The sequence below is a fragment of the Cervus canadensis genome, chromosome 14 (assembly GCF_019320065.1).
Source record: "Cervus canadensis isolate Bull #8, Minnesota chromosome 14, ASM1932006v1, whole genome shotgun sequence".
NCBI classification, from domain to species: domain Eukaryota; kingdom Metazoa; phylum Chordata; class Mammalia; order Artiodactyla; family Cervidae; genus Cervus; species Cervus canadensis.
The window spans coordinates 24,367,392-24,511,570 of record NC_057399.1 but is presented as its reverse complement, the minus strand read 5'-3'; the positions used below and the strand labels follow the sequence as shown (position 1 = coordinate 24,511,570).

The 144,179-nt window shown below is 38.0% G+C and overlaps 3 protein-coding genes and 1 non-coding gene across 8 annotated transcripts; 2 read left to right on the top strand and 2 right to left on the bottom strand.

The window, feature by feature from the left end:
- Window positions 1-32,319: 32,319 nt before the first annotated feature.
- On the bottom strand, window positions 32,320-77,746 carry ABHD17B (abhydrolase domain containing 17B, depalmitoylase). Of its 5 annotated transcripts, XM_043486900.1 has the most exons (5): window positions 76,241-76,352; window positions 73,688-73,859; window positions 39,814-40,283; window positions 36,052-36,231; window positions 32,320-33,832 (listed from the first exon to the last, which is right to left on the bottom strand). In XM_043486900.1, the coding sequence occupies exons 3-5, from the start codon at window positions 40,278-40,280 to the stop codon at window positions 33,613-33,615; spliced, it is 867 nt and encodes a 288-aa protein (XP_043342835.1). In that variant the 5' UTR covers window positions 40,281-40,283; window positions 73,688-73,859; window positions 76,241-76,352; the 3' UTR covers window positions 32,320-33,612. The 5 variants fall into 5 exon arrangements, with proteins under 5 accessions (XP_043342835.1, XP_043342833.1, XP_043342837.1 ...); XM_043486898.1 differs by lacking the exons at window positions 73,688-73,859; window positions 76,241-76,352 and adding an exon at window positions 77,083-77,746; XM_043486902.1 differs by lacking the exons at window positions 73,688-73,859; window positions 76,241-76,352 and adding an exon at window positions 76,850-76,871.
- A 236-nt stretch (window positions 77,747-77,982) lies between these two features.
- Window positions 77,983-140,111, top strand: C14H9orf85 (chromosome 14 C9orf85 homolog). The gene is made up of 4 exons (XM_043487079.1): window positions 77,983-78,283; window positions 111,300-111,406; window positions 139,286-139,399; window positions 139,895-140,111. Exons 1-4 carry the CDS (start codon window positions 78,182-78,184, stop codon window positions 140,034-140,036), a joined length of 465 nt encoding a protein of 154 aa, XP_043343014.1. The 5' UTR covers window positions 77,983-78,181; the 3' UTR covers window positions 140,037-140,111.
- LOC122453193 (40S ribosomal protein S6-like) lies at window positions 95,627-96,460 on the bottom strand. Its single transcript, XM_043487078.1, has one exon. It carries the CDS (start codon window positions 96,421-96,423, stop codon window positions 95,674-95,676), a length of 750 nt encoding a protein of 249 aa, XP_043343013.1. The 5' UTR covers window positions 96,424-96,460; the 3' UTR covers window positions 95,627-95,673.
- On the top strand, window positions 119,516-119,622 carry LOC122453435. The gene has a single exon (XR_006273058.1). It is a non-coding gene; the product is annotated as a U6 spliceosomal RNA (small nuclear RNA).
- Window positions 140,112-144,179: the final 4,068 nt, after the last annotated feature.

Sequence of the window (144,179 nt, the reverse complement as noted above, 5' to 3'; positions counted from 1 at the left end):
ATGTCTCCAGATTTTGGGCTTCCCAGGTTGCTCAGTGGTCAAGAATCCACCTGCAAATGCAGGGGACATGGGTTCAATCCCTGGTCTAGGAAGATTCCACTTGCTACGGAGCAACTCAGTCTGTGCGCCACAACTATCTAGCCTGAGTTCTAGACATCCAGAGCTGCAATTACTGAGCCCGAGTGCCGCAGGTACTAAAGCCCCCTTGCCCTAGAGCCTGTGCTCTGCAATAAGAGAAGCCACTGCAATGAGAAGCCTGCCTATCACAACAAGAGAGTAGCCTCTTTGCTGCAATTAGAGAAAAGCCCATGCAGCAACAAATACCCAGCAAAAAATAAAAATAAATAAATAAAATAAAATTATAAAAAACCCCAGAGGAATCGGGTGGAGAGGGAGGTGGGAGGGGGGATCGGGATTGGGAATACATGTAAATCCATGGCTGATTCATATCAATGTATGACAAAACCCACTGGAAAAAAAAATAATAATAATAAAAAATAAATAAATAAAAAATTTAAAAAAAGGCTTAGAATGAAAAAAAAAATTATAAAAAATAAGTTTCCAGATTTTATTTTATTTTTACTTACAGAGGAATTTCAATAAAGAGTCTTCTCGTGACATGATGGTGTTTTGCAAAAGGGATGTGGCTGTTTATAGAATTGTCTTTTGTTAAAATTGAGTACAGTTGAAAAAGGAGAATTAGCAGTTGGGAAATCAATTTCCACATCAACGAGAAAAAAGTTTAAAAAGTATTAGGAAAATTATAGTAAATGTTTAAAAAGGAAAAAAGAGCAACTCAAAGAACACCACACACTCAAGCTATACTTGTTGGGGATGTATAAAAATTCGAGAGAGGGCTGGCTTAGACTCTTCGCCTGGTGGACATGAACCCTGGGTTGCAGTAGTGCTGGGAGACTTGCTAAGCTGAGCAGACAGCTTTGGCAAAGAGGAGGATGGAGCCCAGTTCAGTGCTTCTGGCACAGTGACCAGTTCATCATCATGTTCATTTTTAAAAATAGCAATATTTTCCAAAATATTAATATTTTGGTGAAGCCAGAAATAAAGGGTCAGTGTTGTGGATTAAGAAACCAGGGTGTGCTTTGGTGCTCTCTTGTTATTTGTCTTGATGTGAACCAACTGTTTACGTCTAAATCAGACTTGGCTTACAGTAAGACCAAGACCAACATATTTTATAAAGCTTATTTGATCCAAGGAATTTAAAACTCTTATTCTGAGAAGAAATACATCCACTTAGTGGTCACTAACTGTTTGGTTAAGTAGGCAAATGCTGGGCCTCTTCTCACAACTCCTTAGTTTCCTATTTTAACCTTCAGTATCCAGATTTAATCAGTGCTGCAGCCATTCAAGATGGCAGAGATATCCAATTGCCCTGGAAGCATATACTAATGCGTCCCACGATCAAAGCAGGTAAGGCAGAGGCTTTGTTCACAGCTAAAGGATGGGGCATTGTGTCTATCAGAAAGCCTAGCTTATTTGCCCAGCACCTGATAATGAACAGTCCTAACAGGAAGGTACAGTCCCAGGAAGATAATGGAAATCCGTTTAAAGAGCCAGTTTGACTCTTACCAAAATTTACAATGCACCCTACCTCAGATGATTTAGAGCTCATTTTAAAAGGCCTGAAAATTTGAAAACAAATGATTTTGAAGTGATGAGATAAATTATGTATGAGTATCAATTGAATATTCAAGTATAATGAGTTTATGGAATACAAGAAAGCGTTTCTTTTGAGATGCTGCAATACTGCTATTGTTAGACTCAGAACCCAGCTGATTGCTTATAGGGGAGCCTTTGTGCAAGTTTGAAAAGTGCACCCCCTCTGAATGATGCAGCCCTGTGGGTACATGATTTGGCAAGAGGAGCCTAGGCTGGATCCTGGCTCCCTTTTGTCCCATTGGCTGGGTGCCTTTGTGCAATGTACAAACTGCAGTTCCTTAAGTGGCAATCCCAACTGCTATTTGAAATGTGTGCCAGCAGCAAGGATTTCAAGGTTTGAAGTGCTTGCATTGGTTGTTAGAGAGTCCATGTGAAATTTTAAAAAGTGATGGTTCCTTCTCTTGTCCCAGTGCAGAATTTATTTGCAAAGATGAAATGTCAGCTAAGTTCTAAAATGCCACGAAAGCAGGTTAAGTCTTCATGATAGAGAATAGAGATCTTGTCTTGGCAGCTATGTTCCCTGAAGAAGCATAGCTAGTGAGCCACACTTTCCAAGCCAGGGGCAGACAACACCACCTGGGAAATTTAGGTTCTGGCACCAGAATTGTCTGATTTCCCACCTGCTGCACTAACACTGGAAGCAGAAAGCTGTTGTGTTGGGTGCAGAGGTAAAACCTTTTACATCCACCCAGACGTACCGGGACCTAGGGGTAGTGAGCATTAGCAATAAAAGTACATAGGCTCAAATGTTCATTTTCCTTCTTGGAACAGCTGCCTTACAATGCCATGGCAATGAGAGTAGAACTGTAGGGATTTGATATTGAGTTTCCAATTCCAGGGCAAAAGAGTAAACATACATCTTTTTGCTCCTCTAAGCTGCCTAAGGGCAGCTAAAGGCCCTGGACACTGTATATAAAACAAATATAGTCCAGACTGGGTTCTGGAGAAGCAGGCAGCCTAGAAACAGGTATAGGCAAAAAAAAAAAAAAAATCCTAGAAAAAAATCATTTATCTGTAGCTACTGGAAAAGGAAAGGGGCAGCCTAGCAAAATAAAACTTTTAGACAATAATTGCTCTTCTTCAGCCAAACTCCACAGAAAATTATGAGTGGAAAGCCTAGACATATGTGCTTGCCCAGCTATATCAAGGCACTTCTCTTCCCTTCCAGTAGGGAGTTGAGACTTTTATCCCCACCGTATGGGAATGAGACTACCCCCAACCTCTGCCCCAGGTTGTCCATAAAGACCAGGTGGGGAGCCAGGACTTGCCACTCCCACCCAGAGGGCTGGGTGGAAGCTGGGACCTTTACCACATTTCAGCCATAAGTAGGCTTCCCAGTCCCCCGTAACGTCAGCATAGGCCTAGTGGAGAGTCTGAACCCCCATTCCTATCCGGCAATAATGAGATGCCCCTCTGCTTTCCAGGATTCAGTACAGGCCAAGTAGGGACTATAAGCATCCACGTGACCTGATAGTGATACAATAAGACATCACCATCCTTCCTAGTGCTGTGCTTAGTCACTCGTTCGTGTCCGACTCTTTACGACCATACAGACTGTAGCCCACCAGGCTCCTCTGTCCATGGGAATTCTCCAGAACACTGGAGTGGGTTGCCATGCCCTTCTCCAGGGGATCTTCCCAATGCAGGGATAGAACCCAGGTCTCCTGTATTGTAGGCAGATTTTTTACCATCTGAACTACCAGGGAAGCTCCATCCTCCCTAGAAGACCTGCTAAAATGGAAGATTTAAATATGATCCAGAATCTCACAATATAGTAGGAAAAATGTCCAAGATACAATTGAAACTCACTCATAAGGAACCAGGAAAATCTCAAATGAGAAGAGATAATCAACAGATATCAGTTCCAAGATTATGTTTATGCTGGAATTACCTAACAAGGATTTTAAAGTAGCCATCATAAAAAGTGCTTCAACAAGCTATTACAAACATAGTTAAAACCAATTAAACAAATTAAAAACTTTGGCAAAGAAATAGAAGATATAAAGAAGAACCAAATGGAAACTTCAGAACAGCACAAATGCAAAAATCAAAATAAAACCTTCATCAATGCGTTCCACAGTAGAATATAGAGACCAGAGGAAAGGACCAATGAACTTTAAGAGAGAATAACAGAAATTACCCAATATGAACAACCCTAAAGAAAACAGACAGAAAGAAAAATGAACAGAACCTTAGGAACCTGTAGGACTATGACAAAGGATACCATATTCATGTCATCAGAATCCCAGATGGAGAGGAGAAAAAGGGCAGGGCTGAAAAAAGTACTCAAGGAAATAACTGCAAAAATTCCCCAAGTTTGGCAAAAGACATAAACTTACAGATTTAAGAAACCCAGTGCACCACAAGGAGGAGAATCTCGTACCAAGTTTTGTCATTAGGAAAAGCTCTAAAAGAGAAATCAATTACACAGTCAGGTGAATCACATTTTAAAAAAAAAGTTTAAGACCATTGTTTTTATAGCATCCCTGTCATAGTGTTAGGTTTAGTAGACGTAAAAATATTTGAGGATTAATGGCTTAGTTTCAGAGAAGTTTACAGCTGCTAAGCAAATAGTAATGTAACTCATTCAACCAGCAAGACACTGAAGTGGTTTCAGAGGATGACTTTTGAGGGGAGACTTTGTTTCATAAGCCACCAGTATGACTCGTTTTTTACAACCATCACAACGAAAAATGTTTTCCATTCTAAATAGGTTGAGAGCAAACAGTATGTGAGCATTTAAAACTAAATTGTAGCTATTTATTTAATGTACTATTTTAGTACAGGCATATCTTGCCTTATTGTGCTTCATAGATACTGCATTTTTCACAAATTGAAGGTTTGTGGCAACCCTCAGGGTATATGCAAAAGATTTTCAGCAAGGGTTCAGTTGGTTTCTCGTCTTGTTCACAAGAAGCTAATCTAGGAGATTTTAGTCCCTTCCAAGACAGTGTGACCTGAATCTGCTAAGGGTTGAGGCAGACAGTTTGATTTGAATTTGATTTTAGTTTTTCATATCTTCCTCAGAATCTTTTCATTCTCTGAAGTTTTTTTTTTTTTCCCAAAAATGCTAAAGTGTGGACATGACTAATTGTGTTTGAGTTAAAAACATGATGTAACCTCATGTCATATTGGACATGATAGTGACAGGGAATGTCCTGTCATGCCCTCTTCATTCACCAGTCAAGCTGAAAGCATGACAATAGGAGAAAACGTATTCTCTGTGTACTGTTCCTACCACATGCTTTTTAGAACATACTTTTTGAGGGGTCCAAATTCTAATCAGCTAATTTAAATAAACAAAGCTGGCCAGCCCTGCCGACCAACACAGCTGTGTTAGAACAGGTTGGACTCTGTTTAACCTTATGATGAATAAACAAATCAGTCATTTCCTGATACAAGAGATTTTACTTTTTGCCACGAGATATTAAACATGGATTATTTGGTGGTAACTGTTTATTTTTATTTTCCAAGTAAAAATGATATAGCAACTTGGTAAAACGTTCTATTGTTAACTTAGGAGAGGTGATTTTAAATGGGATTCAAATGAAAGAGAGGAAAGTGAAGGAAGAAAGGCGAGACAAGTGGTAACATTAAAAATAAAATACAGGTTTTTCCATGTGTTTCAAGGGGAACGTGGAAAGAAAACAGCTATAGAGAATAATATAAAAGTTAAGTCGAAGGTTCTTTGATATAAATTTAGCGCCTTTAGCAGCAAAAATGTGTTTCTTTTTTATTCCGATTAAAAAGCAATTATGAGGAAATTCCCTGGTGCTCCAGGGATTAGGAGTCTGCCTGCCAATGCAGGGGACACAGGTTCAGTCACTGTTCTGGGAAAAGTCCACATGCTGCAGGGCAACAAACCTGTATCCCACAACTATTGAAGCTTGCGTGCCTCAAGCCCATGCTCTGCAACAAGAGGAGACACTGCAATGAGAAACCCATGCATCGCAACTAAGGAGTAGCCCCTGCTTGCCACAACTAGAGAAAGCCCACATGCAACAGTGAAGACCCAGTACAGTCAAAAATAAATAAATAATCTTTAAAAATGCCTCTAGGAAGGGTTACTGGATTTAACAAATCAAATCCAATATTATGTTTTATATATATTTATACTAAGAAATGATTATGTATATGAAATTCAAATTTAACTATGCACATTCCATATTTTATCTGGCAACTTTACTTCCAGACAGAAAATTGAGGACTCACTTCAATTTTTTCTCTTCTCTTGGAACCACAGTCTTGAGTACACTGTGATCCCAACGTCTGAAAACAGTCGTTTCACACGTGTTGTCCAGTTTTCTAGCTGTTTACGGTGGCAGGGCAATTCTGTACCAGTTACTCCTTCTTGGATAGAAATGGCTGTGTATGGTCCACTTTGAAGAAAGCAGGCAAAAGAAGAAAGAAAGAAAGAAAGAAAGCAGGCAAACAAACAAATAGGACAGCTGCCCTAACGGGAATTGTTCAAGGGAATCATTAAGAAACAGTAAGTAAATGTGTCACTTCTACCCATCCTGGAGTACGTTACATCAAGTTGTGTATGTGAGAAAGAGCTCAATTGTAATTCAGAGTATCTGCCTTTTATCCAAGGTTCTTATTTGAAATCCCCATTTCTTTTCTGCTTTATGGTCTCCACAGGCTTTAAATTTACCTCAGTCTTAGCTGCTACAGAGCATGTCAACCTCGCTCTTCGGGAAGTCACAGAGGTCCTGTAAGGTGAATTCTGGGGACTTCACACATCCTAAAATACCCTCTGAGGTAGTGAGATGCTGTGCAGCCATCTTCCCATGAGAGAGTTCATTTTATTTACATAGATCACAACAATGACTTATCATTTCTTGGGAAGTTCAAAGAGATAGTGTTCATCAAACAACAGTTACACAGATAGTAGAAAGAACCTGTGCCTTGTGAGGATGAGAGGGCAACTAAAACTTATTGAGTATCTATTATAGGCCAAGTGTTTCCTATTCAGTGGTGTGCTGGAGCCAGCCCGTGCCAGCTCACATGGGCTTGTGAGAGGCAATTGTTAAATATTCAGGAATCTTGCCAGCCATTTTTTAAACTGTTGAAATCTTCAAACTGACACCAGGAGGAATTTTTATACCATGGAAATCATCAGATGGTACAAACTCTAGCTCCTTCATCAACTCCAAGAGATAATTGTTATGCATTTACCAGCACATTACTGTAATTCCATTTTTCATTTTATCTTATCCTCTGAACAACTCTGTAAGGTATTTATTAGAATGCAAAGTTTAAAGATGGAAAGAAGACACAGGTTCAGTTCAGTCACTTAGTCGTGTCTGATTCTTTGCGACCCTGTGGACCGCAGCATGCCAGGCTTCCCTGTCCATCACCAACTACCAGAGTTTGCTCAAACTCAAGTCCATCGAGTCGGTGATATATCACCCTGTCATCCCCTTCTCCTCCTACCTTCAATCTTTCCCAGCATCGGGGTCTTTTCCAAGCAGTCAGTTCTTCACATCAGGTGGACAAAGTATTGGAGCTTCAGCTTCAGCATCAATCCTTCCAGTGAATATTCAGGACTGATTTCCTATCAGGACTGATATTCAGGTTTGATCTCCTTGCAGTCCAAGGGTTACTTAAGTAACATGCTCCAATTTTTCCAGAAAACACGTACAAAGTCAACTCTGTGTAACTTCATGTTCTTTCTGCTTTCAGCTCCACACCTTTGAGCCAGGAGACTTAGACAGCGTTGTTGCCTTAACACTAACTGACTTCATGAGGGCAGGACTAGTACCTGCCCTCTCTGGATTATCATTTGTTCATCTGTGAATTTGGGAGTAATGACCTAATTAATACCCACGGTCTCTTTTGGAAGTAATTGTGTTTGTTGTCTACTAATTCTACCCCTGCCCAATAGTGGCGGAAACACTAAGAACAAACTCCTACCAAGTGGCTGCTAGAAAAAAAAGTTTGTAGCAATAGGGGCATCCTGAGATTTAAAGCTATGACACTACTAGATTTTCTTTGCTCAAATATCTTTGCTCAAATAATAGAAGCTTTGGGAGGTTTGAGTAAGAATGATTGACTCTGATCTTTCAGTACATTCTGATGATATAGACCCACAGCAGCTTTGGGCCAAATTCAAAGCAATTCTGCCCAGCAACCAGAAGATCCTGTGTGGTATGCACACACAGCATAGCCCCCCAGAGTAATCTGTACTACACTCCCTTGAAGGAATCATACTGTGGCATTTTGGGGGATGGCAGGCTGAAATTCACACCTGTCTACCCACTGCCTCTGGCTGGCCTTCTGGCAGTACTGGGTACCCCAGGATGGTGGAGACTTGTGGACAAGGGAGAGCCAGTGTTGTCCTCTTGAGCCCTGCACAAGCAGTAGCTTGCACCAGGCCTTTTTGCCTTCAGCCCAGCCTCCAGGGTCAACAGGAGCATTCTCCATAGTTGTTTTCAGTTTGGTAAAGGAAAGTAGCCAGCCCTATGGGCCAAGAGGCAACCCTAGGGGGAGCTCCAGGTAATAAGGACCTCCCTAACAAAACAGAATGAGGACATTTGGTCCAAGTTCAGGAAAGGGCACTGGGGAAACCCGAGTGCGAGAGGACCCCAAGGTGGGTATGCAACTGGTGACTTGACCTCTTCCAGTGAGTGCTAGTTTCTCTGAAGCGGGCTGGGGAGCCCACTGAGCCTCTCATAAGACTAGGAACCCCATTAACAGGAAGACCTGTGAGCTGCTGGCAAGAACAGGGGACATCCTCTGCCTGATCTTCTCTCCTTTCTCTGTTTGTGAGGTGAAGCTTGGGTGATTCTTCATCGACTGAGCTCCCATGGGCTCTCCCTAGCAAACTGGAAAGTATCATGGGAACCCTCATGCTCTTAGCTCTCACCCAGCAGGAAGTCCAAAAGCCCCTCCTTTTTGGAGGAAAGAGAAGATTCCCACCTTGCATAGCTGTGGCGCTCCCTAATGGACAAGTTGGTCAGGAACCAAAGTGACTAAGTTGCTCTGTCCTGGAGGCAGCCCTGTCTAACCACCTGTGGGAAGTTCTGAGTGAGGAGGGACTATCTCAAGCACAGGCCACTACAAATTCAAGGGAGACCCTCGGTTATATCAGAGTCCGTTCCATTTGGATATCTCCTATTTTGGTCTTTTGAGGAATCCATTAACAGTTTAGTGCTGGTTCCAAACTTCCTAAATGGGAAATCTTATTTGGGTTAAATCTTGTGGCATTTGTGTGCCAACAAATCAATCACCAACAAATCCAATCACCCCTCTCAGTAGTTTGAAACAAATCCAAAACAGAACATCTAAGGTTCACCAGACCAAAGGAGCCCATTAGGGTGCATCATGCAGACCTGATAGTTTTTTCGATAGGTATCACCCCCTGTCCAGGCTAACTGCTAACAAAACTCTTCAGTGAGTGAAGAGGCAAAACATTTAATCTTCCTTTGTAATACAGTCTAGCCTCAGTGCCAGTTGGGAGACGGAAAATCGGCCAGTCAATGGGTTTCTAAATCTCTAAATTAAAATATCATTTTACAATTGGACGTGGTATGCCAGAGACAAAAGAAATGGGATGAAATTCCCTGTGTCCAGTTTTTTATGGACATGACCTTCAAAACAGATGTGGTAATCCAACAACCCTCCAGGAAAAGTATTCCCTTTAAGGCAGATCCTTGATGGAGAAGGAGGGCTCATCTAGGTTTTCACGTCTCATTTGCACTTCTTCTCCCCACCACCCACCACCCCGCTTCATTCCACCTCCACTGACTAGGGATTGAACCTGTGCCCCCTGCAGTGGAAACTTGAAGTCTTAACCACTGGTAAAAGGGAAAGCCTGTCAAATTCTTAGTTGACACTAGAGTTGCCACTTACCCAATTTTGAACACCAAATGAGGCAAACGTGGTAACAAGAATTATAAATTCATGGGTGTGTCAGGGAAGGCAGGAAAGTGACATTCATAGAGTCATTAGAATGTAAATTGAATGAACACACTCTCAACCATTCCTTCCTGAATGTGACCAAATGCCCTATACCCAGGGTAGGACGACATATCCTACATAGATGAGGGGTACCATCCACCTAATGGGAAATAAATTAGAGATCAGTGTCCCCTTAGACAAAGGGCACAAGATGATCATGTTAATGGCTGAGGACAAACCTCCTTGGACAGAGTACGTTGATCTCCCCAAAATAAATCCCAATATCTGGGCCCAGGGACAGGTGGGACAAGCTGTAAGAGCCATTTAAAATCTGGACATAGGCTTCCCTGTTGGCTCAGTGGTGAAGAATCCACCTGCCAATGCAGGAGGTGTGGGTTTGATCCCTGATCCGGGAAGATCCCACTTGCTGTGGAACAACTAAACCCATGCACCACAACTATTGAACCTGTGCTCTAGAGCCGGGGAGCTGCAACTACGGAGCCCATGTGCCCTAACTACTGAAGCCCGAACACCATAAAGCCCATGCTCCATGCAACCGAACCCACCGCAATGAGAAGCCCTCCCACCGTAACTAGAGAGTGGCCCCTGCTCACGGCAGCTAGAGAAAAGCCTGCCCAGCAACAAAGACCCAGCATAGTCATAGTGAGAGTGAAAGTGAAGTCGCTCCGTCGAGTCCGACTCTTTGCGACCCCATGGACTGTAGCCTACCAGGCTCCTCCATCCATGGGATTTTCCAGGCAAGAGTACTGGAGTGGGGTGCCATTGCCTTCTCCAGAGGATCTTCTCAACCCAGGGATCGAACCCAAGTCTCCTGCATTGTAGGAGCCACCAGGGAAATAAATAAAATAAAAAGTGAAACCTGGACACACATTGCCCATAGGAAACAGTACCCTTTCTGTCAGGAGATCTTGCTGGGCACTGCCCCTGTTAAACAGGGCCTAATTGACCAGGGCCTTACTAGACCATGCCCCTCAGCCTTTAACACCCCCATTCTCCCTGTGAGGAAATCCAGTGGGGATACCAGATGGTACAGGACTTCAGGGCAGTCAAAGAAGTCCCGAGGATATGAAGCTAGGAGTCCCTAATCTCTAAACCCTGCTGGCCACTCTACTGTCCACCAGAACATTCTGTATTAGATTTAAAAGATGTCACTTTCTTCTGCGTTCTGTTAGCTCCAGAGTCACAAGAAATTTGTTGCTTTTGTGTGGCAGGACCCATCCTCACAATAAAAACAATACTGCCAGACAGTTCTACCCCAAGAGTTCAAAAACCCCCTGCCATTTTGGGGGAATTTATTTAAAGACCTAGAAAATCTACATCTGGAAGAGAGATTCCTTTTCCAGTTGTAGACGACATTCTGATCACCAGTCCTACTAAGGAGGTCTCTGACAAAAATACGGTCACAAAGGCCCAAATATCTCATATTAGGTGACCGACTTAGGCTTCATTCTCATAGAAGGTTAGAGAAGTCTACCCCAGGAGGGGGAAGAAACCATTTGCAGCCTCACTCTTCCTAAAATGGGAAGATAGCTTAGGGGTTTCCTGAGGATGGCTGGGCATCTGGATCACTAACTACGCGTGTGGCTTAGTAGCAAGGCCTCTACCTGAAAAGTTGAAAGGAAAGGATGATGATCCTTTTGAATGGAATTCAGAATGGAATGAGGCCTTTCAAGAATTGAAAAAGCAATTACTTTAGGTCCCTGCCCTGACCTTTCCAGAGCTAGCTAAACCCTTTGATCTTTACATTCAGGATCAAAGGAAGGTAAGAGCCTCTTATATTCAGAAGAGAAGGGGTATCACCCCTGGAGTATTAGCTCAAAACCTGAGACCCCTTACCTGGGTGGTTGCTTATTTCTCTAAATAATTAGCTCAGATTGCTAAGGGCCTTCCCTGATGGCTCATAAGGGAATGGCAACCCACTGCAGTATTCTTGCCTAGAGAGTTCCATGGACAAAGGACCCTGACAGGCTACAGTTCATGGAGTCTGAAAGAGCCTGACAAGACTGAGTTTCTCACATAACACTAAGGGGTTGGCTTCTTGACTATGGGCAGTAGCAGCTACTGCAGCCTTGCTAAAAAAGGCTGAACAGTCAACATTTGGTCAGCCAATCACTATACTGACACCACACCAGACTTTAACAAGGTCTAATAGCTATCAGAATAGCTATCCCCTGGACAGTTGATTCATATTCAGGCTATGCTTTTAGAGAACCCAGTGTCTACCATAAAAACTTGCCATGTACTGAATTCTACCACCCTGCTACCTACTGAAATGGGATCCCTGGAGTATGATTTAATAGAAACCAGAGACATGATCTATTGCAGTCACCTTGGGGAATCTATTGCAGTTTCTTGGAGGGCTCAAACAAAACCTTGTATGCACCAGGACCCAGGAGAAAGGAGTAGCAACCCCACAAGAGATTGACCCAGACTTGCCCGTGACTGTCCAGGAGTCTCTGGTAGAGGCATGGGTCGGTGGTGGCCTGCTGCAGGGCTGGCCTTCGAGTCAGTTCTTCACATCAGGTGGCCAAAGTATTGGAGTTTCAGCTTCAGCATCAGTCCTTCCAATGAATATTCAAGACTGATTTCCTTGAGGATGGACTGGTTGGATCTCCTTGCAGCCCAAGGGACTCTCAAGAGTCTTCTCCAACACCACAGTTTAAAAGCATCAATTCTTTGGCACTCAGCTTTCTTTATAGTCCAACTCTCACATCCATACATGATTACTGGAAAAACCATAGCTTTGGCTAGACAGACCTTTGTTGGCAAAGTAATGTCTCCACTTTTTAATATGCTGTCTAGGTTGGTCATAACTTTTCTTCCAAGGAGCAAGCGCCTTTTAAATTCAAGGCTGCAGTCACCATCTGCAGTGATTTTGGAGCCCAAGAAAATAAAGTGCGTCACTGTTTCCATTGTTTCCCCATCTATTTGCCATGAAGTGATGGGACCAAATGCCATGATCTTAGTTTACTGAATGCTGAGCTTTAAGCCAACTTTTTCACTCTCCTCTTTCACTTTCATCAAGAGGCTCTTTAGTTCCTCTTCACTTTCTGCCATAAGGGTGGTATCATCTGCATATCTGAGGTTACTGATATTTCTCCCAGCAATCTTGATTCCAGCTTGTGCTTCATCCAGTCCAGCATTTCTCGTAATGTACTCTACATATAAGTTAAATAAGCAGGGTGACAATATACGGCCTTGACGTACTCCTTTCCCTATTTGGAACCAGTCTGTTGTTCCATGTCCAGTTCTAACTGTTGCTTCTTGACCTGCATACAGATTTCTCAGGAGGCAGGTCACGTGTTCTGGTATTCCCATCTCTTGAAGAATTTTCCACAGTTTGTTGTGGTTCACACAGTCAAAGGGTTTGGCATAGTCAATGAAACAGATGTTTTTCTGGAACTCTCTTGCTTTTTCAGTGATCCACTGGAGGTTGGCAATTTGATCTCTCATTCCCCTGCCTGTTCTAAATCCAGCTTGAACATCTGGAAGTTCATGGTTCACGTACTGTTGAAGCCTGGCTTGGAGAATTTTGAGCATTACTTTACTAGTGTGTGAGATGAGGGCAATTGTGTGGTAGTTTGAACATTCTTTGGCATTGCTTTCTTTGGGATTGGAATGAAAACTGACATTTTCCAGTCCTGGGGCCACTGCTGAATTTTCCAAATTTGCTGACATATTGAGTACAGCACTTTCACAGCATCATCTTTTAAGATTTGAAATAACTCAACTGGAATTCCATCACCTTCACCAGCTTTGTTCGTAGTGATGCTTCCTAAGGCCTACTTGACTTCACATTCCAGGATGTCTGGCACTAGGTGAGTGATCATACCATCGTGGTTATCTGGATCGTGAAGATCTTTTTTGTATAGTTCTTCTGTGTATTCTTGCCACCTCTTCTTAATATCTTCTGCTTCTTTCTGTCTTTTATTGTGCCCATCTTTTCATGAAATGTTCCCTTGGTATCTCTAATTTTCTTGAAGAGATCTGTAGTCTTTCTCATTCTACTGTTTTCCTCTATTTCTTTGCATTGATCACTGAGGAAGGCTTTCTTATCTCTCCTTGCTATTCTTTGGAACTCTGCATTCAAATAGTATATTTTTCCTTTTCTCCTTTGCCTTTAGCTTCTCTTTTCTCAGCTATTTGTAAGGCCTCCTCAGACAACCATTGTGTCTTTTTGCATTTCTTTTTCTTGGAGATGGTCTTGATCCTTGCCTTCTGTACAGTGTCACGAACCTCTGTCCATAGTTCTTCAGGCACTCTGTCTATCAGATCTAGTCCCTTAAATCTATTTCTCACTTCCACTGTATAATCATAAGGGATTTGATTTAGGTCATACCTGAATGGTCTGGTGGTTTTCCCTACTTTCTTCAATTTAAGTCTGAATTTGGCAATAAGGAGTTCATGTCCTGTGCCACAGTCAGTTCCCGGTCTTGTTTTTGCTGACTGTATAGAACTTCAATTTTGATTGCAAAGAATATAATCGGTCTGATTTTGGTATTGACCATCTGGTGATGTCCATGTGTAGAGTCTTCTCTTGTGTTGTTGGAAGGGAGTGTTTGCTATGACCAGTGCATTCTCTTGGCAAAACTCTATTAGCCTTTGCCCTGCTTCATTCTGTACTCCAAGGCCAAATTTGCCTGTTACTCTAGGTATTTCTTGATAAATATTTCTTTAGGAGATAAGCCCTATATAATTGATTAGTTGATTCTATGGTAACTCCTGACATGAAAAGTATCATCAGTAGGATAGTTGAAACATGCCCCATATGCACAATGAATACCAGACCTCTCAGAGGCCCAAGGAGGCCCATTCAGACCAGGGGAACATATCCTGGGGAAGATTGGTAGATTGATTTTTATTGTCCTACTAAGAGTACTAGGCAATTTCAGGTGGTGCTAGCAGTCATATTTTCTGGGTGGGTAGAAGCCTTTCCTGCTAGAACTGAAATAGCAGCTGAAGTGGCTAAGGCTAAAAGAAATAATTCCCAGGTTTGGACTCCTAGGATCCTGACAAAGTGATAATAGTCCAGTATTTGTGTCTCAAGTGATGAGAGGATAACAAGTACCCTGGGCATAAAATGGACCTTGCTCTCAGCCTTGAAACCCCAATCATCCAGTGGGGAAAGTGGAGAGATTTAATCAGATCTTGAAATGGGCCTTAGGCAAGCTACATCAGAAAACTCAAGAAAATTGGATTAAGTTGCTTCTGATTGTCCTTTTCTGTATGGGGTTAGCCACAAAGGATAAGTTAAAGTTAAATGCATTTAAACTCATGTATGATAGACCCATTCCGTAAGCCCAACAAAAGGAATATCTTAACCTCCTTGGGCCATAAAGAAAGCTGAGCACCAAAGAATTGATGCTTTTGAACTGTTGTGTGGGAGAAGACTCTAGAGAGTCCCTTGGACTGCAAGGAGATCCAACCAGTCCATCCTGAAGGAGATCAGTCCTGAATACTCATTGGAAGGACGGATGCTGAAAGCTGAAGCTCCTCCAATACTTTGGCCACCTGATGTGAAGAACTGACTCATTTTAAAAGACCCTGATGCTGGGAAAGATTGAAGGCAGGAGGAGAAGGGGATGACAGAGGGTGAGATAGTTGGATGGTATCACCGACTCAATGGACATGAGTTTGAACAAGCTCTGGGAGTTGGTGATGGACAGGGAAGCCTGGCGTGCTGCAGTCCATGAGGTCGCAAAGAGTCGGGCACGACTGAGTGACAACTGAACTGAACTGAACTGAACCCCCTTGAGATGAAACAATTCAAGTATGCCCTCCAGGGAGAAGAAACCATGAGAGCCCTCACTGAATATGGCGACCAGCTTTGCACCTGGTGCTGTACCTATGACCTGGCCCTCCACTCCTTCCAGCCAAGAGACTGCGTGAACCTAAAACCTTGGAAAACTATCAGCTTGAAAAACCAACTCCCCACTAAGTGGAGCAGACCCTTGGTGATCCTTAGCAGCCTTTCTACCCTGAAGTTGCAGGGATCACTCCTTGGGTACATCACACTCTAGTGAAGAGGGTCTCCAAGCCCCAACCTCCAGAGAGACAACCTGGGGCAATGGACTTGCTTGACCACTCATGTGAATCTTCCTTTAACCTGAAGTTTCTCTTCTGAAAAACAACAAAAGTGTGACAAGAAAGATTCAGTCCTGGCAGTAAGTCTCAACATCAGGGCACACTTGCCTTCAGGAAAAAGACCTAGAGACTTCTATTTTAGGAAAAATTAGATGTGTGACCATTATTCTCTTCCTAATATTCGGGCTATGTATCTTAAATTGTCTAGAGTCCCTTGTCTTGGAAAGGTTAAACAAATGGTGGTCACTCAGGGATACAAACAGCTAATGCTGAAGCCTGGGGACAATCAAACTGGTCTAAAGGCAGCTGGGGGAGAAGCTCTGCCCTTCTGCCTGGGGTTACCAACAACGTCTACTCAGCCAGAAGTATTAATAGTAACAGAAGTCAGACCTGAGCCCCTCAGTGCTGCTCAAGAGTGAGGGGCAACACAGAGGGGGGATTTGTCTGCAACAAAGCCCATTAACAATTCCCAGGGAATAAAAATAGAATCTGAGTAACAAAATCTAACCTGTTCTTTTTCCTTCGTCCTTAGTCTAGTTTCGTTTGCTCATAGGGTGCTGCATGCAGAAGCCTCACCAGTACTTAGACTTAGAATTAGAATTTACTTGAATTCTCAGCCCAGAATTCAAATACAAAATGGCTGCACCCCACACCTCAGCTTGGCAGATGGTATGCAAAAGCAGAGCTGCGCGTGGTCCTGTAATCCAAGATGGACATCACTGGCCAGGTGAGGAGACACTTTGATCTGGCGTTGGAACAGCACAGCTGTGCCTGGGCTGTGAGAACTCAGCCCCTGCCCGTTTTTCCTCCCCATGGCCGAGATCCAATAAGGCAGCTGTGCCCACAGCTTATGGGGAGAGCCTGTGATCCAGAGAGAGAACGCCCACCTCTCCACTCTTTGATCAGAGAATAATGCTTTTCCTTTGCTTCTGATCCAAGCTCAGTCTCAAGCAATACCAGGCTGGAGGACCCTTTTTGAGGACTGACTCAGGAGGGTCAGTAACGCCAGCATCCTCTGGTCCCAGCTGGATAACCAAGCCTTTGTGTCATTGATGGGTTTCACCCTTGAGGAAAACTACATGGATCTTTGTTTTTACACTTCGAGGGCTTCCCTGGTGGCTCAGATGGTAAAGAATCCACCTGCAATGCAGGAGACCTGGGTTTGATCCCTGGGTTGGGAAGATCCCTTGGAGAAGGAAACAGCCACCCACTCCAGTACTGTGGCCTGGAGAATTTCATGGGCAGAAGAGACCAGCAGGCTACTGTCCATGGGGTCACAAAGAGTTGGACATGACTGAGCAACTCTCACTTAAAGAGATTGAAAATGGAAGAAAATGAAGGATGAGTACTTCAAAGGTAGAAGAGGAAAGTAATCTTTTTTTAGAAGATGGATATATTCCTAAACACTGGGAGAAGAATTGCAGGTTTGTAAGGTTCAGAAGACTAAGTTTATGGGTTATTTATGGGAAGGACTTCTGGGTTGTCCACATGGAGTAGGCATGGAGAGCCTTGGCCTAAGGATTCTAGCAAAGTTTTAATAGCAGGGCACCAACAGAGGAGAGACTCTAGAACCACTGCTAGCTTTTGAATGGACCGAGAAATGACTTCTGAAGTGAGCCTAGACAGAGCCGCTAATTTAGCTTCAGAGAGAGGGGTAAGCTCTGAAGATTGGCTACTACTCGACTTTGGTGTTTGGACCTTAGACCAGGTTTAATCTGGTTGTCATGGACAAATGAAATCTGTTATGTACAAATATATATGCCATAATAGTCAAATATCACCAGCTGTTGGAGGAGGTTATCGAGATGTGACTGCCAGTTTGACCTGACTGGTGGACTTGGACAATTAGAAGCTCCTTACCCACTTCCCTGTCCTTGGAATATGTACTCTGATTGCCTTTCCCATCCTAGCAGCTGCCCAAGGACACAGCCTTACAAAAATGTTGTGGTGTTGAGACAGTCAGGTCTGTGTACATGACTGAACTAGTTAACATGTCTATAGATAATTTTAAGGTTTGGAGGGTGGGTGCAGAGATCTACTCATCTCTCAGTGACTCAAGATAGGCCTGGTAAATAAGTTCCCTTGCTTATTGAGTGTTTCCCTGGGTGGTACTAGTAGTAAAGAATCTGCTTGCCAATGTGAGAGACATAGGCGATGTGGGTTTGATCCCTGGGTTGGGAATATCCCCTGGAGAAGGCGATGGCAACCCACTGCAGTATTCTTGCCTGGAAAATCTCACAGACAGAGGAGCCTAGCAGGCTACAGTTCATAGGGTCACAAAGAGTTGGACTAACTGAGCATGCATGTGCAGTTGCTGATTGAACCTGCCACCTACCAATCAAGAGTGGTCGACCTTTTTCTTCAGTCTCTCTCTGCCCTCAGCACATGGCAGGTAGTTTCAGATTTCACCCAGGAAATTCTGGAGGGGGTTCATGAGCCAACATCAGCGAAGAGATTCTAGGATTATACCTGTGTAGCAGAATGAAGAAAAATAATCTTAAATGTTGGTATCATAATTACTTCTTTCTAGGAAGCATCTTAGTTCAGGTTCCAAGAAGCAGATAAAATTATATAGGTAAAAGATTTACTGGGAAGAAAGATGTGAAGGATAAGGGGGAGAGGGGCAAAGTAGGCAAAGAAAGCCTTCAGATAGTGATGAAGATACAAAACCTGGGAGAGCAGACCGGAAGAAATAATTTGTAGCATGAGCCTTCAACTGCAGCACAGTTATGAAAAGTCTTGACCAGGTCAGCAGGGGAATCTTTGGGCAAAGCTCCAGGGGACTCTGTGGAGAAGTCCCATGTCAAGCAAGAATGCCTCACTCTAATAGCCTCACTGTGCACTCACCGGCTGGAGACATCTTAGGGGAGCAAAACCTCAGTGTGGTGTAGGTATGTGTATGTGAGTGTGTAAATCAAGGAAAAAATCTAAGCTCCATCTCTAGATCTACAAGATACAAAACAAGGGCATTATGCATGGAAAAGAAAGACAATTTATAACTGAGTCAACTCTATAGAGAGGAGCTTAGAGCCAGGTTGGTCACTAGAGAGCACAATCTCCCAGAATTCCCAGAAAGCTTGGGGAGAGCATTGGAAATCCTACAGATTGTGCAGTGAGAGCTTTGGATGAATCACGTCTACTTCTGCCAGGGTCCAGGAAGATTGACTGCAAGGGTAAGGCCCTCATGCTTAGCCACTACCAGGAGACGTATGAGATGTGAGAGAGTGGTAAGATTGAAGAAGAGAAGCCAGGAGATTATGCTGCCCTCCAGCATTCCCTTGCCTCTCTGCTCCGTGTCTTTTAGGCAATTTCTAGTGTAATCTTGCTAATATCTCTCTTCTCCTTCTGTGTACCTCTTCTACAGCATAGAATGGCATCCATGATCTATCACAGAATCCTACTCTTCAGACTGGGCAGGGAAGAAATTATGCAGTCTGTAAGGTACTATACATTATTTTTCTGATTCTGCAAGCAAATTCTTTGTTTTAATTCTAGCTGGTCTAATTAGCACTATCCCATAACCAATCTCCTGCTACAGACCTGAGTTGCCTTTTTTCTCACTTATTCCAATTTCAACTGGTGTTTTGAAGTTTTCCTGAGTTAATCACAACAATAATAATCTTTGTATTAATATCTATCTATCTTTTTATGTGTATTATGATTAGAGCTTTGAGAAGACCCAGTAAAGAAAGCTGGACAAATGTTACGTTGCAACCACTCACTGATGAGGACATTGAGGTTTAGAGAGGACTGCATAAAGTCACAGAGCTACTAAAATCATTTTAATTTGGACATTTCTTGCTCCAAACTCCTCCTGCTTTCCATTGTACACTTTCCAAAGTTTCCTTTTAGATAGGTGATTTCCATAATTCCAGGGAGGTACAGATATATTTTAAGCAATGATAATATCTTTTTAGGAATATCCCAGAAATAGACTTTGAGACAAAAAGTTGAGTGCAAGTCATTCATTTTGGGAGATGAAGGAGACCCACAAGAGGAATGGGGAAGTGAGGTGGAGGGCAGGGAGGAATATGTAGCCAATAAAGTCTATGAAATCAAGTCAGCTAGGACTGTGGTGACTGGAATTTAACCCCTTAACCTCTCAATGGAAGCATCAATGGAGTATTTCATGTACAGTCATCATACTCAATATTATAACCACTATTCCAATTTTTCCTGATATTATAATCTCTAACCAATATTATAATCATCATCATCAGAATGCAAAATAACACAACAAATTTAAAAGCCTTTTCACATATTCTAAAATACTTCTTTGATGAAAGCAACATAGAACAGATGAAAAATCTAGGTAGGAAAAGTAACTTTGCCAATTGTATTGAACACCTTAGGATGATTACATTTTATCTCCTCCATGAGTATTTCTCATGAATTTAAAAATGCTTTTCTTATATACCTAGTTGATTATTCCAAGTTTCAGTTTTCCCTGTTTTGTGAATTTGCAAGCTTTTTTTGATGGGGCAGCATGAAAGTAGGAAAATTGAGGAAGTATGGGGAATGAAGGACATTCTTGGACCCCCAATCTAAAATCCTCTTCTCAGAACTAGATAAGTCAGAACAGTATATTAGAACCTCATTTAAAAAAAAAAAGAAAAACAGGTATCAATTATAATTGGAAAAGACAAGCCATGTATAGATAAAGTTTAAATCAAATAAAATTTGTTCATTTATGCTATGTCACATTATGTAGTAGAAGAAATACTTGCTTCATTAAATAGTTTAAATCAGAGTGTTCCTTCTTCCTCCTTCTCTGAGTTCTGGAGAGATGAGCTTACTTAAATAAAGTCACCACTGAGAAGTCACTGGTAGAACTCAAGGACAGCTGAAAGGAGAAGACTTCTTATTGATTAACTTGTATTTCAGGGTAGTTAAGTGAACAGTAACTTTGCCTGGACAACTCTTCTAATGGGATTGTCCCTTCTGGGTAGAACTGCTGTTTCAAAAAATGCTGTCATTCAAATCTGTTGGTTCCTAGATAATGCTGAGGAGTGACCCTGCTGCCAACACATTATAATGAGAAAACAAAGGACGCAGATTAGGAAAGGAATTTGCAAAGTTTCTTGTAGGTCATATTTTTGTTTCCTTATAAAGGGAAATATTATTTTTAGAAATTACAGGTTTATATCTCAATCATCCATAAAAGAGATGAAATCTTGTTGTTTATTAACATGCTAGTAACTTACTAAATCTGTAAAGTTAAACATCAAATCACTAACAAATTAAATTTGAATAGTTACTTTTTATATCGGTTAAGAAGCACTAGGATTTAAAGGATGTATTCAGGATTTTTTTTTTTTTTAAGTGAGCGCTAAGAATTTACCATTACAGAGTAAATCTTTTCCAAAACCATGAGATTTTTATTTCAGCTGACCCAGTGTTATTTGTCTTGCTTCCAGCCTTTCTAGTTTAACACTCAAAACTAAGAACACAAAGGCAGCATGTTTGGGGACAATAGGACACTTTGGAGCCAAAGTGTCACAAGTGAAGGGAAGGATTGGACAGGACAAAAGGTGCATTTGCTCCCGTTTCTATGGGTCATCCAGCTGTTGCTGCCTTCCTGGCAGGATCATTTTAAAGCACAACAGACAGTAACTTTTGGTTGCCTTAGATTCTGTCAGTCATGTAAATAGGACCGGATAAGAAATAAGCTAGCTTTTATCACATTGCTGCATGGACTCAGAGTGTTCTCTGCAAATTCATTAGTAAACTGGCATATTATCAAGAATAAAAACTCCCTAAAAATTGTCTATAAGTCATTCATGGCCTGACCTTCTTCATTGCTAGACAGAGATCTACAGTTAGAACATAACCCCTTATATTTTTATATTTCTGTAGAGCACTAACTATATTCCCACTTAGGATTATTATTTAACCTTCATAGTAAACCTCCAAGGACAACAGAGTGAATATTATTAACATCCCCTTTGACCAATGATGAAACTGGGGCTCCAGGAGATTCATTAGTAGGTCTGAGATTTCCCAAATCGACCTACGCTCTCTTCTCCCCTTGTACTGTTAATTTTGCTACTTTCTTTCCTAATAAAGACAAAAGGAAAATATTAAGTCATAGCTCTGAATTATGAGGCTATTCTATAAAACTTTCAAATGAAGAAAAGGAAAAGTTTTACTTCTTCAGAACCTTTCCTTCCCTCATATTAATTTAGATGTCAGGAAGCTTTTAGTGACCAACGAAAAGGTAAAGATACATAAACAGGGAAAGACACGGTCTCAGCCCTTCAGAGACTTTCAGTCCAACAGATAAGAAGGTAGAAGATAGCTTCTTTTAAGGCAGATCAGTGTCTCTGGGAAGTTTCTTTCTTCTTTTTTTTTGACAATCCTCTGCATAACACTCTGTTTAGAGAACTATCTAGAACTGGTAGGAATAAAAGGAACAGTGTTCAATATGTATTCTATCTCACTTCAAGTGTTCTTAGGAACTTAGATGACTTCTGGAACATACTGGAAAGGATGTGAAACAAGGGTGCAGTCACAACAGCTATTGCTATGCCCTCCTTACAAGTCCTTTTACATTTTTTTAATCATTATTTTTACTTATTTCTCTTAGGTTCTGAAGCACAAAAATACAGAGACAAATGTGACCCAAATAAAGGCTTAATGAACACTAAAGAGGCAATGTGTTGTGTTGTGCTAAGTCACTGCAGCCCGCCAGGCTCCTCTGTCCAAGGAATTCTCCAGGCAAGAATACTGGAGTGGGTTGCCTTGCCCTCCTCCAGGGGATCATCCTGACCCAAGGGTTGAACCTTTCACGAGCGCCACCTGGGAAGCTCTCTACACTATTACTCATATTCAAATTAACTATTAACCCAGTTTTTTTCTTTTTGTCAACTACAAATGGGTGCTCGCCAAGGGCATTTGCCGTCCTTGGAGGTAGAATTCCATGTGGAGATGGAATTCCCCGTGGAGATGGAATCCTGTGCTGCTGCAGCTGTTGACCTTAGACATGCCCTAAAGGAGTTCAGGGTAGAGAATGAGACATTCCGTGCTCCAGGAAAACTGGTGTAACGGGTCTTTGGATAGCTAGATATTTTCAGGAACTGATTTCATGATCCCAATCCTTGCATCTCCTCATTATCTAGAAACGCACTAAATCCTTTCATGGTGACATCAGCTCCTTGTGACTAGCAGAAAATCTTTTGTAAGGTAAGCACCTGATTGCGTGAACTCCCACTTGACCAAAATCATATATATCGATCTTTCCTGCTACCTCTAACTTTGGAGTAGTTTTTCAGAGCTATCTGAACTGCTGTCTCCTGGGCAATCCTCATTTTGCACCAAATAAAGCTCACCTTGCAACTCTCATGTTGTGCATCTTTTTGTAGTTGACATTTTTTTGCAGTGTTGCTCTTCAGCTATCTCATGAATTGCAAAGTATTTATTGGGCTTTCTCTGGTTGCAGCAAGCGGGCTTCTTATTGCACCGGCTTCTCTTGTTGCAGAGCACAAGTTCTAGGGCACAGAGGTTCAGCAGTTGTGATGCTCGGCCTTATTTACCCCATGACATGTTGAATCTTCCCAGACCAGAGATCGAACCTGTGTTCCCTGAATTGCTAGGCAGATTCTTTAACCACTGACCCACCAGGGAAGTCCATAAAATATTTCTTAATTGACAGGATGTTTGGACTCTACTGATACTTACCCTGCCTTGCTCCTGATTATGTAGCTTTGTTTGGAAGGAAAGTTCTATTCCATATTCCCTGATGTTTGCCATAGCTTAAATTTTTGTCTTCATGATTCTAAAGAGAACACTTTCAAATCCATCATCCTAGTCAGTGATGGCTATGGTCTCTTCAGATTCTCAGATTGGTAATAAGTTATTTAGAAACTACTGTTTCAACATTGGCAAAAGTTGGAAATGGTATTGCTGCAGGGAGGGGGACCCCTTCCAGTGCCTGAAACTGGGCTCTTGTCTAACACTCGGAAATGAATTGTCCGAGGAGACACATGCGCTGAGAGACTTTACTGGGAAAGGGCATCCAGGCGGAGAGCAGGAGGGTAAGGGAACCCAGGAGGACAGCTCTTCCACATGGTCTCAGTCTTATGGTTTTATGGTGATGGGATTAGTTTCCAGGTTGTCTTTAGCCAATCATTCTGACTCAGAGTCCTTCCTGGTGGTGCATGCCTTGTTCAGCCAAGATGGATGCCAGAGAGAAGGATTCTGGGAGGTGGTCGGACATTGTGGTGACTCTTTTAGACCTTTCCAGAACTCTTCCGGTTGGTGGCGGCTTATTAGTTCCGTGTTCCTTACCAGGACCTCCTGTCATAAAACAACTCATGCAAGTGGTTACTATGGTGCCTGGCCAGGGTGGGCGGTTTCAGTCAGTGTGCTTCCCCTAACAGTATGTCGCTGTTTCTTGAAAATTCATGACTTAGAAACATAGAAGACAACAGCAGTGACATTCACCAGAGAGCAAGTTTCGTCATAAGTCCTAGAAATCTAGATCTTCTGGGCAGAACCCTATCCCCAAGGCAGCCAACAACTAATTCTTACCTCAGAGTGGGGAGAGACTCAGTCTTGACTGGCTGTAGCTCATAGTGTAGGCTTTCAGGGTCTTAAGCAGAGCCATGTTGCTCTTAATTTAGACTTAATTTAATAAGTTCAGTTATCTGTTTTCCTAGATCGTCTGAATAGAAACACCAGAAACAGCAAGTTAGAGCAGAAAAAACAAGCTCACAGTATCATGCAGTGACAGTTAAAAATGTGAAAGGACAACAGAGGAAATTGGAAAGCAAACATAGAATCTAAAAAGTAAAGCAGCCTGGGGCTCATTAACATAAGAGCAGATGACTAATTCTGTAATCTTTGCAGCCCTTGAACTGAGAGTACTTGAACTGAGAGAACTGAGAGGAGGAAGGAAAAAAACAGCTTGAAAAATGGCAAAAATTTCCCACATTTATTGAAAAACTGTAATCTCCACATCCAGGAAATTCAACTAGCTCCAAGTATAAGTGCAAAGAGATCACAAACATATCATAGTACAAAACTCTGAAAGGCAAAGACAAGGAGAAAATCTTGAGAAAACCTAGAGGAAAGCAGTGCATCACTTACAACAAGAGTTTACTTCTGGATTATTAAGAAAATCATAAGAAAAATACATTTACAGTACTGTCTGTATTGATCCCATAAGTTTGTGCTGTCAGTTTAAAAGATGAATCGTCTTTCTGTTAATACCTACACCAGTATTGTCTTATACAATATAAAACACGGTAGATGGTATATGTACTACTAACCCTAGGTATCAAAAATGAAAAGATAATGTGAAAAAGAAATTCATATTTATTTACAGGTATAATGATTCATACACTGATAAAGATACAGCAATGTGATTGCTTTATGGTGGTCTAGTGTAATTGGTACAATCGCTTCAAGGTAGACCAACCTATAGACTAATGAATACACACTACACAACTTTTATGGTATATAGTATTATAGTCATATCCATAACACAGTATTAGAAACAGTTACTTAAAAAAAAACTCCACTTACCTGTGATAAGCTGATTTGCAGTTTCTCCAATTATGAGAGAAGTATAGGAACACTACTGTATAGCAGCATAATTCTTTGAAAGCAAAGGCATAAACAGAAGACTGTTAATAATTTTATATTGAATATTACTCACCGTATGCCTGTGTAAGGATAAGCCACCCACTCCCTTCAGTACCAATCTTGCACACAGTGTTCTACATGATGGATTCTCAGGCAAAGAAAATGATGACACAAAAATATCTGTTTTTATTCTACAGTTACTAGACTTTTGCATGAAGACACTCATATGCATACATAAGTTTATTAACTGCATGACATGATTATTTACTATTCATTTAGAAGAAGTGAATCATCATAAAGGTCTTCATCCTCATTGTCTTCATTTCCGGTAGGCTGAGGAGGAGGAGGAAGGGAAGTTGATCTTGTTTTCTCTAGGGTGGCAGAAGCAGAAGAGGTGGAGGAGGTGGAAGGAGAGGCAGGAAAGGGAGGCACATTTGGTGTAACTTCATGAAAATACATTGTAATTTCTGGTTTTTTGCCTTTTGGTTTCTTTATAAATGTTTCTATGTGACAGCAGTCCCCATTTTTGGCACCAGGACAGGTTTCGTGAAAGACAATTTTTCCAAGGACTGGTTAAAGGGGGAATGATTTGCAGATGGTAGCTCAGCTGGTAATGAATCTGCCTGCAATGCAGGAGACCCGGTTCAGTTTCTAGGTTAGGAAGATCCACTGGAGAAGGGATAGGCTACCCACTCCAGCGTTCTTGGGCTTCCCTGGAGGCTCTGTTGGTAAAGAACCTGCCTGCAATGCAGGAGACCTGTGTTCGATCCTTGGGTTGGGAATGATCCCCTGGAGAAGGGAAAGGCTACTCACTTAAGTATTCTGGCTTGGAGAATTTCTTGGACTGTATAGTCCATGGGGTCACAAAGAGTCTAACACGACTGAGGGACTTTCACTTCATGCGCATTATGTTTATTATGCACTTTATTTCAATTATTGTTACATCAGTCCCACCTCAGATCATCAGGCGTTAGATCCTGAAGTTTGGGGATCCCTGCTATATGGTACCAATCCTTCTTCCACCATTTGCTTTAGTTTCAGTGCTCACATTATAGAAGGTGCATGTCATAAACGAAGTCAAAACTGTCATAAATAATCAGAACTCTTCTGACAATTTGTTTTCTGACTCTACTTCTTCTACTTCTTGCTCATTGTCTGGCACTGGTTCAGAAGCACCCAGCCCCATCAAAGTGTTTTCTGCTAATTTCCTAGGTGTGGTGTCTATTAGCTTTTGAATCTAAGATTCATATCTTGAGAATCTTCACTCCCACTTTTTTGCAACAGTCACAGTCTCTTTCATGATTTCCTTGACTGTTTCTGTCATAAATTCTGTGAAGTCATGCACAACATCTGAAGAGTTTTCTCCAGCAGGAATATATTGTTTTGGGCTTGATGACTTTCATGGCTTTTTCTGTGATGACAGCATCTTTATAGTATAATCTTTCCAGGCTTCCACGATGCTCTCTTGGACTTTTTGTCCATAGTGTTGACAATCCTTTCCATAGAGTACCATATGTAATGAGCATTAAAAGTCCTTATAACCCTCTGATCTAGAGGCTGTATTAGAGATGTTGTGTTTGGGGACAAGTAAACCACTTTGACGCCTTGAAGTACTGAATTTATTGGGTTCTGAATGGCCAGGGGCCTTGTCCAATATCAAAAGAACTTCAAAAGGCAGCTCCTTACTGGAGAGGTACTTCCTGACTCCAGGGACAAAGCATCAGTACAACTAATCCTGAAAAAGGGTTCTCATTGTTCAGGGTTTCTTGTAGTACAATCAAAAGACTGGCAGATGGTATCTATCTCTTCCCTTCAAAGTTGGGGGTTCAGCTTTATAGATAAGGGCATCCTGGAACATAAACCGGACTGCATTTCCACAAAACAGTAATGTATCCCTTCTTGTCTTAAATCCTGGTGATCATTTTTCTTCTTTACTAATAAATGTTCTTTGTGGCACATTTTTTCTCCCTCCATAATGGGGTACTTTGGTTTACACAAAAGACCTATTCAGGCAGATATTCTTTCTCCTTACTGATATTCTTAATGGCATCTGGGAACTTGTGTGTGGCCTCTTGGCTGGCAGGAGCTGCTTCTGTTATCTTGACATTTTTAAAGCCAAACCATCTTTCTAAAATCATCAAACCATCCTTTGGTGACATTAAATTCTCCAGCTTTAGATTCAACTTCTTTTTGCTTTGTCATATATTAACTTTGCTTTTCCCTCAAATCATATTGGAGTCTCTAGGTACGCCTTTCTTATTATAATCCTTCATGCACATAAAGGCTGTATTTTTCAATACAAGATAAAAAGGTATTTTGCTCAAAGTGGAAGATGTTCACGCCTGCTGGTGCAGCCACAGCAAGTTTTGTGAATTTCCTCTTCTGTTTTTATGATGGTCCTTATGCTGAACCAGCTGCAGACCTCAACCTATAGTTAATGGTACATAGCAAGCAACTCAATTTTTTCTTGTAACATCATGACATTTTTCTGCTTTTTGGGCGCACTTCATATATGTCCCAGAGTGTCAGTCAAGGTTTACAGTATTGTACCAAACATGAAAAATATGTGAGAATGACAAGATATCAATTTTTATTGCTCTATGCAATTTATTGGAGAGATGAACTGCTTACATAGCAACTTAAGCAGATGCTCAAACACTTTAGCTCACAATATCAACAGGAGGTGACTACAAAATTAATACAGTAATAGTGCATGCATTGGAGAAGGAAATGGCAACCCACTCTGGGATTCTTGCCTGGAGAATCCCAGGGACAGAGGAGCCTGGCGGGCTGCCATCTATGGGGTCGCACAGAGTCAGACACGACTGAAGTGACTTAGCAGCAGCAGCAGCAGTGTGTGTATTATAATTTTATGAGTTTACTACATTTTATATTTACATTTCTCTCAATGAGAATGGCACCATGGATGGTCTGTTTAAGTTTTGATAAATTTTAAGTTTTTATAATAGATTTATGTATATTTTATGATAGTAAAAAAGACTAGTATTTACATATTTTTATGCTTTTATCACATACCTTTCTTTTTTCATTATTTCTAAGTTATACTATGCAATTTGCAAGTTATACTATACAATACTATGCAATTTGTTACACTCCCTGACTTACCCCCACCCCCATAAAACAAAACCAAACCGTCAACACCAGGCATTACCCAAGTATGAGGAATCTATTTGCTGTTCTGGGAGCCAGGCTAAAAACATTTGAGAGTTATTCTCATTGGTCTATACAGGGATCCTAGGATTTCTTAAAAAGAATCAGTTTTTCCCAGTGAAAATAAAAACCATTAAAAAAAAAATCATAAAAGATAGCATAGCAACATAAAAGATAACTAAGAAAAGGAAAATACTCACCCATAATCCTATTGCCGCAACATAATAATTTTCCATTTTATTTATTCCCTTCTGGTTTATTCCATAGACATTTACATCTTATTGCATATAACCATTTATATTTTTCTTTTTACAGTTAATATTACAGTAGCTACTACAGCAAGTATAATCATCATTTTTTATAGCACTGCATGTATTCAGGGATATATATATATAAGCTATTTTCTCATGTCTCTCTCTCACTTGCGAACTTAGAAAAACTGGAACAAGATTTTCAGACTCAAACCAGCTAGGAAAAAAATATCAAAATCTCAAACTTTAGAAGTTAAAAGTTTTGATTTATAGTCTCAAATCCATGATACTTTGCAGGTAACCTGGAAAAGAGCAGTCCATTTAAAATTTTTGACTCAGATGCCCTTATACACATAAACCTATTTGCTACCTTTATTACTTCAATTAATATACTGTGTAACTTGGGGGAAAAAAGTTCATTAAAATTTCCTTCTAGAAGCATTATAATTGTATTATGCAAGTTCAGTACATGGTGGCCTACAAGAGGAAATAAAGACAGAGAAAAATAATTTCAGGACCATCTGGCTTCTAATGTAAGAACCAGTTTAACAGACTTTAGCTTACTGATACTTACACTCTTGTTATTTCCTGCTCCTCCCTTTCTGTCCCCCCACCAACTAAGGTCAAGTGGGTCGTTTCCAGGATAGAGGTATTTGCTTCCTTCCTTTGCATTACTCATTCAACTAATTCCGTCAGAGGCATAACCATTTGTAGATGTAGTAGAGATCTCTCTATTCTGCAAATTATAGCTCAATTTCAGCTGTCACATGTACAGTTCCTGTTTTGATTACTGAACATTTGGGATATACATTGGTAAAATGAGACATGATATCATGGTACTGAACATATTGCCTGTTTTAAACCAAAGCGAAAAAAAAAAAAAAAACACAAAACCAAAGCAACAAATTTAAAGCCTGTCCTTTCACCAATTAGCAGTAACTGCTTTGATGCTTTCCCCCCTCCAACATTAACTGCCTATTCTTGGCATGCTATATAATTTGTAGTAAATGTGCTGCTGAAGGAAATATTTGTTTGTTCATGTGAATATAAATTGTTAAATCTTCACCAGGTTTTAACACAACCAAATAGCTGTTATTGAGCTTTATACAATTAATTAGTATTACTTAAAGATAGAAATCATTAGAGGGATGTTCAAGGTATAACCTACCAATTTACTATTCAATGAATTAACTAGCTTAACGCTGGAGAGCAAGTAAGTTTATATTGTATAACAGTTCAAAAGGACTATTGGCATTGTAGTCCAGATAAATTTGGTGAAGAGAAGATAATGATAGTACAACTCCTGAAAATTAGATTGTAGACCTTGCAAAGTAACTTCTCTTCTTTGGGCTTTCTCACCTGTAAAATGAAGGGATTAGGCTTTACGATACTTAAAGTTTTTAAGATTTATTTGGCTTCCCATAATACCTATTCTTGAAGTTTTTGCTATAATGTCTACTTGCACCTAAGAACACCCTATTTACATGACAAATATTGTCAGTTTACAATTTAAAAATTTTTTTCATTTATCAAGTTTTCTTAAAGTGAGCAATATCTATGTATTTATAGAAATCGCCAAGAAAAAAACGACTGTGGAATATATTCTTAGGTGGAATGTAGGACTGGTGAAGAAAAGTGTGAAGACGATACACCAATTTAAGTTCTGATTCTTCTTTTTTGTACAAGATACTGTAGGAGTTATGTACACTGCTGACCATTTTCCCAAAACCCAAGATTATTATCCAAACTGTACAATGTAGATATGCACAAAAGCCACATATCAAAATATGTTATTTGGTACTACTGTTGTCAAGAAAGGTTAAAAATTGATGAGTCATTACATATGAGTGGGGCTAAGAGGTTTTCACATTACATTAGGAATGTAAGGGATCAATATGTGCTATCTTTTCATTTCTAGTAGTAAGCTATGGTCCAGTGACTTTCCAAGGTCATAGATCTATTAATATCATTTGAGAAGAGTGCACAGATGTGATTGCCAATTCTACATCATACTGTCCTTCTAGATGTCAGAGCAGGAGATGCTCTGATTAGGCAGAACTCTAAATGAAATATAAAATCTTAAAAGACACTTTACAGATGGGCCATCTAGCTCAATTTCTCATTTAAATCCGAAATTTAGTGTCAGATGTCATTCAGCTTCTGTGCCAATGTTTAAGATACTCACTTATCCTTCAGAAGTGTTCCCTTTCCTTAATGGACAAAGAACCATAAATTCTTTCTTACACTGAGCTCTAATCTGCTGTTTTGCAACTTTCACCTAGTTTTACGGAGTCAAAAAGGATAAACTGTACAAGCCTATCAAATATTTGAAGACAGCTATCATTCCTTAGTCACGTAATTCTTTAGGTTTCGGTTTATGAGACCCTTCCCAACTTGGTAAAACACCCCAGGATTTGCTCTAATTTGGGAATATCCTTTCACTGCATCCTGAAATTAGTATTGCAGATGTGGTTTAACAAGCATTTTGTACATGAGATTATTTCTCCAAGATCAATTTTTCATTACCATGAGCTTACTTAAGGTAAGTAAGCTGGTTCACATGTTATTTCTTGCAAGCTACAATCGCCAGGTATTTTTCCTCCATAAGCTCTTGACAAGTATAGTTTCATATTTCTATCAGTGGCTGTTTCCAGAATAATCATACTATGTGGAATTGTGCCCCTAACTAGCTTGCCAGCCTCATCCTTATGATATCCTTTCCCCTTGACCTCTGACCAGTCTTCTTAATTTCAAACACACCATATCCTTCGTCTAGGCTTCCACATACTGTTCCCCTCTGCCAGGAATGTTTCTTTGGGCCACCCAGGTCTAGTCTTTTCTTAAGTTATCCTTCAAAGCTCAGTTCAGACACCACTTCTTTGTGGGACTCCTCGACTTCTCCCTCCCCATGTTCCCTCTCAAGAATGCCTTTTACCTATTATAGAAAGTGAAAGTGAAGTCCCTTGGTCATGTCCGACTCACAGCGACCCCATGGACTTCAGCCTACAAAACTCCTCCGTCCATGGGATTTTCCAGGCAAGAATACTGGAGTGGACTGCCATTTCCTTCTCCAGGGGATCTTCCCGACCCAAGGATCGAATCCGGGTCTCCCGCATTGTAGACAGAGGCTTTACCGTCTGAGCCACCAGGGAAGTCTGTTTACCTATATAACAACCTATAAATCTCCTTCAGTCTTACACAAACAGTAATAATACTTGTGCAATAAAGTATCTGTCTCCTCAGTTATACTGTTAAGTCTCTGAGGACAAGGTTAATGTCTGTCTTTATTTGGCATAGGGTTTTGAATGATTTAAACATTCAGTAAGTACCTGGTGAATGAGCGAGTAAATACTGAAGTAGTATGATCAATATTTTTATTTTCCCAGGTGATAATATATATATATATAAAAAAGCCCACTTAGCCAAACTCTGGGGTATGTTGTAAACATAAGGAACTGTATAGGCTTCAAGACAATCATGAGAAGGAAAAAGTCTCTTTAAAAGAAAGAAATAACAATAAAATTTAGAAAACTATAGATCTATATACTATAAAGATGAATGGTATTTTTTTCCAGTCCTTATTTTAAGTAGGAAGTGAGGAGCATGGAAGAAGGAAAACAAGCACAGCTGAGTGGCATATTTTTGTTTTACTATTAATTCGACACATCTGAACCAAAGCATTCACAATACTTGATATACTTTGAAGAGAATCATATACTATAGTCTTAGACATAACCACAGAACAAGCAGAACAATTAAAACTACATAAGGCCTTAAAATATATCCACAGTGTGTATATTCATTCATTTACAAATTAGACTACATACCATTAATTTTAATTTTTCTTTCATTGTTTATTCAAGCAGGATTCATTCAAGGAAAGGCAACTTAGTTTTTGTGTGTGAGCTTTATTTTTACTACATTGGTTAATATAAAAGTTATGAATTAAATGTTTTCTTATCTCCTGCATCCAGGAGTAAATCCATGAAATTCTCAGAAAGTAATCCAAAACAACAGGTCTTATTCTTAAAAACAGTCAGAGTGAAAAGGGATCGAATAGCCAGTCTGTGTGTTGTCTTAAGGAACATCTAATGGACTTTCAGATTTTCTAATAATTATAATACTGCATTTCTACGGGATTAGTCAAAATTTAAAACATTGTGTACAAAATCATTCCTGAAGCTCTAAATGCCTTTTAAATTACTAAATTGAAATTTTTAAGTAGTTGCCTCACAGTACCAAACTTAAAACTAGTTCAGATTCAGTTCTATCATGACTTCTCATTTAAAGGTAACTAGTTGGTAAATTAACAGATGGCATAAAAATTAAGACTTACATTTTTTTTTTTAGGAGAAAATGTATGATAACCAGGGAATACAGAAAATTCAATGTATTTTACAATAAAATAACCTTTTAAATCTCTATCCCTGTACAACAGGGTTTAGGTCATCTTTAGTGAACTTGCATGTTTTCATATAGTTTATTATGAGTACTTGAACCGTTTTAGATATACAATTTTTTATTGAAAGAATATTACATTTGTATACCAGGATAAGATTTAGTACATTGAGATGTTTTAAAAATATTTATAAATTTGTTTCTGATATGCAAAAGCATTTGGCAATACTTTTATAGCATTTGATTTTATAGAATTAAAATTTCATACAGTACTCATCTTGATGTTTAAAAAAAAATTCACAGAAAAAATATAAATTACACAGCCTGACTGCATGATACTGTTATTTCCAGTTTCTAGTTTGGTAATTAAAACCTTCATTAAGTCTGTTAACAAATCATTACCTGTACATTTATGAAGGCAACTGACATGATTTGAAAACAAAACCTTCAGGTTTTATGTTATTTACCAAAGAGTGCAGTTCAGCAAGAAAAGAAAACCCAATATGCAAATTTACAGAATATTTTACAAATTTACCAGTTCCTGTGACACAAACTGTTTCAATCTTTCAAGGTATTGTCCATAAAGTTCCACATCATTGTGACCTGCCCCTTCAACCCACAGAGGTTCCACAGGTCTTTGGCAACGCTCAAACAATGCGAGACCATGTGAAAAGTCTATGACTTCATCTTCAGTCCCATGAATTATTAATACTGGAGAGGTTATCTTAGAGATTTTGTCAATGCTGTAGGAAAAGAGAAGGGGGAAGAAGTCAGCAAATTAAGTATGAAAAGGAAACATAAAACAAATTTTCTTGTGTTATATTAGATAATTCAAACATTAGAACCACCTTTGAATCAATTCAGAAGGGCTGGATGCCTTTTAGATTACAAATAAGATTCAAAAGTCATCTTTACATTACTCCCTACTTTATCTGAGGATGTTAATTTCATGCAGTTCTGTTTTGAGAGAATCACTCAATTATCACAGTCACCTTAGTTTACTTTTCTACAGATATTTTTTCCTTTTGGCTGTCCCATGGCATGTGGGACCTTAGTTCTAGCGCAATGGGGAGTGCAGACTCCACTGGACTGCCAGGGGAGTCTCTCCTTTCTACAGTGTTGATATTTAGAATAGAAACTTAGGTTGCAAGGAGAGGAGGAAATCAAGGGCTATTTCAGCTATGTGCTAACTTGATACCTCTCTGCATTCATATTTTTTTCTCCCTCTTAATCTCTTACTAAAATGATAGCAAAATGTTTTTGTGTTTTGTTTTTTTTTAGGGTATTTACAAAAATAGAAATAATAAAACAGAACATTTTGGAACAGGAAAGCAGATGAGGATGTGAGAAATAGATTAAAAGTATAGGAGAAAACACAATTTTAAGAGGATAGAAAGGTAAAGTGAAGAACCAGCCCAATTTGTACCACGGAATACACCAGAAGGAACGGACATGGGAATGAAGACAGGTGATTCAAATCTATAGAATTTGTTCAAAGTCTCGTTAAGAAGTAGTTAGCCACCCCTGCCCCCAGTTCTTTTCTTTCCCCTCGCTTTTGCAGCTCAGTAACTAGTGGACTAGGGGATTACCAGATACAGTTTAAGGCAGAGATATCAAATAACAAGTAAACATATACATGCTGGCATCCAGGCCTTCATTCTTAAGGCATAGATGTAGGAAGAGTCTCCTTTGGAGACTATATATCTGCCTTAAGAGGAAAGATAAAATCATCAATGAAATAATTCAAGGCAGCATTTGATAAGGAAAAAATGCTTGGGTATGTTATTTGCTGCCAACTATTCCATGATAGAGGAATTAAACAAAAAAGGAAATTTATGATGTTTTTCAAACAGTTTACTTACTGTTAGTGCTTCTGTTGGTGTAGCTAAAATGGAAGAGGGTGTCAGACAGACATATAACTTGGCAGCAGTTTACCCCAAATGTCTCCCTATCATTCCAACCATTCAGCTACACAGTATAACACACATACCCTCCAATCTACCGTTTTCTAAAATCAAAACAAATCCCCGATAAATGCAAAAACCAAAAAACCCCATAGCTTGCTCTGGTGATAGGAGCATATGCTCCCATAAGCTTCCCTACCAAAGTAACCCCTTAAGCTAATGAAGAAAAAATGGTTTTGACATGACCCTTATAAAGAAATGAGTGATGTTTTGGCCTTTGGCCCATCTATCATTCACAAAAAACCTTCGTATTGCTGCCCATTTGAGAAAGAAAGACTGAAATTTTCCAGGCTCTCACTTCTTGCCTTTTCCCTTTATTGAGAAAAATAGGCCATCAATTTTTCTGTAATGATGAAGAGGAGCTAGCAGGAACTATCACCCTACGTTGAGAGACATGAAGAAATGTAGTCCTCATTTTATATCAGTCTAACACTTATGTTTGCAGACGTATGGGGCAATAATTATTCTGGTTCATTTAAGAAAACATTTTTGCAATTCATTTCTTTTGTAAGACATGTCACTAATTAGACATCATTCACTTATTTTTATGCACATGTATCTCCTTTTCCCTCTACTTGCTCCTCTCCTTCAGTATTATGCACCTCACTGGATGGCACTATCATCCATTAGCAACTCAACTCAGAAATCTGGGAATTATATTCAAATTCTTTTGTTTATATACACTCTAACATTTATTCTATCAGTTTTAGTTCTCAAATTCATTCTCTTATCTCCAACACTAGTGTCGCTGTCTGGGAAATAAGGCTCACAGCACTTTTCACCTAGGTTACTAGTGCACAAACATTTCAGCCTGCTGACTGGTGTCCTGCCACCACCCTCTTCACAGAGTAATTGTTTCACAATTTCTATAATATATGTAAAATATTAATTAATAGGAGTTCAAGGCTGAGAGAACTGTATCATGAATATCTTGAGTGATGGAAAAAAATTCCTTCAAAAGTTTCTTTGAATTAAACAACTTGAATATTAATACTTACTTTGGGAACGCATCAAAACAGTAGGTCTTCTTGGTATCAGGAAAAGCAACTCGCATTCCTGAGGTCAAAGGAGAATGAAGAATAACAGCAGCACTCTCATACCGAGCAGCAAGATCCACAGATGGTACTGTCCCTATACTTTGGCCATATATAATCACATTTTCAGGGCGAATGCCGTATCTACATAGTACAGAAGTTAAAAAAAAAAGAGTTGTAGAGTCAGACTGGTATGAAATGTTCAATCACTAGTAAGTACTTAATCTTATAAAAGAATGACTTAGAATGAGACAATGCCAACAAATTTATATTTAAAATTTAAGTTTCTTAGTCACCACTACCATATCTAATGCAATAATAAAATCTATATTCATTTATTTCATCTGTTTCCATTCCATCTTTTGAAAAAATAGTAGCTGAGGTCTCTTAGAATGTTAACCCTAAAGAATGAATTTATTAAATCATTTATGCAATTCAATGTAGCTTATTATTAAATATATTTGGAACATACTATGTCACTAATATTTTAATGGACTGATATTTAATGGAGATTCAGTTTTTATATTCCATTCAATGTAACAAAGGTTCTTTATTTCTCTAGGTGTTAAAAGTGGCTCTTTTTATTTTCTGAAGTTGGTCGTAGTGATGAAAACGCAATGTATAGTTAACAGTAGGGAATGAATAAAATATATGTATTATAGCCTGGACCAAATTACTTATTTTCTTGAGATTTGCATTTATTCACCCATAGAAATGGACTAATGTCATTTCTGTTGAAAAGATCAACAGATGAATGAGAATTCCAAATGCCACATGGTTCAGTGATCTATGAATAGACTTCATGACAAAATCTCAAGAGTACTACCTAACTCTGGTGGCTCAGAAGGTAAAGAATCTGCCTGCAATGCGGAAGACCCAGGTTCGATCCCTGGGTCGGGAAGATCCCCTGGAGAAGAGAATGGCTACCCACTCCAGTATTCTTGTCTGGAGAACTCTATGGACAAAGGAGCCTGGTGGGTTACAGTCCATGGGGTCACAAAGAGTCAGACATGACTTAATTCCTTTAAAAATGCTTCAGATTTAAATACATGGACTCACTAACTCAGTAATACTGGGTACACACTATGTTTCTACAATATAATTGTCTTAACTATAAACTACTGGAAATATAAGTGAGGTACTATGGGAGCTTATGAATGTGTGATTAAGGGCTACAGTCACATCAAATATGCTGCCTTTCCACTTTAGCAGTCTGTCAGCAGTCATTTCTGGATGCTAACAGTTATTTGCACAACAGTTTTTAGTTTTGTGAAAAGGTAATAGAATCTGAATATTTACCAGGAAAAAGTAAGATAAACCCCTGTGCTTCCTACAGCTCTTGCCAGGGGCAAAAGACTATTTGAACTATCTAGGTAGTGATGTACCTCCTCACAGTTTCTTCAAATCAGTTCTACACAAGAATTTGGACCCTGGCCCAGAGACTGGCTTCGAGCTACTCCAGACTGACTCTAAATGTAAAACTAAGAACAGGTTTTTTTTGTTTGTTTGCAACAGACCTAACTTCATAGGAATGAAGGAATTGGGAAAATGAACATTTGGTGGCAATGACGGGTTTTAGGCTAAAGCTAGCAATGGCAAGGCTCCAGAGTAGCAGAAGCAGCTGCCAATTTAGCATCAGAGGACTTGAGGCAGAAACAGAATTTCAGAACAGTACATGTGGGAAAGGACTTTAGAGACCATCTAATCTAGGTCAGCTGCTTACTGAGCAGATGTTCAAAGTCAGAGTAAGTTAATGACAGACTATAATTAGGCTCAGGTATACAGACTCCAGGTCCAGTGCCTTTTCTACCACAGCACACAGATAAGGAGCTCAGACTGGGGGGAAGGCCACAGAGTGAGTATTAGTCCCTTATCTTCTGTTATCCATCAGAAGTTCAGTAACGTGGGTTATAGATATTCAACTACCCTTAAAAGGAAGTTACTCAAATAATAATTAAGTTCATTGATTATTAATTTTATTAATAATTAATTTTTATTAATTTCCCCCTTCCTGTTACTTAAACCCTAACTTTTACTTTAATCCAGTAAAGGAAATGAAAAGCATGCATTCTAATTACACACATTTGATTAGATGATAGAATTCGAGAACTGCAAAGAATCTTGAGATGATTTAACTCAAACTCTTCATTAAGCAAAGAAACAGAAAAGTTAAAGTTTTCAAGACTTCCTATAAGTCTTCTAACCATATTAAGGGTTCAATGTAAAAGAAATTATAAGTCTGAAATTCTATGGTAAACGAGTATGTGAGATAATTTATCTATTCTGCTCTTGCTCTTCAATCATACTGGTCAAGTGTATAAAAAGATTAACCAAGACAAGAAATCATTTTAGAACGTTTCTTTTAAATTGATATCTGAGAAGATTTAAAAAAGAAAAATAATAAAGCTGACCACTTACAAGAGGGAATTCTTTTACATAAACATAGTAAGAACACCTAACTGGATACCAATGTTTTACTTCAATAAATTTATACTTTTGTCTTACTTAAAAGCACTAGTAAGGAAGGCTTTCTGCTTTTAGCAGCTTAAAACACTATACTAATTCACCGAAGTTGATTATAGTGTGTGAATTATATTGCAATAAATCTGTTATTTAAAAAATTATATTTTCCTGACAGGTATTATATTATATTTAACTGGCTGACTCTGAAAGGAGGCACTCATTTTTGTTTGTAGGCCTGAGGGGATTGATATCGGTGTAACTTAAGCATATTTTGCAGTCATTTACAGTAGTTCTGAAGTTTATAAATATTTACCCTTTTGTGCCTTCCTCCCTCCCACCCTAAAGCTACTTAATTACTACTTACCATCTCTTTTTTTCTTACTTGTTAGAAATATGTTCTCATATCATTTCAATTGGCTTAAGAATCTCCTTTATACAGAACTCTGCTATGAGACCATAATCTATTATACATCTTGTGGTAGGGGTGGGGGGCAGTAAATGTTTCTAAAGACATTTTCTAAAAAGATCATACTTACTAATGAAATTGAGGAAGTTCTTCCCAGCCAACTGAAACCATTAATATTAATATTTAAAGATTAAATTAGGAATGGGAAGTTTTCTCTATGTACTCTAAAATACTCTGGAAGTCAGGCAGCTTATTAATGTATAATGAGGAATAATTTGTACTAAGGTATTATTTCTGTTTAGTGTACATTAACTGTCTGATGAGAAAATACATTGACGTATACAAAACTGCAATATTTTTCAAGAAAAAACTAAGTATCTTGGTGACTAGAAAATGATTAATGTAATTTCTATTTATTTTTAATTATATAAAATAATGCAAATCCTGCTTAGGATCTGAACAAAAGCAATCTAGCCTCTTATGCTGTTAATGACAGATCAAGTGAATGATTATTTAAATCACTGTTTTTTCTCTCTTGAAATTCTGCAACTTTGAATAAACATTTCAACACCACAATCCAGTAATTTTTTTTTTTCTCTAATAAGTTCCTAAAACCAAACGTTTTTCACTGGCTTAAATAAATTTTTAAGAACCTCTCTCTCACACACACATAATTTGTCAAAGTCTTTTATGCTATTATACAAAATTTAAAATTATAATCTAAAACTGTAACTATTTATAGATTTATACTGGTAAATATAAACTCTACTTAGTACTTCAAAGTGTATTACAAAAACATGTTATTCTTACACAAGACAATTTCAGCGTGTGGAAAACAATTTCCAATCATCATTTACCTTGTCCTAAGAGCAAGCCAAGCAGCTTCTATGTCTGCATAGAGGTTCTTCTCTGTTGGTTTCCCAGAACTTGCACCATATCCAGAGTAATCATATGAGAATATATTACAATTAATCCGTGATCCGAGTCCTATGTAAAAGCTGCTCATCTGACCAAGATCAACAGCATTTCCATGGGAAAAGAGTAAAGTATATTTGGCATTGGGTGAGCAACGCACAAACATGCAGGCAATTCTGTTGCCTTTACTGGTTCTAGTCATGAAACACTCAATGGCATCTTTTTCTCTAGAAGAATATTGCCAGTCTGCTCGTTCTGATAGGTGTAAAGTCCAACGGCTTCCACTTTCATCACACATCAGCGTGTAAGTTGGATCAGGTGGCAAAAATGCTAACTTTGAAGCAATTTTCCCTGGACAAGGTGGACAGCAGAAGAGGCAACATAGCTCACTAAACGAAAGATTATTCATCTTCTGAAAAAGAAAATAGTCAATGTTTTAATCACTGAATGTGCATTCTGCATTTACATACAATAAAAGTTAAAACAAAGACACCAACCAGTAAATTCTAGTAGTGGTCAGTGTCTACTACTGTTATATGAAATATCCTTGCCCAAATAGATTTTTGGCATCTTTGTAGAAACACATTAAATCCTGAGGTGAGGCAAATACTCCTGAGCAGAAAACAGATTCAAATACTATATGACACATTTCAAATAGTAGTGGTATCTTGTCATACTTTACCAAAATATGAAAAATTATACTCTTATCAGAGAATACAGGTATAAATTTGCTATTTCTTCACAAAAAAACAATAAAGGGGGTATGAAATATCTTTAGTTTGTAATTTCAGTGGAAATTCTCAGAATCTCGAGAAGTTAGGGATTTAACATAATAAATATATAATAGTAGCACTGAAGAAGCACTCACTGTCTGCCAGGAACTGCGCTAAGTGTTCTATGCCTTTTAGCATGTTTCATCCTCTAAGCAACCCTGTGTGGTAGTCTGAGAGAGAAATCTGCACAAGGTGAGTTAGTTGCAGAGCCAGGATTTTACACCAGGCTCAGTCATCGTCCTACATCACTAAGTTATACTGCCTCAAAGGCTCAGAACACTACTTGACTCAGAAGCTTATTATTTTAGCCATAGTGCCAGTGGCCTAAATAACCGATAAGACATTAAAATCAATATATGTTATGTATGTAATTATTGCCCAAATCAAGAAGGAAAAAAAGGTAAAATCTGTTCAAGGAAAACTTTCTAAATGGTTAGACAGAAATAAGAGGAACATTGAAGTCAGAGTTGGGGGTAGCACTGAATAGCCATATAACCTTGAGCAAATTATTTACCTTTTTGACCCTTATTGTCTTCGTTAAGTAAATGCCTACAATGAACAGACTGGTTGTGAAGAACATATACAATGATATTGTTAAAGCATTTAACATGGTAATAATGGCTATACAGCCGACACTCATAAATGGTCCACTTTCTCCTGTGCCTTTTTCAGCAATATTTAAAAAGTATCCACAGTTCATATTAACTCAGGAACATAAATAAAGTACTACTTGTTTGCCCTACCAGCATTTCCTTCTAATTATCCTTTCTTAAATTCTTATCTCTTTTTAGTGGTAGACCATTACTTGGTTCCAGGAAGAAGGCATTCAAAACAAACACCTTCCAGAGTAACCAGAGGTCTCTCTGGTCTGGTCTAATGGCACCTAATTTTCTCTAAAAAATCTAAATAAAGGACAGGAAAAAAAATACTTCATTATACCAAAAGAAAAAAAAATCACCTCAGAAGAGTGACTAAAGTGTTGAGTACATACAGAAAGAAAGGAATGCTTGTTTCATTAATTACTGATTGAAAATCTAGTTTATACTGCTTAATACAAATGTGTTGATTTCCATGTACAAATTGATTAGGTAGAAAGAAGCAGCAGAAACAGGAGAGAAAGCAGCAAGCAAGGGTAGGAGTGATATGAAAGCCTTTAAAAGATGAGTAAAGGAAAGGCAGAAAAATGTATCTTGGCTAATGGGAAGCATTTTACTTGCATTTCTATCTTTATTCCTTTTCAGCCTTCAAAATGAATACAACCTGAGTAAGTTAATGTCTTCCTGTGGTTGGAACAAGAGTCAGATAGAACAGAAATGACAACTAGTTGTCATCTATGATGATAATTCTAATTGGTTCCATGAAGGGTTGTGCTGAGGATTCTGAGGGGATACCCAGGGTTTGCCAGACAAAGAATGTGTGATAAATTAGTGATGTCTACTGCAGAATTTGGTGACAAATCTATTATCCTGGCCAGGGGAATAAAAGATCTGGCAGGGATGGTAGAGAAAGAAGTTCAAAGGGTCAGTTACAAAGAAGATGATCTGGAAAAAGATGAGGTAGAAGGTACAATATATCAGTGCCACCTGTTTAATACTCTGCCTATGGTTATTTCTCACTTCCAATTACCTTACATGCCATCAACTGCTCACTCTGAACAGCCCATTAAAAGCTTATTAGCTATACTTTGTTCCCGTAATTTACTTCTTGAACATGAAGACTTTTATATACTATAGTAATTTTTAAATAAATCTGGCTAACTGAACATACATGCAGAGATGCTTCTGAAGATAAACATCAAAGAAAAGATGAAGACGAGAAAAATCTGCTGTGCCATGGTCAAGTCTATTAAAAGAACCTGATTTTCGTAATGGTGGCAGAAGAAATTATTAACACCTCCACTGCCTTGAATCCACATAACTAGTATCCACTTAATAACAAAACCTTGGAAATTATTGCTTTCCTAATAACAGCTCTGATAGGGCAGCAACACAGACTTGCTTAAAAGTTATTCTCTTTCCTATAAATGTGAAAATTTTCCACAACAGAAAATATAAATAAAACAAACCTAAGTTTTAGTATGATCAGAGCTGAGCAAACTACTGAGGGAGAATATATTATTCTTGATAATTCACTGAAATATCTTGTTAAATACAGATAATTTAAACCCAATTTTTTAATATAACTCACCTAAATATAAACATGTCATTTACCAGTTATTTCTTGGCCATAAAATAATCACAGGTGGAAAACAACAGTTATGACCAGACAAAAATAGGGATTTAAAATGTTATAATAATCTTATTTACACAGAGTGAGAGAGAAGAGAAAACTTAAAGATGAAGCAGAAAAAAGTGTCAGAAAGAAAAATCCAACTGGAATCTCTGCAATAGAAAAATCAGTATCTGAAATAAAGAATTACACTGGTGGGTGGGTACAAGTATCAATAATAGTTTAAGAACACATTAGTGAGCTAGGAAATCAGGATGAGGAATTCCCAAGTACAGAAGCTTTCAGGAGGATAAGATATGGAAAATAAAGAAGAAAATTTAAGGACGAAGTAAGTAGAAATAAAAACTAACATCAATATTACATAAGAATCCCCTCCAAAAAAAACCAGAGAATAAAATAAAGACAATCTTAGTAATTTTTCAGAATAAAAGAAAATTCAGATCGAAATAGCTCAGAATGCCAAGAAGGTATTTAAGAAAACATTCACAGCTAGACAAGTTACAGTAAATATTAAAACTGAAACAAAAATCTAAAAGCTTCCAAAAAGAAGAAATTACTTACAATGGAACAAGAATCAGATGAACATGTAACTTTTCAATAGTGACGCTAGAAACCAGAAGACACTGAAGGGATAGGTTTTAAAATAAGTTAAAAACTTTGAAGCTAGAATTCCACAGAGAGACAACATACCAATTTAGTATGAGGACAAAATAACGATATCTGCAGGAACACAAAAACTCAGATTAAACCAAGACCCTCTTTGAAAAACTTTAGTAAAAAGGAAAAGAAATCCAAGAGAAGTCTGAGATATGACAAGACTAGTTAATGTCTTTTTTTTTTTTTCAGTAAATAAGCAGTGAAGGAAAAAAGCAACAAAGTATATCCCTAATAACCTAGAATCAAAACTTTAGAGAATACCAATATGGAGAGGATTGGAAACAGTACAAGTGTACAGGGGCACTGGTCATTTGAACTGATCAGAATATTAATATTGATAAGCTTAAGACAGAAGAAAAGCATGAATATGATTTTTTGGGGGAGTGCCACATCACAGGGCATGCAGAATCTTAGTGCCTTGACCAGGGATTGCACCCATGTCCTCTGTAGTCGAAGCATGGAGTCCTAATCATGGGCTGACGGGGAATTCTGATTATGACTCTTAATAAGTCAGATATAACCACCAAAAAAAAAAATTGACAGTTTCTAGGAAACACCTGAAGTAATTATAGTTATTCATTACAAATGTCTAGCTTTGAGTATTTATCACCATGTTAAACTCAAGAAGGAATATAAATACAAATAATTATGGTAAATTAATGGTAGATATCAACAAAATAGAGAACAAAACGCAACAGAAAAATTAATAGACCAAAAAAATGATTCTTAGAAAAGGCTTCCACTACTTCTAACAGCAACTAGCAGTAACTGAGGGCTTCCCTTGTGGCTCAGCTGGTAAACAATCTTCCTGCAATGAGGGAGACCTGGGTTCAATCCCTGGGTTGGGAAGATCCCCTGGAGAAGGGAAAGGTTACCCACTCCAGTATTCTGGCCTGGAGAATTCCATGGACTGTATAGTCCACGGGGTCGCAAAGAGTTGAACATGATTGAGCGACTTTCACTTTTTGTAGCAGTAACTGAGCACTTACTAATCCTAAAGTGTCAGGCACTGTACTAATCCTTTTCACATATTAATTCACTTAATTCTTTCAATAATCCTCTTACATAAAGACTACCCTTATACCCGTTTTCCAATTAAGGAAACAGAGGCACAGAGTAGTTATAAACCTGCCAGGAGTGACACAGCTAGTAAATGTTAGAACTAATAAGTGGCAGAATGACTCTGGAACCTGAATTCATAACCATACTTCTATGGAAAGAAAATTCAGACAAGACTTATCAAGAGAAAAAGATGAGCAAAATCTAAAATGCTAAATGAAAAAGAAGACAGATTTATAGACAAGCTTTAAAAGTAAAAAATATCATGTGAATAAGTTAAATAACTAGTGAAATATATGAATTTCTTGAGTAACAGAACAGCAACAACAAAAATACCCAATAAAAAATGAACATAAGATCTGAAAAGATATTTTCCCAAAGACGATATCCAAATGGCGAATAAACACACAAAAGGATGCTCAACATCATTAGTCATTAGTGAAATGCTGTTCAAAGCCACAACATACCAGTTCAAGCCCACTAGGATGGCAATTAAAAAAAAAAAACAAAGGTTGACAAGGATATTGGGAAACTGGACCCTTCATATACTGTTGATAGGAAGTAAAATGGTACAACTATTTGGGAAACACTTTGGCAGTTCCTCAGAAACACAGAGCTACCACTTGACTAAGCAATTCTAATCCTAGGTATACACCCAAGAGACAGGAAAACATATGTCTACACAAAAACTTGTAAATGTACGTTCACAGTGGCATAATTCATAATAGCTAAAAAGACAGAAACCATCCAAATGGTCATCGTCTGATAAACAAAATGTGGGATATCCACATGATGAAATACTGAATAAAAATAGGAGCAAAGTATTCATGCATTCTACAAAGTGGATGGATCTTGAAAGAAGCCAGTCACAAAAGATCATTTTATGATTCTATTTATATGAAACATCTAGAATAGGCAAATCTATAGAAGTAGAGATTACTGGTTTTCAAGCACTGTGGAGCATGGGAAAGTTGAGGAACAACGGAAGAGTATGTATGGGGTTTCTTTTAAACGAAAATGCTCTATATTTGACTTGGGTGGTGGTTGCACAGTTTCAATAGTAACCTTTAAAAACTGTATTAAAAAAAAAACAAACTAGTATCCTTACCTCTCAGTATGTAGAACACAAACTCCAGATGGATTATAAACCTAAAAGTCAAACTAATACAAGTCAGAAGAAAAAATCCATAAAAGAGAAAACACTAGCAAATTTAGCTTCAACCAAATAAAGAATTTCTATTTAGTAAAAAATGCTTTGGGAAATATGATTTCTTCATCAAAACCATCCAGTCAGAGGGTTAATATCTAAAATAAGAAACTTCTACATAAACAAGAAAACAACAAAAAACTCAAGAGAGGAAATGGACAAAACATATGCATAGGCAGAAAGATACACAGGCTAACAAATATATGAAGAAAGGTCATTCTGTACCTCTAGTGCCATGCAAAGTGTCTGACACATAATGAAGTCTCTAACATAATTTTTTAGATGAATGAGTTAATAAATTATTAGTGAAGTAAAGTGAAAGTCAGTCGTTTCTGACTCTTTGTGATCCAATGGACTATACAGTCCATGGAATTCTCCAGACCAGAATACTGGAGTGGGTAGCCTTTCCCTTCATTCAGGGGATCTTCCCAACCCAGGTATCGAACCCAGGTCTCTGGCACTGCAGGCAGATTCTTTGCCAGCTGAGCCACAAGGGAAGCCCAAGAATACTGCAGTGGGTAGCCTATCCCTTCTCCGGCGGATCTTCCTGACCCAGGAATCAAACCGGGGGTCTCCTGCATTGCAGGTGGATTCTTTACCAACTGAGCTATCAGGGAAGCAATAAGTTATTAAGATTAACTCAATTCTTCTCACCTCAGAAGTTCCCACAAAAGGAAAAGTTTACAAATCAACATGTTAAGAAAGAAAGCCAGCATATTTTGTGACAATTACTTAGGTCTTCTGTATGGTGGCAGCGTAGAAGCAATCAAATAAAAACATATGAACCTGAATTGGGCAGGTGCAGGCCGGATAAACATTGCTAGTTACTAAACTGCTCAGTGCGTTATAGAGCACAGAATACAACAGTCTCCCGGGGAGGAGGGAATCTTGCCCCTTTGGAAATCAATTCACAAAGTGAAAGGTCAGCTCAATGTTAAACAGATGGCCCATTGTGAAGATTAAGGTTTTCCTTTTGGCGGGGGACTCAGTTATTTTACTTTTATAGCAGAAGGAAGTTCCTAAAATTGAATGAAATAATAATTTAGGAACCTGCTTCTCCTGGTAACTTTTTCCTGCTCAATGACAATGGAAAAAAGATGAACACCTGAGTCCTTTCTCAGCAAAACAGGAAGACTAGTGTTAAAGATCGTCCTTAAATAAAATGACATACCATAATCTCCTTCCTTTCTTCTGACACAAGAAATTACTGAAATGACTTGCAGCAATTCCTGACGTAATAACATGTACTGAGAAAAAAAGTCTTATTTTGATCTCTTTTGTAATAGTTTCTTGGTAATGCGGATTGTCTCATATTACTACCACATACAAAGGATAATTGATTCTTTCAGGGTTCAAGAGTTTGTTGTAATGAACAGAACTAGAAATTAAAGACTTATGTTTTTTCAAACTGCCAGAAGAAACCCGAAAAAGTAAAAATTAAGTTAGAATTATAGCAGAGCCTAACACCAGAAATATATAAACAAAGTAGATGTTTGAATATTAAGAGCAAGAAGTAGCAAAGGTCAGAATGAAGTCAGAAGTGATGGCACAGAAGATATTCAACGATGAAAAAGAAAGGAGAAAAAAAAAAAGATTTAAGGTTAGTTCTGTGAAGGAGGCATGATCCCAGCACACCCCAACTGACTAATGCAAAGGAAATTGCCACTAATACTACATACAGAGGGGGTTAATCACATTCAACTCAGTAGCCCAGGGGTGTGTCAAAGTAAGGGAAATTAAGCTCACTTCAGTCTTGGAGGGCACCAAGAGACTGAGGTACTGCCACCCTAACATCCAGCATGTCATCTGTAGTAACATTTACGGAAGTACAGCAACAAGGAAAATATGCGTGTTACGGTTTTTGAGGGAGCCATACATATTATAGAGTTTAATGCATACAGAGAAATGGAATATTCATGATTAAGGAAATTTGGCAACATACTTATTTTCCAGTCAAGACAGAGCACCCAGGACTTCCCCAGTAGTCCAGTGGGCAGGAATCCGCCTACCAATGCAGAGGACACGGGTCCAATCCCTGGTCTGGGACGATTCCACATGCTGAGCGCCCACTAAGCTGACCGCTGACCCCACGTGCTGCAACTACCGAAGCCCACGCGCTGAGAACCCCTGCAGGCAGCGCTCACGGTCTGCAACAAGAGAAGCCACCGCAACGAGAAGCCTGTGCAGGGCAGCCCCCGCTCGCAGCAACTAGAAAAGGCCTCGTGCAGCAAGGAAGATCCTGCACTCCCCCGCCCCCAAAAGAGCATCCAAAATACTTAGAATGATCCAAATTTCTGCTGTTACTTAGAAACTAGGTGTTTAGTCTATGTTTAATTGGAGTATAATTGCTTTACAAGTTGGGTTGGTTTCTGCTGTACAATAATGTGAGTCAGCTATATGTATAAATATATCCCCTCTCTCTATGTACATGTGGTTTTAACACATTTTCTGTATACAGATAATACATTATCTGTATATACCGTATGTAGAAATACAGCTTGTGTGTGTGTGCTTAGTCGCTCAGTTGTGTCTGACTCTTTGGGACCCCATGGACTGTGCAGCCCACCAGACTCCTCTGTCCCTGGGGATTCTCCAGGCAAGAATACTGAAGTGGGCTGCTGTGTCCTCCTCCAGGGGATCTTCCCAACCCAGGGATCGAACCTAGGTCTCCCGTATTGCAAGCGGGGGTAGCTCTTTACCATCTGAGCTACCAGGGAAGCCTGAAATATAGCTTCTGCAACTCTTATCTCTTTGAGGTAGGTTATGCTTATTTCTTCTTTTTGATCATTATAAGAATCCACAGGGCTTCCCTGGTGGCTCAGGTTCGATCCCTGATCTGGTAAGATCCCATGTGCCATGAGGCAGCTAAGCCTGTGGGCCACAACTACCGACTCCTCAACAAGAGAAGCCACCACAATGAGAAGCTCGTGCACCGCAGCTAGAAAGTAGCCGCAACTGGCAAGTAGCCGCAACTGGCAGCAATGACCCAGCACGGCCAAAAAAATAAAAATTAAAAAAAAAATCAATAGCAGAAGTACTCCACATTCTGTGAGATCAAAAGACTTGATTGAGTGACTTTACTAGGAAAAAAAGACTTAGGAAAGGAATTTTTCAAAGCACTGTATTTTTTTTATATTTCAAATTGAAAGGAAAAATTTCTCAGAACTATTCACTGAATCCCATCAGTTACTTTTTAAGACAGAGTTATAATTCTTAAATATGAATAAGATTCTAGAGAAACTTAGTAACTGGACCAATGTATCACTTGAGAACACCTATGAAATGTGGTTTTTGTTGGTAAATTGAACAGATGCCCTAACAACTGTATGTTTTAAAAAATTTAGGAGTTTCTCAAATAGGCAATGGAGAAGGCAATGCCAACCCACTCCAGTACTCTTGCCTGGAAAATCCCATGGAAGGAGGAGCCTGGTAGGCTGCAGTCCATGGGGTCACAAGAGTTGGACATGACTGAGTGACTTCACTTTCACTTTTCATTTTCATGCATTGGAGAAGGAAATGGCAAGCCACTCCAGTGTTCTTGCCTGGAGAATTCCAGGGACAGGGGAGCCTGGGTGGGCTGCCGTCTATGGGGTCGCACAGAGTCGGACACGACTGAAGTGACTTAGCAGCAGCAGCAGCAGCAGCAAATAGGCAAAATGTACTGGGCAATGTCAAAATAAGTTTCTTTTCCTGCTGGTGAGAAAAGTTCGGGTTAGATACATAAAAATGTTGAGTTCTACCGGAGATACCAAAATAATCTCACTCCTAGTGTTAGTATAATTTATTTTTTTTTAGTAAAAGAAAGTTAAACTGTAAGAATCAGAATCGAGGAAACTGGATCTATGACATGATTATAGACAATGGAAATTAAGGCTGAAGAGCCTATAAGCTACGCCAAACAAACTAATTTGCCTCAGCAGTCCTACATACTGGTCACTGCAGCCACTTCTGTAATTCTTATGTTTTCCTTTAGTTTTAAAATTCTTACTGCACTAGTTCAGGAGCCACTACCTACCTCTGGCTACTTAAAGTAATTAAAATTAAACATCCAGTTCCTCAGCCACACCAGCCTCATGTGCTTGCTGTTGCCGTTCAGTCACCCAGCCATGTCTGACTATGTGCAATCCCACGGACTGCAGCATGCCAGGCCTCCCTGCCCCTCACCATCTCCTGGAGTTCGCCCAAGTTCATGTTCATTCCAAACTGCACAGTGCAGAATGAGGATTTCCATCACTGGAGAAAGTCCTAGCAGGTAGTGTCGAACTAAAAGAATTCAAACCCAGGCAACGCAGAACCAGAGTTTACATGCATATTAATATCCACACTCTCTTTAAATGCTGGTGCTCTTTCCTCACCAATCTTCCCATCAAAGTACATATAAGCTATTTTTATAGATTCTGTTGAACAAGTAGTCACCTAGAACTAAATGAGATTACCTACACAATACCTACACAATAATAATAGAAGGTTATAATCTTAACAAAAATACTACATCTAATCCAATCTTAACTTAAAAGCCATTTTATTTAATAATGTTATTAAAAGGTTTGTTTATGTTGGAGTTGCAAGTAAACCATAAGAAACTATTAAGAATGTTTGTGACTATTGGCTAACTGGTTTCTCTGAATACAGTCCATACAATATTCTAAACACTTAAAAATCCTGATGATACACTCAACTAATGCCTGAACAACTGAATCAAGTCTTCCTGTTTAAGCAGAAGGACAGTTTGATGACTTGAATATGCTAATATCACAGATTCCTATAAAACTCTTGGTGACTGTAAAGTGCAATTTCAAAGTCATACCTCTATATGTTGCTGAGCATATGCTAAAATATGAACAGACACACATTCTCCTACCCATAATCATGGCATTTTTGGCACTTCTAATGAAAAACTTTCCAAAACATGCTTATCTTCAAAGTTCGCAATGTACATTGGTGAAGATATTCCACAAATAAACATTATTTTCTCCACATTTATAAGAAGTAACATCTGTTTCTGGGACATTTTCCAGGTGAACACTTAAACACACTACATACCTTAAAACACCCATCTGCAGCACAATATAATCAAAGTAGTTAATAAGGTTCAGAAAATTTGAAATGTACATGGTGCTAACACCACTACTATATTCAAATAATTATTAAACAGGCAGCATAATTGAGATTACTATGATATTAAAAGTAACATTGCAATTATAAAAGTATTGTAAGACATGGTTTAAAAAAAGTCAAACAACAAAGTTTAAAAAATATAAACTAAGTCTCCTTCCAGGCTAAATAAAGTAAGTACTGGTTGAAAGTGTATTTAAGAATTCAGTTCCCTAGATATTCTTCCCAATTCAGAAGACCAGAGGTTTGCACTGGAAGAATCTTCTGAGGAAGCAGAATAATCAGAAAGATCCAATGATACTTATATGGGACCGTTACATGGGGAAGTTGTGGGAAGGAGAATGTAACAGTTTGGGGCCTTTTGTAAGTGGGATGTCAACATATAAGAAGTAGCAATATAACATTGTTCTTTAGGAGGTAAATACCAAAGAGAGAGCAGGGCTCCGGCTTGCTAATTTTTACAACAAATTTTGTAGAAACATTTGGCTCCTTAACCATACGCTTGTATGAATCTGAGAAAAATAAAGATTTAAAACAAAAGTCTCTTCCCTAATCCCACCAGAAACTCAAACCCAAACCAGGCTCCATCCCAGAAATTATGATGTTGGGTCATTTGCTTTTAGATCTCATGTCTAATACCACAGTCATGTATTTATTCTCCACCATCATAATGTTTCATTATTAAGAAAAATTCAGAGAATTTACCCTTTCTCCGTTCTCTGCTCATTTCGATGTGATTTTTATGTTTTTATAGGTTATTTTTATAACTTTAACATTATACTTGAATCCTCACTTCTTGTTCCATCAACTTTAGGAAGTTTCTACTGGCTTCCCATGTAATCAAATACCATTATAACTGGCTATAAAATTACATTCATATTAAATTTTATATCCTTTGCAGTTTGCTTTTTATAATTATTAAATTTTTGTTTAATAGGATGATATTTTTTTTTAAACGGGTAACAATAAAAATTATCTGCAATGTTTTCCACTGACATCCAGGTAGGGTGATATTTTAGGTCACTAAATTCTAAGTGTTAAGGTGCTTTTATAACTCTGATAACTGCTTAAAAATAAGGTACATTTCAGTTTATTTCATATTTGGACTTTCTGAAGAATCTTTAATTCTCTCAGACCTGTGCCTTTGTTTAGTCGTTACAAAATTCAGAAGCTTTCATAACATTTAATATATTCCATCTTCTTATTCTCAGAATTTGTGCAACAGAATCTGTGCTGTTTCTGAAGATGGTCTTAGATCCCAGTGAGTTTTGTTTTAATTTGAAACAATTATGTTCTGGGACATTTCCCAGTCCAGCTGTGTGTCTATCCAGGATTTCTTTTCATCTTCCTTCTGTTGTTTCATAATACCATGTTTTAATCCTTTTGTGGGATTATTTTTTGTTTGGTTTTGCTAGAATACACCTCCAAGCATTTGCCCTCCCTCCTTCACAAGGGCCTGGGGAAAATAAAGCATATTTTAGCGAACACTTTTAAAAAGTTCTTATTTAGATTTCACACCTATGGCAAATTAAGCATGCTTTAGAATTACAAATTAAAAAAAAAAATTTCCATCCCAATTTAGATTATTAGCCCACATGATGATGTGTGTTAGCATTCAATATTGATTGCTAATACCAATCTGATTTTCTATTCCTTTAAAACAAAAACTCTTTCCTCCAAAAAAAAAGGTAAGATTTTCTTCTATCCTTAGCTTTGAAATTCTAAGAGACTATGTATATCTAAATGTGTTTTCATTCATACTGTTGTGTATTTAACAAGTCATTTTGATATGAAGCCCCAAGACTTAAAGAATTTTTCTTCTACTGTTTTTTAATTCCCTCTCCATCTCCTTTCCTTTATACCAGGAATTCCTATATAGGAATCCCAGGACTATTATACTTAACAAACTTTTTCTTTTTCTCCTTTTCTTTCAGCTCTATTTCCTAGGGAATTTCTTCGTGTTTAGTTCAGATTGCTACTTTGGTACTCTATAAAAACAGTTTTTACTTAAAAACCTTTTGGATTAGGGGTGCAATACCCTCTCAAATCTCTCTCAGAATACTAAGTGAGCCAAATTTTTGTTGTTCTGTCCAACTGTGTTTTTCAGATGATGTTTGTTCCCTCTGTTCATCTTTTATTTTCATGCTGTTAGCCTGCTTCTTCACTTACAATTCATATTTACGAACAAAGAATTAAAATGAGCATCCTTTATATTTGTGTAAGCATGCTGACCCAAGAGTCACACAGAAGTCCCTCAAAAGGCAATGACAGCAGAACTAAAGTTTATAAAACAAAACAAATCAAACAGTACTGTCACTGCTGACATTCAGGGATATAAATCTGCAGGTATATTTTGCTAGGTTATGAAAGCCAAACTAGTGTTTATTTATCAAAATACTTAAATAGCTAGGTCTTGTAAAAAGAAAAAAAAACTTCATAAATTAATCCTCATAACAACCCTATGAAAGAGATGCCCTTATCCTCCCCACCAGCCCAATTTACAGATGAGAAAGCTGAGAAGTTGGGTTTCCCCAAGATGACTATAGTGAAGCCAGGATTCATACTTAATAGTTTGACCCAGAGTCCATGTTTTTAATCACTGAGTTAAGATTAGTCTTGGGAATGAAATGTTTTGCTATGTATGGTGTGGACATGGAAAGAGTATAATGAGTCTAGCGGAAAGAGTATAATGAGTCTAGCGGACAAAGAAAAACAACGAGGAAAAGACCTTCCCATCTCATACACAAAACTCAAAATCAAACCAAACAAAATTAAAATTTAAGACTATGTTAAAGTTTTTTGGGGGTTCAGAAGGTAAGAATACGTACCTGAGGCAAGCAGGAAATAGTCTTGGCCACTAGATGGCAAAAAAGTATAACCTGAAATGGCATTTATAAATTGACAGCATTGATGTTCTTTTCTGAAGATTATGAGCCACTGTTTAAAACAGGAAAATTTTACTTGTTACATGAAAGAAAGTGATATATTTTAGTTCAGTTCAGTGGCTCAATCGTGTCTGATTCTTTGCAACCCCATGGACTGCAGCACACCAGCCTTCCCTGTCTATCACCAACTCCTGGAGCCTACTCAAACTTATGTCCATCGAGTTGGTGATGCCATCCAACCATCTCATCCTCTTTCATCCCCTTCTCCTCCTGCCTTCAATCTTTCCCAGCATCAGGGTCTTTTAAAACGAGTCAGTTCTTGGCAACAGGTGGCCAAAGTATTGGAGTTTCAGCTTCAACATCAGTCCTTCCAATGAACATTCAGGACTGATTTCCTTTAGGATGGACTGGTTGGATCTCCCTGCAGTCGAAGGGACTCTCAAGAGTCTTCTCCAACATCACAGTTCAAAAGCATCAATTCTTAGGCGCTCAGCTTTCTTTATAGTCCAACTCTCATATCCATACATGACTACTGGAAAAACCACAGCTTTGACTAGACAACCTTTGTTGGCAAAGTAATGTCTCTGCTTTATATATAAAGCAATCTGTTTAGGTTGGTCATAACTTTTCTCCAAGGAGCCTTAAATTCATGGCTGCAGTTACCATCTGCAGTGATTCTGGAGCCCAAGAAAATAAAGTCTGTCACTGTTTTCATTGTTTCCCCATCTATTTGCCATGAAGTGATGGGACTGGATGCCATAATCTTAGTTTTCTGAATGTTGAGCTTTAAGCCAACTTTTTCACTCTCCTCTTTCACTTTCATCAAGACACTTTTTAGTTTTTTGCTTTCTGCCATAAGGGTGGTGTCACCTGCATATCTGAGGTTATTGATGTTTCTCCCAGCAATCTTGATTCCAGCTTGTGCTTCATCCAGTCCAGCATTTCTCATGATGTACTCTGCATATAAGTTAAATAAGCAGGGTGACAATATACAGCCTTGATGTACTCCTTTCCCTATCTGGAACCAGTCTGTTCTTCCATGTCTAGTTCTAACTGTTGCTTCTTGACCTGCATATATATTTCTCAGGAGGCAGGTCAGGTGGTCTGGTATTCCCTTCTCTGGAAGAATTTCCCACAGTTTGTTGTGATCCACACAGTCAAAGGCTGTGGTGTGGTCAATAAAGCAGATGTTTTTCTGGAACTCTCTTGCTTTTTCTATGATCCAACGGATGTTGGCAATTTGATCTTTGGTTCCTCTGCCTTTTCTAAATGCAGCTTGAACATCTGGAAGTTCATGGCTCATGTACTGTTGAAGCCTGGCTTGGAGAACTTTGAGCATTACTTTGCTAGCGTGTGAGTGAGTACAGCTGTGTGGCAGGTGAGCACCCTTCGGCACTGGAGCCCCGGGCCCACTGCTGAGTCTCCACATCTGCTGTGCCATATTGACTGCTGCACTGTCACAGCGTCATCTTTCAGGATCTGAAATAGCTCCACTGGAATTCCATCACCTCCACTAGCTTTGTTTGTAGTGATGCTTCCTAAGGCCCACTTGACTTAGAATCCAGGATGTCTGGCTCTAGGTGAGTGATCACACCATCTGGTTATCTGGGCCATTAAGATCTTTTTTGTAGAGTTCTTCTGTGTATTCCTGCCATCTCTTCTTAATTAATATCTTCTGCTTCTGCTAAGTCCAGACCATTTCTGTCCTTTATTGAGACCATCTTTGCATGAAATGTTCCCTCAGTAGCTCTAATTTTCTTGAAGAGATCTCTAGTCTTTCCCATTCTACTGCTTTCCTCTATTTCTTTGCGTTGATTGTTGAGGAAGGCTTTCTTATCTCTCCTGCTATTCTTTGGAACTCTGCATTCAAATGGGTATATCTTTCCTTTTCTCCTTTGCATCTTCTCTTTTCTCAGCTATATTTCAGTGGGCTTCAAATGTGTAAGGACTCTAGGAAGTCTTTGGATACATTCTGCAATATTGTCAAGTTTCTTCCTTAAAATGTACCCAAAATGGAGTGCCAAACTGCTTTCAAAGGTGGCATTAGTTTGCAGGAACATCTCTACAATCACTCATGGCGACCTGTCATTTTGATTAACTTTGATACTTAATATTCTCTTGAGATGTTGACGAGTGGCAGTGAATCTAAAAATCAATTTGGGAAGAACTGAAATCTGAGTGTTTGCATGCCTGTATTCTATACATATTTAATCTTTTTAAAAAATACCATGTTCTAATTCTTTGTTAATGTATAGAAATGCAAAATATTTTTCTGTACTGACTTAGTGTGAACAATAAGCTAGCAATAGTCCTTCATGCTCAGGTTGAAGGCATATCCCCAGGTGAAGAATAAATCACTACCAGAATTATAATCTGGATTGTGTGCACTGCTAAAATGGAAAAAAGAAATTAAAGTCAGTAGTACAAAGTAGAAATTCCCATCTAGAGTTGAGAATATTAAATATATAGAAGGAAATTTGGGATAGAATGAGCATTTATAGAACCAAGGGGTATAGGTAGGTTATAAGACTTAAAAAGCATAAAATGACTATGTAATAGAAATTCTAACTCGAGTAGCACCAGATTTTTGAGAAGAGAGATTTCAGGTCATTCTGTAATTAAATGTGTTGGATTCCCTTTTCTAAAACTTTTACATACAGATTCAGGGTTTATAGAACCACACACAGTCTTAATAGTGCTGTTAGTATCCAAGGTAATTTTCAGGTTTGATCCCAAGTTGATAGCACATTAACTGCTTTTGCATGAGACTGATTAAACAGTACCTAGCTCAGAACCATCCTGATAAGGGTTTGTCCAATATCAATTCTTAACTTTTTGTGTGTGTGGCTGCACCGTGAGGCATGCTATGGAAATTCCCTGACCACGCATCAACCCGGTACCCTCTGCCATGGAAGCTCGGAGTCTTAACCACTGCTCCGCCAGAGAGGTCCCTGTCCCATGTCAATTCTTAAGAGAAATACATTATTACGTGATCCAGGTACACTGCCATTTGGGGGCAGAAGATGTTAATAAGAAACAATTCTACCTTAGAACACTGAAAGGCGGTATGACAGACGCTGAGAGCTTGACCCATTCTTCAAATTGAAAATGGAAGCAGTCCAAACTTAACATGTATGTATTAAATATCAATTCCCAAAATAACAGGCTATTCCACTAGATCCGTTCTAGATTTAGCGTCCTAAAAATGTTAATTTGGTGAAGGAGTGAAATTTAGGTTGTTTAAATTAAGTTGGCTTTATCCTACTTATTTAATAAAGCAGTTCAGAGAACTAAAACAGATATAAATCTGTTTAAGTATGCAAGGAAAAAACAGAAAACTACAAGGTTTCAGGGTGGATCGGAGTACAATTTTAGGTGACGGTAAAGCATCTATCTGCAATGCAGGAGACCTGGGTTTGATCCCTGGGTTGGGAAGATCCCCTGGAGAAGGAAATGGCAGCCCACTCCAGTATTCTTGCCTGGAAAAAAATCCCATGGACTCAGAGCCTGGTAGGCTACCGTCCATGGGGTCGCAAAGAGTTAGACACGACTGAGCGACTTCACTTTTGTGCTTTGTACAGACGCTGTTTTGAAAGAGCTGTTTTTGTCAAGCACTGGGATAACCTCTGGGTTTCCCTGGTGGCTCAGCGGTAAGGAATCCATCTGCAATGCAGGAGATGTGGGCTCAATTCCTGGGTCAAGAAGATCTGCTGGAGAAGGAAATGGCAACCGACTCCAGTATTCTTACGTGGAGAATCCCATGGACAGAAGAGCCTGGGGGGCTATAGTCACAGTCACAGAAGAGTCTGGGGGGCTATAGTCACAGTCACAGAAGAGCCTGGGGGGCTATAGTCCATGGGGTCACAGAAGAGTCAGACATGACTCAGGGACTAAACAATAGCACGGGGACAACAGAACCACAGAACTGCATGAATAGCAACATACAAGTTTATTCCTTGTATCAATCCCTGATGGCTGGGAGAGATATCAATAACATCAGATGTGCAAATAACACCACCCTTATGGCAGAAAGCAAAGAACTAAAGAGTCCCTTGATGAAAGTGAAACAGGAGAGTGAAAAAGTTGGCTTAAAACTCAACATTCAGAAAACTAAGATCATGGCATCCAGTCCCATCACTTCATGGCAAACAGATGGGCAACAGTGGAAACCGTAAGAGACTTTATTTTTCTGGGCTCCAAAATCACTGCAGATGGTGACTGCAGCCATGAAATTAAAAGACAGTTGCTCCTTGGAAGAAAAGTTATGACCAACCTAGATAGCATATTAAAAAGCAGAGACATTACTTTGCCAATAAAGGTCTGTCTAGTCAAAGCTGTGGTTTTTCCGGTAGACATGTATGGATGTGAAAGTTGGACTATAAAGAAAGCTGAGTGCCAAAGAATTGATGATTTTGATCTGTGGTGTTGGAGAAGACTCTTGAGAGTCCCTTGCACTGCAAGGAGATCCAACCAGTCCACCCTAAAGGAAATCAGTCCTGAATGTTCATTGGAAGGACTGATACTGAAGCTCCAAAACTCTGGCCACCTGATGTGAAGAAGTGATTCATTTGAAAAGACCCTGATTCTGGGAATGATTGAAGGTGGGAGGAGAAGGAGATGAAAGAGGATGATATGGTTGGATGGCATCACTGACTCGATAGACATGAGTTTGGGTAAACTCCGGGAGTCAGTGACGGACAGGGAGGCCTGGTGTGCTGTGATCCATGGGGTCGCAAAGAGTTGGACACAACTGAGTGATTGAATTGAACTGATGTTGGGAATTCTGGCATTCATGCAGCCTCAGTGCAAGTACAATATTTCTCAACAAATATCAGTACCTCTCTTTACACAGACTGGGTAACAGGCCACTCAGTCCTTACTCTTATGGCCTTCAATATGTCTATCAATATAAACTGTCACTTTCACCACTTCCTTTTTCCACGGTTACCAGCTGCTTTTCTTTAGCTATGCTCATCTAAAAGTAAAGGTTTGAAGAAATACTACCACTCCTAGAAAATGTGTAATAAACACTCAGTCACTATAATTTGTCAAAGTCAAAAGAATTTGTGCTTAATATCTTTCTGGCCTGAACAAATCAACATTTTGCCACTGTTTCTTCAAACATGGAAATTTTGTGCAACTGGAATAACTATATCAAAGAAGAAATGCTTGTATGTCTAATTAAGGAAAATAAGAACAACACATTCAATAGGCTAAGAGTCAGTTTTAATTCTTTAAGACCTTGGGCAAATCATTTAACTGCTTTGTTTCTTCATTTGAGAAATACACGGTAATAGGTCTAATGTTCATTCAAGTCTGTTAATTCTTAAACTCATGTTCTCTTTTGTAAACTGGTCATCAGAATTTTAATTGTATTATAATGAAAGATATATATATATATTCATTATTAATAAACTGATGTTCTACATCATTGAAAAAGATTCTGATGCTGAAAGATGGAAGACAAAAGAAGGGGGTGGCAGAGGATAAGATGGTTAGATACCATCACTGAATCAATGGATATGAATTTGAGAAAACTCTGGGAGATAATGAAGGACAGGGAAGCATGGTGTGCTGCAATCCATGGGGTCCCAGAGTTGGATAGGACTTAGTAACTGAACAACAAAATGTTCTACAGGTCTTTTCATCTTATAAAAAAGTAAGTGCTATGTAATATGGGGTAGACTTTAAACTTCAGGAATCAGACAAAAGTACATAATACTTAGGAAAGACTTTATGAAGAAGTTATGACTTGATAGCCAGTAGATATGATTTCCAAAAGCAGAGGGAAAACCCTCCAGGCTAGGAGAGTACTACACATAAAAGTATGACAGTTGAGAAACAACTAAGGCAAAGGGTCTATGGTGGAAAGGAAGAAAAGAAATCAGGGAAAGGGGAGGATTAGACAAATGAGAAATTTAAAAAGTAAATCTCTGTTTAACAATGTGTAGAAAACCGTTGTAGTTCCTCACACGTAGAATAGAGAGTGATGCAGTCATTTAGGCAACTGCATATAGACCAACACTGACTTGGATTTACATTAGAATCTGACAGTACTGATGACTTTGGAGCACTTACTTGTGTCCTATATCTTAAGCTTTCAAAAACAAATATCAAACAGGCATACCCTTCAAACTGCTACATGGAGGTATGTCAAATACATTATTTAGAAAGGAGAAAATTAATTAACAAATGTCTATATAGTGCAAAATGTATAAACCACACACCATTAATTAAATATCAATATGTGACTACATTTAAAAGTAACTTTATAACTTTCTACGACACAAAATAAACCAAAACTAATCTTGATTTACTGGATATTTTAGTTAATATCAATTTTGTCTTGGACTTCCCTGGTGGTCCAGTGGTTAAGAATCCATCTGCCAGTGCAGGGGACATGGGTTCCATCTCTGGTCCAGCAAGATCCCACACCCCATAGAGCAACCAAGCCTGCGCGCCAAAACTACTGAGCCTGGTGCATCCAAGAGTAGCCCCGCTCGCCACAACAACGAGAAAGCCCGAGGACGGCAACGAAGACCCAGAGCGACCAAATAGTAAGTAAGTATTTTGAATAATTTGTCTTTAATTCTCCTTTTTTTTTTTTTTTTAAAAATTCTCCTTTTAATGAGGCAAGCAGCAAATAAATATTGCAGACCTTTTTGTTGTTGCGCTTTCTTTTAGAGATTAATTTCTAGAATAGGTCTGAAAAGTATTTTAGTCAAAACTGATAGAGAACAATGATGTTTCTGATATTGTATGCCAAGTAATGCAGCTGGAGAAAAGTAGGACGGAGGGAAGAACCGAAGCTTGCAAAAACCAGTTGAGGCAAATCCTTGACATCTGATTTGAGAAGAATCTGATAGCCAGTTTCACATACAAGTCTAGTGTACCTCCGGTGTAAATACTTTTTTGGGAGGAGAAGAAAGCAAGCATTAAAGATTGGTAATCCATTCACCGTTTCAAATGTCATCAATTGGGTTATTAAATATCACCTTAGGCATGAAATATTAAACTCATCTAATAATTTTTGGCATTTTATACAATTTTTACCTTTTGAAGAAGTATTGTTTCACATTATATGTACCTCATTTTTACAAACTAAACGAATGGTAGAAACAACACCAACTCAGGAAATTAGGAAACTCAGGTTCCAGTTATAACTCAAGTGAGCTCTTATGCTCCCAACTATCTCAGTTTTAATGTGAGAAGATTAAACTAAAAGATCTAGAGCTTTTCCAGCAAGAATATTTTATTATGCTAAATCCTCCTTCTCCTCTGTAACCTGCCTGGACTTTGGGGGCATCATATCCCATGTTCACATTTTTGCTCTTTATGCAACTGGATATGATTCCTTTCCTCTCCTTGACCATATAGAAGGAAAAATCTGATTGTATATTGTACTAAAAAATACAAAAAATGTAAAAATAACCTTTAAAATATAACACTTCTAAAGTGAACACAAAATGTGAAACCTGCGGGAACATTACTAAAATTAAAACAGTATCAAACAGCAGTTAAGTTTTCAATGAACTTGACCTCAATTATTGTAAAATCTTTATACTAAATAGAGAGTTCAATTGGGAAAAACAATCATTTTTTGTCATTGTTAATTGCAGAACACATGCAATTCTTTTGATTTGCTGAGGTTACCTTTTCCACTTTTTTGTAGTAATTTCCAGGTTTTACGAATGAAAGGACTGACCAGAGTTACCAAGAATAAGACAACAGAAGGAATAACTCAGAATGTGGGTGTAAACAAACAAATAGAAAATGTTTGAGAGTAAATGTGAATTTCATTCATATATTCTCCTAACCTACAATTTCTTTTCTACATAGCCTACATGATCAGATTACCTTGGTCAAGAACTCCTTGATAGCTTCACTCTGCACTTGTAATAAAATCTAATTTCTCCATAGGTCCTGAAAGGCCTTGTGTGATACAGCCTGTCCCTACTTGTCCAAACTTACCTTGACACCTTCACCTCTATGCCTGCCGTCTTCCTCACCCTCCTCCATTTCCTGAAAGCTGCATCCAACTGTACTTGCACACATGCACCGTTTGCTTCCTCTGACCTCTAGCATTCTGGTCTCCAATGCCACTTTTTCCAAAGATCTCGTACACCTCAAATCTTAATCATGTCCTTCTTTTTCTTAGCATGTGGTTCTTTTCCTTTACACGTGAATACTGTGCTTAATTGATTAATGCTTACTGTCTTTACTATGAGGTCAGTGACCATGTATTTTCTTCAGTAGTACACAGGCAGTACCTGATCAATAGCAATATACGCATGCAATGAAAAAGACATAAAGATTAAAGAAAATAAGAGCCTGCAGCTATATCTAAAGACCTGACAGAGTATAAACTGAGATAATGCTAAATATAATTGAAACATGTTTTGTTATTTTGAACCAGGATTTACAACACCAGTGTATGTAATTTATGGCTTGAATCTTTCTGGAAACCATAATAACCGACAAATTATGTTTCTATTTACATTGTACTCTATGGATTAAAAAAACACCTTCTGATACATTTAAAATCGCTATGAGAGGCAGTTAAATAAACAGACCAGTAAGTTAAGGATAATTACTACATGTACAATGTATTAATGTGTTAACGGTCTATCTGGCTAATAATCATTATCTGCAATAGCAAATCCATTTCCTGATTATAAAGCTGCAACACTGTATTTTTACATATTAAGTAAGCTGTTATCACCAGTGTCCTTGGACAAGGCTAGAAAATCCTTTTTCAAAAGAGTTATTTGAACGGTGGCAAAAAAAATAAAAAAGAAAGCTGAAATGCTTCCCAGTTGATTAATTTGGGAACCACGTTAGAGAGCCTAGTACTCATGAATTACTCTGAAGAGTTAATTTAAATTTTGTTTTGGCAAAAACTGAACATTCTCTTCTATTGACTGAGAGTTTCTTTTAAAATGAAATGTGTGCTACTAGGAACGATTAAAGCACTCTTAAAGCACTCACTTTTAAATGATCTGGGTACTTACAGGAGTGATTTGCTCTTGCAGCCTCCAGGTAGAACATACTCTCCCTAAGTGATAAGGTATCAGTTAGTGGCCCACTGTAAGCCCCTGGACGCTAATTTTCCCCCTGTATTACATACTCTTACTGCTTTCCAGTTCAATCACAGGCGGCAGAACTTCAAACTTAAAGAGAAGAACATGGAACTTAGCTCAGTTCACTTTGGTAGGAACTCTGTAAGACTAACGTTAAGCTACACGTGTTAATTAAAGATGTACCATTATAAGTTAGGCAATATTCTCCCTTCTATAAGCAAATGAGTTTATGCACATAGGATAATATTCCCAAAGTAGGACAAGGTAGGTAAGCAATGGTACAAGATCTGTTAGAGCAATTTGATTTTCTATTTCTTAAAGTATTTAGATTTACAGTGGCTTTTAGCACTTCAAAAAATAACCTTATAAACAAAACCTAGAAATATCCAACAAATTTACAAAACAGTTTGTGAATTAATGCTTTGAATTTCTTGGAGTTGCTTTTGTTTATCGGTCATTTTATTAACTTCTTAAAAGTTTAGAAGTGAGAATCCATAGAGATCAACTTGCAGCAAACCAAAATATGAAGTTTCTAATATGGAGGAAAAATAATATTTAGTTCTTTTGAACACAAAACATTCAGCTATAACAACTGAAGCTTGTTATAAAATGATAACACTGTACTTGACTTTCGTATATAAAGTTTCATTTCATGAATCTCTGTTGGCATGGGTACTGTGAGGACTGGTACTACCCTATGATGGGCTTCCCAGGTGGCTAAGCAGTAAAGAATCGGTCTGCAATGCAGGTAACAGGGGCTTGATCCCTGGTCAGGAAGATCCCCTGAAGGAGGGCATGGCAGCTCATTCCAGTATCCTGCCTGTAGGATCCCCGGCAGGCTCACAGTCCATGGGGCTGCAGAGCTGGACACGACTGAAGTGACTGAGCACGCACGCACCGGCTTTTACCACTCTTCAGCAAAATGAGAAAGTTAAGGACAAAAGTAGTGAGTTCATAAATTAAAAGGGCTGCCATCTATTTGGAGATTAAATCCTTTTGACAGTTTTCTAACAACAAATATCTTCTTTCTGAAAAATGAAACTCTTGTAAGAAACCAAAAAATTGTAATAGGTACTAAGTTTTCATTTTTGAAGTGATTGTACTGGGGGAAACGTACATTGGAAGCCGCGTCCCTCTTTTTGGAAATTTGGTTCGTCCCCTCAAAAATAATAAATTTTAGAACTACTGGGCTTGAAAACTAGATATAAATGCAATCAAATTCCAGCTCAGTTATCTTCTAAGTTGTGCAGCTTTAGATAAATTACAGTACTTCTCTGTGCCTCAATCTTATTAATATTTGTAAACTGTGCAGAGTTGTTGGGAACAATAAATGAGACATCTAAATTCCTGCTATGCTAGATGCAGAAACAGATGGTCTTCACTACTTGGAGAAGCAGGCATGTATCTGATCTCTTTCTGGACCCTAGGAATCAATCAAATCCTGACTTCCTTCTCACTGCTAAGTGTTCCTTCCTCATGACCAACTTCTCCACACATATCCTGGAAGGTTCAATGTATCTGTTCAGAGACCCTGCCTTATCCTTGCTGATGTTTCCTTTATCTTCAGCTTCTCCTGCTCTTCTATTCATTTCTACTATTTATAAACATATTAGTCTCCTCTTTAAAAAAAAAAAAAGGTATGTATCTATATCTAGATTCTATTACTTCTCTGACTATCTTTCAGAATCAAACTTCTCTACTCATTTTCCACTATTTCCCATGAAGCCCAAAATGAATTGTGACCCAACATCTATCATGAAGTTGTTGATTGTTCGGGATTACTGGTAACCTCATAATTTCAAGTGCATTGGGTATTTCTTAGTCTTCCATTTACACAATCACTTGTGGAATTAAACATCATTGTGCTCTCCTCTCCTTGAAATTAGGTTTTTCTGGTGATCTTTCAAAGGCTGTACTATTGTTATTATTAGGCCTTCTAGGTAGTGCAGCAGTAAAGAATCTGCCTATCAATGCAGGAGACATAAGAGATGAAGGTTCAATCCCCTGGAGTACGGAATGGCAACCTACTCCAGTATTCTTGCCTGGAAAATTCCATGGACAGAAGAGCCTGGCAGATTATAGTCCATGGGGTCGCAAAGAGTAGGACACTACTGAGCACACACTATTATTATTATTACTATTATTTACAGATCGGCTTCTTTTATCTTCCTCTTATCTTTTGTTTAACTCACCCAAATCCAGGCTTTATCTAACACTTTGGTCTTCTTTTGTCTTCCTGTCTCTTGTTCTCAGCCATATCCCTGGCTTCAACTATCACTTATACACCAATGATGTCTAAACCTAAATCTTTAACACAGAACTCTCTCTTAAGCTACAGATCCTGAATATCCTAAATCCATACTTCCTTGCTCTTCCTCCCTCTCCCTTTCATTCCTCTCAATCAAGGCTGAACTCCTATGTATCTCTCCATCACCTAAGCCACATCTTAGCTCAATTACTTTTCAATTTAATGTCATAAAGTCACTCAGAAATATCTTATCTCACACTCCTCTAATGCACATGCTACACTGTTGTCAAGTGATTTCACATTTTTATTTAAAGTTCTTCAGTGGGTCTTATATTCCTCTTGGATAACTCTAAATTCTTTAGCATGTCATACATGCTTGTCCCACCCTCTTCCCTTCGTTTTTTTTTTAACTTAGCAGTGGCCACAGGATTGGAAAAGGTCAGTTTTCATTCAAATCCCAAAGAAAGGCAATTGCCAAAGAATGTTCAAACTCTCGTATAACTGAACTCATCTCACATGCTAGCAAAGTAATGCTTAAAATTCCCCAAGCAAGGTTTCAACAGTACTGCACTGGGAACTTCCAGATGTTCAAGATGGATTTAGAAAAGGCAGAGGAACCAGAGATCAAATTGCCAACATCTGCTGGATCATACAAAAAGCAAGAGAGTTCCAGAAAAACATCTGCTTTATTGACCACGCCAAAGCCTTTGACTGTGTGGATCACAACAAAACTGTGGAAAATTCTGAAAGAGATGGGAATACCAGATCACCTGACCTGCCTCCTGAGAAATCTGTGTGCAGGTCAAGAAGCAACAGTTAGAACTGGACATGGAACAATAGACTGGTTCCAAATAGGGAAAGGAGTATGTCAAGGCTGTATATTGTCACCCTGCTTATTTAACTTATATGCAGAGTACATCATGCGAAACGCAGGGCTGGATGAAGCACAAGCTGGAATCAAGATTGTCAGGGGAAATATCAATAACCTCAGATATGCAGATGATACCACCCTTATGGCAGAAAGCAAAGAGGAACTGAAGAGCATCTTGATGAAAGTGCAAGAGGACAGTGAAAAAGCTGACTTTAAACTCAACATTCAAAAAATGAAGATCATGGCATCCGATCCCATCACTTCCTGGCAAACAGATGGGGAAACAATGGGAAGTGTGATAGACTTTATTTTCTTGGGCTTCAAAATAACTGCAAATGGTGACTACAGCCATGAAATTAAGACGTTTGCTCCTTAGAAGAAAAACTATGACCAACCTAGATAGCTTATTAAAAAGCAGAGACATTACTTTGCCAACAAGGGTCCATATAGTCAAAGCTATGGCTTTTCCAGTAGTCATGTATGGATGTGAGAGTTGCACCATAAAGAAACCTGAGCGCCAAAGAATTGATACTTTTGAACTGCGGTGATGGAGAAGACTCTTGAGAATCCCTTGGACTGCAAGAAGATCCAACCAATCCATCCTTAAAGAAATCAGTCCTGAATATTCATTGGGAAGACTGATGCTGAAGCTCTAATACTTTGGCCACCTGATGCGAAGGTTGGATGGCACCACCAACTCGATGGACATGAGTTTGAACAAACTCCGGGAGTTGGTGATGGAGTGGAAAGCTGTGCTGTAGTCCACTGGGTTGCAAAGAGTTGGACATGACTGAGTGACTGAACTGATATTTCCCTTCCTGGTATCTATCCTTATTTCTGAGCAATTTCCTTTCCATTCATTCTACTAAACATTTAGATAATCTCTTAGGGGCAACTTTTATGTGAGTGTACACACATGTATTAGGTCATAAAGCAAAACTTCTCATGGATTTTAACAAATAAAAAATTGAAAGCCATTACCCTAGCGAATTCTATCAGAATGTCCTCAATGTATATTTAAAGGTCCTCCTCACTCACATTGACTTCACTGCCCCAAATCTTCATTAATAAAAGTGACATTGAGGTCTGTTAAAAAGCTGTGAATGAAATGTAACTTGTAGTGTTTCAGATATAAGCTTGCCAAACCAAGCCACTGAATGGCATTATTTTCTTTTTGATAGCTGATGTGTGGAAATTAATTTTTTACTTTTAGAAGTGAAGATGGCAAAGCTAAAGAGTGAAAAGTTATCAGGACACCAAGCAGGATACTAATCAGAAACAAAAAATCTAGGTCAATCTGCTAATGCCATTTTGGGGAAATTTTATTACAGGAATTATTTCAATTGATTTTAATTTTCAAAGCTTATTTAAGAATAATCTAAAACCGGAAGTCAAACAAATTTGTTGCAATTGGTAAACTGATAATGTTTTCTATTTTTGTTCCTGGAGGCATTTGCTTTTATTTCAGATTTTTTGGGATTGGAATGGAGACCTGCCTATACCAAGTTAATGAGGTTTTTTTTCCAACCCCTCATTCTTCTTCATCCTGACCTACGTCAAGCATGTACTTATGCTCTTAATCCTATTCTTTTACTGTGGCTACCTTCTAAAAATAAATCTTAGTTATGCCAAGACAGACATAATGAAAAGAATTTCTTTGCAATATGTATTTTAAGGGTAAAAACCCTTAACTCTATTGCCAATTCTAGTACCACCTCCTTATACACTGTAAGAAGCTTTACAGGGAAAACTGAAAATAAAGTCATAACTAAAATAGCATTTGCATCTAATGATTTTCTAAAGGCCACTAATTTAACAATATAACAAACTACACATATTTGCTTTTATGCTTTAAAGAGAGTGGACTTAGCAATACTGCAGAAAGAAAAAAGAGCATAGAGAAAATATAACCATAACCAGATTTGGCCCAGATTCACCTTGACTTTTTGTGTAACTTTATGCCATTTAGCAGCTTCAATTTCTTCAAGTGCAAGATGATACATTTCTATCACCTCCATCACAAAAATGATGTGTAGTGATTTAATGAGCTAATGCCTATAATACAATTTGAAGCTCTAGCATAAAGACACTATAAATAAAAAGACTTTCCAACAAATCTGCATGAAATAATTTTCAAATTTAAAAACAAAGTTTAAAGGAAGGTTACAAATGACTATATGTTAATGATACGTATTATTGGGTTGGCCAAAAAAGTTGTTCGGGTTTTTCCATAAGACAGTACGGAAAACTTGAATGAACATTTTGGCTAACCAAATACTACACTGACTGGCTCTTCTCATTATTTCACAAGAGGTGAGATAAAATTTGTCAACTGACACAGGTTATTATATACACTGTGACAAATGCTATAAAATAAAGTACAGAGTGGTACATGAAATCTACACGGCGAGAGATGAGGGAAGGAGGTAGGTGTTTTCAACTTGTTATCTCCTTTTATCTTTTAAAAAATTTTCAGTTAAGTTCAGTCGCTCAGTCGTGTCCGACTCTTTGCGACCCCATGGACTGTAGCACACCAGGCCTCCCTGTCCATCACCAACTCCCAGAATTTACTCAAACTCATGTGCATTGAGTTGGTGATGTCATCCAACCATTTCATCCTCTGTCATCCCCTTCTCCTTCTGCCTTCAATCTTTCCCAGCATCAGGGTCTTTTAAAATGAGTCTGCTCTTCGCATGAGATGGCCAAAGTATTGGAGTTTCAGCTTCAACATCAGTCCTTCCAATGAACATTCAGGACTGATTTCCTTTAGGATGGACTGGTTGGATCTCCTTGCAGTCCAAGGGACTCTCAATGAGAGTCTTCTCCAATACCACAGTTCAAAAGCATCAATTCTTCGGTGCTCAGCTTTCCTTATAGTTTCACATCCATAAATGACTACTGGAAAAACCATAGCCTTGACTAGATGGACCTTTGTTGGCAAAGTAATGTCTCTGCTTTTTAACATGCTGTTTTAAATTTTATTCTTATTTATTTATTTGTCTGCACTGGGTCTTAGCTGAGGCATGTGGGATCTAGTTCTCTGACCAGGGATCAAACCCAGTCCCTCTGCATTGGGAGTGGGGAGGCTCAGTCACTGGACCACCAGGGAAGTCCTTCCCTTAATCTTAATAATACTTTTCTCAGATTATCATCTTTCTATATATGAAGAAATCAGGGCTTCAGGTTGTTATGTCAATCAACTTGTCCAAGTTCATCCTCTTATTAAATGGGAGAGCCAGGAACACAGTTTTAACTTAACACTGTATTCTGTCCACTCTTCCAAGATTATGTGCATGGTCAAGGCCCTCACTGCATACCTCACATTTCCACTTATTCTCCCCATATCAAAGGTCAAAATTGCCTCATTTGACTCCCCCTTACCACTCTCTACCTTTTCTTCAAAGTATTTATCACTTTCTAACATATTAGTAATTTATTATGCATATTGTATATAATCCTCTGCTAGGTGGTAAGCTCTAGGAAGTTAGGGATCTTTGCTTGTTTTGTTTACAGATGCACTCCCTCAAACCCAGAATAGTGACTGATGCTCAGTAGACACCGGCCCATTCTTCCTTTCCCTTTTTTCATCTTTAACTGTATGAGGGCACGTTTAACCATTTTCACCTTTAATTCCTGGGAAAACAAAATACTTAGGACCTACATCAGAGCTAAATTAACATTAAAATAATATTTGAATTTTGTCTGAAATTATGTTAAAATTAGAATCATAAGTATTATTTAAAATATTCTACTCAGAATAAAAAGGCACGTTAAACTGTAAAATGTAGAGATGCAGATGATGAAAGATTAGTACCTAAGAGTACCTGATCATTTTCTGTGATGTTTTAGATGATGAATGTGAGGCAAACATGAATCAAAAGGAATCAGAGTACTCTAAAAGCAGTTCCCAAACCTTTCATTAAAATCCAGTCAAATTAAAAAAAAAAAGTTGGAATGACAAGTTATCACATTTTAATTTTGCCACAAAGGGATGTTACAAACTAAATATAATCTACTATCACTATAATTTCATAAGAGCACATCAACATAAAAATAACAATTTCAGTATAAAGGGTAGTCATTTTTATTAAGTAAATTTAGATTCACAAATATCTCATTATATAAACACAGATCCATGTGTATTTAACATCTAAATGTGAAAAAGTAAAACTTTTACAAACTATAACAATCTTTACAACCTCAAGAAACTTCCTTTACAGAGAAAAAGCACCATGATAAGAGAATAAATTTGCCATTAAAATCAAGAATGTCTAGTCATCAAAAGATACCATATTTAAAATGAAAAGGCACCGTAAACACTAGAAAATATTTCTAAAGGCTACTAAGTACTATTATCCTAAATACATAAAAGTACTTACAAATCAATAAAATAATCTCAAAGAAAAACAGAATAGGCAATTTGTAGAAAAGGAACATGAATAGCTGAAAACCAAGTGTTCTTAACTACACAACTAACTGGGGAAGATATAAATGAAAATTACAAAGAGGTAACATTTCATATTCTTTAGAATGTCAAAATTTAAGAAGTCTTAAGTATTTGGAATAGTGAATTTAACTCAGATGAGCATTATATCTACTACTATGGGCAGGAATCCCTTAGAAGAAATGGAGTAGCCATCATAGTCAACAAGAGAGTCCGAAATGCAGTACTTGGATGCAATCTCAAAAACGACAGAATGAGCTCTGTTTGTTTCCAAAGCAAACCATTCAATATCACGGTAATCCAAGTCTATGCCCCAACCAGTAACACTGAAGAAGCTGAAGTTGAACGGTTCTATGAAGACCTACAAGACCTTCTAGAACTAACACCCCCAAAAGATGTCCTTTTCATTACAGGGGACTGGAATGCAAAAGTAGGAAGTCAAGAAACACCTGGCAAATTTGGCCTTGGAATACAGAGTGAGGCAGGGCAAAGGCTAACAGAGAATTGCCAAGAGAATGCACTGGTCATACCAAACAACCTCTTCCAACAACACAAGAGAAGACTCTACACATGGTCATCACCAGATGGTCAACACCAAAATCAGATTGATTATATTCTTTGCAGACAAAGATGAAGAAGCTCTATACAGTCAGCAAAAACAAGACTGGGAGCTGACTGTGGCTCAGATCATGAAATCCTTATTGCCAAATTCAGACTTAAATTGAAAAAAGTGGGGAAAACCACTAGACCATTCAGGTATGACCTAAATCAAATCCCTTATGATTATACAGTGGAAGTGAGAAATAGATTTAAAGGACTAGATCTGATAGAGTGCCTGATGAACTATGGACGAAGGTTTGTGACACTGTACAGGAGACAGGGATCAAGACCATCCCCATGGAAAAGAAATGCAAAAAGGCAAAATGGTTGTCTGAGGAGGCCTTACAAATAGCTGTGAAAAGAAGAGAAGTGAAAAGTTAAGATATACCCATTTGAATGCAGAGTTCCAAAGAATAGCAAGGAAAGATAAGAGAGCCTACCTCAGTGATCAATGCAAAAAAATAGAGGAAAACAATAGGTTAGGAAAGACTAGAGATCTCTTCAAGAAAATTAGAGATACCAAGGGAACATTTCATGCAAAGATGGGCTCAATAAAGGACACAAATGGTATGGACCTAACAGAAGCAGAAGATATTAAGAGGTGGCAAGAATACACAGAAAAACTATACAAAAAAGATCTTCACGACCCAGATAATCATGATGGTGTGATTACTCACCTAGAGCCAGACACCCTGGAATGTGAAGTCAAGTGGGTCTTATCACTTGTAGTGGGATGTATCACTACAAACAAAGCTAGTGGAGGTGATGGAATTCCAGTTGAGCTACTTCAAATACTAAAAGATGATGCTGAGAAAGTGCTGCACTCAATATGCCAGTGAATTTGGAAAACTCAGCAGTGGCCACAGGACTGAAAAAGGTCAGTTTTCATTCCAATCACAAAGAAAGGCAATGCCAAAGAATGCTCAAACTACCACACAATTGCACTCGTCTCACATGCTAGTAAATTCTCCAAGACAGGCCTCAGCAATACGTGAACCCTGAACTTCCCGATGTTCAAGCTGGTTTTAGAAAAGGCAGAGGAACCAGAGATCAAATTGCCAACATTCGCTGCATTATCAAAAAAGCAAGAGAGTTCCAGAAAAAGATCTACTTCTGCTTTATTGACTATACCAAAGCCTTTGACTCTGTGCATCACAACAAACTTCAAGAGATGGGAATACCAGATCACCTGATCTGTCTCTTGAGAAACCTGTATGCAGGTCAGGAAGCAACAGTTAGAACTGGACATGGTACAACAGACTGGTTCCAAATAGGAAAAGGAGTACATCAAGGCTGTATATTGTCACCCTGTTTGTTTAACTTATATGCAGAGTATATCCTGCGAAATGCTGGGCTGGAGGAAGCACAAGCTGGAATCAAGATTGCTGGGAGAAATATCAATAACCTCAGATATGCAGATGACACCACCCTTATGGAAGACAGTGAAGAACTAAAGAACCTCTTGAAAATCAAAGAGGAGAGTGAAAAAGTTGGCTTAAAGCTCAACATTCAGAAAACTAAGATTATGGCATCCGGTCCCATCAATTCATGGCAAACTGATGGGGAACAGTGGCTGACTTTATTTTTTGGGGCTCCAAAATCACCACAGATGGTGATTGCAGGCATGAAATTAAAAGACCTTTACTCCTTGGGAGGAAAGTCATGATCAACCTAGATAGCATATTAAAAAGCAGAGACATTATTTTGCCAGCAAAGGTCCGTTTAGTCAAGGCTATGGTTTTTCCAGTGGTCGTGTATGGATGTGAGAGTTGGACTACAAAGAAAGTTGAGTGCCAAATAATTGATGCTTTTGAACTGTGGTGTTGGAGAAGATTCTTGAGAGTCTCTTGGACTGCAAGGAGATCCAACCGGTCCAACCTAAAGGAAATCAGTCCTGGGTTTTCACTGGAAGGACTGATGTTGAAGCTGAAACTCCAATACTTTGACCACCTGATGCAAAGAGCCTACTCATTTGAAAAGACCCTGATGCTGGGAAAGATTGAAGGCAGGAGGAGAAGGGGACGACAGAAGATGAAATGGTTAGATGGCATCACCGACTCAATGGACATGAGTTTGGGTAAACTCCAGGAGTTGGTGATGGACAGGGAGGCCTGGCGTGCTGCGGTTCATGAGGTCGCAAAGAGCTGGACACGACTGAGTGATTGAACTGATTTGGAAGGTGGAAAAACATTCACTTCATTCATTCATTACTGATACACTCTGGAGAGAAAACTGATTGTATCCAATGAAGTTGAAGATGCAGCTCCTATCCTATGTTCCCGCAGTCTAATACTATTGATATATTTATATCCCAGGGCAATCTTTCTCATTAACAGCTTTTTAGTTGTAACAAATGGGGGGGGGGGCACTACTGAATAGATGCCAGGGACATGACGCATTCGTGGTATGTAAAGATAATGCTGCCCCATGTCCCATGACTTCTGAATATTCTGCTAGACAGTCATTTAAGGGACTAGAAGGAAAAGATAAGGTCAGATATTGATAAATAGGACTCAACACAAAGTATAATTGCATTGTTTTTAACAAAGATTAAGATTTAAAAGAGTGCAACCCCTGTGTAAAGAGAGAAGCCTGCATTTTTATTTTGTTCAAACTTTACTGAAATTACAGTTATTTCAGAAACTTACCAATTCAAATCCCTCTATTGGTATTCCAGTGGCCAACTCAACACATCAGTTTAATCTGCTTTAGCGCCTGTCCTAGTCAAGGTGATCCCATCTGTTCAAAGTATCTGATTACTACTCTTTCTTCTAGCAGTGCTTCTTAGACTTCCAGGTACACTCAGTTCACCTGGGAATCCTGTTAATATTCAGCACCTTAGTTATTAGGGTAGGACCTGAGGTTCTGATTTCTAACCAACCCCCAGAATTCTGATGTTTTTGGTCTATTATCACACTTGGTAGCAAGATTACAATGTGGCTGAACCTGAGCATTTCACAGTGCGATACATTACTTTGTTATAAATTATTTCTTTATTTTAGTAAGCATATTACATTATTTAAAATACCAATTGAAGTTTATTATTATGAATTTCATTTAGGACAGTACTGGGGAGGTTGTAAAATATTTCTATAGAAATGAGATATAGGTTCAAGAGCCACTACTCTGGAGGAAGTCTTCCATTTTACCTAAATAAACATATACAAGAACATTCCCTACATCATGTTGAATAAGAAAACAATTGGAAACCACTAAAATCACTAACAGAAACTCGATATATCACATAATAAAACACATACCAAATGACAGTAATAATAAACTAGAGCTACCTGAATCAGCATAGATAAATCTTGGCATGTTCAGTGAAGAAAGCAAGCTACAGATATAAAAACCATACTTAAGCAGTCTTAAATCAATAAAAAAAAAACAACCATATAATGTTCATGGATATAAAGGAATGTAGTAAACACATGGATAGGAAGGATGTATGTCAAGTTGGGGTTTGTGGTTGGAAGTGTGGAAATAGGATTTAAGAGGGGTACCAAGTATAGAGGAAGCTTTGTTTTGTAGTTATAACTTTCCAACTGGGTAATGAGTGCATGAATATTCATGATGTTGTAAGTTAACAATACTTATATTACTATCTTATTTCTCACTTCACCTGAATTGGCAAAAACTTCCTGGACAGAAGTTTGGAAAACACTGCTCCAAAGGAAAGGATTCAGAATCAGAAGTCAGAAGACCCAGATTCAAGTCTCAGTTCTGGTTCTTACAAATTGTGTAGCTTTAGACAATCCAAATAATTAAACTTCTCTAGGCTTCACTTCATTTGCAATAAAGTCATAAAGCATCCTTTTTCCTCTCCAACTCAGAAGGCTGGGTTTGAGAGGCATACTGGTATGTGAGAAATCTTTAACAGCATAGGAAGAGTAGGAGTAATTTTTGAGAATTAAGAGCAAAACCTTGGATATAGTAGAAATAAAATCTATCAGTAAATAAACCCACCAACTCAATCTATCACTCTCTTTCTTGTCATCACTGATTCTAAAGATATGACAACAAATTATATATTCTTAACACTGGAGAAAATTAGAGTTTATCATTCCTAGGTGATAGCATATGGATAGAGTCTCCCTACTATAACTATGTTTATCCTAATTCTTCACCAAGGAACTGAAATTCATAATATGAAAACAAACTCAAGAGAATTGCATTAAAAAGTACTGTCATTCACTAAAACAACCAATGTCACATAACCAGAAGAACTGCTGGTTCTCACTGCCCTTTCTACACAGTGAGCAGGTGGCACATTTCATTAGCCCTATATCACAGATGGAGAAACTGACTCAGATGTGAGATAGCATGCCTGGAGTTGTAGACCAATTCAGTGACAAAACTTGGAACAGACACTAATTGCCTATTTCTTCTGTGTTCATTAAATGGCCCCAAACATTACATTGCCATGATGCTTTATGGTAATTCTGCTTGTCACAGGAAATAGAAAATTCTTTGTCAGAGGGCATACACATTTCAAAACAGGCAAAGATACTCAAGGAGCAAGCCACTGATCAACTACAGTACTGCAGAGCAAGAGACAAAATTAAAACTGCCTAGCCTGCTAAAAATCTAATCCTATCCTTGCCAATTAACCTTATTAATACTAGAGTAGGAGAAAAGAGAGGTCAAAATATGGGTGAGGGTGCTATTTATTTCCTCCTGGATCTCAAGTAATATAGTAATTATTGCCCAACAGGGACCTTATTTCTTTTTTAAGTTGAAGCATAGCTATCTCCACTGCTCTTCTTTAAGTTAGCCTCCACCCCTACTTCCAACAAGCAAAGAGCTGGGCACCCAATTAGAACACTGGCAATTATGATAATTACCAAAATATTGGCTATGATCAGATATTAGATAAATCATCCAAATAAGTTTATGCTATAAATATATGAGACAAACTCTTTACCAAAAAAAGCTCATTTTATTATGTCTTCTTGTTAATGTAAACAGACGAATGCTATTACAACATGTACCTGACTTTTTACTCAGATTCATCTGGTAGTTTTAAACGCTGACACAAGAACTCCAAAATTCTTATTTATTGGAGCCTTAAAAAAAAAAATCAATGAATTATCTTGTGGATCAAGAACTGTATATTAGAAAAAAAGTATTAAACATGAATACCTTTTCATAAGCTAAGAGCGAAAAATTAAAGGTCACCCTCCCTGCATTCCGTTACTCACTCTTTTGCTTAACAAATACACTTCACACCGACTTTGATAAATCAACGTGTTGTTTTAGAAAGTTGTGTCCTGGCATTGGCAGAAATCACCATGGATCAAAGCTCTGAACATTTCTTAAAAAAAAAAAAAAAGCCAGGGTTAAACTCTCTTCTTTAAAACATCTCTTCACAACAGTATAACCTAACTTGACAGAACTTTTCGTTTCAGGGTTCAAAAAAATTACAACAAAACACTAATTTTTCAGTTCAAAAACAATTCCTGGTGAGCCTGTCCTAGAGTTCGAGTGAAGCTCGATCATCGAGAGAAAAAGACCCTAGAACGGCCGGACCAGAACACACAAATCACAAAGGACCGGGCAGATTCGATCTAAAAATCAAGGCTGGCACATTCGAGGACATTCAGGAGACAGTTTTCAGGCGCCGCGAATCTCAAAATGAGCGAGGGTGGGAATGTGAACCTGACCCCATCTTTCCGTCCACAAGGAGAAGGGCAAAGAGATGAAATGAGACTTCTCTAAAAGGAGGACCCAAAGCCTTCCCCAATTCATCTGTCCGTCCCTCTCCCGCCCTCCGACTCCCGCAGCCTCATCGACCGTAAAGACTTTCCTACCTCTCCCCTTCACTGAACCAACAGACAATCTTCTCAAAATCCCAGACCCGATCGGGAGTGGCTTCTCTGCCTTTCCCAGCGCCTAGAGGAATCCCGGTCGCCAACAACAAAGACGCCTCCCGTTCCCCTCCCCCAGCTCGTCCCTCCCGCGCTGCGGCTCCCGGCCCAGCGCCCCCTCCTCCAGCCCGGCCGCAGCGCCCGGCCCCCCCGCTCCCCGCCGCGGCCCCACGCACCTGCACCTGAGGGCCGCAGCCAACGCGTCAGGCTGAAAGGGCCGGGAGGGAACCTCTGCCGCCGCGCTGTCCTCTACGAGGCGCGATCCGCGCTGCTGCTGCTGCCGCTGCCGGACTCTGCCCGCCTGCGGGCGGGCCCGGCCGAGAAGCCGGGAACGAGGACTGCAGCCCCCGGCGCCGGGACGTGGAAGGACGGCGGCGCCCGAGGGGGCCGGCTTAAGCTCCTGAGTCTCGCCTCGCGCCGGCCCTGCTCCTCCACACGGGCTCGCGTTCTGCTGACTAACGGCCCCGGCGCGAGGCGCTGAAGCGGCCGCCTCCGCCGCCGCGGTCGGCTGCTCTTGGGCCTCACGTCCCGCGCGGCCGTGGTCGCAGCTGCCGCAGCCGCCGCCACCTCCCTTTCTGGCACTGCAGACACCACCCAGACCCAGCCAGATCTTTCTTTTCTCTAATTCTCTTTTCTTCGCTCCCCTACAGTCTGACGGCCGCCGGGCTAGCTCTCGTGGCGGGAGGCTGGAAGGGAAAACCTGGGGTTTGCAGAGAGCTCACTAAGCTAGGAGTTGGTCACTGACTGTAGGAAGGTGCCAAAGCTGACCCCGGCTCCAGCCTGCGAGCGGGCCGGGGGAGGGACGGAGTCTAGTTTAGCCCGACTTCCACCAATCACAAGCAGCCCAGAGGAGTAGGACGCGGGAGAGGTTGAGCAGAGTCGGCAGGAGGCGGGGATTGCGGAAAAGGAGAGCCAATAGAAGCAAGGTCTCCCCGCCCCTCGGCTTTGATGGACTGCCACATTTGGACCAATGGGGGAATTCTCGCTTCGAAGAAAGCGGGATTTTTACTCCGGGTTTGAGAGAGAGAGGCTGCGAGAAGGGGGAAGGATCGAGACTGGGCGGTTTTAAAAGGACCTTGCGGGCGCTGAGATGCCTGAGGGTGTCCTTTGACCTCCGCGAGGAGTCACGTGGATATGCCGGGGGCGGGGACAGAAAAGCTGGTTAAGTTCCTTCCGGGTCAGTGGTAGAAGCGTGAGCTCCGTGGGGTAGTTCCTTGCATCTTACTCTTCCCTGCATCTTCCTTGTCCCAGCGCGAGGCGATTGTCGTTTCGGCGATGAGCTCACAGAAAGGGAACGTGACTCGTTCCAGGCCTCAGAGGCACCAGAATACGTTTAGCTTCAAAAATGACAAGTTTGATAAGAGTGTTCAGACCAAGGTAGGAACCTGCCTGTTGCACTAAATCTGACTTCAGTGGAGGGGAGATGAGGAGTTGGCGAAGGCAAATGTGGACGCAGCCCAGAGTTTTGGCTGCACTGCAGCCCTTTCTAAAATAATATTACCACGTCCTTTCTTTGACCTGCATGTGTTGTCTCCTCGTAAATATTTATATTTGGCAGTCAACGTTTAACTAATTGTATAGAGTGAATGGGACCCTCATCAAATCTAAAATGCAATGGGAAAATCGCGTCGTTGAACGTTCCCATCTGGATTACATATTTGCAGTAGGAAAACGAGGTTTATGGCGCGAGTGTCTTTTTCAAAGGTTGCACTAAGTTTATGCAGTCACTATTTCTTTTTGGAAACCCCAGGCCCATAGGTTTGTAGGGAGAGTGTCAAAGTTCTTAAGCGCTCTTAGCCCCAGTGTCCGCACCAACATAGTGGGAATTTCTCTCTCATTTGTAAGATTGTTTTGAGAATCAAACTATTTGATGAATGTAAAAATGCTTGTTTTGCTGTTTATATTTCTTTAGAAGATTTCTTTAAGCTGGAAGCAAATTCAGAATGAATTGATAGCCAGAAATCTTGGGTTATATACAACTACTGATTTGCTGTTAAGTATTTCCCCCTCCTCCCTTAGCTGTAAGGAGTGGAGAGCAGCTTGGGGGCAGCCTCCAGTATATCAGGTAAACCTGATATTAACATAAACTGGAGCTCAGACTTGCTAGATTTATGACTTAAGTTATGCAATATTTAGTTTCTTTGAGTCTTACTTTGATCACAAATGAGAGACTTGCCAGTATTATTGTAAAGTAAATCATGTATATGAATAATCTGGATCATAATTAGTGTCTGACAGGTGATTAATTTCTCAACATTGGCTACAAAAGCAAAATGACTGTTTAGGGTACCCAGTGACTTCCTTTTCCTTTCCTCTTTCTGTTTTCACTATACAGATATTTAAGGAGCATCTTTCACGTACAAGGACCTATGTACATATGTATACGGTGTTCAAAAGAGTTGACTCTGCCTTCAAGGAACTTATGGTTTTCTGGGTCATGGGACAATAAACACAGAGATGTATAATTATAAATTCTGATGAAGGGAAGCACAGTTGAGTGAAGAGTAGGGGCGATTATTTTCAATTGGCTGCTCAGAGGCCCTCTCCTTCCTCTTAATTTGGTTCAGATTCAGAAGGAAAACCTGGAGCAACATTTAGAAACACTTTACCAAGTTTGTGCCTGTCATCAATAGGTAAAACAGAGTAAAAAGCTGTGCTGTTCCAAATAGATGTCTGTCTTGTCCTGTATTCCTACTCTAAGTTTTTGCACAAGCATTTACTTCTGTTGTTTTTCATCAGGTGATAAAAAGCAGTTTGTTTAATAAATGAACGTGTTAGTGGCTCAGTCCTGTCTGACTCTGCGACCCCATGGCCTATAGCCTGTCGGTCCATGGGATTCTCCAGGCAAGAATACTGCAGTGCGTTGCCATTACCTTCTCCAGGGGATCTTTCTCATCCAGGGATTGAACCCAGGTCTTTTGCATTGCAGGCTGATTCTTTACCGTCTGAGCCACCAGGGAAGCCCCGTTTGATGAGTAGCGGCAATGTAGCTTACTGTGCTTCTTGTCCTTGTAAGTACAAGGCTTCTGGAACTTGTCCTTCTTGTCCTAGCACTTCTTCCTAGACGCCCTGTACTTTTCATTGTGTGTTTTCTAGTAGTATCTAACAGCCTTGTCATTATGGTCTCAAATCTTTTCATGCATCTCCAGTTCAGTTGCTAAGTTTCATTCTGTTTATTACTTTTATCATTCATTGCTTTGTCTCTGTTGAATTGTGAGGAAGTCTCACTTGTACATTGGTGGGACCACCTGGTGCTTTGTTATTGAAGGTGCTGACAAAAACAGCAAGAAATATTTTACTAAGAAAGGACCATTAGGTTGATTGTTCCTGTGTCTTATGGAAGAATAATTAGGAATGCCATGCTGCCTTCATGGCAAATTCTTGAACCAGCTATGGTCAGCTGTTGAAAGCCAGGATTTTGTTGTAAGCATCTGACCCTGTCTTCATTCCTGTGCTTTACACCAGAAAGGTGTTTGACTTCAGTGACCTCTAACAAAGGAGTGCTAAGATGTGCATGGTTCTCTGTAACCCTCCGTGAAGGATTGTAGTAACAACTGACTACTTTGTACCTCATTATTTTGTTGGAGTCTTGCAGGATAGTTCCCCTTCTCTGCCAAGTAGTTTATCAGGACTGAAATTAGAAGTTGGATAATGAGATGTTTTATTGAAGAACAGCTTATAAATTTCAGACAGTATCCCAGAAAGACACAGATGATAGCTGTCTTAAATATATTCTCAAAGAGGAGAGAAGCTTGGCATTCCAAATGCCAAACTTGAACCAGTGAGTCAAAGCAAAAGAGATAGGTTTCAGCTCAACATAAGGGAACTGTCTAATAGTGATTAGCATGCACTAGAATTTTATAACCTCCCTTTCTCTGGGGTTATTAAAAGAAGCCTTTATGGCCATCGGCCTGCAAAGGTGGGGTGGAAATGGGAGTAGTTTCATATCCCTTCTAGTCACTTGGTACTAAAAAAACATTGATTATATCAAGACAGGCTTGTGTCCCTTACTGGAAAGGCACTGATGTGTAGTGGAAGGAACCTTGGACCAAGAAAACAGACCCACATTTTAGCTCCTGTTCTGTTTAGTTTGCTTCGTGATTTAGACAGTTTACATACAGCTGTTAACCTATGCTACAGGGGCTGATATTATCTTTTGTGTTACCTTCCTCTCACAGTTTCTGCGGAGATAATTACAAAAAATATTTTTAAGAAATAGTGATACAAATATGAACTAAGCATTAGTGTATGATAACTTATATGGACATGCAGTTGCTCAAAGAATAAAAAGTTGATTAGAAATGTTTGTTGAAAAATATTGAAACACGGAAATGTGTAAAGTAAGTGAAAGTACTTTTTTCCAGGCCTATTCCTCTTTAGATGTAGTCATTGTTAACAGTTTGATGGTATGTTTTTAGGCATCTAAGCACAATATAGTACATATGAAATAAAATACTTTTTTCTTTTTTCATTTAGAAGATTGGGTATATCAGAACATAGAAATTAAGCTCTTTTTTAATGGTTGTGTACTATTCTGTCATATATATGTAGTAGCTTAATTACTTTCCTATTAATAAACCTTTGAGTTGTTTTCAAATTTTCACTATGACAAATGAAGCTGCAGTGAAATTCTTGTATTCACGTTATTTGTTCCACATCATTTATATGGTACCAAACATTGTGGTAGATACTAGGGGTATAAAGTTGAGTGTAATATACAGTCAGGCCTTTAACTGAAGCATATAGTTTGGTGGGTAAGGTGACAGGCACTAGGTAATCTTTTGAGTATGTTAATATGAATGGAAGTAAGAGCTGTGAAAGAAAAGTCCAAGGGAAGCTTGAGAGTGTCTAGCAGGAATCTTGATTAAGTTAGGAAGGTTTAAGAAAGCTTCCCTGAGATCTGAAGGATGACTAGCATTTAACTGAGGGAAATGGGAAAAGCATATATCATCTTCTTAAGGATGCTATTTGTTTCATATGTGTAGTCAACATTGTTTTTACTAGCATGTTGAAAAGCCTTAGAACCCCAGGATCACATGATCTTATTGATTGGGCCGGAGTCAATTCTGTGGTCAGTACTAGATCTTGCTTTTAGAGGGTAATAGTGCCTGCAATGCAGGAGACCTGGGTTCGATCCCTGGGTCAGGAAGATCCCCTGGAGAAGGAAATGGCAACCCTCTCCAGTATTCTTGCCTGGAGAATCCCATGGACAGAGGAGTCTGGCAGGCTACAGTCCACGGGGTCACAAGAGTCGGACACGACTTAGTGACTTAAATCACCAATGTACATTACTTAGACATTTTGCAGTTTAAAAAAAGTGATTTAGCCAAAACTTGCTTGACTGTGCACTTTGGTTTGCATAACACCAGTTGAACTTGAATTAATTTGGGGGGGAACACATTTAACGTGAAGTAATTTGGGGCAGGGGAACACATCCCTTTCAGGAATCTCTTGTTATTACCTTGAAAAGGAAAAGGAAAATCTGAGGCTATATTCTGTAGTTAGTTTTGAAAATGAAGTTTTGTTAATAATAGCTAATGCTTTGTACTTAAGTGTGTTAGCAACTGTGAATATTTGATCTATATTACCTAATTTGATCTTCAAAATAACCCTTAGACAGATGCTACAATTTTCCTGTTTTTGCCTATTGGGAAATTAGTGCCCAAATTTGTGTTCCTAGTATGTGGCTATCCATTGATTAGGTGAGGTCTGTGCTGGGAGACCTCAAAGAACAGGTAAATCAAAAGTCCCTTTTTGTGTATGTGTGTTGGCTGTTGTTTTTTAAGACTGTTTTTGTCTGTAATAGAGGCATTGTAACATTAGATTAGAGTTGGAACAGAGATGAGCTTTAGTGCCACTGACCCTAAACACTGCCTGTTTGAAATATTCCAGGGAAGGAGTCTCTCCTTGCAAAGTGTTGCCCCTGGAGTGTCACGTAACACAGGTATAGGCTGGTTGGATTGAAGTGGGTCCCATCTAGTCCACCGGGGCTGTGGAGCGGGGATAGGGCTCTTCTCATTCATTTTGTGTAAAAACATGCTAGTTCTGTCAGGTCCCTCAGCTCTTGGTTTAGACAGAAGTTTAAAGGTATTGATATGATTACATTTATACAGCAGAACAGGATTCTATGTTTACAAGCACCTTTATTTGCAACAGCCCAACAAATAAAAAAACACAAATATCCTTCAACAAGAGAATAGATAAACAGATTGTGTCAATCATATAGTGAAACACTATTCTGCTGGTTTTTTTTTTGTTTTTTTTTTTGCTGTTTTGTTTTAAAAGCTACTGATACATGGCAGACATGTAGATAAATCTCAGAAACATTGTGAGAAGGGAAAGAAGTTGAGTATTTCTCACATCTCTAGAAATCTGAACAGTAGTTTGCCTTGGGTGGTGGGGGAATTGACTGGAAGGAGCTCAAGACAACTTTCTGGAGTGATGGAAACATGAAGATCACAAAGCACTTATTGGAGTGCATTGAATTGAGCCTTTAAGGTCTGTGCATGATACATAAGTTTTACATCAATTAAAAATAGATATTACAGTAAAATGATTAACCACTCAAATATCGTAAAGTTCTGTTTTGTTGTTTGCTTTTTTGTTTGGGCACATTGTAGAAACACTACCTATTATCAGTATTTTTAAAAAGAAAACTATTTTATTAACTTCTCTAGAAAGAAAACAAATGACAGATCGACATTCTAACATACTGAATATCTTAGCTAACCACAAGTCAAAATAATTCTAGTAGTTGTCTTCTAATATTTTCCCATCTTGTAAGCTTTTATTTACAAACAATTAAGTATTGTATTACAATACAACTTAAGTATTGTCTCTCTGTAAGAGGAATTCAGATGATCATTACAAAGTGGGCCTTGGGAATTCCCTGGTGGTCCAGTGGTTAGGACTCTGTGCTTGCAGTGCCGAGGGCCTGGGTTTTGATCCCTTGTTCAGGAACTAAGATCCCAGAAGCCATGTGGTGTGGCCAAAAATAAAAAATACAATAAAAAACCAAACCAAAATCTATCTTGTTTATAAGATTACTGAATCTGGATCTTAATCAATAGGGTAGAGTCATAGTAACTTAGTTGGCCATGATGCCTGCCCTGTAAGATGAGTGAATAAAACCCTATTATGGAAAAGGGTACTAGTGGTAAGGCTCGTTTTGTTCGGGGTAGCTTGGACTCAAGTGATATGGGATCTTTGTCTTATCTCCTCTAGCCCACATATGCTGTGCTTTAGGAAATGGTCTCATATTGGTTTACCGGTAATCTCTGGTGTGAGTAATTTTGGTATGAGTGATAAAGTGCCAGTATGAGAATAAATGTTATTTCCTAATCAATGGGTTTCAATAATTAAAGTTTAAAGAAGTGGGTAGCCATTAAATAAATCTTCAGCTTGGCAGTGGTTTCCATTGTAGTTTCAAGGTAACCATCTTTGGTACTCTGGAGATCACCTGGGACTCCTTTTGATCTTTTTTCCAAACTGGGAAATGTTCTTGGTATATTCACCAATGCTGTCTATTACATTTTGTTTAGTTGCTAAGACGTGTCTGACTCTTTGTGACCCCATGAACTGCAGTGTGCCAGGCTTTCCTGTCCATTCACTTTCTCCCAGAGTTTGCTCAGACTCATGTCCATCGAGTCAATGATGCCATCCAACCATTTTATCCTCTGTCACCCCCTTCTCCTCCTGCCCTCAGTCTTTCTCAGCATCAAGATCTTTTCCAAAGAGTTGGCTCTTTGCATCAGGTGGCCAAAGTATTGGAGCTTCAGCTTCAGCATCAGTCCTTCCAGTGAATATTCAGGACTGATTTCCTTTAGGATGGATGGACTGGTTGGATCTCCTTGCAGTCGAAGAGACTCTCAAGAGTCCTCCAACACCACAGTTCAAAAGCATCTATTCTTGGTGCTCAGCTTTCTTTATAGTCCAACTCTCACATCCATACATGACTACTGGAAAAACCATAACTTTGACTTGACAGACCTTTGTCGGCAAAGTAATGTCTCTGCTTTTTAATATGCTGTCTAGGTTGATCATGACTTTTCTTCTAAGAAGCAGACGTCGTTTAGTTTCATGGCTGCAGTCACCATCCACAGTGATTTTTGAGCCCAGGGAAAAAAAGATTTCACTCTTTCCACTTTTCCCCATCTATTTGCCACAAAGTGATGGGACCAGATGCCATCATCTTAGTTTTTTGAATGATGAGTTTTAAGCCAACTTTTTCACTCTCCTCTTTTACCTCATCAAGAGGTTCATTAGTTCCTCTTTGCTTTCTGCCATTAGTGGTATCATTGGCATATCTGAGGTTGTTATTTCTCCTGCAATCTTGATTCCAGTTTGTGATTCATCCAGTCTGGCATTTCACATGATGTACCCTGCATAGAAGTTAAATAAACAGGGTGACAATATACAGCCTTGATGTACTCCTTTCCCACTTTTGAACCAGTCTCTTGCTCCATGTCCAGTTCTAACTCTTGCTTCTTGACCCACATATAGGTTTCTTAGGAGGCATGTAAGGTGGTCTGGTATTGCCATCTTTTTAAGAATTTTCCACAGTTTGTTGTGATCGACACAAAGACTGGAATGTAGTCAGTGAAGCAGAAGTAGATGTTTTTCTGAAATCCCTTTGCTTTCTCTATGATCCAACATGGATTTAAGTTAAAAGTATCCTCCCCCAATTGACTTCTTATTATATTCAGCATACTTTTTCACTTAACAAGGTGATTTAATCTATGATGTACTGAGCATTATACTATGTAGGAATATTGTACTAATTAAAAGTCTTTAAAAATTGTTTAAAAAGTCAGTGCTAGTGAGTATTCACTATTTTGAATATTTTTAAGTACTGTGTTCTCTTTTACACAAAATAATCTCATCCATGTTTTGGGATATTTCATTTACCTACAATTCCAAGGTGCTTACACTTGGGCAGGATCAATAAATTGATCCTACAAGTTACTTATTTTTAATGCCTGCTACAATATAATTTTTCTGTATCAACTGTATGTTTTAGACATTTCATTTTATGCATAATAAACGACAACTAAAATTAATTTGTCTTTATTTGGTCTATGTATTAAGGCATAGTACTGTACTCACTGGTGGATTATGAAATTTTATAATTACATTGTCAACACTTGTTTCTACATGAAGGTAAATACTACCCTTAGAAGTTATTTCTTCTACCCTTAGAAATACAGTATTCTCAGAATTCTTCATCTAGGTAAATTAGTTTACCTGAGAGAGAGAGAAAGAGTCATAGTGTATATTAAGTCTTCCCCAAATGGGGTCATTTTCTGCTTTGAGAAAGGCTGTGTAGTTGGAGTGTCGCCATTGGACAAAGAACCTCAGGGCTGAGAGGCACAGGCTGCTGCAGCATTCATTAGGCATTTATTATTTTAAGCCGGAGGACTCTTTCCACACCTGCAGAAGTGTTACTGTGAGGTCACAGGCAAGTTTACAGAGAACCTTGCTTATCCTCAGAACAACCCGGAGTGAGCTGTTGTCAGCTCACTCTATCCTCAGTTGTTACTGGTCTTTTGCTCACCACTGACTTTTGTGAAAGGAAGAAATGAAATGAGAAGGGGATAAACGAATAGCTAGCATGCCTAAAATTCCTTTCTGAAATTTTCCTTATCACTCCAGGGCAAATAGCACTTAAATATATTGAATGAATTAAATAAACATTCTTCTTCTTACCTTGTCTGTGTGTGCAAGGCCCTCTACATGATAGTAATTATCGTTAGGATTCTTTAATTGCTAAGCAGAAAGGGAATTTATTGAAAAGATACCAACTGCTCTCATGAAGCTTAGAAAATGTGTTTACTAGTTTGTTTTGCTTGATTTTTTAGTGATCAAGATTCCCGGCTTGGCCATTATTGCTAGGAAATTTTATACTCGTTTGACTTGTGTAGATTCTAATTTGCAATCTTTGAACTTTTCAATGCCCCCTCCCCTAACCATTCCAATTTGCCTTCTGGAATTGGTAGTTTACTATCATCAGAGACATAGTGTTGAAAATAAAATTTCTTTCACTTTCTTGCCCTGACTATTCCTGGGAACTCTGTTTCCCTGTAGTCTTTAAGTAACAATGTTTTTTCACCCTGTATCTTCAACCCGGCATTTAGAACCCCTTTTTCCCATTTACTTCTTCAGTTCAAGTTTTCCTTGCTCAAAACCCCACCTCTTCTGAGATACATGGCATCAAACTGTTGATCTCCTCCAGATCTATCCTTTCATCCTCTTTAGTATCTGGCTCACTGCCTTTCCAGATTTTCCTGCCATCATACTTAGTGATTGCTACAGTCACATGGATAATCAAACATCTGATCTCTCAGTTTTTATATCCCCTACCTCAGACATCTCCTCCCGTGTTCAAATATTAAGCCCTCATTGCTGGTAACTGCTCCTCTTACAAACTTGAACAAACAGCAGAAACTGACCACCATCTACTTACCTGATTTTCCTCAAATAGTTTTTAAAAATTCCACTGGGTACTCAGGTGCATTAACTTTTCCACTTTTCACTGTACCTCAGCCTTGTCCTTTTTCCCCTCCTTATCCAACATGGATACCATGTTCTATCAGTACAAGTGCTCTTTTGCATATACTTCAAATTCCTTATTTTTCTTCCCTTCTTTGGTACTTGCCGGACAGAATCCTAACCTTGCTTAGGTCCAGCTTTCTATCCACCATTACGTCTACCACACCCCCCGCATGTGTACCCGTGCACACGCCTTCCTGGTTTAGCAGATGAAGTGCCTAGTCCTCCCTAAGTCGCTTTACTTGCACTCTGGACCTCATTTATTCTTGCTTCCCTTGTGACTTAAAAGGCTTAAGACTCCTCAGTTTTCTGTTGTGTCATTAGTCTTTCTATCTGTAATGGGTTATTTCTGTTTTTTTTTTTTTTTTTAAATCCCCTTTAGATAGAATCCATGTTCTTTTCTAGATCCACCCTGTTTCTTTCTTTTTTATAGAAAAGTTCTTGATCTCCATTTCTTTACCTTCCATTTTTTTCAATCCCCATTTAAATAGTTTTTGCACACCTGTGTGCTAAGTTGCTTCAGTTGTTTGCGACTCTTTGCAACCCTGTGGACCGTGGCCCTCCAGGCTCCTCTTTCCATGGGATTCTCCAGTCAAGAATACTGAAGTGGGTTGCCATGCCCTTCTCCAGGGGTCTTCCCAGTCCAAGAATGGAACCTGTCTCTTATGTCTCCTGACGATGCAGGAGAGTTCTTTACCACTAGCACCACCTACACCGTTGTTAAAACCACTCTTGTCAGGGTCATTGATCTCTGTGTTGCCAAATCCTTGTGATGCTCAGTACTCACCTCACTCACTTGACTGGCAGCATTTGCCTCTCTAGCATTCTCCGAAATAATTTTTTCTCGTTCCGCTCAGTCCATGACTTTAAATACCATCTTTATGCTGATGCCTTCCAGATTTGGAACTCCAGGCCAGCCTCGCTCCTGCGCTGCAGAGTCGTTGTATATTTAACTACCTACTTGACCTCCATTCTTGAAAATCAAAAAGGTTTCTTAAGCTTAAGGTGACGAAAGAAATAACTCAATTTTTTCTCGTTCAAACCTTTTCCTCCTTCTGTATTCCCCAACTCTGTTAACAACTCCACTATTTACTGAGTTCCTCAAACCAAAATATAACAATTACCCTTGACTCTTGGCCTTTTTGTACATTCTGTGTTTCAATTTGTCAGCAAAACGGTCAACTGTTTAAATTATCTTTAACTTTTATAACCTTCTCATTAGTTTTAGTTAAAGAGTATGGTTGACTAAGGCCTTTTTTTTACCAGAAAGGATAGTCAAATAGACTGATTTCAAGCTGTGATTTAGAATTATAGTACTGTCAATTTAGGCCATCATTCCTATAAGTAGATGCAGTCTGTTTTGGTTTTTGATCGTTTTGCTTTGAAGAATAAAAATATTTTGAAGTGTATGTATTGGATAGGAAAAAAAATTTATCAGTTTTCAGGTATGTGTTTTTGGGTTTTGGCCAAAGGTGCGTGCATACGTGTGTGTGCTAAGTCCATTTAGCTGCATGCCGCTCTGTGCAACCCTGTGGATCGCGGCTGCCAAACTGCTCTGTCCATGGGATTCTCTAGGCAAGAGTACTGGAGTGGGTTGCCGTGACGTCCTCCAGGGGATCTTCCCGACCCAGGGATAGAACCTGCGTCTCTTATGTCTCCTGCATTTGGCCAAAGGCATCGGTCTCTTTTTCAAGATACTGGCAGCGTGGTGTGGTAGGAAGACATTGATATTAAAGTCCAGAGATTTAGGTCAAATTCCCTAGTATTTACTTGTTCTGTAATCTTGGACAAATTTCTTAAGTAGTCAAGATTTTAGTGGGTTTAGCTATATTGTGAAAGTTCAGTTCAGTTCAGTTCAGTCGCTCAGTCGTGTCTGACTCTTTGTGACCCCATGAATCGCAGCATGCCAGGCCTCCCTGTCCATCACCAACTCCGGAGTTTATTCAGACTCAGGTCCATTGAGTTGGTGATGCCATCCAACCATCTCATCCTCTCGTCCCCTTCTCCTTCTGCCCCCAATCCCTCCCAGCATCAGGGTCTTTTCCAGTGAGTCAACTCTTCCCATGAGGTGGCCAAAGTATTGGGAGTTTCAGCTTCAGCATCAGTCCTTCCAATGAACACCTAGGACTGATCTCCTTTAGGATGGACTGGTTGGATCTCCTTCCAGTCCAAGGGACTCTCAAGAGTCTTCTCCAACACCACAGTTCAAAAGCATCAATTCTTCAGTGCTCAGCTTTCTTCACAGTCCAACTCTTACATCCATACATGACCACTGGAAAAACCATAGCTTTGACTAGATGGATGTCTAGCAGATATCTCTACTTTTTAATATGCTGTCTAGGTTGGTCATAACTTTTCTTCCAAGGAGCAAACATCTTTTAATTTCATGGCTGCAATCATCATCTGCAGTGATTTTGGAGCCCAAAAAAGTAAAGTCTGACACTGTTTCCACTGTTTCCCCATCTATTTGCCATGAAGTGATGGGACCAGATGCCATGATCCTAGTTTTCTAAAAGTTGAGCTTTAAGCCAACTTTTTCACTCTCCTCTTTCACTTTCATCAGGAGGTTTTTTTAGGTCCTCTTCACTTTCTGCCATAAGGGTGGTGTCATCTGCATATCTGAGGTTATTGATATTTCTCCCGGCAGTCTTGATTCCAGCTTGTGCTTCTTCCAGCCCAGCATTTCTCATGATGTACTCTGCATATAAGTTAAATAAGCAGGGTGACTAGGTAAGGTTTATTCAAAGTTTACCTCATGTGATACCTGGCATGCAGTGTTAAGCATTCTGTAGATGCTAGTCCATGCCTTCAGCTTCTATGATGTTCATCATGTTCACATGCTCCTCCCTCATTTACGCACTTCCTGGTTAATCCCACTGGAATGTCTCCCTCCTTCCCTGTGGCATTTATTGCCCTCATGACACGTATGATGCATATCTTAGTAGGTATTGGTACGTATGTCTTGGCTTCTTTCTCTTACACATACATCACAAATGCCATCTGTCTCTGGCAGGAAGGGCTCAAGTATTTTTTTAAACTACTAATGGTGTAATATGTATGTCTAGTAGCAGTTCAGTGCTGTGGGATGAAGGAATGGAAATCAAGTAGTTCTTACTGACATTTTGCAATTAATTGTTGGTCTTTGTTAATTCATCTGTCTTTATTGACATCTGTCTTATTGTTATATAGCAAACATTTGCAAAATATGAGTATAATATGAATCCTTCATTCAGGAAAGAAGTAACTACTCTAAAAAGTGAAAAAAGGTAAATATGGGGCATTTTCATTTATTAAACTTTTGTTGAAGTATAACATACACTGTGTAGAAAAGTGCAAAAATCATAATAGAGTTAAATTGACTTTTCACAGACTGAACATAGTCATGTAATCACCATTCCGTTCAAGAGAATGTAACTGGCCCCTCCTAGTCACTATAACTCTCTCCTCTAATAACGATGATCTTGATGAATATGAGGTATTTTTGAATAACCTTAAAGTCATGGCTTTTGGAGTCAAAGGAGAGGTTGTAGGTGCCCAGATAACCAGCCTTTCTTTACAGAAATAGTATTAGTGGGTGTAGACAAGCATCCTGATGGATCATATTAACTATTTAAATATACAACAAGACTTGATACAATCCTACTTTGCAATGTAAAAATTGGTGTGATTTGATTTTCCGAGTGATTGATTTAGTCCCTATAGGATTCCTGACTTCTAAAACTATCAAGAGTAAATTTGAACTTCACTTTAGCTTTGGAGCTGATTACTTCAACCTCAATCATAAATGTCTTCTACTTGATCTACTTACTCATGAGGTTGAATTACATTTTAAGAACTTTGTGGTGGACATTTTCTTAGATATTTTATCAGGTTCATTCCTAATTGGAATAGTTGTATCTATATTCTGAAGATAATATAATTCAAATTGTCCTTATGAAACTGAGTTGTAACACATTTTGTTTTTGCTTTGGCAGTTATATGTTATTAACAAAGAAATATTCTTGTAGGTGATAGAACTATGTATGTAGAATAATTTTCAGTGGTGGTTCATTGGCATTAGAATTCTGTTATAACTTTATATTAATCACACTTGTTTTGAAGGCCATTTACAATAGGGATGTGAAATACCAAGCTAAACTAGCGATTATTTTAAATGTTTGTTGTCCTATAAAGATTTATATATTATTAAATGCTCCACCCTGTCTTACCAGGTGGCTGACTTATTTGTTTTGAAATTACTCATGTCCCTGAAGTCATCACATTGAGTAATATATTTGACATCATGGTATATACTTGCATATGTGAATAGTCTATATACTATCATTAGCCTTTATCACAAGACATTGTGGTAATATGATATCATGTTTCCTGTAAACGCGAATACTTGTAGGACATAATGCTGGATCTAATTTTTAATAAAGTTAGAATAGTCATGTGGGATAAGTTGTCATTTAGCAGCCATATAAAACATATAAAAAGGATTACTTTTACATATGTGATGCTTTTTCTGTAATTTAAACTCCGTATTATCGAACCGTGGATGGTTCGTTGACCCTTATATGATGATTTCAAGGTCAGCTCTTTCCTAGTATATTTAAATAAAAATCTCTGGTTTCTCATGATAGTTAATTCTAATCTTAGGGATTCTCTAGGGACACCTTTATTAATGCCTTCATTCTGTACCCAGTAAGAAAAAAAGTCAGTCAAATTTTACTAAGACTTCTAATTCAAAATGACTCACTGAAAGCATGCATTTATCTTTCTGTTTTTAAAATGAAATGACAGAAGGAAAAAATAAAAAGAAATTAAGATATAAAGTAGATGAGATTAGACTGATTCAACTAAGCATTTTTTGAATCTGTGTTATAATACAGATGGAAGTCAAGATTTTTCCAATAAAACTCTGGAACAATGTCAGTATCAGAATTAATAAGATCTGTTAATTAATAAGATCTTGATGCAATTTTTTGTATCAGGTGGCTTTCTCTGTCATTTACCCTCAAGATAAGGTCAGAAGAGCAACTCTCTAAACTGGGGACATGCCATGAAAGACAAAGTCAGAGCAATATTCTTGGTCATTTCTGGTCTCAGAGCTTAATGAGGAATCCCTAGGCTTAGAGGCGACATGCTTCCTATGCTACTAAAGCTAAAGCTATCAAGCTGTTAAGTTTTTTCCTGTCAGCCAGAGGCAGAAACTGTATGATGTTTGGATTCCAGAACAGTAGCATTTCTCAATTCTGCTTTAGTAACCCGTTCTATATCTGTTTATTATAATAGTACTTTCCAGAACAACTTTCTATGATGGTAGAAATATTTCAGATCAGTTCTACCCAGTATGGTAGCCATTAGCCACATGTACCTGTTGAACATTTGAAATATGCCCAGTGAAACTAAGGAACTGAATTTTAATTTAAATTCCATTTTAATAGTTACACGTGGACAGTAGCTACCATATTGGGTAGTACAGATCTAAACCCTCAGTTATAAATACGAGCAGACTACTGAGAAGCACTAAACTTTTTAGGAAAACCGAAACTATGAGATGTAGACTGGAAACCCTACCTTCTGTGCCTGATTAACAAAGGTAATAGAAGACACAGAACAGAACTTTGAAAAAGTATAATTGGTATCCATCTTTAATGACTCAGAAAGCTCTCAAAATCCATAAAACAAAGATAGATTGCTGCTTGAAACAGCAGCAGCAGCTGCAGAAGCCTATGACATTTTGTAAAAATGACAGTTGTGGTTACAGAAATGTAAACATCTTAATAAGATGGCTGAATAGCAGTATGGACAAGACTAAAGACTAAATTGGCAGTTTGAGAGATCAAGCCATTGGATCTGTCTAAAACCTAGTATGAAAGGTCAAAATGATAAAAATTCTGAAATGAAATTTCAGATAAGGAGGATCAAGTTAGGAAAGCTATCTGAGTAAAAGAAATCCAGAAGACAGGAGGGTGAGGAAGAAGTGTTAAAAAGTAATGGAAAAAAACACAAAAATTTTCCAAAGTTGACGAAAATCTTAGACCTTCAGATAAAAGAGTTCTAGACCTATCATGGTTATATTTTGGAACTCCAGTCGTAGAAGTGCAAGGAAATTCCTACAGGCTTTCAAAGAGAGGGAAAAATGAGGTTACCCATAAAGCAACTATGATCCTGTGGGCATCAGACTTCTCATCTGCTACTTGGAAAAAAAAAAAAGGAAAAGGTATACAAAGTGTTATAAAGAAAGTATTTTGAATTAAGAATTATTATTTTTTTAAATATTTATTTATTTATTTGGCTGCACCGAATCTTAGTTGCAGTATGTGAGGTCTAGTTCACTGACCTGGAATCAAACCTGGGCTCCCTGCCTCGGGAGCACTGAATCTCACTGGACCACCAGGGAAGTCCTGAATTAAGAGTTCTTTGTAGAGCTAAGCTATGGCTTGGAAATCAAGGCAAAAGAATCATCCAGACTAAAAGTTTGTGAAAAATACCTATATAGTAAGCGATGTACTCCAGGGTATTAGGAAGATACATGGTAGAAGAAACAGCAGTAAAAGGAGAACTCAGTAAAACTAAGTTAACTTTTCAGTAAACATTCAGTAAACATAAATGCTGTTATATATGAATCATAAAACAGAATAGGTAAACTATTTGGAAGACAAGATCTATACTCACTTCAGCCACACTTGGGAACTAAAAACAAAAGCAAGCTAAAGGTCTTGTCTTAGGGTGGTGGAAAAGCCTAGAGAAGAGAAATCAGAATCATCATTAAAGTCTAAAATGCCTGTTATTTGTTTGGTGTCTGTGCTAAACAAATGTGGAGATGAAAATAAGACCTTGTTCTAGCCTTTATGGTGTTGATAGTGTAGCTGGAGAGTTAAGGCCAGTGTACAAGAAGTAATAGTGAGTAAACTGGAAATTTTACTAGCAATTTTTGGAAGGGCTGAAAAATATGATCTGCGTGAATATCTGTAGATAATCTCTCCTGCTTCTGCTTGCAGTTGAACCCCACTTCTGGTTCTAATACTCAACTGGTAGAAGTACAAAGAAGGGATGAAAGAAGATGAATTGCTGTTGTTTTAAATCAAGCCTGTGTGTCACGTTAGACTTTGATCTGCAACCTTTTGAGGACTTACTTTACAAGATTAACAATGGTCTTTGAAAACATGTCTTTTTTGTAACACTTTTGCAAATTTGTCATGAGAGGTAGGGATGTATATCTTCCTCTCTTTGTCCTGTTGGGTTGGGACTGAACGGAACAATAGAGTTTTTGAATCTGCAAGGCTGCCAGTCAACCTTGAATCTCTGATGACTCCCCCACCTCGCAGTGAGTGTTCTGTGTCCTAAGTCGCTTCATTTTTGTCTGACTCTTTGCAACTCTGTGGACTGTAGCCTGCCAGGCTCCTCTGTCCATGGGATTCTCCAAGCCAGAATATTGGAGTGGGTTGCCATCCCCTCCTGCAGGGGATCTTCCTGATCCAGGGGTTGAACCCACATCTCTTATGTCCCCTGCATCTACAAGCAGGATCTTTACCACTGGTGCCACCTGGGACGCCCCATCCCTCAGTCTAAATCCTTCCAAAAGCCCAGTGTGAAGAAGCTTCCAGTTAATCTCTTCTTTTAAACACCGTTTTAACTCTTAACAGTATATTGCTTACTATTCAGATTTACGTCATGCCCTTTACTTTTGTCTCCAACTAGATTTGAAGCACTATGAGGAAAGAACTGTGTATTGGAAATCTTCTGAATCCTTGTGTTGTCTGAGTACACACTAGCTCATACTTTTTTTCAAATTGTTCCTGTAGACAGCAGAGAGATGGTCACGATACATCCTGTACTTACTTTTAAGCTGTGATACATTTTATAATTTGACTGTTTGAAAGACTCCTAAATTTGGAGTCAGGGCAACACAGGAGTAGACTCTTGGGATTCCTCCCTGTGTGGCTATGGAGTCACTCTGTTACCATGAGTAAGTTATATCAATGTTCTATAAATTAGAATAACAATAAATAGCAATACCCCTTTCTTCCTTCCACACAAGGCTGATGTGAGAATTAAATAAGAACTATAGGACAACTTTAGATTAAAAAAAAAAAAAAAACTATGGAAATAAAATGTAGTAGTGTTTTGTTGTAGGTGACTTGCATCTTTCATTTCAGAACATACTTTAATTTTATTTATTTATTTTTTTTTGATGTCTGATCTTATTTATTTATTACTCTTAGAACATCTCATTTTTGACTGGACTCAGACTTAGAAGTAGAAGCTCTCAGAGAGGACAGCCTCCGTCTCTTGGCAATCTGTTCCTGCCGTTTTTCTTTGGCCTCCTTCATCCTCTTGGCCACAAGTTTAGCATATTCTGCAGCCTCTTCTTTGTTTTTCTTAGTACGCTGTTTCTTCAGAGCAATACGCCGGCGTTTGTGTTGCAGAACTCGTGGAGTCACGAGAAGCTGAATCTTGGGTGCTTTAGTCCTAGGTTTCTTACCTTCTTTGTTTAGGGGCTTTCGCACAACATACTGGCGGACATCATCTTCTTTAGAGAGATTGAAAAGTTTGCGGATTCTGCTAGCTCTTTTGGGACCCAGGCGACGAGGCACTGTAGTATCAGTGAGTCCAGGAATATCCTTCTCCCCTTTTTTCACGATGACCAAGTTGAGAACACTCAGATTGGCATCCACAATGCAACCCCGTACAGATTTGCGCTTCCTCTCTCCAGTCCTCCTTGGTCTGTAACAGGAATGCCCCTTACTCAGTAGCAGGCGAACTCGGCCATGGGTCAAGACACCCTGCTTCATGGGGAAACCCTGCTTATCGTTCCCGCCACTGATTCGGACCACATAACCCTTCCATTCTTCACCCAGAGCGTCAGCAGCAACTTCTGTGGCCATACGCTTCTCGTAGAAGGTACGAAGTTTTCGTTCATCATCCACTTCAATGAGCTTCTGGCAGCCAGTGGCCGGGAAAGAGATGTTCAGCTTCATTCTGAAGTGGCCGACAGCCTCCGAGGCGCCACGAAAAAGAGTCATACTTTAATTTTAATCCCTTAGCTTGTTATATTCTTGTCATAAAAAATATCTTTCTTTTTAGGAATGAGAAAATGCTCTCAACTGAAGTTAGGTAAGTCACATGTGCATAGCTGGACTAAACTAATCATGGTACAAACCTAATTTTTTTTCTCATGTGACTTGACTCCTCAATCAATCGTCATCATGTACAGATTATTCTTACAACCTTCTAATGTGACCAGAACAAGGCAACTGTCTTTGAAGTTAACTAGCTTCAGGATGGCAATTGCCCTTGTATCCTGTCCCCAAGTAAATGATGTACAATGCTGATTTATTTTAAAAGATAAAATCATTTGGTTTGGGGCCACTGCCAATTATTATGCTTGGAAGAGTTAAATCCATAAATTCCTAAAATATGCTATTAGAAGGAAATTAATATCATTGTTCCTTTTTGTTTAATACATGTTAAACAATTGTTGGTTAGTAGTTTTGTCTCTTTTAAGATCACTAACTTGGGGCATACCATACTGGTTGGACAGGATCTCAAATTGTAACTAACTTTTAATGAGCGCTTATAAAAACACATGTGTTGCCTCATGACGCTGCACGCTTGCTGCCTGAGCAGCGCTTTTTGCATTCCAGTTGGATTGGACGTACTTGGCCCATGTAGCGCATTGCTTAGTTTACCTTTTATTATTCAGGGTTCAGTGTATAGAGAATCTGTGAAGAACCAGGTAGAAAAGTAAATCCTCTTTTAGAACATAGCTTAGCAAAGGTAATATTTTCTTTCCTAAATGAATTTTTCTAACTTAGGAATTTTTTGTGCCCTTTAAACAAATGATCTATAACACTGTAAGGTTCCTTAGGAACAAGCCAGCTGGTTTGGCCCTATTTGCAAAACAATATACCACTGTTAGAATTTGAGTCAAAGCATAGGACAAAAACGTAGACAAATTTAGCAAAATTTTGTGCTTTTACTTTTTTTCTTTACTATTTGGAAAACCTTAAAAGCTATAGGGGAACACTTTCTTCTTCTAACTTTAATAGAATGCCCTCAAATAAAAGGCATCTTTTTATGAGTTCTGCCTCTGCTGTCCTGATTAATTGTGTGACCTCAAGCAAATCTCTTAATTCTCTGAGCCTCAGGTTTCTCATCTGCAAAATGAAGATAATTATGCCTGCCCCTAGCCACAGGAATGTTCTAAGAATAGCAGCAGGGAGAATTTTTATAAAGGATTAGACGTGTGGTTTATAGATTTATGATAGCAGTCTTTTATGTAAAAAATATTTAGTTTGCTATTATTTCTATAATGAAAACCAAAAAAGACCTGTTTTATAGTAAATCACATAGATAAATAACTTTTCCCGAAGCATGCTTTTGTCTAGACACCTGACCAAAGTACAGACATATCGCGTAGATATAAAATCACTCAAGGACTTGCGTAAGCAAAAGAACATTGACCAGAACTGTAAACAACCAAGCAGGGAGTTAAATGATAAGTATAGTAGATTTCTTGAGAGGATAGAAATACACGTATTTAGCTCTGTCTCCTCTAGTTCTGATAGAGACATCCTCTGTTGGAAAAGAAGAGTAGAAATTGCCATTTCCTTCTCCAAGGGTCCTAATATTAGATTCCATAGCTAATTGAGATTTGGTCTGATGTTTAAATTTTATTACTACCTAAGGCAGGTTTCGGAGAAGGCAATGGCACCCTACTCCAGTACTCTTGCCTGAAAAATCCCACGGACGGAGGAGCCTGGTGGGCTGCAGTCCATGGGGTCGCGAAGAGTCGGACATGACTGAGCGACTTCACTTTCACTTTTCACTTTTACACATTGGAGAAGGAAATGGCAACCCACTCCAGTGTTCTTGCCTGGAGAATCCCAGGGACGGGGTCGCACAGAGTCGGACACGATTGAAGTGACTTAGCAGCAGCAAGCAGGTTTAGAGCACAGGGAAGAGCAAAGAAGAATTTCCCAGCTTTTAGCATTTTTAGATCTGGCCTAAATCCAGAAACAGCAATAAAGGCCAGAAACTATTTCTATAAATTCTATTTTTCCTGACCATGAGGAAGTCAGAGTAGAAAACAGATGGTTTCTATACAGTGCCGTAGCAGTGTCAACCATGTCTGAATTAAGAGACTTTAAACATACAGACTGAGAATCTAGGATGAATTACATTTGGTATGATGTCTTTTGATGTTAGACTTTGGAAAAGCTTCTTAAATAATAGGTCTTCTGGATTCTGGACTTGTGTCTCTAGCATAGCTTTTCCTGTCAGTTCTGAGGCTATTCTGGAGACTCAGATATTTGATACATTACTCTAGTATACAAATAGTCTAGTCAGTACTGTATGTTTCAAAGGTTTCTTTTAAGTTCAGTTCAGTCGCTCAGTCGTGTCCGACTCTTTGCGACCCCATGAATTGCAGCACGCCAGGCCTCCCTGTTCATCACAAACTCCCAGAGTTTACTCAAACTCATGTTCATCGAGTCGGTGATGCCATCCAGCCATCTCATCCTCTGTCGCCCCCTTCTCCTCATGCCCCCAATCCCTCCCAGCATCAGGGTCTTTTCCAATGAGTCAACTCTTTGCATCAGGTGGCCAAAGTATTGGGAGTTTCAGCTTCAGCATCAGTCCTTCCAATGAACACCCAGGACTGAGCTCCTTTAGGATGGACTGGTTGGATCTCCTTGCAGTCCAAGGGACTCTCAAGAGTCTTCTCCAACACCACAGTTCAAAAGCATCAATTTTTCGGCACTCAGCTTTCTTCACAGTCCAACTCTCACATCCATACATGACCACTGGAAAAACCATAGCCTTGACTAGCTGGACCTTTATTGGCAAAGTAATGTCTCTGCTTTTTAATATGCTATAGTTACTTGGTTGGAAATCAAAGTGTATCTTCCCAGTATAGAGATGCTCTCAATGGAGAAACTAGAAATCAGACTGAGATTCTAAAAGAGAGATAGTACAGAATGATGGAGCAGGCAGGAGGGGGGATCAGGATGGGGAACACATGTAAATCCATGGCTGATTCATGTCAATGTATGGCACAAACCACTACAATATTGTAAAGTAATTAGCCTTCAACAAATGAAAATAAATGGAAAAAAATTTTTAAATTAAAAAAAAAGAGTGATGGAGCAAAATATAGAATTTGGAGTCAGAGGGTATGGTCTTGAGCCCTGGTTATATGACTTTGTAGGTATGTAAGTGTAGGCAGATTGTTAAACTTATTTGGATTTTTCTCTTTGTCTGTAAAATAGAAATAAAACTGTTTTCCTCCTAATGTCTTGAGGAAATGATATGATTAACTGAATATTGATTAAGATGATACTATATAAATATTATTGGTCTCATTTACAGTAACCAGTGGTGTTTCAGCTACAGTAATCAACTTTTTTTCTAAGGAAAAGCATATCACCCCCTTACAAGTAGTACTCCCAGTAGCAAAGGTAAGGTTGGGAACATATTCTTCTCTCTGGAAATGTCAACTTGTTTCAGCTGCCTGTGGTTCTTAACCTTTGACATGGTTAAGAATCATCTGAAGAGTTGTATAAAATGCAGATTTTATCGATAAGTAGATCTTGGGGTTGAGTCTAGGAATCATCATTCTAAACAAGTAGCTGACAGGAGGGAGAAGGAAATGGCAACCCACTCCAGTGTTCTTGCCTGGAGGATCCTGTGGACGAAGGAGCCTGGTGGGCTGCTGTCCATAGGGTCGCACAGAGTCGGAAACAATTGGAGTGACTTAGCATGCATGCGTGCATTGGAGAGGGAAATGGCAACCCACTCCAGTATTCTTACCTGGAGAATCCCAGGGACAGAGGAGCCAGGTGGGTCGCCCAGAGTCGGGTATGACTGAAGCGATGCAGCAGCAGCAGCTCACAGGAGATTCTAACGTCCATGGTCTTCAAACCACGTGGTCGTCTGTTAATTACCTTCCCCTGTCTTTGACACTCAGATTGATGTGCTTGTCTGTGTGACTAGCTTTCCAGTGATCACACTCTCCTCGTTTGTACATTGGGTCTGTCTGAGCAAGGTGGGGGGCTGCTATCACAGGAGGCTATTGTCTGAGTTCTTTTTTGCTCTATGGCATTCCCCATCACTTTGCCACAGGTTCTCGCAGTGTGGCCTATGCAACAGAAACTCCTGAGTTACAAATCACAATCTCAGGGAGTGGTGGGGCCTGGAAATCTGATTTTTAATATGCTTTTGGGTTGGGTCTGGTGTACCTTAGAGTTTGAGAATGGACTTAAAAGCCATTTTTCCCTAAAGGCTTGGCTTTGCCCTAACTCTATTCTGGTTATCATTTCTCTAACTACTTACTGAACCTAGATCATCTTTTGGTATTTATTATCTCCCATGCCTGTACGCATCTTTCTGTCCCCACTGCTACAGCCAAGTTTAGTGTTTTAGTATATTATTTTTCTACTACAGCAGCTTCCTTACGGGTTCCCCATACTTCCCTCTAGTCCTGTCTTTAACTGCTGCTTAGGATCTTATTCAGTCAGATTCCTTTCCTGTTTACTACTCAAAATTCTTCAGTTGGCGAACATGTTCTCTTATAATTTAGCTCAGTCCTTCCATTCTCCTCACACCCTGTTGTTTGGCTTTTCCTGACTGCTCGCAGCTTCCCTGAAGGGCCGCATACTTTCTCACACTTCATGTGTCCTTCCCTTGCGGTGGCACTTGGCCTTTGTAAGGTAGAGGATGATCCCACAGCACCCTTTGTCTATCTCTGTTATAATTTCCACACTGCCAAAGCCATCTCTCTGTTTGACTGCTTACTAGCTCAAAGATAAAGACTTGACTTCTCTCTTGTACCCCTATATCTAATATATGCTTGGCCATTATAGGCCTTGTATACGTCTTTTGAATTGAATGAGATGGAAAATACTACATGGGATTTGGGAGGGTTGTTTGGAAAACAAACCTAGATTTGAATGAAGAATTGAACTTCGACATGTGGGTGTGGAAAAGGACCGGCAGAGCAAAGCCACGGGAGGAGGCAGACTGTGGTATCTGCCGGATTTGTTTACTTGGGAGTGCCCAAATGCACAGGCAAGAAAGACAGGTGATAGGACCAGAAAGGAAAGTAGAGATCATATTGTGGTGAGGTCTCAATTTCAGTCTTAGGAATGCCTTAAGGAATGTAAATTTCTGACCAGAGGAGGCAAATGGACAGATGTCTGTTAGACATAACTGTTGACAGCTTGGTCTCCATTTATCTTTTTTAGTTTCTAATCCATCTTCCATTTGGGAGGCTGCGTTAGCAGTACAGATAGAAATGAGGACCTGACATATAGAAGTAGGGGGGATATAAAGTAGATGACAAAGTTGGGGACATTGTGGAAAAATTGATTTTGTCCATATTGGCATTTTGGTAGGAGAGGGAGAAGTCAAAGGTGACCTGAGATTTTATACCTGAGACTATAAGATGAGTTTAAGATGACGTTTGGGACAAAGGAGAAACAGATTTTACTGCTAAGATAGTGATTGTGATTCAGTCCATGGATTTGGGGTGTTTCAATGGTTTCCATGAGGAGGAAAATGGATGTCCTTCATGCAGTCTGATATATCAGGACCTCCAGAGAAGCATTAGGATTGTGCATTGTTTTGGAAGTAATCTTCATTGAGCTCATTACTGAAGCTGCAGTTATAGGTGATGTTGACCGTGAGTGAAGAGTAAGGAAGGGATTCCCTAATGGCTTAGACAGTAAAGAATCTGCAATGCAGGAGACCCAGGTTCAATCCTGGATCAGGAAGATCCCCTGGAGAAGGGAATGGCTACTCACCCTACTACTCTTGCTTGGAGAATTCCATGGACAGAGGAGCCTGGCAGGCTACAGTCCATGAGGTCGCAAGGAATTGGACGTGACTGAGTGAGTAACATACACACATGCACACACACTCACACAGAGTGTGGAAAGAAAGGAGCACTGCACAGACATCTAAGTTGAAGAAGAGACAGAGACAGGGAAGGCAGGTCAGTAAGTGGGTTGATGACTAAATATTGAGGAGTAGATCATTTTAAGGGGTAATCAGAGGAAGAAGTATTAGCAAAGGATCTTGAGAAGGAGCAAATGAAGTTTGAAGTACAATCCTACTTTGTAAGGTGAGTCTTTTTTTCAGGAAAGACAAAAATTATTCCAGGATAAAACCATTTACAGCAAAATTTTGAGAGAGAAAACTTACCTCCTGTAAAACTACTCTGACAATAAAGCTATTTCCACTTTAAAGTAAAGTTATTTTGGGGTTATTTATTTAATAAAGTCCTGTAGTTAATAGTGAAGGTGGCTTAAAGATAATTAAATGTACATTATCTTAAAATACTAAGTTCCCAATGTTTTAGTTGTTGTAGAGCAAAATTTCTCTTGTCCTCGGGATTCTGTGTTCTGCTTATAATTTGTTCTTAGTGTTGCATTGTGAATCCTTCTATAAAAATTTTTTTAAACATTCATAACATATCCTCCTGAATTGTGCCTTTTAGTACAATATGGAGAGAATTAAAAATCTTTATACCAGAGTGCTCTTCGTTCCAACTGACCACACCTTTTAACAGATGTGATTGGTTTATCAGTGCAGTGATTTGGTTGTTCAAATCCTTCAGAAATATTTTCTTGTTAAAATTCACAGCACCAACTTATTTTAATTTTTACGTAAAAGTAAATGAGTGAAATATACTTTGGAAAACAGAAATGGTTTTCTTAATAGGTTTTGCTACTGCCAGAAGATACTGCAGTAGCATGTTTCTGCCTGTAGTCAGGTGTGGCTCCATTTAAGTGTTTGCATTAAGCTTGTCAGTGAGAATCTGAGTCGTTTGCATGGCTACTGAAATAAATCAGTAGGTAGTTGGTACATAGACCCTCTCTGTATAATTGCAACAGACAATAGCTCTACCCACTTTTTGAGAGAATAGTCCTCTGTTTAGGATGATCAGGGCCCATTTTATATTCAGTCTTCGGATGAAAATGCAATTGTTTGTTTTTGCAGATGTCATTTGTTATAGGTTTCAGCAGTAAAAAAAAAAAACAAAACAAAAAAGTGAGTGAGGGAATCCAATATTGTTTCTTGACTAGAAAAGCTAATATTGTAAATATGGTGAACAAGAGGACAATTTGAATATTTTTAGCATATATTTTCAATTCTCTGGTTGGTATTGGTGTTTTAGATGAATATAGTGTGAAGGAGACAAAGATGGACTAGACTTCAGGGGAAAAAAATAATTATTTTAGCATATAGTAGAAATATACCTCACTTTATCCTCTAGGTATCTCTTAATTGGAATTTTATATTGTGAAAAATCAAATATTGGTAACTGAAATGTTTATGTATTTGATGTCCATATGTATTTATATCAAATATTTTAGAATTTTAAAGTTATAGTTTGCTTATAAATGCTGAGAGCTAATCGCTTTAGTTACATTGAACCAGTGTAGTTTCTTAAAAAGAAGTAAGCCTGTAGTAACTTTAGTTTTCTATTTTTCCTTAAATGACAAATGAATTTTATTACTAGAACTCACTTCAAAAGTATTTCTGGTCTATTTATATGACTAGCTCATTTTGTGAAATAATAAAATACATAAAAATAGTAAGACTCAGTAACTTGTCCAAATAAGGTATTTCTGAGAGTAATAGGCATTTAAATTATTGTTTCTTATCACACTGAAATAGTTTGTATGTTTGAAAGTTTTAAGTGACTAGAAGTCAGTATTAATATTTTGGATCATATAGTAGTGTTCTCTCTCTAGTAATTGTGGTATAGTTGATTATAGCAGGGATGATTTTTTTTTTCTTTCTTGCCTGAGCCGCACAGTTGTGGGGTCTTAGTCCCTGACTAGGGATTGAACCCAGACCCATGGCAGTGAAAGTGCTGGGTCCTAACCACTGAGCCACCAGGGAATTCCTGGCAAGAAGGATTTTTAATTCCCTTTTTGAAAAGAAAAGTGGCAGTGTCTTCTGTTCTTTTTAAAATTTTAACTGCCAGGATAAGAAAACAAAGCAAATTTTTATAGACAGTACTAGGAAATATTTGCTTTGATGTCCAAATAATTATGTACCATACTTAATTTAAGAAGGGGACAGTTTATGAGTTTTCACCTCTGGTAAAATTCCTGTTATTTTTACTCTTTTATTGAAATGTGATCAGCAGTTGTTATGTGTAAATATAATGTGATGAGAATTTGCCTGTTCATTAGAAGTTTTCTGATATTTGTAACATAATACATTGAAAACCGTATGTATTCAGTCAGAAGTTGGAAATAAGCAAACTATCAGAAAATAGGTTAAGTGAAAATATTACTCTGAAAGAATATAATATACAGTCAATAAAAACATGTTTTAAAAGTATATATACTAATATAAAAAAAAAATTGATGAGATGTTATAAAACACCATGTACATAAAAATACAAATTTCTACAAATATATATGCTTGAAATGCTGAAAAGTGTAGAATCTCTGAGGGATAAGATTTATCCTTTTTTAAATTTTTATAAAAATTTCTATAATTGAATATTTATATATAGATGCTCATACAGTTTTAAATCTTAAAACTGATCAGTAAAGTTATTTTTCATCCACGAAAGTAATAAATTCTTGGCATAAGAAATTTATATAATAGAGCATACCATTGTTCATACACAGTGGGAAAAAAGTATTAAAGGGAAAAGACTAGTTGCAAAACCAAGTGGTAAGGAGATGAACAAAATGTACAGACTGCTGGACAGAATACAAAAGAGATTTCTGTGTGAAGTTTGAACTCTGTCTTTTCCCCTGCCCCATTCATATTTATTGAGTGATAAATTCTATTTCCTAAAGTGTTATGTAATATAATAAACCAAAGGCCAGTTGTAAGTGTAAGTAATTTAATTTCATCTAGTTAGGATAAAATTTTTCTCAGTGTGTGACCAAAAAAACCACTTTTAAACATATAATTGTACTTACAGTTATTTAAAAATAAGGACTTGAGCTTATTCTACAGGGTTTGTTTTTTTATTTCTGGCTGCGTTGGGTCTTCGGTCGAGGGTGCGGGCTTTCTCTGGATGTGGCGAGCAGGGGCCGGCTCACTGGCTGTGGTCCGCGGGCTTATTGCAGCGGCTTCTCTTGTGGAGCGTAGGCTGCGGGGTCTCCGGCTTCAGTAGCTGCAGCTCGTGGGCTCTGGTAGTTGTGGTCCACAGGTTCTGTTGCTCCTTGGCATGTGGGATCCTCTCAGACCAGGGTTTGACCCTGTGCCCCCTGCATTAGCAGGCATATTTTTAACCACTGGACCATTAGGGAAGCCTCTACAAGATTTTTAATAGTCCAGTGTTCTTCTAACATATAGAAAATCTTTACTTATATTTTCAGTCCCTTTAACCCTTGTACCTGAATCCTCTAGTGACTGAACTAAACACTGAAGCCAGACAAAGGTATTATTAAAATAAACAACTGTGGGCCAGTATTCCTCATTGAACATAAACACAAAAATCTTCAGGGAAAGTTAGCATATTGTATTCACCAATAAATAAAAAGGATAATACACCTCAGACAAGTGAGGTTTATCCCGGGAATGCAATGTTGATGGATTGGAATATTTATTATTGTTAAGATGTCACTTCTCCCCCAAATTTATTTATAGTTTCAATATAATCCTAATTGCAATCATCACAGGCTTTTTGTTGTTGTTGTTGTTGAAATTAACAAATTGATGTTAAAATGTATACAGTAAAGCAAACGAAGTAGAATAGCTAGATAGTTTTGAAAAAGAATAAATTTAGGGGAGGCACAGCGCTGATTTCAAGACCTTAAAGCTCCAGTAATCAAGACAGGGTGGTACTGAAGAAAAAGTAAACATAGATTAATATGATAGAATATTGAGTCCAAAACAGACACACATATTTAACTTTTGACAAAGATAAAAATACAATTAAAAAAAAATACAATTCAGTGATGCTAGAAATTGGACACTCATAGATAACTTATAAAGAATCTCCTACCACTATTTTGTACCATGCACAAAAATGAACTCAAAATAGATCATAGGCTAAATGTAAAGCCGAAAGTTACTGAACTTCCAGAAGAAAACATAGATGAAAATCATGTTTCTTCAAAGACTTCTTAGATTTGACATTAAAAACATTGTCCATAAGAGAAAAAAAACAAAAAAAATTGTCCTTCATTGAAAGTGAAAAGGTTTTCTCTTAGAAAAACATTGTTAAGATAATGAAAATAAAAACACATAAAGCAATGAGTTAAATTATACCAAGATAAAACAACCTGACAAATACAGAATGTGGAGTATTCCCGAAGATGAGGTGCCTGACGTTATTTTCAAAAACGTCAGTGTATAACCGATTCACTTTGCTATATACCTGAAACTTACACAACATTGTAAGTCAACTATATTCCAATAAAAAATTTTTTAAAAAAATAACTGAAAAAAATCAGGGTAGAGGATAAAAGAGGGAGATCCTGCTAGACCAAAAGAGAGAGAACAAGCTGAACTTGAGTACTGATTGGGTGTGGGGTGGAGCGGGATCATTGAGGAAATTTCAATGTAGACTGGCTACACTCAATGGTATTAGTTATTCTTCATTTTTCTGAGGTGTGGTTTCTTGTATTGTGGTTAAGTAGGAGAAAGTCTTATTTCTAGGATATATATGATTGAGAGGTGAAGAATCTTGATATTTGTAATCACCGACTCAATGGACATGGGTTTGGGTGGACTCTGGGAGTTGGTGATGGACAGGGAGGCCTGGCGTGCTGCGGTTCATGGGGCTGCAAGTAGTCGGACACGACTGAGTGACTGAACAGAACTGAACACGTGAAAAGTGAGTAGGTAAGATGGAAAGTGCTAACAGTTGTCTGTAGATAATGTATGTGATTATGCGTTAGTATTGTTTTAATTTTTTCTGCATGTTTGAATTTTTTTGTAATAGAGGTAAGTGTTTTTAGAACTCGTTTGGGAGGAAGTATTCTTTGAAGATGGCCTTATGATTTGCAGTGCATTTCTATAGATCTTATGAATATCAGATATCTGTATTTATGTTGCATACCTGAAAAATACTTGTAAAGAACCCACCTGCAATGCAGGAGACCTGGGTTCAATCCCTGGGTTGGGAAGATCTCCCGGAGAAGGGAACGGCTACCCACCGCAGTATTCTGTCCTAGAGAATTCCATGGACTGTTTAGTCCATGGGGTCCCAAAGAGTTGGGCATACCTGAGCGACTTCACTGTCACCTGAAAATAACTTTTTACTAGACTGCACTATGTAACACTGTCTCCTTGAGAACTAGGATAGAAAACAACTCTGCCAAATACTTTGTAGTGTAAGGGTGTTTTTGGAGAGCATTGTTTACTGTATTGTATGGCATTGTTTCTGGGAAAATGGAACTTCAGGTTTTAATAATAAGAAAAGATGTGCTGCTTCTGAGAAACTGGATTTTTGGCACGTTACAGACCTTGAATCAGGTAAGTGAGCAGAACGTTTTTTTTGGCAACTAGAAAACTCACATCTCACTTGTGGCCCATCTCTAGCAGATGTACTTCCCAGCTGTACTGGCTGCTTTGTGATTTTCCCTCCCAACTCTAGTTTTACCCTTAATCTGATTCCTTCATCTATTTTTTGGTTATATTTATTTTGTAAGATACTCTATGTCCAACAATATTCTAGCCATATTAAAAGGATTTAAGAAAATACAGCGTATGATTTGGAAGTCACAGCCCCAAATACTGATTTTCACACTTACTAGTCATATAATATCTTGTTCCTAATTTCAGAGATCCTTTATCTTCTAACCAAAGTTAGAATAAAAGGAGTATTACTAGAAAATTTAAAAATATATACTTTTAAATATAGTTAAATATGGAGTAACATGGTGGTAGCTATATTGGCAGTAAATACCTTATTTTGGTGTAAGGCAGGGGAGAGAACGAGGTCATTCTATTCCATGGAAATGGAAATTCAGCTGCAGTTAAAGTTGGCATTTTTCTTGAGAATTTCATTTTTTAATTTCTTTTTTTTTCAACTAATGAAGGGAAGTAAATGTGCCATTGTTTTATATATAGCATTTCTGAAAGGATTACAATGTACAAAAAATCCTAATGAAAATTATATTAGTTGCTCTTGAATGATATTCAAATTCTTCTCCTTCATACACAATAATATCTTCTATTAAATGATAGCATATTGATACAGATGTTATATTTACAATTTGTTCTTGCTACCTTCTTGGGAGTTGAAGTCTTCACATCACGTAGTTCTTTTTGGTGATTAATGTTTTATATTACCACTGTGGTAATATAAATTACCACATCATTGGACAGCAGAATGTTTAAAACAACACTATAAAATATGTTGTATGAATTAATAATGGCTAAGACGGTTTTTAGGACTTTATATATGACGTAGGAGTGTCCTCTGATACGTTAAGTTTATGATAAGTTTATTCTAACTTTAAGAGAAGTATTCATTGATAAAGAAGGTTTTGTTTTTTTAGCTAGGATTCTTAAGTCCAGTGGAATCTTCCACTGATGATTTTTTTCCTTTAAAGATCTGAGAAGTAGCTTGTTAAACTAAATTATCTTTAAAGGCTTTTGTACTTAGAATACTTAAGTTTTGATTTTATATTTGAACATGCTTAAATCTTAACCTTAGTAACCTATTATTTTCTACCATAAGGGACATGCTGAAATTAATTGCCAAAGTGGGCAGGGTTAGTTGTACACACAGTTCTGAGTAATGTAAGACTGCCACCCCCTTTGCTCCAGGCACAGTGATTCCTTAAAACCAGGATTAAGCTTTCCTCACTTAGGTCTCTGGAATTCACTTTTTCTAGTTTGCCAAAATACAGCAAAAACAAGGCACACAGTTTTCTTTCTGTAGTATTTTTAAATGAAAGTATTATTCATTCTCATTTATTCATTCATTTCCTTTCTCAATGATTTCTTAACACATGAAAACCAAGTGTAACTTTGTAGTAGTGCCTGCTGGTCATGTGAAGGCCGTACACCATCTCCATTTACACCGCTTCACACGTCACTCACAGGACAAGTTCCCACAAAGACCTGTTTTGTTACACTGTCGATCTGTCGATCCACCCTAAAGAAACCAGTTTCTAAACTATGCACAGCTTTGTAAATCAAGATGAACTGGTCAGAAATTGGATACGAAGCAAGCGAGAAACCAAATAATGCTCTCCAGTTAACAAGTAAAATGTGTTGTATATAATAAAATTGCAGTAATGAAATGGTCTGCATTCTAAGAATATGCTAGCTAGAAAGTTTACGTCACATTCACACTATAATCATAGATCATCATTTGTTTTTTCTTATTGTTGGAGTTAGGAAAATATCAGCAGTGCTTCTGGTAAGATATTCTAGGCGACAGAGGGCAGTGAGAGTGAAAGATGAAATGTGAACCTTAGTTCTGGGTATTTCTTAGCAAACCCTGTGTGATAACTAGGTGCCAAGGTTGATAAGAAGAGGAATTTGGTATTAGGCAGATTTTCTTCTTTCTGGCAACAATGAGCTACAGAAAAGAGGGAATATAATGGTATGCAGGATTTATTTTCCCAGGGACTCTCCATCTAGGTCAGGAAGAAAAGAATACCCATACACAATTCATAAGTAATAGAATATGTTTTTTACCACAGAATTAAATTCAAACATAATGTATTCACAGCTCAATTTATGGTTTTTTGAAAATAATTTTTGAATATTTTTGGTTTTTTGAAATATTTTCTCTTTGAATAAATGTTTTGTCATTATTTTACCTTTTTGTTTAGAGCATTAAAGAATATCAAGTGCTGTTCAGAAGTTTTGTTTTCTTTCTGATGATTTCTAAACATTGTGCTTTTAACTCAGTATTCAAATAACCTTCCAAAGAACCTGCATCTTTTGAGATGCTTTGTTTTTCTCCTTTTGAAAAATTTAAAAAAGAAAAGAAGCAAAGAGAATGAGAACTTAAACTATCCTTTATTCATTATTCCAACAATAGGCAAAGACGAGGCTTCCACAACCAAAACAAGTTAGAGAATTCTCAGAGTACTTAGTGAAAATATGTAGTCTAGGTCTTGAGTCAAACGAACATATTACAAAATACAAAGCTGTTGTGAGAACACATGACACATTTAAAAGTTTTCCTTCCTTCTTATTTCCCAACACATTTTGAGAAGAATATTATAAGGGAAAAAATTTCTTTCCTCATAAAGCCCATTTTCTACCAGTCATATGCACATACTTATCTTCTGGTTTGAAGAAACCAGGTTATCAAGGTAACTTTTCTAAGACCTCTTTACATGAGAATACAAAAAGATTAAATTGAATAATTAAATATCTCCTTGCTTCCAGCTGCTTCTCCCTGGCTCTCCTTTCTCGAGTTTCTTAGTCTCTGCCCTCCCCTGCAGACTACAGTTCAGGAGTATCTAACTTCTCAGTTTAATTTCTCATTTTTCAGTAGTAAGAGTTGAGTTGTCAAAACAGTAGGCTTAAAATATGATTGGATTTTCTTCTACTTTTTTTGAGATGTAACTTCATTCAGTAAAGTGCATATATCTTAACTGTATAGTTTGAATTGTAAAATGAATATGCATTAGAATCAGTGGGGTTGATGTGCTTAAAATACTCCTGCCAGGAAATTAAAAAATTCCCTAGATGATTCTGAGCTACATCCAGTTAAGAATCCTTGCCTTCATAAAGAGCCAAATTGTTGATGTACATAAAAACACATAGTACACCATAAAATGTTATGCAGGTTAAATTTAGGTTGCTGTTTAAAAAAAAACTTAAATTTCTCATATGCCTTTTGGAGTTTGTAATGCTGACTCACTAGTGAAATTCTCAATTTGTTTTTCTGTTTCTTTTTAAGAAAATTAATGCAAAACTTCATGATGGAGTATGTCAACGTTGTAAAGAAGTTCTTGAATGGCGTGTAAAATACAGCAAGTACAAACCATTATCAAAGCCCAAAAAATGGTAAGTTAAGTTCCTTAATTACCTCACCAGTAATATCAGTATCATATTACTTCATTTCTTGATTTTCAAAATTGTGTCCAGATAAATATTAGGGGGAATAGGGAAAAAATTTCCATTCTTCCATGTGGACTAGAATTTCATCTTACGTGCTGCATCCTGGCTTGTGAGGCAAATAGATTGAAAGGGTAGATTCATCATTCCTTTCCCCTTCTTCCCTAAATAAATAATACACCGTTTTTTATAGCATCCTGTTCAAAAATGAGACTAGGGTTTTTGTTTTGCAAAATTCTATCTCCCAATGACAAGATAATGATATTTGCTATTTAATTTACTAAATTAAATAATAATTTTTACCACAGGGGATCTTTACGAGCATCTAACCTTTTAATTGGACCCATGAAGATTACTGATATTGCTTAAATTGAGTATCATGAGTAAATCACTAGATTGGTAACTTATAATTTCATTCCTTTGAAATTTTCAGTCTACACAAAAGGTTTCTCATTTTTCTGTCCTTTACCTTCCTCTGTGATGTTGGGATTCTGTTTTATCAGCTTTATGCATATCCTGATGCTGCCTCCTCACATCCTTCAGCTCAGCTGGGTAAGGGCCATATTGGAGGGTAATTGCTGCCTGAAAGAGAAAACTGATCATTTTAAATATAAGAATTAGCATATAAATAGATAATTTATAATTTGAAAATGTATATATATTTTATATTTAATTTGATAATTAATTTGATAATTTATATAGGTTAATTTATATAACCTATAATTTATAGGAGCTATTTGAATGCATTTGTTCATTGTTGCTTTATTTTCCTTTTAGCTATTCAGTACTGACATCTTCCTTAAATGTATTCCCTCTTCCTTTTTGGGAGGAGATTTTAATTAAAGTTTGGAAGGTTAGTCTAAATAATAAATATATTATAACCTTTGCTGTTCATTTCTTTTGAAAATTTATGTCAGCTTTTTTGTGGATTTTCAGCTCAAGCTATGGGGTAATTTGTTTATTTGAGAATAACAGCTTTGAATGTTTTAATTTGGGCAATTTAGTTTGCTCAAGATGCTTCTTTTTAATACTGAATGGTTAAAAACCTCAAGTAAGGATAGACTAACTTCAGCTTTTTAGAATTTTTATTTTTGTATTGCTCTTTCAGAGCAAATTTTTAGTATTTATTTTAGGTATAGTTGACCCCTTTTAAAATAGCTCTACATTTTTCTCTCTCCTGTCTTCCAGCCTTTTCTTTGTATTCTCTAGCATTTCTTCCCCAAAGAAAACACATCTAAAGAAAATTTAAAATTTATGCTCATTGCAAAAAAAAAAAAAAAATATGCTCATTGGTCCAAATTAGCAGTAGGGAAATTTGGCTACTGTTTGTACTATTCAATGCTAGATTTCCATGAATAAATTAACTCTGTCCCCTACCATCGAAATTAGATGCTGATTCACTATTAACCATGTAGTTTTAGTTAATAGACCTAACACAAAATTTGTAGTTTTTTGAATATTTTCAACAGGTCTTTTTTTTTTCTTTTATAATGGTATTTTGAGATTTCATCACCTGTCGGCAATTTTCTCTTGTAGTACTATTTCCTAAAAGAATTTGAAGTATAGGTAATAAGTATTTATATAGCCATAGAGTTGTAATAGATTCACCTTATAACAAAGGAAATCATTGAAAAATATTTGTTCCTTACCCATACCCAGTATTTTAACCTCTTTAATATGTGCTGCATCCTTTATATTTATCTTCATTGAATGTGCCAGCATGTAAAAGATCATATCAATCATTATACATTTTCCAGATGGTATAACTTGCTGTAGAATTTCTGAACTAAGTGATTTTACACAGTTCTTGAATTTTCACTCTTTTTGTGTATTGCTTATGGTCTTAATATTTTTATGGCTCCAGAAGAATTTGCATACTATAAGTCCTAGAAGAACAAATATTTTATCCAAATATAAAGACTCAGTTAAAAATAAAAGTAAAAGGAAACAGTATTAGTAGCAAATCTTATGTTTAATTCTGGAGAACTTATAACACTAACAACCTGAGAATGGTTGAATGTAGACACGTGGACCCAAAGGTCAGCCCCTCTGTCCTGTCTTGGACTCACTGAAGTTAGGGAAGCTCATGGTGATGCTGCTAGAACTGGTAGTATGTGACTCAGAGGCCTTGGAGACGAGAGCTAAAGAGGAGCTGCTGTTCTGTATCACCCTGAGGCAGCTGAAGTCAGCCACAGAAGAGCTAACAGTGAGTGCAGAGTGAAGGAAATACAATGTTGTACAAACACCAAAGTACAGGTAACAAGACTTTAAGCCTGAAGGAAGACCTCTAGTAATAAAGAAGCCCAAACTAATTCAACACAGTGATAGCTCCTGAGAGACTAAGAAACTGCCAGTTAAGACAAGGTCTGAACATGTTATCTAGGAAGTCAACTTGCCTGGCCTAGAGTATCATGAATTTCAGATTATACTGGAATTCTAGATTACATTAGGCATTTTAGAAAGCCTAGCTTTCAAACTCCAAACCAAGATTGAGAGTCTGAAGAGTATAAATCACCTATGTATACTTTGTTGTCTCAGCGTATCAAAACTTGACCAATATTATAAACATTTAAATCCGTTGATAAAAGATGATTAAAGTAGCATAATTTATTTAAAATTTTAAATGTTTTATTCAAGCTAATCACTTATAAACTAAATTTGTCCTTTGTTAAGATTTGTATAGGGAGTTTACTTTGACACTAGATGTGTCTTTGTGTAAAGATTCCTTTTCCAGCACCCTGAATATTACATTCAGTTAAAATATTGAGCATTGTTTCGCTTGTCTGTCTCATTCCACAGATTATGTAACCCAATGAGGTACATAAAGAAACGTTCAGCAGAACATAAAATGTAGGAGGAGAAAGTGCTGTTTATAAGTAACAATTCTTTTAGAATGAAGTAATATTCTGAGTATTGGGGAAATTAAAGCATCTTCTCCCATTTGTTTGGCATGTGAATCATCAAAAACTACGCACATCTAGCAAATATCCATTGTCTATGGGATCTGATATCAAACGTTAGATTCAAGAGAAAAAAAAAAGAGCTTGATATCTAAACTCCTCAAACTTTGTTTCATTCATGGGAAGCAAATTGTATGGTGTTGGTAAGTGGCAGAAAATATTTTCATGTTTCTCTTTCACCTTCAGTAAGGTGATGTGCTGCAGGATTTGTATAAGCATGTTTTTTATGACAGTTTCTCCCAATTACTGGAAACAACCCTGGACCATCTGAATAGATGTCTGAACTTGAGTTAAAAGAGGAAAGAGTTGAAAACTGTGTATTTGCTAGAGAGACGGGGAGGATGGCCATGAGGGGAAGGGGAAAAAATGCATGTCACCTATTAGTAATGTGTGAACAATGGGATGCTGATACAATACTACCATTTGATAAGATAATTTTAAATGTCATTGAGTATACAAAGCTTTAGGTCTTTATAGAAATAAAGTGAAAGGCTTATAAAGATAATGTTTAGTTTTTTATAGCTTTTCATCTCTGTAAAAGCAATAAGATGAACTGCCATCCTTGTTTTACACTCTGCCCCTTAATCAGAGGTCAGCGTAGTTATACCAGGATTTCCCCATCATTTTGGCTCATATCTTTTGATTTTAAAGCGAGAAATTGCTACTTCCAGGTGGAGGACTGTTGTGGTGCTATGACAGACTTCTCCCTTGACACCTGAATAGTATAATCATTATTAAGATTACTATTAGATGTAAGAATTGTGGTTCAGGACAGGACTAAATCTTTTTGTATTAAACCTCATTTTTCAAGAGGGAATTCCCTGGTGGTCCAGTGGTTAGAATTCTGCACTTTAACTGCCCAGGGCATGGATTCAGTCCCTGGTTAAGGAATTAAGATCCTGCGAGCTGCAAGGCAAGGCCAGGAAGAAACAAACCAAAAAAACCCCTCATTTTTCAAGTGCCATGTTTTTTACTTTTGGAAAATAAAAACCCAAAGATAAATTAAAACCATTTGTTACCATTCCTGGTCAGTCCCAAGCCATTCATGAACACTGTAAATAATTTTAGGTGTAGAGCTAAAAGTTACTGGAAAAGCAAGAAATCTTAAAAATGTAAAGTGATTTGTATAACTCTCAAAGAAGAAGGAATCTTGATATTCTTCACTTAAAACTCATTTATAGACATTTATATTATTTTCCAGGTACTAGAAATACAGATGTTTAAAAACTGCCCCCTTCCTCAAGTAATGTAAGGAAATGAACTCTTACATATACTCCTTTCTTTTTTTTATTCTGGGCTCAGAGGGATTAAATGTCTACCCAAGATAAGAAAGTAAAGCAGATGGAGTTAAGATTCAAATGCAAATTGTCCTATTTCAAAAGCCCCGTGTTTTTACTCTCCCACAGCAAATTCTCAGTATTTTATTATTCACTTAAAAAGTCCTTTTTTAAAAAAAAAAAAAAAAGTCCTTTCTCCCTCTTCACCTGAGCCCAATATTAAATTTAATAGAAGTCATCTATGTTGTTTATGGAAGTTTACAACTTGTGAGTCCAACATATATAGCCCTGCTTTTGTTTTTCTTTTTTTGAAATAACATATATCTTTGGACAATAGATTTTACTTTCAGGTCCTGAAATGCCTAAGCTGTTACCTAGAAACTTCTTATGCCTTGTGTTCCAGGTAACCAAGCAACCTTTTTCTCCTGTTAATTTCAAAATGTGGCACGCTAATACCCACACTGGTGTTAAAATCTCTAGCCTGCTTTCTTTTCTCTTTCTACCCATTAAAAAACAAATCACCAGTTTATGTAGTATTAGCTCATGTTTAACATTGCCATGGTATTAAAAGAGAAAGGAGAAGCTAGTATAAAATAGCAACAGACCACAAACAGATTAGAGTCTGGCAGGGGAGGGTTTTGCCTCCCCGGGAACTTTTGGTGAGGTCTGGAGACATCTTTGGTTGTCACAACCAGACCATCTGTGAGGGATGCTACTGGTATGTAATAGGTAGAGGCCAGGTATAGGCTTAGCATCCTACAGTGTATAGTACAGCCCCACAACAAAGATACATCCAGCCTGACATGTCAATAGTGTCTTGGTTGTTGCATACAAAATAGATGGATACTCACAGGGTCGAGCCACTGAAACTTCATGTGTATTTTAGTTCAGCGGTTTTGAAACTTTTCAGCTGTAAAATTTTTTAATAAAACAAAAGCTTACCCCAGAGTCTATAGAATATGATAGGCCAAAGTGGAACTGTCCTGAATGAAGAGAGGGGAGTCAAGACCTTATATGCCATAAGAAGAATGTTGATTGAAGGTAGATTTCACCCTAAAAATATTTCAAGTAAAGAGGAGAACTGGTATAACATGTCTTAGAACCACATTGCTGTGGGGATGTCTGGACAAGTAGTTTCAGGACATGTGAGTACTTTATGCCTAAAAACACTGCTACAGTCACTCTTCCGCATCCTCACATCCAGCTATTGAACTCCTTACTTGATAATTTTGAAGTGTGTTGCCTCTTAATTTTTATCTCCACAGACTGCTCTGGTACAACCCTTATCTCTTCATACTTCATTGCATTAAATAAATGCATTGTCCTCTGTCTCACCTCTATCCCCTTGGTCCAAATGAATAAAACAGTGTTTTCCAAAGGTTTACTTCACATCAATATTTCAAGGCCCTTGTGGGGGAAGAGTTGGGTCTCCAGTAGCAGGGAGCTAAGTGGAGCTTTGTCCCCTTAGAAGTTTTGCTTTTATATGTTTACTGTTTTATGTTATACTGGAGCATAGCCAGTTAAGAGTGCTGTGGTAGTTTCAGATGGACAGCAAAAGGACTCAGCCATACATAGAAATGTATCTCTTCTCTCCCAAATTCCTCTCTGTTCCAGACTGCCACTTAACGCTAAGTAGAGTTCCCTGTGCTATACAGTATTAACTTTTTATTGTTAAAGGGAAGAAGTATCGTACTCTTAAAATTCTGTCTTAATAAAGAGTACCACTGCCCTCATTTTCCAAAAAAAGCAAGTTAATGCAAAAAGAAAGCCCCAGGTATATCCACCAGCTAATGGTTAAATCATGACAGTACCTTGCACTCATTCTTTGGTGCTGAATTATTGTATTTGTCCATCAGCTGGCATTTATTACTTGCATTTTTTCATTGAGCAAACACCATAACATGAATCTCCTTTAACCAGTTATAAGCATGTTTTAGATAGATAGATTCCATTTGTAAGTATCCCAAGTTGTACATGCTTTCAGTGCTTAGGAACTGAGCACATTATTTGGTTCACCATGAGGCACCTGAAAAATAATGTTTGCAATATGCAGTGGTCAGTCCAAATTGAGCCCTTATTCCTCCATATAATCTAAATTTATAGTATCTGAAGATCCATTATTTAGGTGGCTTATGCTACAATCCACATGTTTTAAAACATTTTGCCTTGCCTCTCTTGATGTACTGTAAAACTGAGCACATTTATCAGTTCTTTCTACTCCAGAAGCATAGCTTATGTTATTAAAACAAACCTTTGACAAATCTCTGAGCCATCACTGGCATAAAGCTATAATGCATGCAAGGGAGAAATAGATTCGGGGCTTCCTCGGTGGCTCCGTGGTAAAGAATCTGCCTGCCAATGCAGGAGACACAGGTTCGTTGGGGAGAATCCCCACATGCTGTGGAGCAGCTAAGCCCTTGCGCCACAGCCACTGAACCTGTGCTTTAGAGCCTGGGAACTGCAGCTGCTGAGTCCAGGTGCCTCGACAACGGAAGCCCAAGTGCTCTAGAGCCCAGGAGCCGCAATCTGATTGTATAATCAGATTTTCCTTATTTAACCTCCAAAAACCAAGGAACCTGCCATGGATTTTGAAAGAAAATTTAGTAAAATGTATATGTTACTTTGGGGCTTCCCTGGTGGCTCAGTGGTAGAGAATCCACCTGCCCAGGCAGGAGACACAGGAGATGAGGGTTGGATCCCTTTGTTTGGAAAATCCCCTGGAGAAGGAAATGACAAGACCACTTCAGTATTCTTGCCTGGGAAATCCCATGGACAGAGGAGTCTGGCAGTCTGTGAGGTTGCAAACAGTTGGATACGGTTGAGCAACTGAGCACACACACACATTTGTGTGTGTTAGAAACAAAATTCTCTCGAGGAAGAGTCCATGGTAATGATGGAGGATATTACCCCAAGCATAGTTCTTTTCTGACAAACAGGTGGGATTGCTAGGGATAACAGACAAGAAATTTGGTTCAGTTTGCAGTTATTTTGAATAGCAACTTCACTGTATTAGACACTGTGCTATAGAAAATACCAAAATGACTCTCTGATACTAAGAAATTCCCAATCTGTTAGGGGAAGTGGGCCCACAGATAACTCACCAACAGATTGCAAGTGCTAGGTGTAAGTAAAAGGACACAAGAGACCCAAAGGATGCAAGTTAAGACTGCTGAGGAGTAATAAAATGAAAACAGGAGAGATAAATCTAGAAAAGGTAGTGGGTGCTGTAAACAGTGGAGAAGGCAATGGCACCCCACTCCAGTACTCTTGCCTGGAAAATCCCATGGACGGAGGAGCCTGGTAGGCTATAGTTCATGGGGTTGCGAAGAGTCCAACAGGACTGAGCGACTTCACTTTCACTTTTCACTTTCATGCATTGGAGAAGGAAATGGCAACCCACTCCAGTGTTCTTGCCTGGGGAATCCCAGGGACGGAGGAGCCTGGTGGGCTGCCATCTATGGGGTCACACAGTCAGACACAACTGAAGTGACTTAGTAGCAGCAGCAGCTGTAAACAGTGTTTACAGGAAACACTATGCGGAAGGCACCAGGGAATGGAGGGAAAATGGATGAGAACTCCCTGTTCTCTTTGATGGACATGCAGATACTTAGGAACTGTCTATATGTCTTGTTTTGGATTCTACATAAGTGGCCATTTGTTCATTCATTTGATCTATGTTGCCTGTCAAAAGAAGATCTGCTTTGTATATACATTTTATGAAGAGAAAACAAGATAGAATTTTGGTTTAGTCGTTGGATTTCTAGCCTTAAAAAGTGTGTTGATTAGTATTTCTTTGTTTTTTTTTATAAAAATAAACATTGGTGCTCGCTTCAGCAGCACATATACTAAAATTGGGACGATACAGAGAAGATTAGCATGGCCCTTGCTCAAGGATGACATGAAAATTCGTGAAGCGTTCCATATTTTTTTGTAAAGTAATTAGCCTCCAACTAATAAAAACAAATGGAAAAAAAAAGCATAAAAAAAGATAAACATTATGTACTACGAGATGATCCTATATTTCTGCTTCATTGACTACATCAAAGCCTTTGTGCAGACCACAACAAACTGTGGAAAATTCGTAGAGATAAGAATATCAGACCACCTAACCTGCCTCCTGAGAAACCTATATGCAGATTAAGAAGTAACAGAACCAGACATGGAACAACAGACTGGTTCAAAATTGGGAAAGGATTATGTCAAGTCTGTATGTTGTCAGCCTGCTTATTTAGCTTATATGCAGAGAACATCATGTGAAATGCTAGGCTGGATGAAAAGCACAAGCAAGAATCAAGATTGCTGGGAGAAATATCAACAACCTGAGGTATACAGATGATATCACTCTAATGGCAGAAAGTGAAGAGGATCTAAAGAGCCTTTTGATAAGGGTAAAAGAGGAGAGTGAAAAAGCTGGCTTAAAACTCAACATTCAAAAAGCTGATCATGGCATCTGGTCCCATCACTTCATGGCAAATAGAAGGGGAAGGAACGGAAACAGTGGGAGATTTTATTTTCTTGGGCTCCAAAATCACTGTAGATGTTGACTGCAGCCATGAATTTAAAGGTTGCATGCTCCTTGGAAGAAAAGCTGTGACAAACCTAGAAAGCCTATTGAAAAGCAGAGGCGTCACTTTGCCAACAAAGGTCTGTGTAGTCAAAGCTACGGTTTTTCTAGTAGTCACATATGTATGTGACAGACCATAAAGAAGACTGAGTGCTGAAGAATTGATGCTTTCAAATTATGGTGCTGGAGAAGACTCGAGAGTCCCTTGGAGAGCAAGGAGATCAAACCAGTCAATCCTAAAGGAAATCAACCCTGAGTATTCATTGGAAGGAATGATGCTGAAGCTGAAATATTTGGCTACCTGGTGCCAAGAGCTGACTCATTGGAAAAAACCCTGTTACTGAGAAAGACTGAAGGCAGGAGAAGGGGGCGACAGAGGGTGAGATGGTTGAATAGCATCACTGACTCAATGGACATGAGTTTGAGCAAACTCCGGAAGATAGTGACAGGGAAGTCTGGTGTGCTGCAGTTCGTGGGGTTGCAAAGAGTGCAAAGAGTCAGACACAACTTAACGAGTGAACAACAAAATAATCAGTCCCTCCATATATACCAGTGTATGACAAGAAATTATATACATATGTATATATGTGTGTGTGTATCTATACATACAGATATGTAGTATTTATGTACGCACACACACACACACACATACAGGGTGTGAACTTAACCTCTTTGTTTTAGCTCTTCAGCTCCAGCATTTCTTATAATAGTTTGAGGCTCTTTTAATAGTTTGGTTAATCAGTAATTTGAGAGTTGTGTCACCACATTCCAAGAGTATTAAAATGCCCTAGAGTGGAGTTTTAGTCACAGGCCATTCTACATCATGCCATAGTACAGTGACTGTAAACCCTGGCTTTATTATTGCCCAGAGCTTTAGTCCCTTAGACTAAAGTCCTTAAGCTTTAGTCCTCCTCATTAAGGAGAGTTTTCAGTACTGTTATCACTTGCGCGCCTGTTCAAAAAGCCTACTTTTTGACATTAGTATAGATTGATATAGCAAGCTTTTATTTTAAATTGCCTGCTCCAAGTAATCGTTTTGAGCAGTAATTTCCATTTTCTCTTTTTTCTAAACTACTGTTGGTCGGAGGTGAATATTTTGTACTCTTTTAAGAATTATTCTAAGTCAAATCCATTGCAATAAGAAGAGGTAATAAAATATCTCCACTTATTTCAAATACATTAATTATGAAGACAATTAAGCTTCTTCTACTCAAAGTTCTTGAAATCTGTGGACGTTGTTTCCTTAAAAACATTTCCTAAGTAGCATATGATGTAATTCCTTAGTATGGTTTCAGATTCTTTTTATGTTAGCACAGATTACTTAGAGCCACTATAGGAACTTTCACTTTATAGATCTCCGTCAATGTTCGGTTCAGTTCAGATGCTCAGTCGGGTCTGACTGCTTGCGACTCCGTGGACTGCAGCATGCCAGGCTTTCCTGTCCATCACCAACTCCCGGAGCCTACTCAAACTCATGTCCATTGTGTCGGTGATGCCATCCAAGCATGTCATCCTCTGTCATCCCCTTCTCCTCCTGCCTTCAATCTTTCCCAGCATAACAGTCTTTTCCAATGAGTCAGTGCTTCGCATCAGGAAACCAGATTATTGGAGTTTTAGCTTCAGCATCAGTTCTTCCAATGAATATTCAGGACTGATTTCCTTTAGTATTGACAGGTTGGATCTCTTTGCAGTCCAAGGGACTCTTAAGTGTCTTCTCCAACATCACAGTTCAAAAGCATCAATTCTTTGGTACTCAGCTTTCTTTATAGTCCAACTCTCACATCCGTACATGATAACTGGAAAAACCATAGCTTTGACTAGACGGACCTTTGTTGGCAAAGTAATATCTCTGCTTTTTAATGTGCTGTCTAGGTTGGTCATAGATTTTCTTCCAAAGAGCAAGCGTCTTTTAATTTCATGGCTGCAGTTACCATCTGCAGTGATTTTGAAGCCCTGGAAAATAAAGTCTGTCACTGTTTCTGTTGTCTCCCCATCTGTTTGCCATGAAGTGATGGGACCGGATGCCATGATCTTCTTTTTCTAAATGTTGAGTTTTAAGCCATCTTTTTCACTCTCCTCTTTCACTTTCATCAAGAGGCTCTTTAGTTCTTCTTCGCTTTCTGCCATAAGGGTGGTGTCATCTGCATATCTGAGGTTATTGATATTTCTCCTGGTAGTCTTGATTCCAGTTTGTGCTTCATCCAGCCCGGTATTTCTCATGATGTACTCTACATATAAGTTAAATAAGCAGGGTGACAATATACAGCCTTGAGGTACTCCTTTCCCTATTTGGAACCAGTCTGTTGTTCCATATCCAGTTCTAACTGTTGCTTCTTGACCTGCATACAGATTTCTCAGGAGGCAGATCAGGTGGTCTGGTATTCCCATCTCTTGAAGAATTTTCCAATTTGTTGTGATCTACACAGTCAAAGGCTTTGGCATAGTCAATAAAGCAGAAGTAGATATTTTTCTGGAACTCTCTTGCTTTCTTGATTACCCAGTGGATGTTGGCAATTTGATCTCTGGTTCCTCTGCCTTTTCTAAATCCATCTTGAACATCTGGAAGTTCACGGTTCACATACTGTTGAAGCCTGTCTTGGAGAATTTTGAGCATTACATTACTAGCATGTGAGATGAGTGCAATTGTGTGGTAGTTTGAGCATTCTTTAGCATTACCTTTCTTTGGGATTGGAATGAAAACTGACCTTTTCCAGTCCTGTGGCCACTGCTGAGTTTTCCAAATTTGCTGACATATTGAATACAGCACTTTCACAGCGTCATCTTTCAGGATTTGAATAGCTCAACTGGAATTCCATCACCTCCACTAGCTTTGTTTGTAGTGATGCTTCCGAAGGCCCACTTGCCTTTACATTCCAGGATGTCTGGCTCTAGGTGAGTGATCACACCATTATGATTATCTGGGTCATGAAGATCTTTTTTGTACAGTTCTTCTGTGTATTCTTGCTATCTCTTCTTAATATCTTCTGCTTCTGTTAGGTCCATACCATTTCTGTCCTTTATTGAGGCCATCTTTGCATGAAATGTTCCCTTGGTATCTCTAATTTTCTTGAAGAGATCTCTAGTCTTTCCCATTCTATTGTTTTCCTCTATTTCTTTGCACTGATCACTGAGGAAGGCTTTCTTATCTCTCCTTGCTCTTCTTTGGAACTCTGCATTCAAATGGGTATATCTTTCCTTTTCTTCTTTGCCTTTAGCTTCTCTTTTCTCTGGCATTTATTTGTAAGGCCTCCTTGCGCAACCTTTTTGCCTTTTTGCATTTCTTTTTCTTGGGGATGGTCTTGATCGGTCTGTGTGAGTTTCTATTATTTTCCCAGGAAGGGTGGAGTCACACAGCTCACTGTTTACGAAAGCACCTAGTCATCTCGTGTGAGAGTATTATAAGTGGAGCTGAATTATCATAAAGGTTAAAGTATAATAATAAAACCAGGAAATGAAGGCAGTACCAGAGAAGTTGTGGCAGAAAGTCTGTTCCAGAAATACTAAAAATATCAGATCAGTTCTTTTCCAGTTGATGTTTATTGTCTAAATCAGTGGTTCTCAAAGCTTTTGTTCTCAGGACCTCTTTCTTTATATTGTTAAAAATTACTGAGGACCCAGATAGCTTGATTTATATCAGCTTTTATGCATTATATCTAATGGTATTTATTAGATATAATATTTATTTTAGATATGAAAACTGAGACTTAAAAATAATTATCTTATAAATAATGTGAATATAAGCAACCATTAAAGGTTAATGTCTTGTTCCTAGTGCAGGTTGGAAAAGAATTTCCAGACATGAAACAGAATGAGAGGGAAATAAAGTTCATTAGAATAGGAGACGCTGTTAGAACAGCAGGCCAGCTCAATGGAGAATTGACGTTGAACAGTGGTCCTTGGTCCGCTTTTATACACATGGTTCAGGGAGTGGGCTAGGGGTCTTGCGGGTCATTTGCTGATTGGATGAGGCACATATACTGGGTGGGGGAAGAAGGGGAAGCCTGTGTGGGTTAGGAGGAGAGACAGGTTATACTGCTCAGGAGGACCTGAAATCCCTTAATAATTACAACATGGGGGAGGGAAGGGCGATAAGGGTCTGGTTTTTCTGTTCCTGCATTCCAAGACCTTTCTTGGTTTTATCTGCTCTTTTGTCCTTGAGTCACCACATTTGATACTAATAATTTTTTATGAAAAATAACTTTTGAAACAAAAATATTAGTGAGACAAGTGGCATTGTTTCATATGTTTATGAATTTCATTAGTGTCTGACTAGCAGAAGGAAAATGAAGCCGTACATTTTTAAAATAGTATAGGTAAATATTAATAACCTTTTCCAGATAATTATAGAAATTCATCTTTGATACAGTGTAGAATCTGAAACCATGTCAGTAAACACTTCTTATACTAAAATCCGTTGGTCTGTCTTGCAGTTGAATGGATCTTTCACCCATGCATGGTTTTGTAACATCTTGCATTTTGCTAGTTTGGAAATACTAATTCATTTAATTATACAGATCTTGCAAGTGTTGCTGTGTTTTATTATACAATTTAAAATGTTGTGTTGAAACTGCAAGGATGTCATTTAAAAATGTGGGTTTTTTCATTTTTGCTAATTAGCTGTGGGTTTGTGGAGGTGACAAATACAGTGATTACTAATACAGTTTGCTGCTGTCTTTGTTCATGCTAAGTTTCAGCACTTTTCAGTAACTATTATAAAAAATGAGACTCAAAGAAGTTAAAGTGACTTTCAGTGATTATATGGCAAGAATAAGTCAAAGCTAGGCTAGATCTAGTTCTCTTGCTTTCCAAATCAAAATACATAACATTTTCTAGTATTTACAGTGATCTTGAAAATAAAATTTTATCTCTTGAATTTTACTCTTAAGTGTATAGTAAACATTTTTTAGCTTTTGTTTTTGTGTTTTTCATCATTAAAAAAGTATGGTAACATTTTTTAAAAGTGTACCACTGTGTCCTTTGTTAGTGTAAGGTGAGTGCAGAGAAAGAGAGGGAGCCGGGCAGTCAGGCAAGAAAAGGGAAATTTATTAGAGGGAGGCGGTCTCACAGCTTTGAGAAGATAGGCGCCAGTGGGAAAACAGAATGTCATTTGGGCAATTTGGTCAGTCTCACGGATCACAGTGATTTTATTCTGAGTTTGCAAGATCAACATAATGAGCTGTCTTATCAATGAGACCCCACGTGGGCCCTATCAGTTAGTAAACGTGGTTCATAGTAACCCATTTTATTTGCCCAAGTTCCACTAAAATGGTTAGTTGTGGTGTGTGCATGGACAAGATTTACTGTTTCTGGGAATTTTAGTCCATGAAAATATGAAAAGAAGGTGAAGCCACCATTATTTTAACATCTCTGCAGTTCTCTTAGTAATGAACTCATTAAGTATTCAAAATATAGCTATTTTCAGGGGAAATTAGGTAAAATTTATATTTAGGTCAATTTCAAGTTTTTCGTTACTACTTGTTTTGTAAGAAAAAATACTCAGGAGTGATTATCTAACTAACAGGTATTTTTAAAGCGGTCTCAAGATACTGCACAAGTTCTATGACAACTTGGAATGTATATCCTTTATCATTAAAATAATGTCTAAACCATCTTGTGCTTAAGATCAAGATTCTTAGGCTGGACAAATGTGACATAGGAGAAGAAAAATGCTGAAACTCAAATTACTTTTATATCTTCTCTCTCTGTACTCCCTGTGAAGACAGAAAGCCTAGGTTAAGAGGTTTGAAAGCAAAGCAGCACAAAGATCTCAGGTCTGTGATTGAGAAACTTGAAGGTTTTAAACATATAAAAAATGTATATAATTTACCTTGCAACAAACATTTTACATTTATGAAAAGGAAACATTTTAAAAATGTGCCTATGTGTATATTTCCTTATAAGATAGGTAGATTTATATTCACTACCCTAATACAACCTGTTTTTCCGAGTGGATTTTAATTTGAAAAGAGCATAATTGCTTACAGCAACAAAATTCCTTGTCTTCTCAACCAGCTTTGGGCTTATTGGGAAATCCCCCTATCTAGGCAGTAGTACTTTGATGTGGTCAAGAGTTCTCAAGTGCTTAGGTGCATAAGAATTTCTTGAGGAGTTTGTTAAGGAACAGATTCTTGGGACCCATCCCCAAGATTCTGATTATGTAAATAATGGGTGTAGCCCAGGGATCTGCATTTTAATACGCTATGCCAGTGTTTGAGCCAGTGCCAAAAGTCACTGTCTTGAGGATTAGATGGTCCAGAGAGTGTAGAATCTGCTGTCCTTTGACTCTGGATTCGAAAACAGGATATCCCATTTTCAAGCCTATTTTACATGTAAATTTTAACATTAACAGTTCTATAAATACAGTTTTATCCTTGAATTAGCAATTTGAATATTTAAGGATTAGTTTACCCCAGGAGTCCCTGTTATAAAACAGCATATTCATAGAAATGAATTTCTTTGAAGCCTCAGAAGAACCTAACCAAAACAGTTTCTTTAAAATTATTTTAAAAACTTTAAAACATTGAAGCCAAAAAATACTCAGATTTTTTTCTAGTCCATTTGTTTTGGTAGGACTTTGTGTGTATTCTAATAGCATGAAATTTTAATCTAACTTTTATTTCAAAGTAATTAAGTAAAGCTGTTTGGAAAGTCAAAACACGAGCATACCAAATAATTTAGCAAACAATTTTCAAAATTGTTTTCACTTTGATTGTGAAGACTTTTTCTTTTCAATTCTAATTTATATTTCCCAAAGCTCTAACATGCAGTAAAATGTACATATTGTAATAAACAGTGTTAAAAAAACAAAATTCAACTGAGTGACTTTTAAAGATTTTATTGACTTTGTCTCATTTAGAAGATGGAAAGGATCTGTGAGGAACTGTAGAAAATGAAAGACTTTTGTAGGTAGAAAGGAATGGTAACAAGAAAGTCACACTAGACAGAAAAGCAGGTTGGTTATTGCAGAGTCACTTTTCTTTAGGGGATCACAAGGGTCTTATCAGGCTGAGTACCTAGCTTGTGCTGATCAGACAATTCACGATTGATTTAAGGGGCTTCCCCAGGTGGCTGCAGTGGCAAAGAATTTTCCTCAGGAGACATGCATCGGATCCCTGCATAGGAAAGATCCCTTGGAAGAGGAGATGGCAATACACTCTCTAGTATTCTTACCTGGACAATTCCATGTACAGAGGAGCCTGGTGATCTATAGTCCATGGATTCACGAAGTCAGATATGACGGAGCATGTATTCAGGATTGGTTTAAAATTCCATTTCTGGGAGAGCCAAAACTAAATTAAGTCTCAGTTTGATGATTTGGGGGCCTTCCCTGGTGGCTCAAATGGTAAAGAATCTGCCTCCAGTGCAGGAGACCAGGTTTGATCTCTGGGTCAGGAAGATCCCCTGGAGAAGGAAATGGCAACTCACACCATCGTTCTTGCCTGGAGAATCCCATGGACAGAGGAGCCTGCTGTGCCCCAGTCCGTGGGGTCGCAAATAGTTGGACACGACTGAGTGACTAACACTTTCACCTTTGATGATTTGGGGCTTGGCCTAAGTAAGTCTATTTGGGGGCCAGTTGTTTTGTTTTAACAACAGTTTTGTAAGTTTTGACAAATGAATGCATTTGTGAGACTGACATCACAGTTAAGACACAAGACAGTTCTATTACCCCCAAACTTTCCTTTATGCCACTTGGTATCCTGCTACCCCTCTCCCAGTCCCTGGCAAACACTGATCCGTTTTCTTTCCCCATACTTTTGCCTTCTTGCAGAATGTCATATATAGGATTCACATAGTATATGGTCTTTGAGGCTGACTTCTTTAACTTAACATAGTGGATTTGAGATTCATCCACATTGTTGTGTAAATCAGTGGTTAGGTCTTTTATTGCTGGGTAGTATTCCTTCAGGATGTATCACAGTTGTTCCTCTGTCCCCTGGCTGATGGTCATTTAGGTTTTGCTAGTTTTTGGTGATTGTGAACTATCTTGCCATAAACATTCATGTGCAGGGTTTTGTGTGAATGTGTGGCCTCATTTCTCTTGAGTAAATATCTGGTAGTAAGCTCGCTGGGTTTATGTTAAGGGTATGTTTAGAATAAACTGTCCAACTATTTTCCATAGTGGCTATATCATTTGTATTCTCAATAGCAGTGTGTGAGAGAGTTCCAGATGTTTAGCATCCTCATCAATACTTAGGATTGTCAGGTTTTTTTTTTTCCCCCTTGAAGTCTTGTTTTGTTCTTTTTAAACCGTTTAAGTGTGGATAGCTGTATCTCATTTTGATTTTAATTTGCATTTTTTGATGACCAGTGATGCTAATCTGGTTCCTGTGCCCATTTTGCATCCTTATTTCTTTTTTTCTATACATATATTTAGCTCATGTTTTTATTAAGTTGTTTCACTTATTACTGAATTTTGAGAATTCTTATATATTGTAGGCGCAAATCGTTTGTCAGATATGGCTTTTACAAATGTTTTCTGCCAAATTCTGACTTCTGTTTTATCCATTTAAAAGTATCTTAAAGTGGAGAAATGTTTTATTTTGGTGAAGATCTGTTTCATTTATCAGGATTTATTAATTATTATTTTCTTGTAGGTAAAAAATCTTTGCTTAGGATCACAAATACTTTTTTTTACTGTGTTTCCTTCTAGAAATTATGTAATTCCTGGTTTTATATTGCGTTTATGGCCCATTTTCTGTTAATTTTATGTATATCCAACTGCTCTGTGGTCATTTGTTTAAAAGTCTGTCCTTTCTCCATTGAATTCCCTTTGTACTATGTTGAAAATCAATTGATCATATATGTTAGAGTCTGTTCTGTCCCATTAATCTATGTGTCTATTTTTTACCAGTACCACACTACCTTGATTACTACAGCTTTAAGATAAACGTTGAAATCCAGTCTTAAGAGTGTCCCCACCTTCTTTTTCTTTTTTCAAACTTGTTTTGGCTAATATTTTTCCTTTGCTTTTTCTTGTAACTTTAGAATCAGCTTGTCAGTTTTATTTCTAATACTTTTTTGGTATATTCCATGAGATTTTCCTACATAGTGATTTTTTTAAAAAATGAAGACAGGAAAATTCCCTGGTGGTCCGGTGGTTTGGACTTGGCACTTTCACTGACATGCCCTGGGTTCAATCCCTGGTCAAGGAACTAAGATCCTACAAGCCCCGTGGCACGACCAAAAAATAAATAAATACATTTTTTTTAAGTGATGAAAAATGAGGACAGTTTTATTTCTTGCTTTCCAATCTGTGTGACTTTTATTTCTATGTTGCCTTTATTGCACTGTCTAGCACCTCCAGTGTGTTTTTGAAAAGGAGTGCTGACTGTTCTTGACTTTGTGAGGAACATAGTCTTTTACATTAAGTATGATATTAGCTATAGATTCTTTGTAGATGATCCTTACTGGATGAGGAAGTGTCTTTCAATTCCTAGTTTGCTGAGAGTTTGTATCATGAATAGATATTTATTGTGCAGTCGCCCAGTCGTATCCAACTCTTTAAGACACCATGGATGCAGCATTCCAGGCTTCCCTGTTCTTCAACATCTCCTGGAGCTTGCTCAAACTCACGTCTACTAATTGGTGATGTCATCCAACCATCTCCTCCTTTGTCATCCCCTTCTCCTCCTGCCTTCAGACTTTCCCAGCATCAGAGTCTTTTCTAGTGAGTCGGCTCTTCTCATCAGAAGGCCAAAGTATTGGAATTTCAGCTTCAGCATCAGTCCTTCCAGTGAATATTCAGGGTCGATTTCCTTTAGGATTGATTGGTTTGATCTCCTTGCAGTCCAAGGGACTCTCAAGAGTATTTTCCAGCACCACAGTTTGAAAGCTTCAATTAAGTTTTGTCAGATACTTTTTCTGCATCTATTTAGATAATTATGTGGTTTTTCATTCTTAGAACATTGATTTGATGAGTTAGCATTTATTGATTTTAATATAGAATCAGCCTTTAATGCACTTGGATAAACCCCACTTGAGCGTGACTGTATCCTTTTTACATATTACTAGATTTTATTTGCTAACTCAGTTTCATACTCATTTTTATTAACCAATACTCGTCTGAAATTTTGTTGTTATCTTCATGTTAGGGTCTCATCAGGTGAGTTGGGGACTGCTTCTATTTTGTTTCTGGAAGCAGTTGTATACAGTTAGAACTATCTTTTAAATGTTAGAGGTTCAGTTCAGTCGCTTGGTCGTGTCCGACTATTTGCGACCCCATGAACCGCAGCACGCCAGGCCTCCCTGTCCATCACCAATTCCCGGAGTCCACCCAAACCCATGTCCGTTGTGTCAGTGATGCCATCCAACCATCTCATCCTCTGTCGTCCCCTTCTCCTCCTGCCCTCAATCTTTCTCAGCATCAGCGTCTTTTCAAATAAGTCAGCTCTCTGCATCAGGTGGCCAAAGTATTGGAGTTTCAGCTTCAGCATCAGTCCCTCCAATGAACACCCAGGACTGATCTCCTTTAGGATGGACTGGTTGGATCTCCTTGCAGTCCAAGGGACTCTCAAGAGTCTTCTCCAACACCACAGTTCAAAAGCATCAATTCTTTTGCACTCAGCTTTCTTTATAGTCCAACTCTCACATCCATACATGACTACTGGAAAAACCATAGCTTTGACTAGGTGGACCTTTGTTGGCAAAGTAATGTCTCTGCTTTTTAATATGTTGTCTAAGTTGGTCATAACTTTCCTTCCAAGGAGCAAGCGTCTTTTAATTTCATGGCTGTAGTCACCATCTGCAGTGATTTTGGAGCCCAGAAAAATAAAGCCAGCCACTGTTTCCCCATCTATTTGCCATGAAGTGATGGAACGGGATGCCATGATCTTTGTTTTCTGAATGTTGAGATTTAAGCCAACTTTTTCACTCTCCTCTTTCAGTTTCATCAAGAGGTTCTTTAGTTCTTTTTCACTTTCTGCCATAAGGGTGGTGTCATCTGAATATCTGAGGTTATTGATATTTCTCCCGGCAATCTTGATTCCAGCTTGTGCTTCTTCCAACCTAGCGTTTCTCATGATGTACTCTGCATATATGTTAAATAAGCAGGGTGACAATGTACAGCCTTGACGCACTCCTTTCCCTATTTGGAACCAATCTGTTGTTCCATGTCCAGTTCAAACTGTTGCTTCCTGACCTGCATACAGGTTTCTCAAGAGGCAGGTCAGGTGGTCTGGTATTCCCATCTCTCTCAGAATTTTCCACAGTTTGTGGTCATCCACACAGTCAAAGGCTTTGGCATAGTCAATAAAGCAGAAATAGATGTTTTTCTGGAACTCTCTTACTTTTTCAGTGATCCAGCAGATGTTGGCAATTTGATCTCTGGTTCCTCTGCGCTTTCTAAAACCAGCTTGAACCCTTACAAATGACTGTGAAAAGAAGAGAGGTGAAAGGCAAAGGAGAAAAGGAAAGATACACCCATTTGAATGCAGAGTTCCAAAGAATAGCAAGGAGAGATAAGAAAGCCTTCCTCAGCAATCAATGCAAAGAAATAGAGTGATACAATAGAATGGAAAAGACTAGAGATCTCTTCAAGAAAATTAGAGATACCAAGGGAACATTTCACGCAAAGATGGGCTCAATAAAGGACAGAAATGGTATGGATCTAACAGAAGCAGAAGATATTAAGAAGAGGTGGCAAAAATACACAGAAGAACTGTACAAAAAAGATCTTCATGACCCAGATAATCAAGAAGGTGTGATCACTCACACTCACCTAGAGCCGTACATCCTGGAATGTGAAGTCAGGTTGGCCTTAGGAAGCATCACTAGGAACAAAGCTAGTGGAGGTGATGGAGTTCCAGTTGAGCTATTTTAAATCCTGAAAGATGATGCTGTGAAAGTGCTGTATTCAATATGTCAGCAAATTTGGAAAACTCAGCAGTGGCCACAGGACTGGAAAAGATCAGTTTTCATTCCAATCCCAAAGAAAGGCAATGCCAAAGAATGCTCAAACTACCACACAATTGCACTCATCTCACATGTTAGTAACGTAATGCTCAAAATTCTCCAAGCCAGGCTTCAGCAGTACATGAACCATGAACTTCCAGATGTTTACTAGAATTTACCACTAAAGCCATTTGTGCCTAGAGTTGTCTTTGTTGGAGAGTTCTTAACGATAATAAAGTTTTTCTTTAATGGCTAGAGAAGTTTTTAAATTATCTGTTTCATCTTAAGCAGGTTTTTATACTGTCTTTCCAGAAATTTGTCCATTTCAATAAAGTGGTTGGATTTATAGGCATAGAGTTGTTAGTAAATTTTTGTTATTCCTTTAATATCTGTTGCATCTATAGTGTTGTTCCCTTGTTCTTTCCTGAAATGGGTTTATTGTGTTCTCTCCTTTTTTATCTTGGTCTGCCTGGTTATATGTTTATGAATTACATTAATCTTTTCAAATAGGCTGCTTGGAGTTTTATTGGTTTTCTTTTTTTTCTGTTTTTCAGTTTCATTGATTTCTGTTCACATCGATATTGCCTTGAGTTAATTTACTCTTCTTTTTTGTTTTCTTAAGGTGGAAGTTTGGATAGTTCTTTTGCTTAATATAAACATTTAATTATATAAATTTCCCAAGAATGTCTTTTTAGCTCTAATCCACAGATTTTGATGCTACATTACATTATTTTTGAATCAAACATTTTCTAATTGCTCTTGAGACTTCCTCTTTAACCTGTAGGTTATTTAGAACTGTTTTAATGTCTGTATATTTGGACATTTTCTGGATGTTTTTCTTTTACTGATTTCTAGGTAATTAAATTGTGGTAAAAGAATGAACCTTATATAAACTTTGGTTTTTGTTTTTAATGCATTGATGTAGGTGTTATAGTTCAGAGTATAGTCAATTTTAGATTCTGTTACATGTGTGCTTGAAGAGACTGTATTGCTCTTGTTGGGTGGAGTGTTCTATAAATGTCAGTTTGATTGATAGACTCTGTCAACCAGGTGCTATATAGTTTTACTGCTTTTTGTCTTCTTGTTGCTTCACTTATAAAGAGAGAAGCACTGAAGTCCACAGTTTTAATTGTGGATTTGTCTGTTTCTCTTTTTGGTTCAATGGTTTTGCATCAATTATCTCAAACCCTGTTTTTAGGTGCATAAATAAATATTTAAGATTATTGCATGCTTTGGGGAAATTGATTCCTTTATTGTCATATAATAAATCTTTCTTAAACTTAACAATTTCTTTTTCTTTGCTTTGAAGTCTATTTCAGTAATAATGTAGTTACTCCAGCTTTCTTCTGATTAATGTTTGCATGTTTTGTTTTATTTTTTTCCTTTCCTTCTACTTTTAACTGTATACAGGCATATCTCAGAGTTATTGTGGGTTTGATTCCAGGCCACCTCAGTAAAGCAAATAACTGCAGTAAACTGAGTCACATGAATTTTTTGGTTTCCCAGTGCATATAAAACTTACATTTATACTATAGTCTATTAAGTAGCAGCAGCATTATGTCTAGAAAAATCAGTGAGCACTTTATTTTAAAAATACTTTATTACTAGAAAATGCTAACCATCATCTGAGCCTTCAATGAGTCATAGCCTTTTTGCAGTCGTAACATAAAGATTACTCATCTTAGATCACTGTAACAAATATAATAATAATTAAAAAGTTGAAATATTGCAAGAGTAACCAAATTGTGACACAGAGGTACAAGGTGAGCAAATATTGGAAAAAATGATAACGATAGACTTGCTCAACAGAAGGCTGCCACAAACCTTCAATTTGTATAAATAAATAAATGCAGTCGCTGCAAAGTAAAATGCAGTATACCTTTTTGTGTTTAAAGTAGATTTCTTGTATCTTGTATCTTATACTCCATGTTTTTTTTATTTCTAATATTTCCATTTTACTTTTTAAAACAGATTTATTAAGGTTTAATTCATATACTGTATAGTTCATCCATCTAAAGTACATAGTTTAGCAACTTTTAGTATGTCACAGAGTTGTATGACTCAGTTTTTTTTATAACATCAGTTTTTGAACATTTTCTCATCTCAGAAAGAAACCTCATACCCGTTAGGAGTCTCCATTCCCTCTCCCCCACACCAACATTCTCCCATCCCTTGTTTTCTGTCCCTGTAGATTTACTTATTTTGGGCATTTCATATAAATAGTCATATAATATCTAGACTTCTATGACTGGTTTCTTTCACTTAGGAATTTTTTTCAAGCATGTTGTAACATTTATCGGTGCTTAATTTTTATTAATAAATAATGTTCCATTGTAAAGATATATATGCTTATTTATCCGTTAATCGATTGATGGACATTTGGGTTATTCCCAGTTTTTTGACTGTTACAATTAATGCTGCTATGAACATTGATATACAGGTTTTTGTGTGTGTATGTTTTTTCAGTTCTGAGTATGTATTTAGAAGTAAGAGTTTCTGCATTATGTGATACTTCTATATTTATAACTTTTAGAGGAACTGCCAAATTGTTTTCAAAAGTGACCATACCTTATTATTTCCTACCAGCAATGCAAGAAACCCAGTTTCTTCACATCCTTACCCATGCTTTTTTTGCCCCCCCCCCCTTTTTTATAATAGTCATTTTGGTCAGCGTGTCATGGTTCCTCCATGTGGTTTTGTTTTTTTTTTTCTCCATGTGGTTTTGATTTACATTTCCCTGATAACTAAAGATGTTGAGAATATTTTCATATGCTTATTGGCAATTTATGTGCCATTTTTTGGGAAAATATATTTTCAGATTCATTGCTTATTTTTTTTTTCATTGCTTATTTTTAATTATCTTTTTGTTATTGAGTTGTAGGGGTTTTTAGTATATTTGAGATGCCACTTCCTTATCAGATATGATTGCCAAGTATTTTCTCTCATTCAGTAAGGTTTTCTTCTCCCTTTCTTGATGCACAAAAGTTTTTTAATTTTTTAAAAACTGAAGTATAATTGATATATAACATTGTGTTAGGCTCAGGTATACAACATATTTTCATACATTACAAAATGATCACAAGAAGTCTAGTTAATATCCGTCATCATACACAGTCACAAAAATTTATTTCTTATGAGAATTTTTTAAGATTTACTTTCTTAGCAGCTTTCAAATATGCAATATAAGATTATTAGCTATAGGACTTCCCTGGCAGACCAGTGGTTAAGACTCCATGCGTTAATGAAGGGAGCCTGAGTTCAATCCCTGATTGAACTAAGATCCCACAAACACCACAGCCAAAATAAATAAATAAAATTAAAAAATGATATTTACCATAGTACCATGCTGTACATTACATCCAATGACTTATTTATTTTACAACTCAAAGTTTGAGCCTTTTTGACCCCCTTCACCCATATTGCCCACACCCTACCCCTTGCTTCTGACAACCACCAATGTGTTCTCCATATCCATAAGCTAGGTATTTTATTTATTCATTCATTCATTTATTCATTCAAGATTTTACATATAAGTGAGATCATATGGCTTTTGCCTCTGTCTGACTTATTTCCCTCAGCTTAATTTCCTCAGGGTCTGTTCATGTTGTTACAAATGACAAGACTTCCTTCTTTTTTTAAGGCTGAATAGTATTCCATTGTGTGTGTGTGTGACAGTACATTCGTGTGTGTGTGAGGGTATATGTATATATTACATTTTTTAATTCATTCTTCCATCAGAAGGGTATATGTATATATTACATTTTTTTTATTCATCCATCAGTGGGCACATGGGTTGTTTCCATTTCTTGGCTATTGCAAATAGTGCTGCAGTGAACTTGGGGTGCATATATCTTTTCACGTTAGTGTTTTTCTTTTAATACCCAGAAGTAGAATTGCTGGATCATATTGTAGTTCTGTTAATTTCTTGATTAACTTCTATAATGTTTGCTATAGTGGCTACATTAATTTACATTCCCACCAACAGTGTATAAAGGTTTCCTTTTTCCCACATTCTCACCAACATTTGTTATTTCTTGTCTTTTTGATTATAGCCATTCTAACAGATATGAAGTAATATCTCATTGTGGTTTAGATTTGCATTCCCCTGATGATTAGTGTTATTGAACATCTTTTCATGTGCCTGTTGGCCATCTGTATGTCTTTGGAAAAATGCCTATTCAGATCCTTTGCCCACGTTTTAGTCAGTGTTTTGTTTTTTGTTTTTTTTTGCCTTTTGACTGTATGAGTTCTTTGTATATTTCTGTTATTAACTCCTTAATAAATATATGACTTGCAGATATTTTTCCCATTCTATAGGTTGCCTTTTCATTTTGTGTGATTGTTTCCTTTACTGTGAAGAAGCTTTTTAGTATGAACAGTCCTTCTTGTTTATTTCTTATTTTTTTGACTTTATTTCTAAATATGATTTCGAAAAAATTTCTAAAATTGTTGTCAAGAACTTTCTGCTAGTTTTCTTCTAGGAGTTTTAAGATTTTAGGTCTCAGATTCAAGTCTAACCCATTTTGAGTTAATTTTTTGTGTATGGTGTGAGATAGTGGTCTAGTTTCATTCTATTGTGTGTGGCTTTCTTTTCCATGTCCAGTTTCCAATACTATTTATTGAAGATACTGTTCTTTCCTTATTTATATTTTTGGCTCCTTTTTTGTAAATCGTGCTGTTCTGTACTAAGTCACTTCAGTCATGTCCGACTCTTTGCAACCCCGTGAACCATAGCCTGCCAGGCTTCTCTGTCCATGGGATTCTCCAGGCAAGAATACTGGAGCGGGTTGCCATTCCCTACTCCAGGGGACCTTCCTGACCAGGGATTGAACCTGCATCTCTTCCATCTCCTGCACTGGCAGGTGGATTCTTTACCACTAGCGCCACCAGGGAAGACCACATATGAGTGGGTTTATTTCAGGGCTGTCTATTCCATTAATTTATGTATCTAATTTTTATGACAGTGCCATACTGTTTTGAAACTGTAATATAGTTTGAAATCAGAAAGTATGACACCTCCAGCTATGTTCTTCTTTCTCAAGATTGCTTTGTCTATTTTGGGCCTTTTGTGGTTCCATCCAAATTTAGGATTTTTTATTTCTGTGAAAAATATTGAAATTTGGATGTATGGCCTTTTAGGCAATGTTAACATGCATGTACACAAAACATCCCAACCAAAAGCAACAAAATACTCTTCTCAAGTGTCCACGGAATATTCTCCACAAAATATTGTTTGTTAGCTCACAAAACAGGTCTTAAAAATTTAAGATTGAAATCATATTTATGAAGTATCTTTTTCAAACCACGATAGTATGAAACTGGAAGTTAATTGTAAGAAGAAATCTGGAAAATTCACTAATTTGGGGAGAATAAACAGCATGCTACTGAACAATCAGTGGGTCAAAGAAGAAACCAAAAAGAAATTTAAAAAATACCTTGAGAGAAATGAAAAGGCAACATACCAAAATTTATGGGGTACCGCAAAAAATAATTCTGAAAGGGAAGTTCCTAGCAATAAATGCTTACATCAAGAAACAAGAGAAATCTTAAACAGCTTAACTTTAACTTCTAAAGAAACTAGAAACATAGATGAGATAAAGTCTAAAGTTAGTAGAAGGAAGGAAATAACAAAGATCAGATTGGAAATAATTATAATAGGAAATGAAAAGACAACAGGCAAGATCAGTGAATTTCAGAACTGGTCATTTGTAAAGATAAACAGGCAGACCTTTAGCTAGAATTATCAAGAAAAGAAAAGAGAACTCAAATCAGAAATGAAAGAGGAAACACTGCAACAGATACCACAGAAATACAAAGGATTGTAGGAGACTATGGGGTACCCTGGCTCAGATACTAAAGAATCTGCCTGTAATGCAGGAGACCTGGGTTGGATCCCTGGGTGGGGAAGATCCCCGTGGAGAAGGAAATGACAACCCACTCCCAGTATTCTTGCCTGGAGAACTCCATGGACAGGGGAGCCTGGTGGGCTACAGTCCATGGGGTTGCAAATACTCAGACACGATTAAGCAACTAACAGTTTCACTTTCATGGAAAATTGTTTGCCTACAATTTGATGACCTATAAGAAGGGGATAAATTCCTAGAAACACACAACCTGCCAAGACTGAATCATGAAGTAAAAATCTGAAAATTCAGTTACTAGTAAGGAGATTGAATTTAAATAAAAAACCTCCTAACAAACGAAAGTCCAGAACCAGATTTCTTCACTGCTAATTCTACCAAATACGCAAAGAAGAAATGATCCAGGCCTTTTCAAACTCTTCCAAAAAATAGAAGAGGAGGAAATTCTTCCAAGCTCATTTTATGTGGTCAGCATTACTCTGATACCAAACCAGACAACAATGCCACAAGAAATGAAAATTACAGGCCATTATCCCTGATGAACATAGATGCAGCAATCCTCAACAAATTATTAGCAGAAATCCTCAACAAAATATTAGTTAACTAAATTTAACAATACATTAAAAAAATCATTCACCATGATTGAGTGTGGAGTTTATTCCAGGGATGCAAAGATGGTTCAGATTCCTCAAATCAATCAATATGATATGCCACATTAATAAAATGAAGGGTAAAAATCATATGACCCTCTCAGTAGATCTAGAAAAAGCATTTTACACAGAAATATGATAAAAACTCACAACAGAGTGGATATATAGGGAAAGTTTCTCAACATAATAAACACCATATATGACAAGTCAACAGCTAATATTATACTCAGTGGTGAAAACTGAAAGCTTTTTTTTTAAGATCAGGAACAAGACAAGGATGTCCCCTCTCGCCACTTTTATTCAACATAGTGTTGGAAGTCCTAGCCAGGGAGGTCAGAGAACAAAAAGAAATAAAAGGAATCCAAATTGAAAAGGAAGTAAGATTGTTAATATTTGCAGATGACATTCTTTACAAGCTTTAAGAAAGTAGATAAATGTAAGTACTATTATTTTGAGCTGTCAACCATTGTCTAGAAACGCTCTATAATCTAAAGTGACATATGGGAGAAATATCTAAGAGTTTGAGGCTTCTCAGCTGTATACTTAGACACACCCCCTTGTTTCACTAAATAAATCTTAGACAATTAGTAAAAATTAAGATTTGGTTTTCTTTTCCATTTTTAGTGTTAAATGTTTACAAAAGACAGTGAAGGATTCTTATCATATAATGTGTAGACCATGTGCCTGTGAACTTGAAGTTTGTGCCAAGTGTGGAAAGAGAGAAGATGTTGTTATTCCGTAAGTATTTCTTTTTATGTTTGGGATTTACTCTTTTAGTAAATGGTATGTGAATTTTCTTTTAAGGAAACACTGAGTAGCTCTGAGAATCTTAAGATACAGTATATTGCAGTAATGTAGACTTTTTCTACCCAATAGGAAAAAACATTAATTAATTATTCAGTGTTTCTATCATATAATGAAAGTAAAACATAATTTTTAGGAAATTAAAATATTTATCTGTGAGAGTCATATTTATTATACATTACAAAAGAATTATTCATTGTATAACTTCTTTTCTTTAATGGACAGCACAGATTAATTTGCTTGATCATGCTTTATTGATAGCAGTATTATAATTATAAGGTTGGCTCTTTGATTAAGTTAATCTTCAAGGATCTTTTCCTCTTTATTTCATTAAGCTCTTATTAATCAAGAAGTGTAGTGTAAAAGTCTTTTCAGTCTATGCAAACAATGCAATCTTGAGAAATAAGAGTTTTTTTCTTCCATCTTTAGGTTTAATAAAGAGCCAGAAAAGACAGAAAATGTTGAAAATAATTTACGTTCCAGCCATAGAAGAAGCTGCAGAAGGAATGAAGAAAATGATGGTGATTTAGATTTTGATATTGATTTAGATGACACCGAAGAAGACAATTAATATAACTATATTAAAAGTCAGTTTTAAAACATGAAATTCTGACCATCCTTTTATAAAATTTTTTTTCACTCTTTATTTCTGGCTGTGCTGGGTCTTTGTTGTTGCACGGACTTTTCTCTGGTTGTGACGAGTGGGGCTTTTCTCTAGTTGCAGTGCTCAGCTTCTCACTGCAGTAGCTTCTCTTGTGGAGCATGAGCTTCAGTCGTTGTAGCATGTGGGCCCCAGAGCACAGGCTCAGTAGTTGTGGCTCATGGACTTAGTTGCTCCCCAGCATGTGGGATCTTCCCAGACCAGGGATCAAACCCTTGTCTCCTGCCTTGGAAAGCAGATTCTTTACCACTGAGCCACCAGGGAAGCCCTCTGAACATCTTTGAGAGACGTGGTAGTGGTAAGTCGCTCAGTCGTGTCCAGCTCTTTGTGACCCCATGGACTGTAGCCCACCAGGCTCCTCTGTCCTTCGATTCTCCAGGCAAGAATACTGGAGTGGATTGCCATTTCCTCCTCCACGGGAATCTTCCCGACCCAGGGAACAAAAATTGGTCTCCTGCATTGTAGGCATATTCTTTACCATCTGAGACTTTGAGGGTTTAAAAAAAAAACAAACTGTGGAATCCTAGTAAGAATATTGGAAAAACCTATAGAATATACACATACAGTATGAATTGTGTATGATATTTGAATAATGATAAAACTTTCTTATAATACATTTTAAAGTAGCATATGCTAGTATATCTGCCAAAATGAGTATTGGAGTATCATATTGCAGTTTATGAAAATTATTTAGAAGAATACACTATCTAGTATCAAATTAAACAAGATTCAGAATTGTTGGTTGTATAAGAACTATCTCATGGAAAAATAAAATGACATTCTTATATTGCTGGCCTCAAAAACTGGTCTTAAGGAGGTATCTTTTGATAGACTGATTTCAGGTAAATGTCCCAAATTAAAAAAAGCCCTCTTGCTTAATCTTGCTTATTATAAAGCAAAAAGTTTATTATTTTTAATAGTAATGTTTAACAAATCAATTCAGTCGCTCAGTCATGTCCGACTCTTTGCAGCAAACTCTTTGCAGTTGTGTCTGACCCATGGACTGCAGCAAACCAGGCTTTCCTGTCCATCACCAACTCCCAGAGCTTGCTGAAACTCAGGTCCATCGAGTCGTTGATGCTATCCAACCGTCTCATCCTCTGTTGTCCCCTTCTCCCGTCTTCAGTCTTTCTCAGTATCAGGGTCTTTTCCAATAAGTCAGTTCTTTGCATCAGGTGGCCAGAGTATTGGAGCTTCAGATTCAGCATCAGTCCTTCCAGTGAATATTCAGGACTGATTTCCTTCAGGATGTACTGGTTTGATCTCCTTGCAGTCCAAGGGACTCTGAAGAGTTCTCCAACACCACTGTTCAAAAGGATCGGTTCTTTGGCACTCAGCTTTCTTTATGGTCCAACTCTCACATCCATACATGACTATTGGAAAAACCATAGCTTTGACTAGACGGACCTTTGTCAGCGAAGTAATGTCTCTGCTTTTTAATATGCTGTCTAGGTTGGTCATGGCTTTTCTTCCAAGGAGCAAGCGTATTTTAATTTCATGGCAGTAGTCACCATCTGCAGTGATTTTGGAGCCCAAGAAAATAAAGCCTGTCACTGTTTAACAAATGCATAGCAATTTTTCTTTGAAAGTGTTTTTATGTATTTTATTACATTATTTTTATGTTTTTCTCTTGTGAAATTTACCTACAGAAAAAATGCATAAAATATGTGTAGTTTAATAAATACTTTAAAGAAAAATCACCTTTCTGCTTTGAAAACGGACGAACCTAAAGAGTAGCAATGTAGTACAATGAACCATTGTATACTCTTCACTTAGATTCACAGTTGACATTTTGCCACACTTTCTTTATATTTGTATAGATATATGTGGATATATTTTTTATTTTCTGAAACAATTGAAAGTAAGTGTCAGACACTGGTTTTGAACTTTTATGTGAACAGACTTATCCTATGCCTGTTAGTTTGTATCTGTTCTTATTTCATTATGAAATTTGTGAGATTGATCCATGTTGTTGCAAAAGCTCTTAATTTGTTAGTTTTACATTAGTGTTTTTTCTATTGTATTTACATTACCACAATTTACCCCCTCTAATAATGACGGACATTTGAGTTATTTAAAAATTGTCCTATTACAAATAATACTGTTTCTTGGTATAAATGTCTTATCTCTTGGTACATTTTTTGTTAAGTATGTAATAGAAGAAGATTGAAATGTTTCTTGGTATACTTGTTTCTCACTACTTTCAACTAAAAAAATATGGTCACAGCCTGAAAGTAGAGAGTTATTTTATCTGGTGGGAATGTTTAGGACTCCCAGCCTGGGAGACAGCATCTCAGTAGCTCTGAGAAAACTGGTCCAAGGAGGCCGGAGGGAAGTCAGGCTATATACAAGTTTGTGACGAAGGGAGCAGGTAGTCTGAACATCAAAGATCAGGTAGCAAGTTAAAGAATTTAGCATTCTCTGGAGAGGTGCAAGCCTCTGGGCTCACTGAATTCATTCCTTTCGTAGGCACCTCAGATACCTGGGGCCAATCCTGTTTCCTAGTTCACCTTGCTTCTTGCATTCCCCCAGCTCCTCAGCAATCACCGTGGGGGGTGGCATCTTCCTCCTGATCACAGCTTGGGGCTCCCGCATTCACTTTTGGAGGCCAGAAACCACTGATGGCTGTGACATTTCTTATTGATTAATATGGCAGGAAATATTTTCATTTCACACTACATTTTCTGTTAGGTGTATCTAGCAGTGGTAGAGGACATCAGGTATATGCATCTTCACTATTACGTGTGCTATGTCATGCTGTCTTTCCAGAAGGATTATTACCTCCCTTCCCTGTAGCAATGTATTAGAGTTCCTGTGCCCTTTCCAACACTTGGTATCATACTGTTACGTTTCTGTCAATTTGATGGGTGTGCAACATATGCCTTCGTCTTATTAATTTGTATTTCTCTAATTACTAATAAGCTTGAGCCCCCTTTAATGTTTATTGACTATTGACTTTTGGATAATAGATGATATTAAGGGATCATTTAATTAATGGTAAAGCATGATAATGTTATTTGAGAAATACATATTGAAATATTAAAGGGTGTATGGTCAATTACTTTAAAATATTTTAGCATAAAAAAGTAAAGATACAGAGGACATTTCAGTGGCATCAAAACTATATTACTAAGGAATAAATTTTAAAAACATTCAAGAACTCTGTTGACAAAAATTAAAATCTTATCAAGACATTAAAATTAAATGGAGATATAAATGGAAAAAGATAAAAATAAATGAAGGGAGATCTCATGTTTGTGGTATAGAAGCCTTTAAGTTTACAGTCTACAGAAATTTTTTCTACCATAAATTTGTGTGGCTTACCATTTGGTTTGTCAATTTGTTTTCTGAACTGTGTAACTTTTGTGGTTAAAGAGCCAACTTAATTATTATTAGACTTAGCATAAATTCTTTCCCATCTGAGTAAATTATTAATTCCTCAGATTACCTTTCTGAGAGAGAAGTTTAACAAAGAGCATCACCTAGTGACATCTACTGATATCTGCATTTCATTCTTTAATGCTGGGAAAAGTTTTATTTTTTTCAACAGACTGAAATTTCATTGTTACATTTAGTTCATCTACATATCTTTAGGTATTATCCTTTCTAATGTAAAAATTATTTTTATTGGAACTCAGTATGGATATAAATCCTGGCTCCGCCACTTACTCTAGCTGTATGACCAATTAATTAATCTTTCTGTGCCAACTAGGAGAGCACCAAACAACTGGTATTATTATTGCTACTGTGATTTATATATATATGTATTAGTAAGGAACTAGTAATTATTCATTGGAAATGAAATAATTAGTAATTAGTAATGAAGATGTCAATTTGGTTGTTTGCCTACGTTCTTCGAAAGAGTTATATATATATATTCCATATATACATGTATAAATATCAAATGCAGAATGTTAGAAGGTGAAAAGTTCTATGGGAGAATGGCATGGTAGGGTGATTAGAAGTCTAAGGGCACAGATGGGGTGGGAGTGAGGGTGCACCTAGTGGATGGAAATGTTTCTTTTAAATAAGGTGCCTAGAGAAACATGTTGG

What these genes read in the sequence shown, in the direction of transcription:
- C14H9orf85 (XM_043487079.1), top strand. Translation starts at nt 78,182, where the DNA reads ATGAGCTCACAGAAAGGGAACGTGACTCGTTCCAGGCCTCAGAGGCAC. An exon ending in TTATCAAAGCCCAAAAAATG is followed by an intron (nt 111,407 to 139,285) that starts GTAAGTTAAGTT and finishes TTCCATTTTTAG; the next exon opens with TGTTAAATGTTTACAAAAGA. An exon ending in AGAGAAGATGTTGTTATTCC is followed by an intron (nt 139,400 to 139,894) that starts GTAAGTATTTCT and finishes TTCCATCTTTAG; the next exon opens with GTTTAATAAAGAGCCAGAAA.
- LOC122453193 (XM_043487078.1), bottom strand. Translation starts at nt 96,423, where the DNA reads ATGAAGCTGAACATCTCTTTCCCGGCCACTGGCTGCCAGAAGCTCATT.
- ABHD17B (XM_043486898.1), bottom strand. Translation starts at nt 40,280, where the DNA reads ATGAATAATCTTTCGTTTAGTGAGCTATGTTGCCTCTTCTGCTGTCCA. An exon ending in TGGCTTGCTCTTAGGACAAG is followed by an intron (nt 36,232 to 39,813) that starts GTAAATGATGAT and finishes TGTACTATGTAG; the next exon opens with ATACGGCATTCGCCCTGAAA. An exon ending in TGTTTTGATGCGTTCCCAAA is followed by an intron (nt 33,833 to 36,051) that starts GTAAGTATTAAT and finishes CTTTTCCTACAG; the next exon opens with CATTGACAAAATCTCTAAGA.